This window comes from Melanerpes formicivorus, unplaced genomic scaffold (assembly GCF_026170545.1).
Source record: "Melanerpes formicivorus ecotype bairdi unplaced genomic scaffold, bMelFor1.0.p_v2 SCAF_234, whole genome shotgun sequence".
Classification (NCBI taxonomy): Eukaryota; Metazoa; Chordata; class Aves; order Piciformes; family Picidae; genus Melanerpes; species Melanerpes formicivorus.
This window is the reverse complement of record NW_027142586.1, coordinates 21635-162390: the sequence shown is the minus strand read 5'-3', so window position 1 is coordinate 162390 and position 140756 is coordinate 21635. Positions and strand designations below refer to the sequence as shown.

General features: G+C 54.4%; 1 protein-coding gene across 1 annotated transcript; it reads right to left on the bottom strand.

Moving 5' to 3' along the window:
- Positions 1-28990: 28990 nt before the first annotated feature.
- On the bottom strand, positions 28991-99630 carry LOC137458239 (E3 ubiquitin-protein ligase rnf213-alpha-like). The gene is made up of 66 exons (XM_068169876.1): positions 99544-99630; positions 96437-96579; positions 96164-96227; positions 95753-95789; positions 95427-95483; positions 95173-95349; positions 94612-94841; positions 93325-93587; positions 91141-91346; positions 89874-90050; positions 88980-89178; positions 88654-88718; positions 88214-88403; positions 86943-87065; positions 86757-86855; positions 86482-86610; positions 86121-86319; positions 85355-85534; positions 84619-84750; positions 83882-84456; positions 83160-83325; positions 82791-83008; positions 81025-81162; positions 80568-80747; positions 75402-76872; positions 74515-74708; positions 74188-74343; positions 69953-73525; positions 64119-64252; positions 63052-63147; positions 60803-60918; positions 60470-60595; positions 59854-59915; positions 59314-59458; positions 53619-53760; positions 51516-51689; positions 51028-51161; positions 50612-50769; positions 50173-50376; positions 48470-48663; positions 47801-47921; positions 47344-47444; positions 46756-46929; positions 45884-46056; positions 45704-45800; positions 45509-45620; positions 43134-43317; positions 41810-42012; positions 41581-41682; positions 41020-41235; positions 40190-40271; positions 39840-39874; positions 37879-37973; positions 37603-37753; positions 37343-37511; positions 36862-36953; positions 36240-36494; positions 35920-36055; positions 35580-35663; positions 33877-34048; positions 33463-33658; positions 32631-32708; positions 32188-32388; positions 30728-30817; positions 30268-30428; positions 28991-29603 (listed from the first exon to the last, which is right to left on the bottom strand). The coding sequence occupies exons 3-66, from the start codon at positions 96198-96200 to the stop codon at positions 29411-29413; spliced, it is 14529 nt and encodes a 4842-aa protein (XP_068025977.1). The 5' UTR covers positions 96201-96227; positions 96437-96579; positions 99544-99630; the 3' UTR covers positions 28991-29410.
- Between the last annotated feature and the right edge of the window lie 41126 nt (positions 99631-140756).

Here is a 140756-nt window from a genome sequence, read left to right as displayed (position 1 = left end):
AAGCACGGACTGCTGCTGTTTTTGACCTGAAGGACCCGCACAGCGTCTCTGCGCTCGGCAGGAATCGGTTTTCACCGATTCTCCACGTGTTCGGGATCGTTCGGGTCCCTGCGTGCCGCGGCAGTTTCAAAGCCCGCGGCAGCTCGCGGCAGCTCCCATTTCAGCCCGATTTCTCGCTCGGACGCGCGCGCCGCCACACTTTTTTTAAAAAAAACAACATTCTCCAGTCGGTCCGGTGGGCAGGGCTAGCCATGGTGGTAACTCGCCGCAATAACTCCTTTAAAAAGTCAGTCTCGACTCAGACTGAGGGGGAATATAAGCAGATAGGTAGGTGTCATAAGCAAGAGGTAGGTGTCCAGGCATCTAGCTGCAGACAGTGCTGGAACCTGGCACTTGAGATGCAGGGTAGAGGGGACGGCTCCTGCTTTAGGTGTGAGCAGATTGACTGTCTGCTTAGCGTGGTGGCTGGACTGAAGGATAAGGTTGCTAGACTTAGAGATGTATGCAATTGCAGAAGGGTAACAAACCTGAGTAACCAGGCTCTGCAGGCCCCCCCAGCAGAGGCCAGTTATCCAAAAAGAAGAGGGGAATGGATGCAGGTTCCTATCAAAAGATGCAAGGTTAAACCTCCTTGCCCCCCCTCACCCCCCCCACTGCCCTTGGAAAACAAGTACGGGGCATTGGAGGTTGAGGGTGAGGTGATTCTGATATCAGAGGGCAAGCCATCTGGGGTTTTCCCTGTGGCAAAACAGCCTAAGGTGAAACGACCTAAGGTGAAACAGACTAAGCTTAAACAGCCTTCCGCCGGCATCAGGACTTGCTCCCTTAAAAAAAAGAGGAGGGTAATTGTTATTGGCGATTCCCTCCTGCGGGGAACAGAGGGCCCCATATGTCGGCCAGACCCTACTCACAGGGAGGTTTGTTCCCTTCCAGGAGCCATGGTTGGAGATGTTACCAGAAGACTGCCTGGTATGGTGCAGCCCTCTGACTATTATCCCTTGATAATTATGCAGTTAGGGAATGATGATGTTGCAACCAGAACTCCCAGGGCTATCAAAGATGACTTCAGGGCCCTGGGAGACCTGGTTGAGGGATCAGGGGCACAAATAATTTTTTCGTCTATACCCTTAGTTGCAGGTGGGAATACCATAAGGAACAGGTCAGCAGCTGAAGTCAACAAGTGGCTTAGGGGCTGGTGCAGGCAAAAGAATTTTGGGTTTTTTGATCTTGAAAAACTTTCTGCTGCACCAGGCCAGCTGGCAACAGATGGAGCACATCTGTCCCAGAGGAGGGGTAAGATCAGAATGTACGAGAATGGCCTATCCCTCAAAGGGAAAAAGATTCTGGGGAGGGAATTGGCAGGTCTCATAGACAGGGCTTTAAACTAGTTTCGAAGGGGGAAGGGGTTGAAACCAGTCCCCCCAGGCTGGGGTCTGGGGGTGATAAGCCAGAGCCAGAGGTGAAACCAGCAGCCCGGCTAAAGTGCATGTACACTAATGCACGAAGCATGGGCAACAAACAAGAGGAGCTGGAAGCCTTGCTGCAGCAGGAAAGTTATGATGTAGTTGCCATCACAGAGACGTGGTGGGACGACTCACATGACTGGAGTGCTGCAATTGATGGCTACAGGCTCTTCAGGAGAGACAGGCAAGGAAGAAGGGGTGGAGGGGTGGCCCTGTATGTCAGGGAGGCACTAGATGCCATTGAGACGGAGATTAGGGATGATCGGGTTGAGTGCCTGTGGGTAAGAATTAGAGGGAAGGCCAACAGGGCTGACATCCTGGTTGGAGCCTGTTATAGACCACCCAACCAGGAGAAGGATGTTGATGAGTCATTCTATAGGCAGCTTAAGGCTGTCTCAAGATCGCCTGACCTTGTTCTCATGGGTGACTTCAACTTGCCTGATATCTGCTGGGATCTTAACATAGCAGAGAAGTGGCAATCTAGGAGGTTCTTAGAATGCATGGAGGACAGCTTCTTATCCCAGGTGCTGCGAGAGCCTACCAGGGGCAAGGCTATGCTTGACCTCCTCTTCACCAATAGGGAAGGGTTGGTGGGTGATGTGGTGGTCGGAGGGTGCTTAGGGGCCAGTGACCATGAGATAATTGAATTCTCATTATTTGGTCAAGCTAGGAAGGGTAGCAAGAAGACCTCCACTCTGGATTTCCGGAGGGCGGACATCAGGCTACTCAAGGAACTAATTCAGAGGGTTCCTTGGGATAAAGCCCTTAAAAACAAAGGGGTCCAGGAGAGCTGGTCCTACTTCAAGGAAGAACTGTTGAAGGCTCAGGGACAGGCTGTGCCAATGTGCCGGAAGATGAGCCACCGGGGCAGACGGCCAGCCTGGATGGTTAAAGAACTTTTAATGGAACTAAGGGAAAAAAAGAGGGTGTATCACCTTTGGAAGAAAGGTGAGGCAACCCGTGAAAAATTTAAGGATGTTGCTAGGTCTTGCAGGAAGAAAATTAGGGAGGCAAAAGCGCATTTGGAGCTTAGTCTGGCCTCTGCTGTGAAGGACAACAAAAAGTCCTTCTATAAATACATTAATAGTAAGAGGAAGGGCAGAGACAACCTCCACTCCTTGGTGGACACGGAGGGGAACGTTGTGATAAGGGATGAGGAAAAGGCAGAGATACTTAACACCTTCTTTGCCTCAATTTTTACCAGCAGGACAGAATGTCTTCCAGACAGCTGGCCTGCAGAGCTGGCAGAAGGAGCCAGGGAGCAGCATAGTTTTCCACTGTTCCAAAATGGGGTAGTTGGTGATCTGCTCAGCCGCCTGGATCCCCACAAGTCCATTGGACCAGATGGGATCCATCCTAGGGTGCTGAGGGAGCTGTCAGAGGAGCTGGCCAAGCCACTCTCCATCATTTTTCAGCAGTCCTGGCTCACTGGCGAGGTTCCAGAGGACTGGAAGCTGGCCAACGTGGTGCCCATCCATAAGAAGGGCCGGTTGGATGAGCCAGGGAATTACAGGCCTGTCAGCCTGACCTCAGTGCCAGGCAAGATCATGGAACAGGTCATCCTGAGTGCAATAACACAACACTTACAGGATGGCCAAGGGATCAGGCTCAGCCAACATGGATTTAGGAAGGGCAGGTCCTGCCTGACCAACCTGATCTCCTTCTATGATCAGGTGACCCGCCTGGTGGATGTGGGGAGGCCTGTGGATGTAGTTTACCTGGACCTCAGCAAGGCCTTTGACACCGTCCCCCATAGCAAACTCCTGGCCAAGCTGTCAGCCCATGGCTTGGATAGCAGCACTCTGAGCTGGGTTAGGAACTGGCTGGATGGCCGAACCCAGAGAGTGGTGGTGAATGGTGTCACATCCAGCTGGCAGCCAGTCAGTAGCGGAGTCCCCCAGGGATCAGTGCTGGGCCCCATCCTCTTTAACATCTTTATTGATGATCTGGATGAGGGCATTGAGTCTATCATCAGTAAATTTGCTGATGACACCAAGCTGGGGGCAGGAGTTGATCTGCTAGAGGGTAGAGAGGCTCTGCAGAGAGACCTCGACAGGCTGGACAGATGGGCAGAGTCCAACGGCATGAGATTTAACGCATCCAAGTGCCGGGTTCTGCACATTGGCCACAACAACCCCATGCAGTGCTACAGGCTGGGGTCAGAGTGGCTGGAGAGCAGCCAGGCAGAGAGGGACCTGGGGGTGCTGGTTGATGGTAGGATGAACATGAGCCTGCAGTGTGCCCAGGCAGCCAAGAGGGCCAATGGCATCCTGGCCTGCATTAAGAACAGTGTGGCCAGCAGGAGCAGGGAGGTCATTCTGCCCCTGTACACTGCACTGGTTAGGCCACACCTCGAGTACTGTGTCCAGTTCTGGGCCCCTCAGTTTAGGAAGGAGGTTGACTTGCTGGAGCGAGTCCAGAGAAGGGCAACGAAGTTAGTGAGCGGCTTGGAACACAAGCCCTATGAGGAGAGACTGAGGGAGCTGGGGCTGCTTAGCCTGGAGAGGAGGAGACTCAGGGATGACCTTATTGCTCTCTACAACTACCTGAAGGGAGGTTGTAAACAGGCAGAGGTTGGTCTCTTCTCCCAGGCAGCCAGCACCAGAACAAGAGTACACAGTCTCAGGCTGCGCCAGGGGAAGTTCAGGCTGGAGGTCAGGAGGAAGTTTTACACGGAGAGAGTGATTGCCCATTGGAATGGGCTGCCTGGGGAGGTGGTGGAGTCGCCGTCACTGGAGGTGTTCAGGAGGAGACTTGACAGGGTGCTTGGTTACATGGGTTAGTTGATTGGGTGGTGTTGGGTGATAGGTTGGACGCGATGATCTTGAAGGTCTCTTCCAACCTGGTTTATTCTATTCTATTCTATTCTATTCTAAATTACATCCTGTGCCTGGCACTACCAAAATATCTCCTGCCCCAATTCTAGCCTCAGTTTCTAATTTAACATCCTTAACTACAGGGACTTTAAACCCTTCCCCCTTTGCCCCTAAAACCTTTACAGTATTTTTGCTCTCCACACACCCTTCAGGAACCTTGGTAACACAAGTACGTTCAGCTCCTGTATCTACTAAAAATTCTAAAATTTCTTCCTGGGGTCCTACTTTTAATTTTATCAAGGGCTCCTGTTGGTATTTTTGCCCCAGGTAAAAGAGCCCCTGACACCCCTATTGCTGATCTTCCTCAAAAACTTTAAGATCTCTCTTCCTCATTTGACAATCTCGTTTAAAATGTCCAATTTTCCCACAATAATAACATTCAGTACCCTTACTTCCAGTTTGAGCATTCCCCAGGTCCCAGTGAGGCCTGGGGGTTTTATCCCTCTTAGGTCGAGGAGGTGGAGGGTGGGAGAATTGTGTTTTCTTCTCAGGTTTCCCCACCTGACCTGCTTCCCTCATGCTGGCTACCATAATTTTGGCCTCAGCTTTTGCTTTTTCCTCATCTCTACGCACATACACCTTCTGCGCTTCCCTCAAAAACTCTTGAAGTCCTCTGTCTTGCCAATCTTCTATTTTTTCCAATTTTTTCTAATATCTGGCCAGGAATGAATGACAAAATTTACCTTTAACAATATCTGGCCATCCGGACTGCTGGGATCTATTCTTGACTATTGCTGTCTATTTCTCCGTAACCTCTGGAGCCAATCAGTCGGGGTTTCCTCCCTTCCCTGTTGACTATCAAATGCTTTTTTTGGTATTTTGCCCCCTGGGTATTGCTTCCTTTATGCCTCTAATAACCAAGGTTCGATATTCATTCATGTTTTGTCTGCCCCTATCATCATTATGGTTCCAATTAGGAGAAGCTAGGGGCATCTTTTGATGCCCCCTGGAGGTCCCTGCTGATTTTCCCTTTCCCAGATTCTCATTCCAGCTGCTCTAATCATCTGTCTTTCCTCTGAAGTAAAAAGGATTCCCATGATTGATTGCATTTCTTCCCACGTGTAAATATTTGGCCCCAAAAATTGATCAAATTGTTCTGCTACTCCAATTGGGTCTTCCAGGAGACCTTTTAATTCCTTCTTAAAGTTTCTCACCTCAGTAGAAGTGAGAGGGGCATTTACATATCCAATTCCCCCATTCGCTCCCCCCAGGGGCACCTCTCTCAAAGGATATAATGGCACTCCTTCATGTGGATTGTCTGAGTCAGTAGACTCTTCCTCTAAAACCATGACATTTGCCTGTCTTCTAGTTTGCCTACCTCCTCTCCTTTGGTGGGTGGATTTGCTAGTGTGTCCCTCTGCAGGGGGGGTGGGGGCCGTTGCTGTCAAGGGGAGGGGGGCTGCCGAGGGGAGGGGGGCTGCCGAGGGAAGGGGGGCTGCAGGGAGCACGGGGGCTGCAGGGAGGACGGAGGCTGCAGGGACTGCAGGGTTATAAGGTGGGGGTAAGTGATTCAGTGGTTCCCACTTTTCAGGTTCTGGCTCTTCCTCTTCCTCCACCTTAAAAACCGTTACTGCTGCTGCTGACCAGACACTGCCTTTCCAGCAAGCAGCATATTCACTCTCTTCCTGATTAAAAGGCTCCTTACTGTTAACATAAAGGTTGAGAGCCTGACAGATCCATCCTTCCGAGGACCCATATTGGGGCCAAAATAAATTGTCTGATCTGATCTTCTCTCTAGCCCATTTCTCCATACAATAATATATCATTGTTCCCTGATCTCTATCCCACGTATTAGGGTTCTCTTGCCAATACGCTAATTGTAACCCCAGAGGGCTGTCTGGGGGTATATCCCTGGGTACCCTTTCGCTCCCATTTTTCCCGGGGCTGGTCTGTTTAGCCGACCCCTGACCCATTTCCTGAGGTCCACGCTCTCCATCCCCAACCACTTCATCCCTTCACTGGCCAAGTCCCTCGTGAGAGCTTGGAAACGCAGTTAGAAGGACTCCACAATCACTTCGTGAGACTGGACTGTCCAGCTCACGTCTCATGCACACACTCTCACTGACCTCAATACCCGCCCAACTGGACAATACTTACAGCCCTTTTCTTGCCCGGGTCTTTGTGCACTAGAATTACAGGCAGTCGCGACAGTTGGGAGCTCCTTCCCTTGCCTTTATCGTACAACTTTTGGCTGAATCTACCCGTGTTCTGAGAGGCTTCCAGGATCCTTCTTCCGGGCCGCCACAATCGGCGGGGGCGCCCCCCCTTCCGAAGGGTCCGTGAAGTCGTCGCAGGCAGGGTAATCACGTCGGGGTCACCAAATTGTGAGAAACGAACTCACTGCTGAAAATTTATAACCAGTTTATTATAAAATAAAGGCAACACAGCGCTGGGCGCAGAGCGAGCTTGCTAGAGGCGCACCCCAACAACACCAGGTTAACTTAAACAGACAGCAAACATACATATTAATATAGTAAAATATACATATTCATATATTCCCCAACACACTCCCACCCCTCTCCATCAAGACTGAGACAAAACCTGCACTTTTGACCTGGCCAGTCTTTAGACCTGTTGGCACCTCCCCTTTCTCTCCCAATACCCCACACAATACAGACCATCAGCCCAACGATCCAGCCCAACGATCCAGGCCCAAGGATTGAGCCCCATGGTCCCCAGTAATTCCCCTTGTGAAAGCCAAATATCATAACCAGTTTATCACAACACTGATTTCTGTTTCCCAGAGCCAGGTTCTGTCTCATCCTTGCCCTGGCTCTGGGCACAGGTGGAGTTTGCCCATGGTGGCTCCCCCTTGCTCTGGTTCCCTGGCTGGAGGCAGCCGGGGGTGCTGGCGCAGCCGCCCCAGGGGCAGGAGGAGCTGAGCAGAGCGGGAAGGGTCCCCCTGGGGGAGGTGTCCCCAGCCGGCAGCTTGGCAGCGCCGCAGCATTGCAGGGAGCCGGGAGCGAGGCCGGGCCTGGGCCAGAGCCCGAGAGCGAGCAGGGCAGAGCCTGGGTGCCCGGAGGGAGGCGCAGCCGAGCGAGGCCTGCCCTGGTTGCCGGCTGCTGGTGGCAGCGGCCCCGGGCCCTGCTGCCCCCCCGGGCCCTGCTGCCCCCCCGGGCCCTGCTGCCCCCCCGGGCCCTGCTGCCCCCCCCGGGCCCTGCTGCCCCCCCGGGCCCTGCTGCCCCCCCGGGCCCTGCTGCCCCCCCGGGCTGCCCCTTGGAGCGGGCAGCGCAGGCTGCGGGGGGCTGTGGGCTGAGGGGGCTGCTTCAGGGGGGCTGAGCTGGGGCCGGGGGTGTCCCCGGGCGCTCGTTAGCCGCGGCCCAGCCCCCTGCCGCCCCAGCCGCTGCCGGAGCCGCTCCGAGCCGGGCGGGAGCGCAGCGCAGCGCTGCCAGCCCCGCGGCAACGGGCAGCGGGACGGCGGCGGCGGCAGCGGCAGCGGAGCCCTCGCCGGCCTTGGGCAGCGGCGGGGCCCGGGCCGGCTGCTCCCCGCCCTGCAGGAGGCTGCCCGCAACGGGGGCGAGGAGGAGGTTCCGGGCTGGGCTTTGGGGTGCCCGGGCTGCCGGCTGTCCTGCCGGGGCCGGACCCTGCGTGTCTGCCGGGCGGCTGCTGCGGAGCGGGCCGTGCCCCCACGCCGCCCCCTGCCCCGGCACCGCGGCTCCCTCCGGCTCTCTTAAGCGCTGCTGCTGCAAGGCTAAGCCTGGCCAGAAGCTAAAGGCCAAGAGCTGCTTTCGTTGGCGGTAAGGCAAGAGAAGAGTCTCGATCTTGTGTTTGCCGAGCAGGCTTCATTCTAAAGCCTGAGCGAGGCCAAGCCCCGCGGCACGGAGCCCTTAGACAGGCAAGGCTGCAAGCAGCTGCAGTGCAGATTGGTGCTGAACCCGGCTGCTTTCATCCAGTGAAGTCTGGCAGCCAGGCAGCTCCAGGGTGCCAGGGAGCCTCAGAACTTCAGGTGTAGCACCTGCTGACAGCTGGTGGCAGGGCTGTGACTGCTGTGCTTTTCCACATCCTGCTTCACCTGCCCAGTTTCATCAGCAGAGCAGCCACCAGAAATAGTGATGATTGCACAAAGCCTTCCTGCTGAAGCTATCCCCAAGGGCAAGGGCAGGGGATGTTTGGTGGCGTTTGCTGGATGTGTTGTCTTGCTTTTTGTCATCAGATCCTGCTGTCTGCAGCTGCACTGGAGAGGATTCCCAGGGATGCAGAGCAGTTGATTCCTGCTGTTTCCCAGGGTGCAGGCTTCCAGCCAGGGGAGAGATCACCCAGCAGAGGCATGGGAAGGAGCTGGCCTCTTTACCGAGGGATTATTTAGCTGCTGGCAAGTCTCATCTCCAAAGAGCTGCATTGTTACTCTGAACATGCAGGGCCTGCTCTGCCCAGTGCACAAAATGTTTCACCCTGGGCAGGGGCAGGGGGGTGCTGTGCCAGGGGTTGGTGCTGGTGAATCTTGGGAGGTTGCCTGACACTCCTGTGAGTAAAACAGTGAGGAGTGGTAAGGTAAGAGTCCTGGGGTTTCTCTTTTGTTGCACCCTTGAGTTTGGTCACAGGAAAGTGGTGTTTCCCTCACCCAAGCTCACTTCTGCAGCTGGCCTCACATTTTTACCCATTTTGCATCCTTTGCCCCCTTGGTTTTTGCCTTGCCCCCAAAGGACAGAGACTAGCATCTGTGACACTCTGGCACTGTGACACTCTACATTGTGACATTCTGGCATTGTGACACACTGGCACTCTCACATTCTGCATTGTGAAACTCTGGCATTGTGACACTGTAGCATTGTCCCACTCTGCATTGTGACACTCTGGCATAGCACACTCTGGCACTTTACCACACTGGTATTGTGGCACTCTGCATTGTGACACTGTGGTATTGCGACACTGACACTGTGTCACTCTGCATTGTGGCACTCTGCATTGTGACACTCTGCATTGTCACACTGGCATTATGACACTTTGCATTGTGACACTGGCATTCTGACACTCTGGCACTGTGACACTCTGCATTGTGACACTCTGGCAGTGTGACACTGTGGCATTGTTTCATAGTTTCATAGTTTCATTCAGGGTTGGAAGGGACCACACGGATCATCTAGTTCCAACCCCCCTGCCATGGGCAGGGACACCCCACACTAGATCAGGCTGGACAGAGCCTCATCCAGCCTGGTCTTCTTAAACACCTCCAGGGACGGGGCCTCGACCACCTCCCTGGACAACCCATTCCAGGGTTTCACCACTCTCATGGGGAAGAACCTCCTCCTCACATCCAGCCTGAATCTCCCCACCTCCAGCTTCATTCCATTCCCCCTAGTCCTGTCACTATCTGAGATCCTGAGAAGTCCTTCCCCAGCCTTCCTGTAGGCCGCCTTCAGATCCTGGAAGGCCACAATGAGGTCACCTCGGAGCCTTCTCTTCTGCAGACTGAACAGCCCCAACTCCTTCAGTCTGTCCTCATAGGAGAGGTGCTCCAGCCCTCTGATCATCCTCCTGGCCCTGCTCTGGACACCTTCCAGCACCTCCACATCCCTCTTGTAATAGGGGCTCCAGAACTGGACACAGTACTCCAGGTGGGGTCTCACCAGGGCTCAGTAGAGGGGGAGGATCACCTCCCTCAACCTGCTAGCCACACTTCTCCTGATGCAGCCCAGGATCTGATTGGCTTTGCGGGCTGCAAGTGCACATTGAGAGCTCATGTTGAGCTTTTTGTCCACCAGCACCCCCAAGTCTAACTCCTCAGGGCTGCTTTCCAGCCAGTTACTGCCCAGCCTGTATTTGTGCCTGGGATTGCCTCGACCCAGATGCAGGACCCTGCACTTGCTCTTATTGAACTTCATGAGGTTGGCTTGTGCCCACCTCTCCAGCCTGTCAAGGTCCCTCTGGATGGCCTCCCTTCCCTCCAGCGTGTCTGCTGCACCACACAGCTTGGTGTCATCAGCAAACTTGCTGAGGGTGCACTCAATGCCACTGTCCCTGGCACCCACAAAGATGTTGAACAAGACAGGTCCCAGGACTGATCCCTGAGGGACTCCGCTTGTCCCTGGCCTCCACTGGGACATGGAGCCTTTGACAGCCACTCTTTGGGTGCGGCCATCAAGCCAGTTCCTTATCCATCTAGTGGTCCACCCATCAAACCCATGTGTCACATTGTGACACTCTGGCATTGTGACACTCTGGCACTGTGACACTCTGCATTGTGATACTCTGGCAATGTGACACTCTGGCAATGTGACACTGTGGCAATGTGACACTCTGGCAATGTGACACTCTGCCATTCTGACACTCTGGCATTGTGACACTCTGGCAATGTGACACTGGCATTGTGGCCCTCTGCATTTTGACACTCTGGCATTGTGACACTCTCCATTGTGACACACTGGCAGTGTGACACTCTGGCACTGTGACACTCCACATTGTGACACTCTGCATTGTGACACTCTGGCTCTGTGACACTCTGGCATTGTGGTACTCAGGCAATGTGACACTCTGCATTCCGGCATTCTTGCATTGTGACACTCTGGCATTGTGGCACTCTGCATTATGACACTCTTGCATTCTGGCACTCTGGCATTGTGACAATGCATTGTGAAACTATGGCACTGTGACATTCTGGCATTGTGACACTCTGCATTGTGACACTCTGCATTGTGACACTCTTGCATTGTGACACTCTGGCATTGTACCCTCTGCATTGTGACACTCTGGCATTTCACATTCAGGCACCTTGACACTCTGGTATTCTGTCACTCTGCATTGCGACACTGTGGAATGGTGACACTGTTGAATTGTGACACTCTGCATTGTGACACTGTGGCACTGTGGCACTCTGTATTGTGACACACTGGCAATGTGACACTGGCATTCTGATACTCTGGCACTGTGACACTCAGTATTGTGACACTCTTGCATTGTGACACTGTGGCACTGTGACACTCTGTCATTGTGACACTCTGCATTGTGACATTCTGTCATTCTGACGCTCTGGCACTGTGACACTCTGCATTGTGACACTCTGCATTGTGACACTCTGTCATTGTGACACTGGCACTGTGACAATCTGCATTGTGACACTCTGGCATTGCGGCACTCTGGCACTGTGAGACACTGGCATTGTGACACTGTGGCACTGTGGCACTCAGGCAATGTGACAATCTGGCACTGCGACACTGCATTGTGGCACTCTGCATTGTGACACTCTGTATTGTGGCACTGTGGCACTGCGACACTCTGGCATTGTGACACTCTGGCACTGTGACACTGGCATTGTGGCACTCTGGCACTGTGACACACTGGCACTGTTACACTCTGCATTGTGACACTCTGGCACTGTGACACACTGGCACTGTGACACTCTGGCATTCTGACATTCTGACAATGTGACACCCTGCATTGTGGCACTCTGCATTGTGACACTCTGGCATTGTGACACTCTGGCATTGTGGCACTCTGTATTGTCACACTGTGGAATGGTGACACTGTTGAATTGTGACACTGTTGAATTGTGACACTCTGCATTGTGACCCTCTGGCATTGTGACACACTGGCACTGTGACACTCTGGCATTGGACACATTGGCACTGTGACACTTTGCATTGCGTCACTCTGGCACTGTGACAGTCTGCATTGTGACATTCTGGCGCTGTGACACTCTGCATTGTGACACTGCATTGTTACTCTGGCACTGTGACACTGCATTGTGACACACTGGCACTGTGACACTCTGGCATTGGACACATTGGCACTGTGACACTTTGCATTGCGTCACTCTAGCATTGTGACACTCTGCATTGTGACACTGTGGCACTGTGGTACTCTGCATTGTGACATTCTGGCACTGTGACACTCTGCATTGTGACACTGCATTGTTACACTCTGGCACTGTGACACTCTGGCATTGGACACATTGGCACTGTGACACTTTGCACTGCGGCACTCTGGCAATGTGACACTCTGCATTGTGACATTCTGGCACTTTGACACTTTGCATTGTGGCACTCTGCATTGTGACACTCTGGCACTCTGGCACTGTGACACATTGGCCTTGTGACACTGTGGCACTGTAGCACTCTGTGTTGTGACACACTGGCAATGTGACACTGGCATTCTGACACTCTGGCACTGTGACACTCAGTATAGTGACACTCTTGCATTGTGACACTGTGGCACTGTGGTACTCTGTATTGTGGCACTCTGGCATTGTGGCACTCTGGCACTGCGACACACTGGCATTGTGACACTGTGGCACTGTGGCACTCTGAATTGTGACAGTCTGGTATTGCAAAGTCTGGCACTGGAACTCCCTGGAATTGTGACACTCTGGCATTTTGACACTATAATTGTGACACTCTGACAATGTGACACTCTGCATTGTGGCACTCTGCATTGTGACACTCTGGCACTGGCAGACAGGCATTGTCCCTCTCTGCATTGTGACGCTCTGGCATTTAACATTCAGGCACTTTGAGACTCAGGTATTCTGTCACTCTGCATTGCGACACTGTGGAATGGTGACACTGTTGAATTGTGACACTCTGGCATTGTCACACTCTGGCATTGTGACACTCTGGCACTGTGGCATGCTGGCATTGTGGCACTATGCATTGTGACACTCTGCATAGTGATACTCTGGCACTGTGACACTGCATTGTGACACTCTGGTTCTGTGACACTCTGGCATTGTGATACTCAGGCAATGTGACACTGCATTCTGGCACTCTGGCACTGTGACACTCGGGCACAGTGACACTCTGCATTGTGACACTCTGGCACTGTGACACTCGGGCACAGTGACACTCTGCATTGTGACACTGCATTGTGAGACTGGCATTGTGGCACTCTGCATTGTGACACTGTCATTGTGACACTCTGGCACTGTGACACTCTGGCATTGTGACACTCTGCATAGTGATACTCTGGCACTGTGACACTGCATTGTGACACTCTGGTTCTGTGACACTCTGGCATTGTGGTACTCAGGCAATGTGACACTCTGGCATTGTGACACTGTGGCATTGTGACACTCTGCATAGTGATACTCTGGCACTGTGACACTGCATTGTGACACTCTGGTTCTGTGACACTCTGGCATTGTGGTACTCAGGCAATGTGACACTCTGGCATTGTGACACTCTGGCACTGTGACAATCTGCATTGTGACACTCTGGAATTGTGGCACTCTGGCACTGTGAGACACTGGCATTGTGACTCTGTGGCACTGTGGCACTCTGTATTGTAACACACTGGCAATGTGACACTCTGGCATTGTGACACTCTGGCATTGTGACACTCTGGCATTGTCCCACTCTGCATTGTGACACTGGCATTGCACACTCAGGCACTTTGACACTCTGCATTGTGACACTCTCGCATTGTGATACTCTCGCACTGTGACACTCTAGAATTGTGACTCTACATTGAGACACTCTGGTACTGTGACACTGCATTGTGACACTCTGCATTGTGACACACTGGCACTCTCACATTCTGCATTATGAAACTCTGGCATTGTGCCATTGTGGCATTGTCCCACTATGCATTGTGACACTCTGGCATTGCACACTCACGCACTTTGACACTCTGGTATTGTGGCACTCTGCATTGTGACACTGAGTAATGGTGACACTGCTGAATTGTGACACTCTGCATTGTGACACTCTGGCATTGTGACACACTGGCAGTGTGACACTTTGGCATTGTACACATCGGCACTGTGACACTTTGCATTGCGTCACTCTAGTACTGTGACACTCTGCATTGTGACACTCTGGCAGTGTGACTCCCTGCAGTTGTGACACTCTGCATAATGATACTCAGCATTGTGACCCTCTGGCATTGTGACACACTGGCACTGTGACACTCTGGCACTGTGACACTCTGGCATTGTGACACTCTGCATTGAGAGACTCTGCATTGTGACACTCTGGCACTGTGACACTCTGCATTGAGAGACTCTGCACTGTGACACTCTAGCACTGTGACATCCTGGCATTGTGACACTCTGGCACTGTGACTCCCTGCAATTGTGACACTCTGCATTATGACACTTTGCATTGTGACCCTCTGGCATTGTGACACTCTGGCACTATGGAACTCTGCATTGTGACTCTACATTGTGACACACTGCATTCTGACACTCAGGCATTGTGACACTCTGCACTGTCACACTCTGGAAATGTGGCCCTCTGCATTGTGACACTCTGGCTCAGTGACATTCTGGCACTGTGACACTCTGCATTGTGACACTCTGGCACTCTCACATTCTGCATTGTGGCACTCTGGCACTGTGGCACTCTAGCACTGAGACACTCTACATTGAGACACTCTGGCATTGTTACACTCTGGCACTGTGACACTCTGCATTCTGACACTCTGGCATTGTGATACTCTGACATTGTGACACTGTGGCATTGTGACACTGTGGCACTCTGGCACTCTGGCACTATGACACTCAGTATTGTGACACTCTGGCATTGTGGCACTCTGGCAATGCAACATTCTGGTATTGTGACACTCTGGCACTGTGGTACTCTGTATTGTCACACTCTGGTATTGCACATTCTAGCACTGGAACTCTCTGGAATTGTGACACTGGCATTCTGACACTGAAATTATTACACTCTGGCATTGTGACACTCAGCATTGTGGCACTCTGCATTGTGACACTCTGCTTTGTGACACTCTGGCACTGTGACACTCTGCATTGTGACACTGCATTGTTACACTCTGCATTGTGACACTCTGGCGCTGTGACACTCTAGAATTGTGACTCTGCATTGAGACACTCTGGCAGTGTGACTCCCTGCAATTGTGACACTCTGCCTAGTGACACTCTGCATTGTGACACTCAGCATTGTGACCCTCTGGCATTGTGACACACTGGCACTGTGGCACTCTGCATTGTGACACTGGCATTGTGACACTCTGGCACTGTGACACTGCATTGTGACACTCTGCATAGTTATACTCTGGCACTGTGACACTCTAGAATTGTGGCTCTACATTGAGACACTGGCAGTGTGACTCCCTGCAATTATGACCCTCTGTATTGTGACACTCATCATTTTGATACTCAACATTCTGAGCCTCTGGAATTGTGACACTGGCACTGTGGCACTCTGCTTTGTGACTCTCTACATTATGACACACTGCATTCTGACACTCAGGCATTGTGACACTCTGGCACTGTCACGCTCTGGAAATGTGGCCCTCTGCATTGTGGCACTCTGGCACTGTGGCACTGTAGCACTGTGACACTCTACATTGAGACACTCTGGCTTTTTCTGTAAATAATTTCTTCTTGATATCTAGTCTAAATCTCCTCCCCCCAAGCTTAAAGCCATTCCCTCTTGTCCTATCTCTATAAGCCCTCGTAAAAGGTCTCTTCCCCTGTTTGTTTCAGGTACTGGAAGAATAAACCTTTATTAGAATAAACCAAACCAGGTTGGAAGAGACCTTCAAGATCATCGTGTCCAACCCATCAACCAATCCAACCCACCCAAACAGCTGACCCATGGCACCAAGTACCCCATCAAGTCTCCTCCTGAACACCTTCAATGACAGCGACTCCACCACCTCCCCGGGCAGCCCATTCCAAAGGGCAATCACTCTCTCGGTGTAGAACTTCTTCCAAACATCCAACCTGAACCTCCCCTGGTGCAGCCTGATACTGTGTCCTCTTGTTCTGGTACTGGCTGCCTGGGAGAAGAGACCATCATCCGCCTGTCTACAACCTCCCTTCAGGTAGTTGTAGAGAGTGATAAGGTCACCCCTGAGTCTCCTCTTCTCCAGGCTGAGCAACCCCAGCTCCCTCAGTCTTTCCTCATAGGGCTTGTGTTCCAAACCCCTCACCAACTTTGTTGCTCTTCTCTGGACTCGTTCCAGCAAGTCAACCTCCTTCCTAAACTGAGGGGCCCGGAACTGGACACAGTACTCGAGGTGTGGCCTAACCAGTGCAGTGTGCAGGGGCAGAATGACCTCCCTGCTCCTGCTGGCCACACTGTTCCTGATGCAGGCCAGGATGCCATTGGCCCTCTTGGCTGCCTGGGCACACTGCAGGCTCATGTTCAGCCTACCATCGACCAGTACCCCCAGGTCCCTCTCTGCCTGTCTGCTCTCCAGCCACTCTGACCCCAATCTGTAGCTCTGCATGGGGTTGTTGTGGCCAATGTGCAGAACCCGGCACTTGGATGTGTTAAATCTCATGCTGTTGGATTCTGCCCATCTGTCCAGCCTGTCCAGGTCCCTCTGCAGAGCCTCTCTACCCTCCAGCAGATCAACTCCTGCCCCCAGCTTGGTGTCGTCAGCAAATTTACTGCTGATGGACTCAATGCCCTCATCCAGATCATCAATAAAGATGTTAAAGAGCACAGGGCCCAGCACTGGTCCTTGAGGCACACCACTACTGACTGGCCGCCAGCTGGATGTGGCACCATTCACCACCACTCTCTGGGCTCGGCTATCCAGCCAGTTCCTAACCCAGCACAGAGTGCTGCTGTCCATGCCATGGGCTGACAGCTTGGCCAGGAGTTTGCTATGGGGGATGGTGTCAAAGGCCTTGCTGAGATCCAGGTAGACTACATCCACAGGCCTCCCCACATCCACCAGGCGGGTCACCTGATCGTAGAAGGAGATCAGGTTGGTCAGGCAGGACCTGCCCTTCCTAAATCCATGCTGGCTAGGCTTGATCCCTTGGCCATCCTGTAAGTGCTGTGTGATTGCACTCAGGATGACCTGTTCCATGATCTTGTCTGGCACTGAGGTCAGGCTGACAGGCCTATAGTTCCCTGGCTCATCCAACTGGCCCTTCTTGTGGATGGGCACAATGTTGGCCAGCTTCCAGTCCTCTGGGACCTCTCCAGTGAGCCAGGACAGCTGGAAAATGATGGATAGTGGCTTGGCCAGCTCATCTGCCAGCTCTCTCAGCACCCTAGGATGAATCCATCTGGTCCCATGGACTTGTGGGGATCCAAGCGGCTGAGGAGAGTTCCAACCACCTCCTCATGGAACATAGGGAAACTGTGCAGCTCCCTGGCTCCTTCTGCCAGCTCTGCAGGCCAGCTGTCAGGAAGACGTTCTGTCCTTCAGTAAAAATTGAGGCAAAGAAGGTGTTAAGTATCTCTGCCTTTTCCTCATCCCTTGATACAACATTTCCCTCCAAGTCAACCAAGGAGTGGAGGTTGTCCTTTCCCTTCCTCTTGCTATTAATATATTTATAGAAGGACTTTTTGTTGTCCTTCACAGTAGAGGCCAGTTTAAGCTCCAAGTGTGCTTTTGCCTCCCTAATTTTCTTCCTACATGATTTGGCAACATCCTTAAACGTTCCGTGGGTTGCTTCACCTTTCTTCCAAAGGTGATATACCCTCTTTTTTTCCCTTAGTTCTATTAAAAGTTCATTACTCATCAAGGCTGGCCGTCTGCCCCGGCAGCTCATCTTCCAGCACATTGGCACAGCCTGTCCCTGAGCCTTCAACAATTCTTCCTTGAAGTAGGTCCAGCTCTCCTGGACCCCTTTATTATTAAGGGCTTTATCCCAAGGAACCCTCTGAATTCGTTCCTTGAGTAACCTGAAGTCTGCCCTCCGGAAGTCCAGAGTGGAGGTCTTCTTGCTGCCCCTCTTAGCTTGACCAAAAACCGAGAATTCAATTATCTCCTGGTCACTGGCCCCCAAACACCCTCCGACCACCACAGCCCCACCAGCCCTTCCCTGTTGGTGAAGAGGAGGTCAAGCATAGCCTTGCCCCTGGTAGGCTCTCGCAGCACCTGGGATAAGAAGCTGCCCTCCATGCATTCCAAGAACCTCCTAGTCTGTCTCCTCCCTGCTGTGTTGAGATCCCAGCAGACGTCAGGCAGGTTGAAGTTGCCCATGACAACAGGGTCTGGAGATCTTGAGACAGCCTTAAGCTGCCTATAGAATGCTTCATCAACATCTTCCTCCTGGTTGGGTGGTCTATAAGAGACTCCAACCAGGGTGTCTGCCCTGCCAGTCTTCCTTCTAATTCTTACCCCCAAGCATTCAACCCGATTGTCCCTAATCTCCGTCTCAATGGCATCTAGTGCCTCCCTGATGTACAGGGCCACCCCTCCACCCCTTCTTCCTCACCTGTCTCTCCAGAAGAGCTTGTAGCCGTCAATTGCAGCACTTCAGTCATGCGAGTCGTCCCACCAGGTCTCTGTGATGGCAACTACATCATAACTTTCCTGCTGCAGCAAGGCTTCCAGCTCCTCCTGTTTGTTACCCATTCTTCGTGCATTAGTGTACATGCACTGCAGCTGGGCTGCTGGTTTCACCTCCGACTCTAGCTTGTTGCCCCCAGACTCTTGCCTGAGGGGACTAGTTTCAGCCCCTTCCCCCTTCAAAACTAGTTTAAAGCCCTGCCAATGAGAGCTGCCAATGCCCTTCCCAGGATCTTTTTCCCTTTGAGGGACAGGCCCTTCTCATGCACTGTGACCTTTCCCCTTCTCTGGGACAGATGTACACCATCTGTTGCCAGCTGGCCTGCTGCAGCAGAAAGTTTCCCAATATCAAAAAAACCAAAATTCTTCTGACTGCACCAGCCTCTAAGCCACTTGTTAACTATAGCTGCTGACCTGTTCCCTCTTGTATTCCCTCCTGCAACTAAGGGTATTGATGAAAAAATTATTTGTGCACCTGACCCCTCAACCAGGTCTCCCAGGGCCCTGAAGTCGTCTTTGATAGCCCTGGGAGTTCTGGTTGCAACATCATCATTCCCTAACTGCATAACTAGTAAAGGGTAGTAGTCAGAGGGCTGCACCAGTCTAGGCAGCCTACTGGTAACATCATTAACTTGGGCTCCTGGCAGACAACAGAGTTCCCTATGAGATGGGTCAGGCCGACATATGGGGCCCTCCATTCCCCTCAGAAGGGAATCACCAATAACAATTACCCTCTTTTTTTTGAGGGAACAGGTCCTGATGCCAGGGGAAGGCTGTTTAACCTTAGGCTGTTTAACCTTAGGCTCTTTAGCCTCAGGGAGAACCCCAGATGGTGCGTCCTCCGGCATCAGGACCACCTCACCCTCGATCTCCAGTGCTCCATACCTGTTTTCCAAGAGCATCAGGGAAGGTGAGGGGAGGCAAGGAGGTTTAACTTTGCGTCTTTTGAGAGGAACCTGCATCCATTCCCCTCTGCTTTTTGAATAACCAGCCTCTGCTGGGGGAGCCTGCAGAGCCTGCTTACTCTGATTCAACTCTTTCCTCCTCTGGTTCATCTCTTTCCTCCTTTGGTCCATCTCCTTCCCCCTCTGGTTCATCTCTTTCCTACATTCCCTTACATTTCTAAGGTTAGCAAACTTATCCTTCAGTCTGGCCACCATATTAACCAGATAGTCAACCTGCTCACACCTTATACAAGAGTTGCCCCCACAACCCTGCTTCTCAAGAGCCAGGCTCCAGCATTCTCTACAGCCAGATACCTGGAGAGCTACCTGCTTCTGTTCTATCTCAGTCTGGGTCGACACTGATTTTTTTAGGGAGATTTTGCTGCGAGTTACAACCATGCCTGTCCCTGGCCACAGCACCTACTGCACAACAACAACAACAAAATTAGAAAAAGTGGGGCAGCATGTGAGAGTACAAGAGAATACGGGAGAGCTGCTCGATGAAGAGAGCCCCCGTGAGCCGCAGCTGACCCTTTTAAATTCAGCCGCTCCCGCCGCTGGGATCACGCTGACCATGTGAAAGGACAGCTGCTCCTTCCTCGTGGCAAACCTCAGCAGTGATGGCGATTCCTGCAGCCCAAAAAGGAGAGCAGCGGCTGGTCCCCGGCAGTTGCTGGTCTTGGTGCTGTCCTGAGAGGGCTGCCCAACGAAGATCTTGCAGCAGAGTTTGTTTCTTCTCTTTGTCTGCTGGCTCTTTGCTGCTCCTCTTTGGCTTCAGGCTGTGCTATCCTCCCTCTGCCCTTGGGCTTCTCTCTTTGTGCTTCTCTAGAGCTACAGGGTGGGCTGAGAGAGTGCATGTGGTTGTGTAGCCCTCTGGGGCCCTTTGTCCCCAAGAGGGGGCAAAGAGCTGAATCAAAGGTGCAGGGGGCCCTGTGCTGTTGTTGTGCTGTAGCTATATATATGTAAATACACTCTCCACGTTTGTTGCTTTTTATACTGTTTTATTTAGTTTCTTTTATTTTGTTTCTTCTACAATTCCACTTTACTTCCAAGTTCTGAGTGTGCTCAGATTTTCTCTCTGGGGCAGATTACTGAAAAGTAAGTTATTGGAGGGGATCTAATTCAACCCATAACAAGTGGCTTCACTGACAATGTGTCTAGAACCAACTGTGGAGTTAGCACCTGGCCTCTTCTCACAGATCTGGCCCCTTTAGCCCTTCCTCTCCCCACACTCAATGAACAGGGTCATTCTTCCCCTGTGTAGACAGCACCCTCTTCACCTTCTTTACCTTCAGGAGCTTCCTGCTGGACAAGTTCTTAGGGTTTACAAGGTCCCTTAGAGTGCAGCTCCACTCTCCAGCTGTAAAAGCAAGAGTGAGATGGTTCACCCTCACTTGTGATGTCTCTATCAGAATAATAACTTCAGGAACTGCAGGGGACTGCAGACCAGGGAACGGGGTGCACAGTAAAAAGGATCCTGGTCCAAGGTGGAAGTCCCCCAGTGATCAGCTCAGAGACGTTGAAAGAAGATAGCAAAAATTAAGAGCACAGTGCATGGGGAAAGGGTTGGTGAGTAGGCTGATCTTCTTGGGCTGTGTAAGGGTGTTGAAAAAGAAGATGGTGAGAGGGGGAGCAGAGGATGAATGAGAGTGAGAGAAGACAGGGCAGTGATCAGGGTAGCTTGGGGTACCTGTGAAGCAGCCCTGCACTTGATGTGATTATGGAGAACCTGAGTGCTGTCTGTAGTGCTGACATGACAGTGAAGGGATGAGAGTGCCATAGGCTGGAAGGGACCTCAGGAAGTATGGAGCCCAACCTCCTGCCAAAAGCAGGCTCCTGACATGATTCAGTACTCTGTCCAGATGGGGTTTGGAAACATCCAGGGATGGAGCTGCTGCACACTGTCTGGGAAACACCTTCTAGTGCTTGAGTTTCCTCACATTGCAGAGTTTCTACCCACATCCAGGCTGATGCTCTCATCTCCCACTGCTGCTTGTCCATGTCTTTCGTGCCACCTGAAAATGTCTTCTTGGAAACCTTACTGTAGGCAGTTACACTGCTACAGGTTTCCCACAAGACCTTCTCCAGGCTGAATCAGAGCAGTTCCTTCAACCTGTCCTCACAGGACAAGCTCTCCAGCCCTGGCTGTCTTGGTGGCCTCCTCTGAACTGGCTCCAGCCTCTCTTGCATTGGAGGAAGTCAAAACCTGGGGAACACTCTTGATGTAGTCTAACAAATGCTGAGCAGAGGGGGATAATGCCCTCCACAGCTGTGCTCCTGGTCATACAGTCCAGCTGGCCTGCACTCCAGAGCCCTGACTGCAGAGCTGAAGCTGGCCAGGCAGTCCGTAGCCTCTGTCAATGCAATGAGCTGCCCAAGCCCAGAGACTGCACTTTGGCTTTGTCGTTGTTGGCTCTGAGAACGTTCCTGTCAGCCTACCCTTCCATCCTGGCCTTCTCTGTTCTCATTCAGCCCCTCCCATAAGTGGACAAAAGTGGGGGACATAAGTGGAACAGCTGACCCCAAGGGACCAAAGGGATGTTCCACAGCAACTGGCCTCATGCTCAGAAAAACACCTGTGTGGAGATGTCTTTGCAAGGGGAGTCCGGCTGGGAGTCAGTCTGTGGGAGGTAAGAGCTGGTCAGTGATTGCCTTTACCCCTGAGGTGTCTGATGTTGGAGACACCATTCTCCTCCCTTTTTCCACCTCAGATGCATACGCCCCAGAGGGAACAAAGACAGTGTGTGTGGATGATCTAGAGGCTCATTTGAGTAGACACTGGAACACAGATGCATGGAAGCGAGAGCAAACTTGGCCATCTAAGAAGAAGGCGTTTTCCTGAAGGTGGTCACCCTGATGCCCAGTGTCCAGGGAGAGATCCTGATGCCTTGGTCTGGACAGTTAGTGAGAGTAGTGCTAGTGAGAGTGAAGAAAGAAGGTGAAGGAAGATGTGGACCATGGTCAATGGAGCAGCATCCAAGCAGAGAGCACTGAAGCAAATGGAGCTCTCAAGTCTCCAGAGGAGCAGAAAAGGATTGCCCAAGGTTGCTGGAGGAGTTGGGTAATGTCAGTGCAGGATTGCTCTCCAGCAGCTGCCCACCACAGCTGTTCTTTCTTTCCCCCTTTTCAGCTGGACAGGTGGAGACAATAGAATGAAAGGCTCCTAGGTCAAGGTCAGGACTGGCAGATCCCTCAGCACTTACCCTCACAGGCAAAGCAGAGTGGACTTGAGGAAACCAGTTTAATTTATTGCCAGTGAAATCAGAGAAGGGCAGTGAGAAACAAAACATCTTAAAGCACCTTGCTCCTGATCCTTCCCTTCTTCCCAGGCTTGACATTAGCCCCAAATCCTCTACCTCCTCTCCCTGAGTGGCACAGGCACCCATGCAATGGGGGTTGCAGTCTGGCACACATAGAATCATAGAATTGTCAGGGTAGGAAGAGACCTCAAGGATAAGGATCATCCAGTTCCAAGCCCCCTGCCATGGGCAGGGGGATCTCACACCAGAGCAGGTTGTCCAGAGCCACATCCAGCCTGGCCTTAAAATGCTCCAGGAATGAAGCTTCCACCACCTCCCTGGGCAACCTGTGCCAGGCTCTCACCACCCTCATGGGGAACAACGTCTTCCTAATATCCAATCTGAATTTCCCCACTTCTAGTTTTGCTCCATCTCCCCCTGGTCCTATCACTCCCTGACACCCTCAAAAGTCCCTCCCCAGCTTTCTTGTAGCCCCCTTCAGATCCTGGAAGGCCACAAGAAGGTCTCCTTGGAGCCTTCTCCAGACTGCACAACCCCAACCCTCTCAGTCTGTCTCCAGAGCAGAGCAGCTCCAGCCCTCTGCTCACCCTCATGGCCTTTCTCTGGACACCTTCCAGAACATCCAGCACATTGTCCCTGTCACTGCTTCCCCCTCAGTGGGAGGACTTCTCACACTTCCCCGGTGTTACAGGGTGCTACAAACCCACTTCCTCCACCTCCATCAGTGGAGGTTTGATGGGGGAAGACAAAGGCACAAAATTGCCTTCCCCTCCCCCTGGGGGACAGGTCAAAAGGCTCCGTCCCTCCTGTTGGGAGCTGAAGTCCCTCACTTGTATTCACCCACGCTGGGATTTGGAGCTGTAGTGGGCTGGGTTCTTCATGCCCAGGATATATTGGCACTGGACACATTGTCTAGGAAAGGCTTAAACAGAGTGACCAGAATGTGGCCTGGGCTCTCTCATTTGGAGCTCTCATTTTGGCTCTCATGTTTGGTGCTCATTTTGGACTGGCTCTGCTCTCGCTCTGGATTCGTGGCAGAATTGGAGAGAGCAGCACTGGGATCCGGCTTCTCCCCAGACCTGCCTGCCCTGGGGTCCTGCTCCCTGCCTGCTGCTGGAGCAACCCTGCCTGCTGTAGAGCTGCAGCTGTTGGCAGGCACAGGCTGGCAGTGCGGCTGCTCTTACACTGCTCTTGCACTTCTCAGGCACTGCTCTTGTACTGCTCTTGCACTGCTCAGGCAGTGCTGCTGCAGGAGTTTTGCCTCCTGGCAGCTGTGTCCAAGGACACTTTGATTCTGGCAGCTCCCTTTTCCTTTGGATTTGTGTCGCATTATCCACACATTGGATTATAAACCTGCAGTTCTGGAGCCTGCCACCCAAGAGAGACCTGGGGACCATCTCCAAGTTCCTGCCCTGTCCTGGTGAGTACAGCCTGCACTCTCAGCTTTCCCTAGGGTCCTGGCTTGCCTTTGTTTATCAGTGGGGTGAAGCTATTTTGTGGCTTAGCCTTTTCCCTTTTCTGAATTCTCTGAATTGTACTAAAGTTGCCAGAAGCATCCTGGTAGAATTCACAACCAAACAGAACCTGTAAAGAATTTAATCAGTTCTGTAGACCATTTTGGGACAGGGTTAATTTAATCCCAATCAAAACACCCTGCTCCAGTCCCTCCCATGGCAGATAGTCCTCCATGAACTTCTCCAGCCTGAGTCCTTTCCCACAGGCTACAAGCTCTCCACAAGTTGCTCCAGTGTGGGTCCCTTCCACAGGGTGTAGTCTTTCAGGTACGGACTGCGCTGGTGTGGGTTTCCTTCAAGATCGTAAGTCCTGCCGGCAAACCTGCTCCAGTGGAGGCTTCTCTCTCTACAGCTCCACAGGTCCTGACAAGAGCCTGCTCCAGTACAGGCTTCCCAAAGGGTCACAGCCTCCTTTGGGCACTTCCACCTGCTCTAGCACTGGGGTCTTCCGTGAGCAGCAGGTGGATATCTGCCCCACCATCGACATCAATAGGCTGCAGGGGGATAATCTGTGCCACAAGGTTTTCACCTTGGGCTGCAGGGCAACCTCTGCTCTGGTGCCAGGAGCATTTCCTCTCCCTCCTTCCTCACAGAGCTTGGTGCCTGCAGAGCTTTTTCTCTTAGACAGTCAAGGACTTTGTGGTGGGTTAACGCCCATCCTGAAAACAAAGGGGGGAGGGCTTGCGAGTGCTTTGCCCTCCCTGCAGGGCATTTTCCCCCTGGGAAACTGAGTCTGTTCCACTCCCCACTCCCTGCCCAGCTAGGGTATAAAAGGGAGGGCATTGCAGCCATTAGATCTCTTTTTGGTTCCTGCCTTCCTGGACAAGAGCTGCTGCAGCTGCTTTCCTGCTGCTCTGCCTGATCCTTCTCCCTGTTGCCTCTGTGCTTCTTCAAAGAGAGACTAGTTTTGTATTCTTTTTTTTCCTTCTTTTACCTCCCCTCCATCCTTGTCCTTGCCCTTGTGAACCTTACCTGGTTTTTTTATATATATATATATATGTATGTATAGTTTAAAGAAAACTCTTTACCTCTCTACTTCCAAGCAGACTCCAAATTATTGCTTGGTGGATTTGCTCCTTCCCTTTTTTTTTTCCTCTCTGTTGGGAGGGAGGAGGGGGGAGCAGGGGAGAGATTCTCAGCCTCGCTCCCATCTGAGCTTTTAACTCCAAGTTAAGGCTCAAACCGCTACAGACTTCTAGGTTCTCACTCCATCAGCAAGTGGACTGGGAGGCACAAGAAGTTGGGAGGAGGTGCAGGCAGGACAGCTGACTCCACCTGGCCAGAGGGATATTCCATCCCATAGGTGTCATGCTCAGGATATAACCTAGGGGACAGCTGGCTGGGGACTGCTGCTCAGGGACTGAGTGGGCACTGGCCAGCAGGTGGTGAGCAGTTGCCACGTGTGTCTTGGGCACGTTTGGCATGGGTTGAGGTGGTGCCTCTTTAAAAAAAAGCACCGAGTTGAGTCCCCCAGGAGGACCAGAAAGGTCCAGGGGATGGAGTGGAAATTGTGCCTTTGTTATTCAATGGCAGAGTTCTGCTCTCTCTTTACAGCTGGCAGCAAGGCCAACTGCTCTCCTTCTGCCTCCTGCCAGTGCTCCAGAGGGAGTCCTCCTCTCCTGCTGTCTGGGGGGGAGTCCTGCTATGGCCTGCAGAGACCAGGGAAACAATGAGTGGGGGAGGAAAGGAGCAGCTGGGGGCTGTGGCTCAGTTTGCTTGGGGGATGGTTTTGTGCATTTTCCTGTATTCTGTATCTTTCCTGTCTGTTTTTGGATACAATTTCTGTATAGCTCCAGTTCATGAGAGTGTCTTTATTTTGCTTCCTTTGGGAGTCAAATTATTTCTGTCCACTCTTTAAACTAAGACAACATTCTAATTAGATTTGCATCAGCAGCAGCATCATCATCACATTTCCCTTTCATTTTCTCTGCTATTAAATTGTCTTTCTTTCAACACACACATTTCACTTTTTCTCCCCTTCTGGGCTCTGGCACATGGAAGTCGATGGCGTCAGACCCCTGTGCACCCTACAAAGAGCTGGCTGCATCCAAAGGGATTGTCTGAGGCAAGCACTAACAGCAGGATCGAGACAGCTTCTCCTGCCTCCACCACTCCCAGCAGCCCCCGGAGGGGAAGCATCCATCAGAAGTGCTTCTGTATCAGCATCTCCTCAAACAGCTTCTCCATTGCAAGTCCTGCCAGGAAATGTGTTCTGGACATGGCTGCACCAAGCTCTGTTTACACTGAGGCAGAGGAAGGGGTACCTACTGCTGGTCCACGTTCATGGCCTGTGAAATCAGCCATGATTATTGTCATGGGGTTATGAGAGGGGGTCTGTGTGATTGTGAGGACCTCTCTGGAGTTGTGGGTAGGCTGTGAGTAATTGTGGGGGGTCTGTGGGGTCAGGGGGTGGTCTGGGGAATTATGGTGTGGCCCATATGGTTGTGGGAGGGGCTGTGGGGTTGTTTGTGGGTGTGTGGGGTGTGTGTAGGGCTGGAGGGTGCTGCCTGTGCTGCCATGGGAGAGCTCTGCGCAGCTATGGAGCAGGGCTGTGGGGTTGGGGATGGTCTGTTGGGCTGGGGAGGGTCCTTGGTTTCAGATGGGGGTGCCTGTGGGGCTATGGTAGGGTCTGTAGAGTTGTAGGGACCCGTCTGTGGGGTCGGGGGTGGTCCGTGGCGTTGGGGAGGGATCCGTGGGCTTGGGGGGTTCATTGTCCTGCTTTACTGCTAAATCCACCTGACAGGGGCAGTGCCAGGCCCCCTCTGGATGCTGCTCTGCTAGGTCATGGAGCCCCCCAAGCCCTCTGCCCTCATACGCTGCCCTGCAGGAGGCCCCTGCAGGGAATGCTGTGTGACGAGCGGCAGCGTAAGTCCCGCCCGTGACTGCGCAGCAATAACCAATCAGAGCCCTCTCGCCCTCCATCCCCGCCCCCCCGAGGCAAAACGAGGAACGGCCACATCCGGCCGCGGCTGGCAGCAGCGGCTGCGGAGCGCTGCGGGAGCTCCTGGGGTGCTGGAGTCAGTGCTGGACAAACAGACCTTTGCCACCCTCCTGCGTAAGATCCTCCTAGAGAAGCTGTTGGCTTTTGAGCGTGCAGACACGCTGGAGGGAAGGGAGGCCATCCAGAGGGACCTTGACAGGCTGGAGAGGTGGGCACAGGCCAACCTCATGAAGTTCAATAAGAGCAAGTGCAGGGTCCTGCATCTGGGTCGAGGCAATCCCAGGCACAAATACAGGCTAGGCAGTGACTGGCTGGAGGATAGCCCTGAGGAGAGAGACTTGGGGGTGCTGGTGGACAAAAAGCTCAACATGAGCTCTCAGTGTGCACTTGCAGCCCGCAAAGCCAATCAGATCCTGGGCTGCATCAGGAGAAGTGTGGCTAGCAGGTCGAGGGAGGTGATCCTCCCCCTCTACTCAGCCCTGGTGAGACCCCACCTGGAGTACTGTGTCCAGTTCTGGAGCCCCTATTACAAGAGGGATGTGGAGGTGCTGGAACGTGTCCAGAGAAGGGCCACGAGGATGATCAGAGGGCTGGAGCACCTCTCCTATGAGGACAGACTGAAGGAGTTGGGGCTGTACAGTCTGCAGAAGAGAAGGCTCCGAGGTGACCTAATTGTCGCCTTCCAGTATCTGAAGGGGGCCTACAGGAAGGCAGGGGAAGGACTTCTCAGTATCTCAGGTAGTGATAGGACTAGGGGGAATGGAATGAAGCTGGAGGTGGGGAGATTCAGGCTGGATGTGAGGAGGAGGTTCTTCCCCATGAGAGTGGTGAAACCCTGGAATGGGTTGTCCAGGGAGGTGGTCGAGGCCCCGTCCCTGGGGGTGTTTAAGAGCAGGCTGGATGAGGCTCTGTCCAGCCTGATCTAGTGTGGGGTGTCCCTGCCCATGGCAGGGGGGTTGGAACTAGATGATCCTTGTGGTCCCTTCCAACCCTGAATGAAACTATGAAACTATGAAACTATGGATGAAACATGAGGTGATCTTCAACCAACTGCAAGTTGTAGGTGACACCAAAGTGGAAGGAGCAGCTGTGGTACCACCCAGGGTCCTGCTGCCACCCAGAGAAATGTCAACAGGCTGGAGAAGTGCACTAAGAGGAACCTCATAGGGTTCTACCAGGGCAAGTGCAAAGTCTGCCCCTGGGGTGGGACAGCCCCCAGCAGCAGCACACAATGACTCTGTAGAAAAGGTCTTGCTGGACACCAAGTTGCCCATGAAGCTTGAACCCTTGTGGCAAAGGCCATCGTGGGGTTTGATGGTCCTTCACTTCTGTGATGGTGAGGTCACATCTGGGGGGCTGAGTCCATTCCTGGGCTTCAAGACCCATGATGCTTTGCTCCAGCCAACACTTTCCCTTGAAAGCTGGAAGGACATAAGGATGGCATGGAAGAGCAGCAGCAGATTCAACCCAACCCAGGACACTTGGGTTTTGGCTTCCACTGTCATGGACCTGTCCTTGATAAGCCAGATCCATTGGGATTTGGTGGGATTAACCTGACCAACTGGGAAAACTGGGTCTTCACCAACAAGCTGGTCAGACCTCTATGGAGAACTTGAAACTGGATTTAGGGAGGTGCCACCTTCTAGGAGATGCAGGTTGACCTTGGCCTTTCCTGTTCCTGACCACCCATGGAGGCCAATGTGGGAAGCTCAGGCCTTCCACTCCTCCACCACCATGTTTCTGAAGACCACATGAGCCCCATGGTAGGCCCTGGGAACCCATGACACCATCCAGGTCCCCTGCACCGAGATTTTGGGAACTACATGAAACCAAGATGGGACTAAATGATGTTTAATGGTGCAGCAAGGGTGAGGAGGGACAAGGTAGGACAGAAACCAGCAATGATGGGCAGAGGGACGCACAGAGGCACCTCTTGACCAACACTGGGGTGGTAGAGAAGCTCCAGCTCCAGTTGGTCAACTCAGGACAGGGGTAACAGTGCTGGGGACGTGGCCATGGGCTTGCTCTTCAGCTTCTTGCTGTGGCTTGGCAGGGTTAAAGGGATGAGGACACTTGAGGTCTCCCAATGGTCAGTGGTGGGTCCAGGTGAGAGTTTCTCACCCAAGTTCAGGAAGAAGAGGAGAAGGATTTGGGAGGTTTGGAGGCTCAAGCTGCAGGAGCAGCTCGTGTGTGGATGGTGGGATGTGGGGTAGATGGTTCCTCTGTCCACCAGTGAGGACAGTGTGAGAAGGAGACTAATGGCTGCCTTGGGCTGGTCTCTCCTGGCCATATGCAGGGACATGGATCTGGCTGGTCCTGGCAGCTGTCCTCCAGACAGAGAGGATGTTCTTGACACAAATGTCTTGGCCCAGGGCATCTGTGAGGCTGTCCACAAAGTCATCAGAGACCTGATTGTTCTCCAGGAACCACCTGAAGGCATACTTCAACCTGGGGGTGAGAAAGAGCAGGGGTGAGTCAAGATGGGATGGATGTTGTATCATGCCCAGGCATCAGCCGTGGCCAGTGTCAGCTCTCAGCTCTCTTGGTCAAGGCTGCTAGTCAATGGTTGCCAATATTGCTGGTCAGTGGTGGCCAAGGTTGCTGATAAATGTTGGCCAAGATTTCTAGCCAGTGGTGGTTCTCAGTGCTGGCCAATGTTGCTGGTCAATGGTGGTTCTCAGTAGTGGTTCTCAATAGTGGCCAGCACTACTGGCCAGTGATAGCTCTCAGTGCTGGCCATGGCTGCTAGTCAGTAGTAGCCAACATTGCTAATCAGTGGTGGCTCTCCCAGGTGGCCAAGGCTGCTGGTCAAGAATGGCCAACATCTTGTGCTAGAGGCCACCCTGAGGTACCTCCAGTGGCATCAGAAGTCAACAAGGCAACTGATGGTTGGAGAAAGGAAAAACCTCTTCCCATCAGGGGTGATGCTACCATGGGACAGGCCCCTCCAAAATGAGCATCTCCAAAGATGTAGATCCACTAACAATGTACCAGATGAGGCCTTGAAGCCTTCTGCCTGGAGCAGAAGCCTGAGCAGAGAACTCCAGAGGTCTCTCTCTAACCAAACCATCCTGAGATGCTCTGACAGTCCCAGGACATGACCTGGACTTACTCATGTTCAGGCTGCAGGTCGGACAGTGCCACCATGATCATCTCATGCAGCTCAATGAGGAAGAGGTCAAGATTGGTGTTGGACAAAGCCAAGGCCAAGTCCTTCACTTCTTCCACATCCAGCTGACCTTGGAACTCCTCAGGGACCAGGTAGAAGGGATCCTGCAAAGACCAAGCAACTTCACCATCAAGGACACCCCAGCACACCCCACCCAGATGGCTCCAGAGGTCACATCTGGTGGAGGGAGAACCACAGCCCCTCTTGGGTCCTTGAGCCTCTTATCTGGGCCACCACAGAGCTTCAAAGGCAGAAGCCAGGCTTGAAAGTACCCAGAGAAGTGAATTCTCATTTGACCCAGGGAAGGGATGAGAGGAGGATGTCGCAATGCCACCTGGTTGTGATGTCCTATTTCCTTTCTCCTCTGGGGTGGCAAATCTCCTGTCTCCTTCATCTGCCTCACCTGGTTCATCTGCACCAACAGCATGGACCTGCGAGCTGCCAGGACCTTCCACAGAGACAAGATGTGCTTCAGCTGGGTGTTGGGCACCACCTGAGGAAGAGGGGCAGAGAAGGACCTTAACTCCTGGAGGAGGACATGTTGGGCCACCAGCATTTCCTGATGGCTGCACCTTGACTGTTCAGTTCAAACATCCAGGTTAGCACATCTACAAACCATCACCAATGTCCCCCATGGAGGTGTCCCAGGCCATCTTCAGTGCCCAAGGTGTCCCCAGAGGTGGATATGGCACGAAGACCTGCCAACATCTAGCCAAGCTTTTAAACCCTCTCAGGTGTCCAGGATCTTTTTGCTCTGAGCAGGAGACCCCCAACCTCTTTATTGATGATCTGGATGAGGGCATTGAGTCCATCAGCAGTAAATTTGCTGACGATACCAAGCTGGGGGCAAGAGTTGATCTGCTGGAGGGTAGAGAGGCTCTGCAGAGGGACCTCGACAGGCTGGACAGATGGGCAGAGTCCAACAGCATGAGATTTAACACATCCAAGTGCCAGGTTCTGCACAGTGGCCACAACAACCCCATGCAGTGCTACAGCCTGGGGTCAGAGTGGCTGGAGAGCAGCCAGGCAGAGAGGGACCTGGGGGTGCTGGTTGATGGTAGGCTGAACATGAGCCTGCAGTGTGCCCAGGCAGCCAAGAGGGCCAATGGCATCCTGGCCTGCATCAAGAACAGTGTGGCCAGCAGGAGCAGGGAGGTCATTCTGCCCCTGCACACTGCACTGGTTAGGCCACACCTCGAGTACTGTGTCCAGTTCTGGGCCCCTCAGTTTAGGAAGGAGGTTGACTTGCTGGAACGAGTCCAGAGAAGAGCAACAAAGTTGGTGAGGGGTTTGGAACACAAGCCCTGTGAGGAGAGGCTGAGGGAGCTGGGGTTGCTCAGCCTGGAAAAGAGGAGACTCAGGGGTGACCTTATTGCTCTCTACAACTACCTGAAGGGAGGTTGTAGACAGGGTGATGTTGGTCTCTTCTCCCAGGCAGCCAGTACCAGAACAAGAGGACACAGTATCAGGCTGTGCCAGGGGAGGTTCAGGTTGGATGTTAGGAGGAAGTTCTATACAGAAAGAGTGATTGCGCTATGGAATGGGCTGCCCGGGGAGGTGGTGGAGTCGCCGTCATTGAAGGTGTTCAGAAGGAGACTTGATGGGGTGCTTGGTGCTATGGGTTAGCTGTTTGGGTGGGTTGGATTGGTTGATGGGTTGGACACGATGATCTTGAAAGTCTCTTCCAACCTGGTTTGGTTTATTCTAATAAAGTTTATTCTAACCCTCCATGGACTTGGGGACCTTGGAGCATGAGAAGGTGGTGGAAGCCATGGGAGGTGAAAAGCTTTGCCCAGAGAGGCAATAGGGTGATGAAGGCATGAACATCCTGCTTCCCACCCCAACCCCTTGCCCCTTGCCCACCGGCAGGTCCTGGAACTGCTTGGCATCGGTGTCCATCCTCAGCTCCCGACGGACGTAGTGGGGCAGTGGCTGCTCTGGGTCACCACCTGTCACAGCCAGGAACTCAGCAGCCATCTTCAAGGTGGCCAAGGCCTTGGAGAGGGCATTGACCGAACGAGCTTCTTCCATGATGCGCTTCTGCTGGTTGATGCTGAGCGGCTCCTGCATGAGAACATCAACGCTGGGACCCAACGAGGGCTGGGAGCACCACAACATGATGTCCTGCCAGAGTCCTTATCCCCCTGGAGCAGGAGAACTGGGTCCTACCAGGTCTCCAACCCTCTACTTGAGTTGGGCTTTGGGTCTTCCTGCATGGCAGCCTGGTCTCCAAGGCCCCATTGTGTCATGGGATGTGAGGGGAGACCTCAGGGTCGGATGGAGAAGACCAGTGGCTTGCTTCTTACCTGGGGCAGCTGGTCCTTGACTTTCATCTTGGTGTCCTGGAGGGTCCTCACATTGTTGAGGGCAATGGATGGAGCTGTCTGGAAAGGGTTTGAGACAGGTGGTCATGAACCTGCCTCGGGTCACTTAACTGGGGCCAGCAGAGAAGCTCAGCTGGGCAGGTGTGGGTCCATGGAATGGCCCCAAAGGTTCTGCAGGAAGTGGCTGATGGCATCCTGAGTCTCCTGTGGAGCTGTGGAGGTCAGGGGAGGACTCTGATGGATGGGGTAGGGATCTCCATGGAGGAGATGCATCCTCACCTCCCCCTCCAGCAAGGGGATGGAGAAAGTCCTTTTAGAAACCATTTTGAATGACCAAAAGGGTCCAGCATGGGCTGATCTCCACATTTAGGAGAACATGGACACCTGCTGGTGCAGAACAGCCTGGTTCTGGTGTCCTCAGGTCCCCCTTTCCCATCATGTCCAGGCTTAAGTTTCAAAGAATGGAGACCAACAGCCCAGCCAGAGATGTGCTCCACTAAGGCGGTTCAGAGTCGCACTTTGGACCCTCTTGAAGTTCTTGGAATAACTGCCAGCTCCTCAAACCAGGCAGACAGCTCCTTTCCAGAAGACAGGGACGGAGGTCCTCACCTCCCCTCTCTGGTCACCATTTCATGACCAGAGAAGTGGTTTTCTGACTATGGGAGTCCTTCAAAACCCAAGGAGCAGAGACAGATACAGAGCAGGCTTCTGCCAATGATTTTGGTTGAGTCTGGTGGCTCTAGAGGAAGCTGGAAATAGACCCCAAGGCCACTTCTGGCCTGGGACAACCCAACTTGGCCACTGCTGAGCTCACCTGGCTCTTGATGATGGGCTTCCCACTGATGAAGCGTTGAACCACTTGGCGCTGCAGCAGCTGGAAGTCAAAGTAGGTCGTCTTGGTGCCATCCTCTTCTATCTCATACTGCAGGTTGGCCAGGGCCATGGTCAGCAGGTCACTTTTGGTGATGGCCAACACAGAGGAGGGCTTCACTTCTTCTGCTGAGATGGACCTGGGAGGGAGAAGGTTGCTCTGTGTGGTTGCAGCGCCTCTCACCTGATCCTTCTCTGCCATCAAGGACCTGCTCTACTGAACACCAAGCCACCAAGACCTTCCAACGTCACCATCTGGCCACCACAAGTCCCCTGCAGGTTGAACACCAGCCCTGGAAACCTCTCATGGTGAGTGGAAGAGGTGGACAAGACACCAGCTGAGCAGATGAGGACCTACCGTTGCCTCTCCCTGGTGACCCGCGCGGCCGTGTCCACACAGCTGTTCTGCAGCTGAATGAGCAATGTGGTCACCAAGTGGCTGATGGAGAATTGGGTGGGGAGGAGGTTCAGGATGGTGGTGGTGCTGGTGTTGATCTCATTTGGTGAGAGGTCTGGCTTGACAGTGATGCCTGAAAGAGGGTGGGAAAGACCTGCTCACTATGGATCCATGAGGAAGTTCTCCCTATGTGGTGGTTGATAGCCTAAAACTACCACACCCTATCACTGAGGTCTTGGCCTTTCCAGGAGGCTTTTGTCCCCTGGGAGGGTTTTTAGAAGGTAGAACAAGCAAGGTCAGCAGCTTTGCTTGGAAGGGTGGTAGCAGAAAGAGGCTCAGCTTCAGAACATGGGAGCAGATGTTGGTCAGTTAGAGGGCAGAAGGACTCTGCAGAGGGACCTCGACCGACTGGACAGATGGGCAGAGTCCAGTGGGATGGCATTCAACCAATCCAAGTGCTGGGTGCTGCACTTTGGCCACAGCAACCCCATGCAGAGCTACAGGCTGGGGTCAGAGTGGCTGGAGAGCTCCCAAACAGAGAGGGACCTGGGGGTGCTGATTGACAGCTGCCTAAACATGAGCCAGCAGTGTGCCCAGGTGGCCAAGAGGGCCAATGGCATCCTGGCCTGCATTAGGAATAGTGTGGCCAGCAGGAGCAGGGAAGTCATTGTGCCCCTGGACTCTGCATTGGTTAGGCCACACCTTGAGTCCTGTGCCCAGTTCTGGGCCCCTCAGTTTAGGAAGGACATCGAGACACTTGAATGTGTCCAGAGAAGGGCAACAAGGCTGGGGAGAGGCCTTGAGCACAGCCCTGTGAGGAGAGGCTGAGGGAGCTGGGGTTTATTAGCCTGGAGAAGAGGAAGCTCAGGGGTGACCTCATTGTTCTCTACAACTCCCTGAAAGGTGGTTGTGGCCAGGAAGGGGTTGGTCTCTTCTCCCAGGCACCCAGCACCAGAACAAGAGGACACAGTCTCAAGCTGCACCGGGGAAGTTTACGCTGGAGGTGAGGAGAAAGTTCTTCATGGAGAGAGTCATTGACCATTGGAATGTGCTGCCCAGGGAGGTGGTGGAGTCCCCATCCCTGGAGGTGTTCCAGAGGAGATTGGATGTGGCACTTGGTGCCATGGTCTAGTCATGAGGTCTGTGGAGACAGGTTGGATTCAATGATCTTTGAGGTCTCTTCCAACCTTAGTGATACTGTCATACTGTGATACTGTAACATCTCCAGAAGAATCATGGAATCATGGAATGGTTCAGGTTGGAAAAGACCTTGGAGATCATGGAGCCCAGCCACTGCCAGGCCACCACAAAACCATGTTCCTCAGCACCACATCTCCATGGCTGTGAAACCCTTCCTGGGATGGGAACTCCACCACTGCCCTAGGAATTGTGGGCCAAGCCTTGACAACCCTTTGGTTGAGGACATTTCTCCTCATGTCCAACCTAAACCTCCCCTGGTGGAACTTGAGGCCATCTCCTCTTGTTCCATCACTTGGGAGAAGACTTCGACCCCACCTGTCTCCAGCCTCCTTTCAGGGAGTTGTAGAGAGCCAGAAGGTCTCCCTTCAGCCTCTTTTTCTCCAGGCTGAACATGGCCTGGTCCTTCATCTGCAGAAGAAAGGGCCAACAAAGAGGGCCATGATACCCTGAGGGTGACCACATACCTGAGCTGGGTGGGTTCATCTTGATGTTGCTCCAGACTTTCCGGATGGTCTCTATGGCTCTGCTGAATGCCCAGCGTTGGTCCTCTGTGGACACAGAAAGAGGAGAAAGGAGCCCCACCAAGGAGCCATCTCAGGTCTAAGGATGACTTCTGACAGACACAGCACTGCAGGTATCACATTGGGCTTCAGGACCATGTGTGACATCAGCAGACACCATGAGTCTCAATGGGCTGCTCCTGGGCTGGCTCCACCACACAAACTACTGCAGCAGCTTCTCAGTGGAGCACCTGGGTGCTGTCCAACACCCACATCCCAGCCATGGTGGCATCCCATAACGCACCTGAAAGTTCAGGCTGCTGCAGAAACTGCTGGACTGTGTAGTCTTCTCCTATGTGGCTGTTCTGGAAGAAGTGGATCAGGGCATTCTGCAGGTGCAAGATGTCAGGCAGATGTTGGACATGTTGGATGTTCTCAAGCTGGAAGACAATATCCAGAGTGATTCAACAGACAAGGATCCTATCTGGAGGAGGACCTCATCTTGCTTGGATGCTCCAAAGAAACATGGAGTGGGCTGGATAATAGTTGTCCCAGTGCCACATGGGCACCGCCCAGACTGACTCTACCATGTTTTGGAGGGGAGGAGATGTTCCCACAGCCAACCTCAGAGAGGAGCTCCAGCAGGATGGGGTAAGGATTTCCAGTGCCTCCATCTTCCTGCAGCAGGAAATGCATCAGGGTCTGGATGGTCATCTTCTGTTCAAACCTCCACATGCAGGCCTGGTTGATCAACCCCTCAGTTGGGAGGTCTTGGAAAGGTGGTGTCTGGCCATAAGCTATTTTCAGGAGAAGGCTGGAGCCATGGGAACCTTCACTCATCCTCTGCTCCTTGACAGAATTCAGGAGCTGCTCCAGTTCCTGCAAGAACCCAGTGGTCATTAGAGGCCACCCCATGTCACCCAAGCAGCCTAAGGGCCATTCACGAGGTCTTAGGGTAAAGAAAAGCAACCAAGGCTCTGGAGAAGTTGGGGGCATGAGGAGAACTTGCCAATAAAGAGACAAGGACAGAACCACCCAAGGAGAAACCCACAGGCGGTGTTCTCCGAGGGGGATCTGAATTGGCTTCTAAAGCCTCCAAGAAGCCAATTCTCTGCAGGAGACCACACCAGGATGAAGTCCCAGCTCAAAACTGAGGGCACAAATCTCTTCTCTTCCAGGTGGGAACACCCAGAGCTCAGCAGATGTGTCTGGACGTGGACATAACCACCAGCAAAGGTTGGTGTACCTGGAAGAAGGGCTGAGCCAGGGCTTTGAAGGACATCTCCCATTCTTCTCGGTCCCTTTTTTCAGGCAGGATGTTCAGGGCTACACTGCTCTCTGCAGAAGACACAAAGGAGGACTCTGTAGAGCTCATGTTCTGACCAGAGCTTCCTTTGACTTCTTGACAGGGAGGAGTAAGAGGATGTAGAAAGAGGACCCAAGAGCAGAAGGGATGCCACAGATTGAGCCAACTGTCTCCCAAATTGCTTGTGCCCTCAAGCTGGTCTGGCCTTAAGTGCTCAGGGTCCTCATGGTCCTGCTGGTGACCTCCTAGAACTTCCCAGCATCTCCCTACCTGTTGGGTCATTATTCTCTACCTGCTGGGTTGTCTTCTCACCAGTTTCCCAGGATGGAGACTGTCCGAGGAATGAGGAAGCCATGACACTGGTCTTGGTTAAAAGCCAACCACCATGAACCTGCTGGTTACTCCCAGAACATCTCCCTACCTGCTGGCTTGTGCTTGCTGAGCTGCTGCAGAAAGAGGTGGACAATCAACACAGCATCCTCTGTGTTCCTGCTGAGAGCTTCTGCCAGGCACTCCATGTCCTTCTGAAGGTGGCCCCAGAAGAAGGCTTCCACATTCTCTGGTTTCTCCTTCATCAGGTCTAGAACTGCCTGGAAGATGTGACAGGCTCCACCATGAAGCTCTCCAGAATGCCTCCCTCCAAGGCTGAAGTCTCCTCATGGCCTGGTGTTAGTTGCTCACCTGTCTGTCAGTGGAGGTTCCCAGCAGAAGGGTGGAGTGGAGCAGAGCTCGTGTGAGACTGACACAGGCAGGTGACAGGGACCTCTCCAGCTCACTTCTCCTCATGGTGGGGCTTGCCAGGATGTAGCCCTTCTCTGTTTGATCTCCAGTGCTGCAGACAGAAGGATCCATCACCTACTGCCTCTTTGGCTAGGCCCCACGGGATGTAGAGACTTTTGCTTGGGCCAGCCTCAGGTCCTCCACTGGAGGGTTGGAATTCTGGGACAGTTGACTTACATCTTCTTCTCCTCAAAGCCATCTACAGGATTGTGATTGAGTCCCCCAACAGTAGTTCCACACTTGCATTGCGCCTCTTGGTCGGGACGCCCACACTGCAGGTGAACACAAGAAGGTGAAGTGAGAGAGGGGCTTGGGTGCCAAGCCAGGTGCTGGAGGCACCCAGCAAAAGCTGAAGGCACCTAAGGAGTTTCCACATCCTCCACTTAGCTTTCTGTCCTAGAAGAGGCATTAACAAACCAGCTAAACCTCTTTGGCCACTGTCCTCTCTCCTCCCTCCCCCAGGCAGGGTCCTGGCTGCCCTGGAGGAGCCAACAGGCAGGGGCTGCTCAGGCTGCCTGGGGGAGCACAAGCTGATCCCTGTGCTTCACGTTTCACATCGCCTCTAACGCGTGCAGTTCCTGTTTGTGAAGCGGTGTGCACTGTGCCTGCCGCAGAGCATTCTGAGCTGCTTGGCTGGATGTGCAGAGGGGATCTGCCCTTGGGCTGTACCCTTTCCCAAAAGGCATTTTATGGAGGATGATTTGAAAGCTCACAGCCTGCTCCTTAATGGCATGGGGACTGCAACAAGCACCTGCACTGTGCTCCTGTCCTCACACTGCAAAAAGCACCTGCACTGTGCTCATGTCTTCAGCCTGTGACAAGCACCTGTACTGTGCTCCTGTCCTCACACTGCAACAAGGACCCACACAGTGCTCCTCTCTTCAGACTGTGACAGGCACCTGCACTGTGCTCCTCTCTTCAGACTGTGACAGGCACCTGCACTGTGCTCCTGTCTTCAGACTGTGTCAAGCACCTGCACTGTGATCCTGTCCTGAGACTGTGACTAGCACCTACACTGTGCTCTTTCTTCAGACTCTCCCAAGCACCTGTATTCTGCTCCTGACTTCAGGGTGATTCTCTCTTTTGTTCTAGTGGCAGTGTGCTGCCTTCTGCCAAGCTCCACTGCAGCAGCTCCTCTCTGTTACTCTTCTTGAGTTTAGGAATTTACACTCTTGAGCTATGCCTGCCTCTTGGATTACAAATCACAAGTCCTGGTTAGCGTTTCATCCAGCAAAAGTCCTGTTGCTGAGCAGCTCAATGGTTCATGAGGAAGTGAAGCTAATTTACCTAACGTTTGTGAGGCTCACCTCTTTCCCTGTTGCTTAGCTCCACTCGATGCCCTGGGCTCCATCCTGCGACCCAAGGTGGCACTGCTTTTGTTTTCACGCTTGTAAGAGTTTCCAGTTTGTTCCTCTGTATTCCAAGTGTTTGATTTTCCTAGGCTGTTATTCTACTGTTTATTAGCTTCCTGTTGTGTGTGCTCAGCCTGCCATGCGCCAGGCAAATGAACCTCATCAAACTAACTTGGGAAAATCATTTGTGACATCTATTAAATCATGCTCAGATTGTATCATATTTCTGGCTTATCATTTTGATCATACACTACAACACTTCCTACATGGGGTCTCTGTAGTGGCTAACGAGAAGTCAGGAGGAGATGGAAACATCTCCAGACCAACTAGGTCCTTCCTACAGCCAGCAGCATGAGTGTAGGCATCAGCTTGGGGTTGAGACTAACCAAGACCTAGAATCACCTGCTTGGCTCTACTGCTCCCATGAAGGGACACGAATCCCAGCTGCATTTAGGTCAGTGCATCACTGGGAGAAGAACCCAAATGGCATGGAGAAGAGCCCACCTGGCTTGGAGAAGAACCTACCTAGCTTGGAGGATGACCCAGCTGGCTTAGGGGAGAACCTAGCTGGTTTGCCAAAAAACTCAGCTGGCTTGAAGAGGAGCACAGCTGGTTTGGAGGAGAACCCAAGTGGCTTTGAAGCCTTGCAGCTGCTCTTGCACCCAAAGAACCCTCTGGGAGTCAGAAGAAGACCTGAGCAGCTCATCCCAAGATTGATGGAGGTTGCAGAGATGCAATAAGAAGCAAGAGACAGAGCTACAAAGCTCCCCCACCAGAGATACTTACCTTGGTGACAACCCAGAAGGTGCCGCACTTGCAAGCTAGGTGTGCAAGAGGACATGGTTAGTCAGTCATCTCCCACCACTGCCTCCAGGATGGGAACGTGGCCAGAAGCTCACCAAGAAGGTGCCAGGCCTGACTCCCACCTCCTGTATTACAGCCCCACCATGTGCCTCCCACAGACCAAAGGGACCCAAAGTTGCTCCAGCAAGGTGGAGATCATGAAGGACTCAAGTGAAGGGGAGAGACGGCCCTCAGAAGTCTTTCATCCCTTCCCTCCATCCCCTGTTCCATCTCAGGTAGCTTCTGGTGGATCCTCAGCGTTCACCAAAGCAAGGAGGTCTCCCAGTACTTACTCCAGATCTTGTCTGTAGCACCAATTTTCCAGTTCTTCTCATCAAAGAGAAGGTCTCCAGGCATGGTGGGGAGGTAGGACCCCTTGGAAAGGAAAGTGAGAGGTGGAGTAACCATCTGCCAAGCTCCTTCCCACCTAGCTGAGGAACAATTCTGCTTCTCAAGCCATCAGAAGGAAGAAGAGTTCTCCTTGATGGCCACTGTCATCAGGGGGAAACTTCTGGTTTCTGAGGACCAAGTGAGGTCCATCAGACTGGGAGATGTGAGGCTGGAGTGACCAGGCATGAGCAAACTCTCCAAGAGAACCAATTATTCATGAGTTTTGACTGTGGGCCTCAACTTGCCGTGGGCCAGAAGTTGCCTTAATGGGAAGGGAGAAGACCTAGAGGTGGCTGATGTCTCCATTCCAAGGGAAGCAGCAGGAACTCCTGGTTGGCTCCTCAAATAACAAGAACAGGTCCTGCATGGGCAGGCCCCAGGGGAAGCCCAGCTCATGAATGAGAATCTCCACCACCATCTGAGTGGTGAAAGACCTTTGGTAGAAGAAGGCTGCTCAAACTGGGCTTGAAACAACCTAATCTCTACCAACTAAGCTCTACTAGGCCCCCATCTCCCCTTGAGCAGAGAGATGGACATCTCCCACAGACCACTCAGATCATTCCCATTTGAAGCAGAACAGGATGGATGGTCACAGTTGCTTCCCAGCTCAAGGAAGGAGAGGAACAACAACCCACAAAGCAACGAGCTGACCAGCACACAGCCTGTCTGCTGGGACACGTTGGGCCAGGACAGTGGCCTGGGGAGATCTGTGTCCCTCAACCTCATAACTCACCTTCACCACGTCAGGTTTGAAGCAGATATTCTTCAGGAGGTGAGTGATGGGGCTGGAGGACAAGGCCAGGGTGAGTGCGGTGTGGAAGACCACCTCCAGCAGGCCTGGGTCTTCTTTGTCACCCAGAGCATCCATGATCTTCTTCAGTTTGTCTTCCAGCAGCTCCTCTGGGACTGGTGGCAGCTGGAGGATGTTCTCCATTTGTCTCATGACAGCCTAGAGAGGTTGAACCAGACACAAGGGAAGACAACCAACAAGTGAAGTCCCCAGGAAGGGTCTTCTGACTTCACCACTGAGGTTCAGGGTCCATGAGACTCCTCATTTGTGTCTCCTGGCAGCAGGGAGCCCCCACAGCTTTTCATCAACACCGATGGAGACCTCCTGCTTCCAGGAAGGTGCAGACCAACAAATGGTTCCAGAGCAACCAACAGTCCCAGACCAACCAACTGTTCCAGACCAAGCAGTGGTTCCAAACCAAGCAATGCTCCCAAATCCCCCAATGCTCTCAGATCAATGAATGGTTCCAGGCCAACCCCCAAGGAATCCTCCACAGATACTCACTGCCAAGCTCTGGTTTTCTGGGGACTCTTTGTCCTTCAGCAGGTTTTGCACTCTGTCCAGCACCGAGAACATCAGCATGGTGTTTGACCAGGCACTTCTGTCCTGAAAGCCACAGAGGGACATTGTCTCCCTCATGCACAAGTGAAAGGGCTCAAAGGGGAGGCTGGCATCACCCTTTGAGGACCCACCTCAGCTCTTCTTTAGCTCAACCCACCTCACAACAACTCACCTGGGAAATGTCCACCCCTTGGGGTAAAATCCACTTCTCCACCTGAAGGATCTTCCACATGGAGGTGAGTCCATAGATGTCACAGAGGTTTCTGATGAGGAACACCTGTGGCCATGGAGTTGGAGCCTTAGCAACCAGCTTCTTCATAGCATCCACCAGGTCTTGGTCCTTCTGCTTCTCCTGGGCAGAGGGTGAGCTGGGATCTGCAGTGGGGTAGGAGGTTTCTCAGGCCCCACAGGTGGCACCTCACCAACAGCTCTTAAGGCTGCAGGAGGACCATATTGGGTTTGTCTGAGCTGGAGTTAATCCTCCTCACAGCAGCTTCTAGTGCTGTGTTTTGCAGCAGCAGTTGATAACACAGCAGTGCTTTGGCTGTGTTCCAGGCTGTGCCCTTTCAACATTTCCCTGCCCCAAGAGTACACTGAGGGGCGGGCAAGATCTTGACATGGCTGAGCCAGCTGACCCAGACTGGCCAAAGGGGTGTTCCATGCCATGTGAGGTCAGCTCAGATATGAGAATGAAGTGAAAGGAGGAAGGGGGAGATTGATCCCTGGCATCTATCCTCCTAAGGAACCACCAAGCTTGGAGAGCCCTGCTGCCCAAGACTGACCATGGTCCTGCTGATGGGCAGCGGAGACCAACATCTCTCTCTCTGCTTTCACTTCCACACAGTCTGTTGCCTTTGCTTATTGTTGTTATTAAATTGCTTCTATCTTATTCCTGGCTTTTGTTATATTTTTCCCCTCTCCCCTGTCCATTTAAGAGGGGGAGTGATAGAGCAGCTTTGATGGGAATCTGGCCCCTAGGCCAGGGCCAAACCACCACAAGAACCTAGGTTGTAGTAGGACCTAAGCTACAGTAAGAGCAGAGCTGTAGTAGGACTTTGGTTGTATTAAGATCTAGGTTGCAGTAGGATCTAGGACTGTAGTAGGACCTAGGTGGTAGTAGTGCCTAGGTTGCAGCAGGACCTAGGCTGTAGTGCAACATAGGCTGTAGTAGGACCTAGGCTGTAATAGGACCTAGGTTGTAGTAGGATCTAGCCTGCAGTAGGATCTAGGCTGTAGAAGGGCCTAGGCTGAAGCAGAACTTAGGTTGTAGTAGTACCTAGGTTGTAGCAGGACTTTAAAGGCCCTCCAGTTCTCCACAGCTTGGAGACCTTCAATCTGGAGACCAAAGAGCTGGGAAGTTTCTCCAACCCAAATTCCATTGTCATGGAAATTCCTTTTTTCTTTTGTTCCAGCAGAACCCCACCAGGTTGAACCTTTTTTTTTTTGGTGGGATTTGTCCAAGACCTTCTGGTGTGAGCCTAGGCTGAAGGACTCACCGGAGAGCAGCTGCCTGCCCAGTGTGGTGGCCACATGGCTGATGGAGAGGCGCAGTTGGGCGATGGACTGGAGGGTGTTAATCCTGGAGACCTCGGCTTGGCAGAAGGTGGAGAGGTCCATGGTGGAGAGGCAGCTCTGGGCAAGCTCTCTGAGACCTTCTTCATCAGAAGGATGCATAAAATCCTGTTCAAAGAGGCAGCTTTAAGAGCCTGAAGGTGGGTTCTGACCTTGGATCACAGGATCACAGTGTATCAGAGGCTGGAAGGGACCTCCAGAGATCATCCAGTCCAACCCCCCTGCCAAAGCAGGATCACTTAGGGTAGTCTGCACAGGAATGCATCCAGGTGGGTCTTGGAAGTCTCCAGAGAAGGAGACTCCACAACCTCTCTGGGCAGCCTGCTCCAGGGCTCTGTCACCCTCACTGTAAAGAAGGTTCTCCTCATCTTGAGCTGAAATCTTCTCTGTTCAAGTTTGAGCCTGTTGTTCCTTGGCTTCTTGCTGTGCACCACCCAAAAGAGCTTGGCCCCCTCCACTTGACCCCCACCCCTCAGCTACTGATAGACATTGATCAGATCCCTCTCAGCCTTCTCTCCATACTAAACAGCCCCAGGGGAGATGCTCAAGTCTCCAAATCCTCCTCGTGGCTCTCCCTTGGACTCTCTCCAGCAGATCTCTCTTTCTTGAACTGGGGAGACCAGGACTGGACATAGGATTCCAGGTATGGTCTCAGCAGGGCAGAGTAGAGAGGTAGAGGGATCTCCCTAGCCCTGCTGGACACCTTTCTTCATGCACCCCAGGATCCCATTGGCTCTCTTGGCCACCAGGGCACATTGCTGTCCCATGCAGAACTTGGTGTCCACCAGTACTCCAGAGTCTTTCTCCATGGAGCTGCTCTCCAGCAGGGCAGCCTCTGACCTGTCCTGGTGCCTGTTGTTATTCCTCCCCAGGTGCAGGATCCTGCCCAGGTCCTTACTGAACTTCATGAGGTTTGCCTACAGCTAGCTCTCAGCCTGTCCAGGTCACACTGGATGGCTGCACAGCCTGAGGGGTGTCAGCCAACCCCCCCAGTTTTGTATTATCAGGAACTTGCTGAGGGGACTCTCAGTCTCCTCATCCAGGTCATTGATAAAGGTATTGAACACAACTGGGCCCAGTACTGATCCCTGGGGAACACCACTGGCCACAGGCTTCCAAGTTGACTCTGTGCCACTGATGACAACCCTCTGACCTCTGCTGTCAGCCAGTTTTCAATCCATCTCCCAGGCCAGCTGTCTGTGCCACATCTCCAGAGCTTTTCTACGAGGATGTTATGGGAGACAGTAACAAAAGCTTTGCTGAAGTCAAGATCTGTGACATCCTCTGCTCTTCCCTCATCCAGCCAGCTGGGCATCATTTCACAGAAGGCTATCAGATTGGTCAGACAGGATCTCCCCTTGGTGCATCCATGTTGGCTACTCCTGATAACCTTCTTGTCTTTCATGTGGTTAGAGATGACCTTGTTGCTCCTTCTTCCTTGTGTCTTCTCCTCATCTTCAAGGTGAGGCCTTCCTTGGGATTAAGAGGTTTTAGTTGGGGTGGGGGCTCCAAGTGATGATGTCTGTTGGGATTCCCATGAAGTTCAGTAGGAACCTAATGAAAGTTCATTCAGAAGCCCATGAAGCTCAGCCAGGGAAAGTGGAGAGTCCTTCATCTGGGGAGGAACAACCCCATGGACCAGTACAAGTGAGAGGTTGACCTGCTGGGAAGTAGATCCATGGAGAAAGACCTGGGAGTGCTGCCAGTTCACCATGAACTGAAAACATGGCCAAGAAGGCAAATGGTCTCCTGAAGGGCATGAATAAGTGGACAGAACATGAGTGAAGCTCTCCTGCCCTTCTGACCTGCCCTGGTGAGGACACAACTGGAGTGAAGGGACCAGTTCAGGGCTCCCCAGTTCAAGAGGGACAAGGAGCTACTGGGGAGGGTCTCTACTGGGGAGGGTCTCGGAAGGTGATGAGGGGACTGGAGCATCTCTGGGAGTGCTGGTGGGGATGAGGCTGGAAAAGAGCAGCCTGAGAGGGACCTTCTCAATGCTCAGCAACATCTAAAGGTCCATGAATGGGGCCAGACTCTTCTCAGTGGTGGCCAGGGACAGGACAAAGGGCAACTGGCACAAGCTGGAATTCAGGAGGTTCTATCAGGAGAAACTTCTGGGCTTTGAGGAGATCAGAGCCTTGGAGCAGGCTGCCCAGAAGGGTTGTGAAGTCTCCTTCTCCAGTGAGATTCCAAACCCACCTGCTCTAGATGGCCCTGCTTCGGCAAGGAGGTTGGACTGGAGGTCTCCAGAGGTCTCTGCCAACCCAACCATGCTGGGATTTGGTGACTGGGCACTCACCTCCAGACAGTGGATCACCATGAAGTAGAAATGGTCTCTGCTACTTTGGTTGGACATCTTCTCCTCCATCTGGGACAGGTACTCTTCCAAGTGAACCTTGACGCTGTTGAACCTAGGGCAGAAGAAGAGAAGCATCAGCACCCAGGTCACCAAGGGGGCTCAGCAGCAGGGTTTGAGGGCAAGCTGGAGGCTGACCTGCATCTCAGCAGCAGCTTCAGGAGGGAGGACTGGATGGTGGGACTGGTGTCCATGCACTCCTCGAAGGGTGACAGCTCGCTCTTGGGCTTGTAGACTGGGAAGGAAGGATGAGCTGGGTCAGCTGATCTCCAAGGGCATGAGGTCAGAGCTGGGTGGGGTAGGACTAAGCTCTCCTACCTCTTTTCCCTGCTTGCTGCTCAGGGTTGGGTTTGCAAGCCACAAACTGGATCAACCGTTGGATGATCTGGGCTGATGGAGCTGCTTGGTCTCCCAAGAAGTAGACAGTGAGGAACTCCAGGAAGAAGGAATTGCACTTCCTCCGGAACTTGTTGTGACAGGCAACAGCTTCCCTGGCAGCCAGAAGGAAACCAAGACCTATGGTCAATGTCCAACTAAGAAAAGGTCATCACTGCCACTCTCTGTCTCTGCAGGACCCAATCAAGGAGATGAGATGGTTGCTGGTTGAGGCAACTTCATCTTCTGTGAGACTCCCACCTGGAGAACTATGTCCAGCTGTGGGGTTTGCAACATAAGGACATGGACTTGTTGGAGTAGGTCCAAAGGAGGCCATGAAGATGATCAAGGGGCTGAAACACCTCCCCTGTGTGGACAGGCTAGGAGAGCTGGGGTTGTTCAGCCTGCAGAAGGCTCTGAGGGGACCTTCAATGGTCTACCAGTACTTAAAGGGACCTTCAGGAAAATGAGGACCCTTCAGGAAGGATGAGGAGGGACCTTCATCAGGAAGTGTAGTGATAGGACAAGGGCTAACAGTGTTAGGTTGAAAGAGGAGAGCTTTAGGTTAGATAAGAAGTTCTTCACCATAGTGGTGGTGAGACACCGGCCCAGCTTGCCCAGAAAGGTGGTGGAAGCCTCCTCCCTGGAACCATTCAAGGTCAGGCTGGATGTAGCTTTGAGCAACATTCTCTAGCTGAAGGTTGGCTGAGCCCATGGCTGGCAGCCAACTCTTGATATTCTCCCTTCCAACCCAGACCCAATGCTCAATATGAAGACACTGGAGACAGGCCAGATGTTGGCCTACACCGAGGCACCTTGTGGCCTCGGAAGCCGTGGGTGTGTAGTCCTCTGGGAAGTGCTCCTTGCAGATCTTGCACTGCTGGTTGGGCCACTCCAGGATGCAGGGGGTGCAGAAGATGTGGCCACAGGGCAGCTCTGCCGGCTCCGTGATCTCCCGCAGGCAGCTCTTGCAGTCCTTCACCCCCTTCCTGAGGGACACCACCAAGAGAAGAAGTTGATTTGAGGAGGAGCACGAGGTTGGTTCCTGCCTGATGCACACCCTGGGGTGGGGGGTGGAGCTGGCTGGACATTTTTGCTCAGCCTGCTGAGCAGAGAACCACAGTAACCACTTCAAGAACCAGCAGCTTCTAAGCTGCCTGAGGACCATCCCACCCTGGTTGTGTGGTGAGGATGGCTGGGTGAAGGGGGTGGAGAACCTGAGTGCTCAGAGGAGTTGGTTTCTTGGGCACCACACCTAAGAGAAGTTACTCCAGAGATGAGCCAGCCATCACCTCCAAGACAGGTTCTCACCCCTCGACTCAATGAGGTTCACCCCCACCCTTAACAAATGTCACATGGATAGAGGAAGACCTCAAAGTCAACTCTTTGCAGGTTGGACTTACACCAGGTAGACAACATCAGCGTTCTTGTTGCATTGCTTCAGCACTTTGGTCACCAAATCAAAAGTCTTCTCCGGCTCAAATCTTGGCATTTTGTGGAGCAGCTGGGAAAGCCAAACACATGGGGCAAGCTCAGCAGAAACATCTCTACACTCTGTGGAGGACATCCCTTAGGGGATGTCAGTGCTTCAGGGACATGGGGTGAGAACAGAACTCAGCAGATCCATGCTGGGATGTCTCTGTGTGGACCTCTGAGGGTAAGAGACCTGGGTCAAGCCTCTAAGCCCTCAAAGAAGCCTCTCTTGATTCCAAATCCTCCCTTTGGGTCCTGAACCCAAAGTGTTTCTTTCTTGGATGGTGTGTCCAACCCTTTCCCACCTCTCTATAGCTGGGACCAGAGGTCTCCTGGATGAGAAGAGCCCTCCCAAGCTTCACAGCCAGCAGCTGCCCCAGGACCTACATTCCAGAGGAAAATGAACTGCTTCACCACGAGCTTCAGGAGCTTCTCCTCTATCTGCGTCTCGTTGTGCAGCAGATGGTCAATCAACATGTAGACAATGTTGGTGCAGGTCCAATCATGTCTATAAAACACCCCCCAGAGGGTCCCGCTTAGGCTGGACTTCCAAGATCTCCTGAGGTTCCTTTCCCACTGGTACATCTGTGACCATGCCAGGTAGCCTGTGGCCACTTGAGGACTTGATGACCTTTAAAGGTCCCTTCCAACCCAAACCACTCTGAGTTTATGACCCACGACCTTCTGAGATGGCATTGGAGGGAAGGAGACATGGCATAGTCTTCTCTAGGCAACTTGTTTCACCAACTCTTGGGTCAAACTGAAACCACCAGCCCATTTCTGGTGGAGAGTGTCTATGGAGAGACCTCCTTGACCCACCCCAGAAAACATTTTGGCACCATCAAGCATGAAATGAAGTTGCACCAGAACTAAGCAACTGGATCATGAAGAAACACCCACCACATTTTGGGGGGGGGTTGTGGAGCCACTTTGCCACCACCTTGTGCTACTGAGTGGACAATTGGAGGAGTTATGAATCCAGAAGAAGGAGGCATCCCCTTAAGCCCTCAAGAAGCTTCCTCACACAACTGTCAACAGAGGAGTGACTCAACTTACAACACAGACTCCAGGACCTGCTGCTGCTTCTGGTGCAAGTGAAGCTGATGGTTGTCCAGACTGACCCATTCCACCCAGGGCTTGATGGACTTGACACTTTCGAGCCAGGCTACACAAGCATCAAAGGGCAAAAGTCCATCTTCAGTGGGCTGCAGCTTCCTCAGGAGAATGTTCAAGGCATCAAGAGTCACAAACTGGAACGAGATTGGCAAAGAGCCCAGGTCAAGGTCTGCCCACACTGCTGGGTGGCACAGAGTGAGGAGAAACCACAAGGCCTGCTGGGACAGAACAAGAGGTGATGGTTTGGAACTAAAAGATGGAGATTCAGATCTATGGAAGATGTTCCTCACCATGAGGGGTTTCAAAGCCACGGAGATGTGGTGCTGAGGGCCATGTTTTGGTGGTGACCTGGCAGTGGGGGTCAACAGTTGGACTTGATGACCTGAAAGGCCTCTTCCAACCAAAACCATTCCATGATTCTTAGACAGACATGGACCTGTTGGAGCATGTCCAGAGGAGAGGCACAAAAATGATCAGAGATTGAACCCCCTCTGCTCTGAGGCCAGGCTGAGGCAGTTGGGGTTGTCCAGCCTGGAGAAGAGAAGGATTCTGGTGACCTTTCAGTGCTTAAAGAGGCCAAGCAGAAGACTGAGAGAAACCTTCAACCAAGCTGTGTAGGGACAGGACAAGGGACAATGGGAAGAGGGGACATTGAGATCAGATACAAGGAGGAAACAGTTCATAGGGAGGTGGTGAGACCCTGGCCCAGGCTGGCCAGAGAGGTGGGAGATGCCCCATCCTGGGACTACTGCAGGTCAGGTTGGTTTGGGCTCTGAGCAACCTGCTCTGGTCCCTGCTGACTGCAAGGAGGTTGGAGTAGATGGAAGGTCCCTCCCCACCCAAACCATTCCATGACTGTAGGTAGATGAGTATAGGCAAGGCCAAGATGGAAATAAATGGACTCTGAAAACCAGGAAGGGCTTGGATGAGTCTAAGCATGCCTTGGAGAAAGAATCATGGAATTGGTTTGGTTGAAAGTGACCTCCGAGATGATCAAGTCCAATCGCTGACCAACCACTGCCAGGTCACCATCAAACCATGTTCCTCAGCACAACATCTCCATGGCTTTGAAACCCTGCCAGGGATGGGGACTCCACCACTGCCCTGGGAATCCTGGGCCAAGCCTTGACAACCCTTTGGGTGAGGACATTTATCCTCATGTCCAACCTAAACCTCCACTGGAGCAACTTGAGACTGTTTCATCTTGTCCTATCTCTTGTTCCTTTGGAAAAGACATCATCTCCCACCTGGCTCCAACCTCCTTTCAGGGAGCTGTAGAGAGCCAGAAGGTCTCCCTTCAGCCTGCTTTTCTCCAGGCTGAACATCCCCAGGTGCTTCCACCACTCAAGAAGAAGGAGTCAGTGTGTGGGGTTCTCTTCAAGCTTTGACTTGCTGCTCTAAGCAAAAAAGCATCACAGGAGGGGTGTGGACATCTCCATGTGGATGTGACAAGATGAGGAGCTGGAGCACAAGCCACCCACCTCTAGGGTCAAAATGTCAGCATGACCCCCCCCAGAGTGACATCATCACAAGGATGTCACACTAATGCCACAGTCTGTCATGAAACCATTGAGAGTGTGAAGACCATCAAGATCCAAAGCCCTAGGAGAAGGGTTAGGAGACAAACCCAACCCTCTGCTCACCATTTCTGGTGGGTCCTTCTCATACATGGCCTGCAGCTCACTCACAACAGTGTCATTGCTCTTGGCTATGTCAATGAAGAGCTGGTAGTCATCTTGGAGGTAGAAGTGCTCCATGTGAAGCCAGATTGGAGAGAAGTCCATCTCTCTCTTGCCCAGGGAGGAGCAGAGTTGGCCAGCATTGGCCAAGAAGACTTTGGAGAGGATCTGAAACAAAGTATCATTCCTGCTCACAGCAAAGCCAAGAGGACTCAGCCCTGCTGTGGTGTCCACCACATGATTCTTCCTCACCAAGAAATGGTAAATCAAGACTGAATGTTCATAGCTGTTGAGGTGTAGCCCCAGAAGGTTGATCAAAACATCAGATCTGGACAGGAAGGGTAGGACTAGGGTCAACTGTCCAGGGTCTGTTGAAGATGATGCTCTAGCCAAGCCTACTCACCTCGTAGACAGCCAGGTCCTGCCCAGGAAAAGCCATCCTGAGGAAGTCGTTGGTGTAGCAGCGCAGGACCTCTGGGTTGCTGCCACCTGGCATCAAGTTGCTCTTGATGAAGCTGTGGTAGAACCTGGCCACATCCTCTGTTGGCTTCTGGGGTTGACCTAGAAAGGACAAGGACGAGAGTTATGGCCACTTAGGAGCAAATGGTCCTCCTTAAGATTGAGTTGGACATGTGGCCAAGTGCAAGCCATGGGTGAAGGGGATTGATGCCTCTACTGGAAGAGGAAGAAGAGGCAGAAGAGATGAACAAGGACGTCCTGGGTCAGTTAAGTGAACGCCATGGTTCCTCTTCCTAACTGGACATGGATTTGGGGCAGCTCTGCTGGGACAAAGCTCCCTCTGGAAAGTCTTCATGTTACCTTTCATGTGATAGACCTTCTCCCACACATCGTCCAGGTAGGCCTTCACAACCCAGCTGAATGGGAACTGGCAGGTGATAGTGACGTTGGGGTCTTTAGTCATTGACAGCACAGAGATCTTTGCATCTAATCTCCTGGAAGTCAACCAAAAGAAGCATTAAATTGTGCAGCAGACAACAGGTGTCCAGAGATGGACCACCTCTAAGAAGCTCCCAGGTCCCACTGATGTCTTTAAAGGAGGTCAGAAGCCTGGGGAAAAAAATTTAGTTGGGAAGTGAGGGAAAACTTGGGAAGAGAAGGGAAGGATCTAATTTGGCCAAACATCTTAAAGCAACAGAGAAGTTCTGGTGCCAGCAGGTTGACACCCAAGACCTTCCACGGCTAAAAACATCTGCACCTCCAGCAGGAGCTTCTGGTTGACTGTGGACACCAGCTTCTACTGTCCTAAGGGAAACCACCACACTGACCATTCACAGCTCAACTCTTACTTCCAGGAGTATTTAATTGTGAGGAAGGTTTCCTCTTGGAACATCTGGAGCCAGAGGTCTGCGAGGGGAGAACCTTGACAGATGTGATTCAGGTTGTTGTTGGCGTCCACCACAGCGAGAATTTGGGCGAAGATGTTGGCCACGATGTCTTCCAGGTGCATCCAGAGGGCTTGTCTGCAAGAGGAGATGATGTGGTTTATCTCATGGCTTCTCTGTCTCCCACCAAGAAACCCATGTCTGACCAGGAGACACCATGGGTCTGCAAGACCCAGAAGACAACCCAAACAACCCAAACACTTCTGAAGGCTCCCAGTGTTGGACATCCAGACTTGACAGGGTGAGAAGCTGCAAGGGGTTGTCCAGAGAGGTTTGGATGTCACATCCCTGGGAGTGTTCAAGGCCAGGTTGGATGGAGCTTTGAGCAACCTGGGCTAGTGGAAGGTTGCTCAAACTCATGGCAGGAGGGTTGGAACTGGATGACTGTGATACTGTGACCTTTGAGGTCCCTGCCAACCCAAAACATTCTGTGATCAGTGTGACCGGTTGACGCTGTCCCCTTAAGAAAGGGAACATGGTGGACGGAAGTTGGTAAACGAAAAGAAGGATCTAAACTAATTTCATTGGTAGAGTGGGAGGAAGCACCGTCTGAACTGGGAGTGCAGGAGGGTATCCTGGGCATTCCGGCACTCTTCTATCAGTCTTGCTTCCGCTCCTCCTCTGGGCAGCAGCTGTCTCTGGGCTTTCGGCCAAGGCTCGGCCTTGAAAATTGATAAAAACTGCAAGGCCAGTATTAGCTGCTTTCCAATTAACACATAACTGCTTCTAACTTTTTTCCTCTTTTCTCTCTCTTTCTAACCCGCTCTGGGGAAAGGGAGAGGGGGAGGGGAAGCGGAGGTGGGGAACCCCCTCAGCAGAGGGGGGAGCTCTCATTTCTGTGCTACTCTGTTGTATATCTTTGTATATATTGTAAATATTGTAAATTTGTATATATCCCCCTGCATATCCTACATTGCTTTGTAAATATACAGCACCTATTGCTTTGCTAATTCAGCTGTGAGGTTTTTTCCCTTTCCCTTCAATTTTCTTTCCCTTTACTTTACAGGGGGGAGGGAGGAGGCTTCTTGGCCTTACCCTTCCAACCCTACGACAGATCAGGTTGCTCAGAGCCCCAGACAACCTGACCTGGAATGGCTCCAGGCATGGGACATCTCCCACCTCTCTGGGCAACTTGGGCCAGTGTCTCATCACCCTCACAGTGATCTTCCTTAGACCTGCTCTAAATCTTAATCTTTTAGTTTCAAACCATCACCCCTTGTCCTGTCCCAACAAGCCCGGCTGAAGGTCCCACCCCACCTTTTCTGTAGTCACCTTGAAGTACTGAAAGACCTCAAGAAGGTCTCCCTGGAGTCTTCTCTTCAGGCAGAACAACCCCAACTCTCTCATCCCGGCCTCACAGCAGAGGGCTTCCACCCTCTGGCCATCTCCGAACCTTCTCTAACAACTCCCTGAGTCTCCTGTGATGAAGACTCCAGAGCTGGACCCAGCAGTGTGGGAAGGGTCCCAGCAAGAGCAGAGCAGAGGGGCAGAATCCACTCCCTCCACCTGCTGCCCATGCTGCTGGGGATCAGCCCAGGAGCTGCTTGGCTTTCTGAGTCACCTCATGTCCACTTTTTCACCTACCAGCACCCCCAAGTCTTCTCCACAGGTCTGCTCTCCAGCCTGATTGGCACTCATGGTTGCCCCAGCCCACCTTCCAAACCGTGTAGAACCTCACGAGGTTCCCATGGTCCCACTTCTTCAGCCTGTCCAGGGCCCTCTGGAGGAATCACGTCCCTCAAACATGTCAACTGCACCAGTTAGCTTGGTGTCACCTACAAACCCCCTGAGGTCACTTGGTCTCACTGTGTCCTTAATGAAGATGTGGAAGAGAATGGAGTATATGGTCCCAGCCTGGACACATATGGAAGAGTATGGAAGATATGGTGCCAGAATGGACCTCTGAGTGACATCACTTGGTCTGGTCTTGGTCTTCAAGCAAGGTGCCTCACTCTTCACACAGCAAAACAAGGTGAGATGAGGAAGGTGGCCTACGGCCAACCCTACCTGAAGGAGGTGTCCTCCAGGATGAACTTCATGGAGAGCGCCTCACGGAAAATCCACCTCTGAGGCTCCTGGGTTCTTTTCTCTCGCTCATGGAGTAGGACACAAATCCTCTTCTTCAGGATGGTCAGAAAGAGGCTGGAAGCTAAGCAGGGGACAGTGCTGGTTAAACCTCTCCTGGTCTTCATTTCCAAGTAGGAGATGGGTTTGAAGGAACCTTCAAAGGTCATCCAGTCCAACCCCACTGCAGTCAGCAGGGACATCCACAACTAGAGCAGGCTGCTCAGAGCACCAAACAACCTGACCTGGAATGTTTCCAGGGATGGGGCATCTCTCTGGGCAACCTGGACCAAGGTCTCACCACCCTAATGTCAAAGACCATCTTCCTTAGATCTGGTCTAAATCTTCATCTTTTAGTTTCAAACCATCACCCCTTCTCCTATCACCACACTTTCCTGATGAAGGTCACCCCATCTTCCCTGTAGCCACCTTGAAGTACTGAAAGACCTCAAGAAGGTCTCCCTAGAGCCTTCTCTACTCCAGGCTGAACAACCGCAACTCACTCAGCCTGGCCTCACAGTAGAAGGTTTCCACCCTTTGATCATCCCCATGGCCTCCTCTGACCCTGTTCCAACAGGTCCATGTCTCTCCTGTGCTGAGGAACCTTCAAGGCATTTTGGTTGCCACAACCTTCCACCCAACCACCACCCACCCAGGATCTTTTTGTCAGTCCTATGTGGAATTCAGCTTCAGTTGGGAAAGGACATCCAGCTGGGATCATCCACCAAGGTCTGCAGCAGAGCTTTGTGGCTTAGCACAGATTCCCACCACATCTCAGGAACTGTGCTGGGAGGTGAAGGAGACCCCATCCAACCTCATCCTCTGGCTCTTGAACCACTTCTCCACTTCTCCACCCACCACAGCTTTGATGCACACCAGAGCCAGCTCTTAATCTCTTGTTGGTCTTCCTCCAACCATACAATGAGCAAGAAGGAGTCACTTTCCCCTCACACCTGTGTCACAGCAGGGTCACACAGGTCCAGCACAAATCCAGACAGACTTTGATGTGTCTAGACATGGTCCCCCTCTCCCCCCTCCCTCCTGCAGAAGTCAGGGTAGCATGGGGAAAGGGACAAAAGAAAGGCCCCAACATGTCTGGGTAAACAAGTTTCCTTCCGGGGTAAGGGCAGTGTGCTGGCCACTGCCTCTCCAGGACCAGGCCTATGGTTCTGCCTTTTGAGGCCACAGCCTGGAACAGTCATTAGATGACTGACTCATTAGGTAATTGTGTGCTGGTTTCAGTTGCCCTGTTGGCTCAATCGAATCTCAGGCAAGATTTACATACAGGCTGATTTTTAGTCCCCTTGCCTTTGCCTTGCCTTTGCCTTGCCCTTGCCTTGCCATTGCCTTGCCATTGCCTTGCCCTTGCGTTGCCTTTGCCTTGCCCTTGCCTTGCCATTGCCTTGCCATTGCCTTGCCATTGCCTTGCCTTTGCCTTGCCTTGCCCTTGCCTTGCCTTTGCCTAGTCTTTGCCTTGCCCTTGCCTTGCTCTGCCTTGCCCTTGCCTTGCCGTTGCCTTGCCCTTGCCCTTGCCCTGCCTTTGCCTTGCTTTGCCTTGCCCTTGCCTTGCCTTGCCTTTGCCTTGCCTTTGCTTTGCCCTTGCCTTGCCTTTGCTTTGCCCTTGCCTTGCCTTTGCCTTGCCCTTGCCTTGCCATTGCCTTGCCATTGCCTTGCCCTTGCGTTGCCTTTGCCTTGCCATTGCCTTGCCATTGCCTTGCCATTGCCTTGCCTTTGCCTTGCCTTTGCCTTGCCTTGCCCTTGCCTTGCCCTTGCCTTGCTCTGCCTTGTCCTTGCCTTGCTCTTCCTTGCCCTTGCCTTGCTGTTGCCTTGCCTTTGCCTTGCCCTTGCCTTGCCCTTGCCTTGCCTTTGCCTTGCCCTTGCCCTTGAATTGCCTTTGCCTTGCCCTTGCCTTGCCTTTGCCTTGACGTTGCCTTGCCCTTGCCTTACCTTTGCCTTGCCCTTGCCTTGCCCTTGCCTTGCCTTTGCCTTGCCTTGCCCTTGCCTTTGCTTTGCCCTTGCCTTGTCTTTGCCTTGCCCTTGCCTTGCCCTTGCCTTGTCTTTGCCTTGCCCTTGCCTTGCCCTTGCCTTGCCTTTGCCTAGTCTTTGCCTTGCCCTTGCCTTGCTCTGCCTTGCCCTTGCCTTGCCGTTGCCTTGCCCTTGCCCTTGCCCTGCCTTTGCCTTGCTTTGCCTTGCCCTTGCCTTGCCTTGCCTTTGCCTTGCCCTTGCCTTGCCCTTGCCTTGCCTTTGCCTTGCCCTTGCCCTTGAATTGCCTTTGCCTTGCCCTTGCCTTGCCTTTGCCTTGCCTTGCCCTTGCCTTTGCTTTGCCCTTGCCTTGCTTTGCCTTGCCCTTGCCTTGCCCTTGCCTTGCCTTTGCCTAGTCTTTGCCTTGCCCTTGCCTTGCTCTGCCTTGCCCTTGCCTTGCCGGTGCCTTGCCCTTGCCCTTGCCCTGCCTTTGCCTTGCTTTGCCTTGCCCTTGCCTTGCCTTGCCTTTGCCTTGCCATTGCCTTGCCCTTGCCTTGCCCTTGCCTTGCCTTTGCCTTGCTTTGCCTTTGCCATTGCCTTGCCATTGCCTTGCCTTTGCCTTGCCCTTGCCTTGCCTTTGCCTTGCCCTTGCCTTGCCTTTGCCTTGCCCTTGCCTTGCCCTTCCCTTGCCCTTGCCTTTGCTTTGCCCTTGCCTTGTCTTTGCCTTGCCCTTGCTTCGCCCTTGCCTTGCCTTTGCCTTGCCCTTGCCTTGCCTTTGCCTTGCCCTTGCCTTGCCTTTGCCTTGCCCTTGCCTTGCCCTTGCCTTGCCCTTGCCTTGTCTTTGCCTTGCCCTTGCCTTGCCCTTGCCTTGCCCTTGCCTTTGCTTTGCCCTTGCCTTGTCTTTGCCTTGCCCTTGCTTCGCCCTTGCCTTGCCTTTGCCTTGCCCTTGCCTTGCCTTTGCCTTGCCCTTGCCTTGCCTTTGCCTTGCCCTTGCCTTGCCTTGCCCTTGCCCTTGCCTTGCCCTTGCCTTTGCTGTGCCCTTGCCTTGCCTTTGCCTTGCCCTTCCCTTGCCCTTGCCTTTGCTTTGCCCTTGCCTTCCCTTTGCCTTGCCCTTGCCTTGCCCTTGCCCTTTGCCTTGCCCTTGCCTTGCCTTTGCCTTGCCCTTCCCTTGCCCTTGCCTTTGCTTTGCCCTTGCCTTCCCTTTGCCTTGCCCTTGCCTTGCCCTTGCCCTTTGCCTTGCCCTTGCCCTTTGCCTTGCCCTTGCCTTGCTGTTGCCTTGCCGTTGCCTTGCTCTGCCTTGCCCTTGCCTTGCCTTTGCCTCGCCTTTGCCTTGCCCTTGCCTTGCCCTAGCCTTGCTTTGCCTTGCCCTTGCCTTGCCTTTGCCTTGCCCTTGCCCTTGAATTGCCTTTGCCTTGTCCTTGCCTTGCCCTTGCCTTGCCCTTGCCTTTGCTTTGCCCTTGCCTTGTCTTTGCCTTGCCTTTGCCTTGCCTTTGCCTTGCCCTTGCCTTGCCTTTGCCTTGCCCTTGCCCTTGAATTGCCTTTGCCTTGTCCTTGCCTTGCCCTTGCCTTGCCCTTGCCTTTGCTTTGCCCTTGCCTTGTCTTTGCCTTGCTTTGCCTTGCCCTTGCTTTGCCCTTGCCTTGCCTTTTCCATGCCTTTCCCTTGCCCTTGCCTTGCCTTTGCCTTGCCCTTGCCTTTGCCTTGTCGTTGCCTTGCCCTTGCCTTGCCTCTTCCTTGCCCTTGCCTTGCCTTTGCCATGCCTTTCCCTTGCCCTTGCCTTGCCTTTGCCTTGCCCTTGCCTTTGCCTTGTCGTTGCCTTGCCCTTGCCTTGCCTCTTCCTTGCCCTTGCCTTGCCTTTGCCTTGCCTTTGCCTTGCCCTTGCCTTGCCCTTGCCTTTGCTTTACCCTTGCCTTGTCTTTGCTTTACCCTTGCCTTGCCTTTGCCTTGCCCTTGCCTTGCCCTTGCCTTTGCTTTGCCCTTGCCTTGCCTTTGCCTTGCCCTTGGCTTGCCTTTGCCTTGCTCTGCCTTGCCCTTGGCTTGCCTTTGCCTTGCTCTGCCTTGCCCTTGCCTTGCTTTGCCTTGCCCTTGCCCTGCCTTTGCCTTGCCTTTGCCTTGCCCTTGCCTTGCCTTTGCCTTGTGTGGTGGTTCAGGCTGGGTGCTGGCCCAGATGCCACTGCATAGACCACACCTGGGAGGTCCCAAGGGGTGGGCCCAGGCCAGGGGGGTGGTCACAGGCACATATTGCAATCCCATAATGCCCTGCTCCCCTCTAAAATGTCCATGCGGGGTCTTCATTTCCTCTTTCGTCCCCAGCTGCAGCCTAGGTAAAATGGCATGAGCCGCCTCTCTTGGGCCTGCCCAGGCCCAAAGCTGGGTTGGGGGGGGGAGGAAAGAGCCCTGGGGGGGTTTGGGTGTACCCCTAGGTGAGGATGGGATGTTCTTGGGCATGTTCTGGGATCTCTCTCTTTGTCACGGTGCTTGTGGTTCTCTGTAAAGCTTACATTGGTGTTTGTTTTTAAATTGGTTTTCTATTTAAACTTTCCATCACTTTTGCAAACCATTTGTCTGAGTCACTGTTTCTGCCCTGTGGTGGCGAGGGGGTTTGCCCCAACCCATTACACCTTGCCCTTGCCTTGCCCTTGGCTTGCCTTTGACTTGCTTTGCCTTGCCGCTGCCTTGCCCTTGCCCTTGCCTTGCTTTGCCTTGCCCTTGCCCTTGCCTTGCTATGCCCTTGCCTTGCCCTTCCTTTGCCTTGCCCTTGCCTTGCCTTTGCCTTGCTCTGCCTTGCCGTTGCCTTGTCTTTGCCTTGCCTTTGCCTTGCCGTTGCCTTGTCTTTGCCTTGCCTTTGCCTTGCCGTTGCCTTGTCTTTGCCTTGCCTTTGCCTTGTCCTTGCCTTGCCTTTGCCTTGCCTTTGCCTTGCCTTTGCCTTCCTTTGCCATGTCCTTGCCTTTTCTTTGCCTTGTCCTTGCCTTGCTTTTGCCTTGCCTTTGCCTTGCCTTTGCCTTGCCCTTGCCGTTGCCTTGCCGTTGCCTTGCTTGCTTGGACCTGCCTTGCCTGAAACTGCCTTGCCTCGAGCTGTCTGGTCCAGAGTCTGGGATGGGAGCCAGGAACCTACTCACTGCATCTAGAGAAGCCTCAAGCATTAGGAGCTGGAGCCAAGCCTCTCTTCCCCTTGTGACTGAGCCAGTTTCCCCAGGCAGATGCAGGAGCCTGTGGCAGTAACAGCCGTGTGGCACCACCGTCCTGCTGAAGCCAGAGCAGCCTCGAGGCCGCGTGGCAGTCCTGCCGGCACCCAGCCATGCTTGGAGCACGAGAGCACCCCCAAAACCCTGGATGGCCAATACCCAGCAGCAGCACTGCCTGCCTGTGTGGAATCAACTCTGAGTAATTAATTGCCTCTTTGGCTTAATGGCTCTGACTGAGTCTCCTGCCCTGTGGTCGAGAGCCATATTGCTCCTTGGGCATTCTCTCTTTCCTTGTTACTCCTTCTGGTTTGCTTAACATTGCTAAAATTGCTGTATTTGCCTAAATTTTGTACATTCCCACTGTCAATGTCCCAGCCCTGCAGGGAGCCTGCTGAATACATCCTGGGCAATTTTTCATAGGAATGAAAGGTTATTAATATTTTTATTAACAGTCATATTGTCATATTCATTTCATAAATCCATAACAACCTACCAGCGTTCCCTGGGCAGCAGAGCAAGTTGTGAAGGATCTGGATCCTCTCTGTTGGGCGCTGGCTGTTGTCCTTCTTGTCCTCCAGCTGGATCACAGCCTTCTGGATGCTCCCTTTGATCACTGCATCCATGTTGAGGAAGTGTGGCTGGAAAGCACCTGGAGGTCACTTGGTTGCTCCATGCTACTTTGCTCTCATTTGCCTGGGGATGCTTGTCCAGGGACATCATCTCCTCCAGAGCTTAGCATGGTGGTCACCAAGGTCTGTACCATCTCACCATCCCTTGGCCTTACTTAAGTCAGACCCTGGAGCAAGGACAGGGTCTGGGAATTGTCTTGGTGCAAACTGCTCACATTTGGGTTAAAAAATCACCACCCTACTTCAATCTCTCAATGTGACCCAGGAAGACCTGGGACAAGGTACCAACCCCAGCAAGGACCTCCAAAAGTTGGTCCCAAAAGTCCTCTTGACGCCCAAGATCCTCCTCTTGATGAGGAGCAACCCCACTAAAATGAGGAGAAAACAAGAATAAAAAGTCCTACATTTTCCTGGGGGTGAAGTCCTGACTCGGTGAGACTCCCCATGGAGGCATCATCTGGAGAACCTGAAACCACAACCAACCACACAGTTCAGCCTCCAAAACCCTAGCAAGAGACACATCCACCCACAGGAGATGTTTGGAGCACCTTGCCCATCAACAAGGGAGAAGTCAAATAGGGCTGTAGTGGAAACCAACCCAACAGCTTCTTGATGACATGAGAGCCTCAGGAGCAGCTGGTTGGAGAACTCTAAGGGACAAGATGGAGGCAAGGAGACACCCAGGGCTGGCCTGCAGTGATGGATCACAGTACATTAGAGGTTGGAAGGGATCTTGAGATATCATCAGGTCCAACCCCCTGCCAAAGCAGGATCACTTAGGGGATCAAACCATTTCTGGTTCAACTTTATCATCTAGTTGAAGAATGGGGGGCTTGGTGTGGAGGTCTTCAGCTATGAAGACCTCAGAAGCAACAAGTGTTCCTGGGACCTACAGCTTGGGACCTGCTGTATCCAGGAGCATAATTCTCAATGGGTGGGAGGTTAGGGGGTGGGACAGTGACTTTCTGGAAGGGACAGTGGGGGTGGTGGGGTGTGGCTTTGTGGTGGGAAGCTTCTTACCTGTTGGGAGCTGCTGAGAGCTGCTGGCAAAGATTTCAGCAATGGTCATTTTGGAGAGCTGGCCAAGGTTGGCCTTAAAGTTCTCTGGAGGCATGAGGACATCCAAGTGGATGGACTTCCACTCACCTGGAGAGGCAAGAGGATGGATCAGAACATCTGTTGTCTTTTGGGACATCAGCCACTGAGCTTGGCCACTCAGATTGACGATGGAAGAGATCCACCAGCACGAGATGGAAGATCTACCACTTCACGTGCCTTCCCTGTAGGCGATTGTAGGTGTTTGTCTTCTCCTCCCACCCTTTTCCTGACCCAAAGGATCAAGAGTGATCTTACCACTGTCAAAAGCCAGGTAGCTGCAGCCACCCAGGACTCGTGGGACTTTGGTGATCAGCACCACGTGCAGGAGATGGGCATTGGTTGACCTCCTTCGCTCATCTGTGATGCAGTACCTGAAGGCACCACAGAAGATCAAAGTTAGTTCCTCCCAGATTCAGTCATAGAATTATGGATTAGTTTAGGTTGGAGAAGACCTTTGAGGTCATTGAGGCAAATGGCTAACCCAGTACTGCCAGGTGATGTAATGGGTTGGGGCAAACCCCCTCCCCACCACAGGGCAGAAACAGTGACTCAGACAAAGGGATTGCAAAAGTGATGGAAAGTTTAAATAGAAAAACAATTTTAAAACAAACACCAATGAAAGCTTTCCAGAGAGCCACAAGCACCGTGACAAAGACAGAGATCCCAGAACATGCCCAAGAACATCCCATCCCCACCTGGGGGTACACCCAAACCCCGCCAGGGCTCTTTCCTCCCCCCCCCAACCCAGCCTTGGGCCTGGGCAGGCCCAAGAGAGGCGGCTCAGGCCATTTTACCTAGGCTGCAGATGGGGACGAAAGAGGAAATGAAGACCCCGCATGGACATTTTATAGGGGAGCAGGGCATTATGGGAAATGGAATACCTGGTCTCCTGTGACCACCCCCTGGCCTGGGCCCACCCCTTGGGACCTCCCAGGTGTGGTCTATGCAGTGGCATCCGGGCCAGCACCCAGCCTAAACCACCACAGGTGACTACTAACTATGGCCCTCAGCACCACATTTCTGTGGCTTAGAAACTACTCCAGGGAGTCCACCACTGACCTGGGCAGCTTGGGCCAGGCCTGGACAACTCTTTGGGTGAGGACATTTCTCTTCATGTCCAACCTAAACCTCCCCTCAACCAACTTGAGGTCATTTCCTCTTGTCCCATCACTTGGTCTATGACCCCCACCTGGCTCCAGACTCCTTTCAGGGAATTGTAGAGGGTAAAAAATGTCTTCCCTCATCCTCCTTTTCTCCAAGACTGAACAACCCCAGGGCCCTCAGCCACTCCTCAGAACTTCTCTAGCTGTTTTTCCTTATTCTACAGAACCTTCACCAGCTTTGTTGGCCTTCTCTGGACCTGCTCCTGTCCCTAAACGTCCTTCTTGCAGTGAGGAACCCAAAACAGACCCCAGGACTCAAGGTGTGGCCTCACCAGTGCCCACTACAGGGAGGCAATCTCTGCCCTTGTCCTGCTGGCCACACCATTGCTGATATGAGCCAGGGTGCAGGTGGCCTTCTTGGCCACATGGTCACACACTGGTTCATTTCTCGCTACTGTTGACCAACAACTTCAAGGTGGACACCATCAGGGTCCATGTTCCAAGGGTTCCTCTCCCTCCCTACCCATGGCTGCAGTCATCTCAGCCTGCTTTCCTGGTGGTTCCCAAGTCTTCATCCCAAGAAGACTTTCCTCTGGTCACTGTTGTTACCACCTGCTGCAGCCACAGAGGCAAAGGAGGCAATGGAATCCAGATTGAGTCTCATGGGGAAAAGAAAGACTGAAGGGCAGCAGAAGTCTCTGATAAGAACCTGAAAGGAGGAAGAGGGCAAGAGGAAAAAGGAAAGGAGGAGGATGGAGAAGAGGGAGGAGGAAGACAAAGAAGGAAAAAGGAGGATGAAGGAGAAGGGGAAGGAAGAGGAAGGAGGATGGAGGAAGAAGGATGAAGAAGAAGGAGAAGGAAGATGGAGGAGTGGGGAGGATGGAGGAGGAAAGAACAATAAAGAGAAGGATGAAGGAGGAGCAAGGAGGGAAGAAGGAGGAGGATGGTGGTGGAAGAACAGAAGAGGTGGGAGAAAGAAGGAGGAGACAAGAGGCAAAAAGGATAAAGGAGGAGTAGAAGAGAAGGAGGAAGAACAAGAAAGAAGGATGAGGAAAAAGAAGGAAGAAGAAGGAGGAAGAAGAAGGAATAGAAAGGAGCAGGAAATAGCAGGAGATAAGGGTGAGGGAGGAGAAAGGATGAGGAGGCAGGAGGATGAAGAAGAAGGAAGAATGATGAAGGAGGAGGAAAGAGGAGAGAAAAGGAAGGAGGAAACAGGAGAGGAAGGAGGAGGAGAAGGAAGGAAGGGGATGTGGAGGAAGAAGGAGGATGGAGGAGGAGGAAGCAGGACAAAGAATAGAGGACAACAATGGATGAAGGATGACAAAGGATGAAGGACAAGGAAGGACAAGGAAGGAGGAAGAAAAGATGAGGAAGAGGAGGGGATGAAGGCCACCTGCTTACTTAGCACAGGCCAGGAGCCGTTTGCTGCTCTGTGGCTCATCAAAGTGAAACTGCACAAGGAGCAGCCTCTGGTCCTGGGGCTCTCTGAAGATATCTCTGCAATAGAATAGAACAGAATAGAATAAACCAGGTTGGAAGAGACCTTCAAGATCATCGCACCCAACCTATCATCCAACACCACCTAATCAACTAACCCATGGCACCAAGCACCCTGTCAAGTCTCCTCCTGAACACCTCCAGTGACGGCGACTCCACCACCTCCCCGGGCAGCCCATTCCAATGGGCAATCATCCTCTCTGTGTAAAACTTCCTCCTGACCTCCAGCCTGAACTTCTCCTGGTGCAGCCTGAGACTGTGTCCTCTTGTTCTGGTGCTGGCTGCCTGGGAGAAGAGACCAACCTCTGCCTGTCTACAACCTCCCTTCAGGTAGTTGTTGACAGCAATAAGGTCACCCCTGAGTCTCCTCTTCTCCAGGCTAAGCAGCCCCAGCTCCCCCAGCCTCTCCTCACAGGGCTGTGTTCCAAGCCCCTCACCAACTTTGTTGCCCTTCTCTGGACACGCTCCAGCAAGTCAACCTCCTTCCTAAACTGAGGGGCCCAGAACTGGACACAGTACTCGAGGTGTGGCCTAACCAGTGCAGTGTACAGGGGCAGAATGACCTCCCTGCTCCTGCTGGCCACACTGTTCTTGATGCAGGCCAGGATGCCATTGGCCCTCCTGGCTGCCTGGGCACACTGCAGGCTCATGTTCAGCCTACCATCAACCAGCACCCCCAGGTCCCTCTCTGCCTGGCTGCTCTCCAGCCACTCTGACCCTAGCCTGTAGCACTGCATGGGGTTGTTGTGGCCAATGTGCAGAACCTGGCACTTGGATGTGTTCAACCTCCTGCCCTTGGACTCTGCCCATCTGTCCAGCCTGTTGAGGTCTCTCTGCAAGCTGGACAGATGGGCAGAGTCCAACGGCAACGGCATGAGATTTGAATGAAACAGCCTCTTCAAAATCTTCTCCTGGGAAGCTCTTACCCCACCCAAAGCCCTCAGAGAAGTGGAAACCACCCAGGAGCCCACCTGAGATCCTGGCGGAAAGCGTGCTCGGTGTCAAACTGGCTGAGGAAGAGGCAGTGGATGGTGTCTGGGAGGTTGAGGGTCTTCTTCAGAACTTCTAGGTCCTTTTGGTTGAGCAGCCTGGCATGGGTGGAGACCTGCAGTAGAAAGGAGACCTCAAAACTGGTTGTCCTGGTGCCTCAAATGGGTGAGATTTTGCAGGGCATCTCCACTGAAGCTTGGGGCTCATCTCCAGGCAGCCAGAAAGTGACTTGAGGAGCTCAGTTTGAGCCAGAGCTGAGCAGACCTCTGGAGGAAGGTCAGAGTCTACCCCAGCTGCAGATGACCACAAAGGAAAAGGTGGTGGACATGAGCCCATCATTAATTGTTGGTTGCTTATCTGGCCAGGTTGGATTGATGGGTGAGGTCAATGGGATGAGTCACCAAGGCCAAGCGCTGGTCCTGCAAGCCCATGAGGGCTCCAGGTTTTGGGCAGAGTGCCTGGAAACTGCCTGCTGGAAAAGGACCTTGGGGCAATTTTAGGCTGTGCCTAGGAAATTTTCTACAAATCTTGAACAGAAAGTAGTAGAATGTAAATAAATTCCCATTGGCTGTGAAGGGAAAACAATGATGAGGTCCAAACAGTCTCTGGCTTGGAGCTGAGCATAAAGTGAGTTGCATGCACCGAGCTCTGTGCTTTGTTTCCTTCGCTCAGGCAGGGACTGCCTGCTGCTTCTGCTGCCCTGCAGGCCTTGGAGGCGTTCCTGTCTTGTGGCTAAGTACTAACCAGCAACTCTCTGCTTCTCTCCTTTCTTCTCTTATCCCATGTACAGGGGTGTAGTGGTTTGAGCCTTAACTGGGAATTAAGAGCTCAGATGGGGGCGAAGCTGAGAATCTCTCCCCTGCTCCCCCCTCCTCCCTCCCAACAGAGAAGAAAAAGAAAAGAAAGGGAAGGAGCAAATCCACCAAGCAATAATTTGGAGTCAGCTTGGAAGTAGAGAGGTAAAGAGTTTTCTTTAAACAATATATACATATATATAACAGGTAAGGTTCACAAGGGCAAGGAACAAGGATGGATGGGAGGTGCGAGAGACCAAAAGTTTGTCTCTCTTGGTGTGAGTCAACAAAGATAAACTGATAGCAGAGCCACTGGAAAGAAGGTGGAAAGAATCCTGTCTACGAATCCTGGATGCAAATCAGCTTGTGATTGCATCGTGATAACACAGGACTACAACAATGGACCCAAGGACCCAGCCATAACACCTTTAGGGCGAGAAAATCTCCATCCATCAAGTACCCTGGGCAGGGTGACACAATGGTTTTTACCACCTGTTTCCTGATGTGTAAGGAATGTGGGGGGGCTTGTCTGGATGGAGACAGGGAGATGGAGATCTTCCCCCCCCCCCCCCCCCATCCAAAATCTTGCCCAAACTCACAGCAATACACAGAAAGATTTCCGGGGAAACGATACCTGGATTTTTACCTAAGGATTATTTCCTGCCCCTGGAATTCCTGAGGGACAATATTTGAATACATACCTAAGGACTAAAAACTGTATAAAAGACTGGAGCAACTACCGGTTTGGAAAGAGAAACAGAGGAGAAAAACGGGGAGAAAAACGGAGATGAAGGAAATCACAGGAGACGGAGCATGCTGCTGAGAAGGGAACGTCGGGATAATGCTGCTCCGGAGAAAATAGGCTGCCCAGAGGACCACAGCTCTTCTCCAGCCAAAGCCTCAGCACCCTTTCTCTACAGACCCAGGCTGCCCAGAGGAGCCTCAGCACCGTTCCTGTTCCAACCCAACATCTCCCCAGAGGACCACAGCTCTTCTCCAGCAAAAGCCTCAGCACCGTTTCTCTACAGACCCAAAATCTCCTGCAGCACCTTTCCTCCACAGACTCAAACTGTCTTGGGGGGGATGAGGGGTGTGGTAATATAATTCCTTTCCTCTTCTCTCTCTCTTCTCTCTCTCCCTCTCTATTTTCTCCCTCTCTCCTTCTTATGTCCACTTTATTTATGTAATAAATAGTCTAGCTGTTGATACTTTGGCATCATTTGTGCCTCTAATTTCACAACACAGGAATGTTCTAAAAGAACTTGAGTCTCTTTCCCTCTCCAGACCGAGACAGGAGGGGAAAAAAATGAACAAGAATACAAAACCAGTCTCTCTCTCTGAAGAGGCACAGTGGCAGGATGGAGAAGGATCAGGCCCGACCACGTGGCAGAGGAGCAGGAAGGCAGCTGCAGTAGCTCTCACCCAGGAAAGGCAGGAGTCAAAAAGGAGAGCTAATGGCTGCAATGTCCTCCCTTTTATACCCTAGCTGGGCAGGGAGGGGGAAGTGGAACAGACTCAGTTTCCCAGGGGTAAAACGCCCTGCAGGGAGGGAAAAGCGCTCGCAAGCCCTCCACCCTGTTTACAGGATGGGCGTTAACCCACCATAAGAGGGAGGTGGGGGGGAGGCAGAAGCTATTGGTAACCCCCTGGTTTTGTCCAGGGGGGTTCTTGTGTTGCTTATAAATTGTAAATATATCTCAATATTGTATATTTTGTACATATTCTTTGCATTCCATATTTTAGATTGTAGTTTTGCTTGTAACTACAGCTTCATTTGCTTTCCAACTGAGCTGGTCTGGCAATTTTACGTTGGGGGGAAAATTCAACCCATCACAGACCTGGAGATGGTGGTCAATAGTAGCTGGAGATGAGCCAGCATGTAACCATACAATCATAGAACTAGTAAGATTGGAAAACACTCATGACTAACTAAACCATGGCTTCAAATGCCACATCAAATCCCCTCTTGAACACCTCCAGGGACAGTGACTCCACCACCTCCCTGGGCAGCACATTCCAATGGCAAATGACTGTGAAGAACTTTCTCCTCACCTCCAGCCTAAACTTCCCCTGGCACAGCTGGAGACTGTGTCCTCTTGTTCTGGTGCTGGGTGCCTGGGAGAAGAGACCAACCCCCACCTGGCTACAACCTCCCTTCAGGTAGCTGTGGACAGCAAGAAGGTCTGCCCCGAGCCTCCTCTTCTGCAGGCTAAGCAACCCCAGCTCCCTCAGCCTCTCCTCACAGGGCTGTGCTCCAGACCCCTCTCCAGCCTTGTTGCCCTACTCTGGACACACTCAAGAGTCTCAATGTCCTTCTCAATGTGAGGAGCCCAGAACTTGACACAGGACTCAAGGTGCAGCCCAACCAGGGCTGAGCACAGGGCAGAATGACTTCCTTGCTCCTGCTGGCCACACTGTTCCTGATCCAAGCCAAAATGCCCTTGGCCTTCTTGGCCACGTGGGCACACTGCTGGCTCATGTTCGGCCTACTATCAACCAGTATCCCCAGGTCCCTTTCTGCCTGGCTGCTCTCAGCCACTCTGACCCTAGCCTGTAGCACTGCATGGGGTTGTTGTGGCCAATGTGCAGAACCTGGCACTTGGATGTGTTCAATCTCCTGCCCTTGGCCTCTGCCCGTCTGTCTAGCCTGGCAAGGTCTCTCTGCAGAGCTCTCCTACCCTCTAACAGCTCAACTCCTGCCCCCAGCTTGGTGCCATCTGCAAACTTACTGATGATGGACTCAATGCCCTCATCCAGATCATCAATAAAGATATTGATCAGACTGGGGCCCAGCACTGATCCCTGGGGGACACCACTAGTGCCTGGCTGCCAGCTGGCTGTGGCACCATTCATCACAACCCTCTGGGCTCAGCCTCCAGCCAGTTCCTAACCCAGCTCAGAGTGCTGCTGCCCAAGCTGGAGCTGACAGCTTGGCCAGGAGTTTGCTGTGGGGGATGGTGTCAAAGGCCTTGCTGGAGTCCAGGCAGACTACATCCATAGCCTGCCCCACATCCACCAAGCAGTCACCTGATCATAGAAGGAGATCAGGTTGGTCAGGCAGGACCTGCCCTTCCTGAATCCATGCTGGCTGGGCCCAATCCCTTGGCCATCCTGCAGGTGTGCAGATGCCTGCCTGGCACTGAGGTCAGGCTGACAGGCCTGGAGTTTGCAGGCTCCTCCATCCAGCCCTTCTTGTGCATGGGCACCACGTTGGCAGCTTCCAGTCATCTGGGACCTCTCCAGTGAGCCAAGACTGGTGGTAAATGATGGAGAGTGGCTTGGCAACTCATCTGCCAGCTCTCTCAGCACCCTAGGATGGATCCCATCTGGTCCCATGGACTTGTAAGGATCCAAGTGGCTCAGCAAGTCCCTAACTACTTCCTCATGGATTGCAGGGGCACTGTACTGCTCCCTGACCCCATCTACCAGTTCAGGAGGCCAGTCATCCTGGAGTCCTCCTGCCTTGCTGTTGAAAATGGAGGCAAAGAAGGTATTTAGTACCTCAGCCTTTTCCTCATCTTCAGTTACAACATTCCCCTCCATGTCTAATAGAGTGGAGGTTCTTCTTGCCCTCTTTTTACCATTAATATAGTTATAAAAATTCTTTTCATTGTCCTCAACAGCATTGTTCAGCTTCAGTTCTAACTGGGCTTTTGCCTCTCTAATTTTTCTCCTACATGATCTAACAACATCCTTAAGCATAAGAGTTGCCTCCCCCCTTTCCAAAGGTGATTCAGCCTCTTTTTTTCCCTAATTCCTTCAAGAGCTGCTTGCTCATCCAGGCCCAGAGCCTCCCCTCGGCTCATCTCGTGGCACATTGGGACAGCTGTTCCTGTGTCTTCAGGAGTTCCTGCTTGAAGTAGGTCCACCTGTCCTGGACCCCTTTGTTCTCGAGGGCTGCCACCCAGGGGACTCTCTGGATTAGCTGCTTAAATAAGCTGAAGTCTGCCCTCTGGAAGTCCAAGGTCAGGGTTCTGCTATTGCTCCTCCTTATTTCCCTGCATAGTGAAAACTCCACTGTCTCATGGGCGCTGCACCCTAGACAGCCTCCTACCATCACATCTCCCACCAGCCCTTCTCTACTTGAGAGCAGCAGGTCAAGCAGGGCTTGACCCCTGGTAGGCTCACTTAACAGCTGCATCAAGAAGCTGTTCTCCCTATGCTCTAAGAACCTTCTGGACTGCCTCCTCTCTGCTGAGTTAAGTTACCAGTGGATGTCTGGCAGGTTAAAGTTGCCCACAAGGACAAGGTGGCCACCAGCACTGTGACTTGTATCAGCAATGGCGTGGCCAGCAGAACCAGGGCAGCAATTACCCCCCTATAGTGGGCACTGGTGAGGACCTTGAGTCCTGGGTTCAGTTTTGGGTTACTCACTCCAAGAAGAACATTGAGGAACAGCAGGAGAAGGAGAAGAAGGAGAAGGAGAAGGAGGAGAAGGAGAAGGAGAAGGAGAAGGAGAAGGAGGAGAAGAAGAAGGAGAAGGACAAGATTAAGAACATGAAAAACAAGAACAAAGAGAAGGTTCTAGAGAGCTTGTGAGAAGTAGGTGAGGGACCTGGGGTTGTTCAGCCTGGAGAAAAGGAGGCTGAGGGAAGACCTCATTGCTTTAGACAACTCCCTGAAAGGAGGCTGGACCAAGGTGGGGGGGTCAAAGTCTTCTCCCAAAGAATAATGACAGGGCAAGAGGCAATGATCTCAAGTTACACCAGGAGAGGTTTGGTTTGGATATGACACCCAGAGGGTTGTCAAGCCCAGGCTGCCCAGGGCAAAGGCGGAGTCCCTCTCCCTGGGGGGGTTTCAAAGCAGTGTAGATGTGGTGCTGAGGGACATGGTCTGGTGGTGAGCTGGCAGTGCTGGGTCAATGGTTGGACTTGATGACCTTGAAGGTCTCTTCCAACCAAACTGATTCTGTGAGGTAGAGGGAGGACATTAACCCATCATTGTCCTGCCTTAACCAAGACCATGGGGCCACCACGCTTGCAAACAGCACCCCTGGGTGCTCCACAGCCAAGCACCAGTACCTGCAGGCACGTCCCGGTGGTAGTGTTCTCCTTGTTGTGTTGCTGGTTCATTGCCTCCCATAGGAGGCTGGCCAGGCTGTTGTGCTTCTGCTTGAAGAAGTAGAGGTCCTGGATCTCCTCAGTGTTCTCCAGAGCAGAGTACCTCAGGCGCAGGATGGAGTCAGGAGTGGCACAGGCCACCAGTTTGCTGGTGGCAGTGGACAGGACCATGTCTCCACCGCACTCATAGACCACAGAGCAGATGTTCTGGGAGCACTCCAGCACGATGGCAGCCGAGGTGTCATCACTGAAGCCAATGAAGACGTCGTGTTCCTTGGGGACCGGAGCGCAGGACTGAGTCACCAACACATCAGGCTTCTCCATATGGACAAACGACCCAGCCCATCTCTCCAGGTCCCTCTTCAGGTCTTGCTGCTGCCAGCTGAGGATGGTGTTCATGTCCAAGCAATGCTTCTCCAGCCTGCTCAGCAGTGGGGTAGGGAACTGGCTGTAGACCACCTTCTTCTCCTCGATGACGATCAACCGGAACTCCTCCTTCACGCGACTCTTGACCCGATGGGTCCCAAGGCCAAGGTCAACATAGTAATTGTCCCCCAGGCTGACAAAGCATTGGTTGAGGGCATCGTAGAGGCTCTCATACAGGTTCTGGATGTTGAGGAGGACAACAGGTCGGCCGATTTCCATGCAGATCTTCACCCGGTTGACAGAGCGGCACACCTGGGAATAATCCTGATCCCGTGGGAAGCCAGAACCAAAGATGATGTCACAGTTGCCGAGATCGATGAGCCTCATCATCTGGATGATCTGGAAGGCAGCGTTGTTGGTGGTCAGCAGCAGCAGGTACCTGGACATGAAGCCTGGCTGCTGTGTCCCCAGGTTCTCCTGCAGCAGACGGATGCAGCTGGTTCTCGCCACGTTGGTGAGACGAATGTCACTGATGCAGCCCTGGAAGATCTCCAGAGGGTCGATGTCTCCTGAACCTCCAAAGTTTCTCTGGATGGCCTTGACCAGAAGCTCCTCTTGGGTGCTGCGTTTCATGTCCCGCATGTAGGACACAACCATTTTGATCAAGCTGTAGAAGTCCCGAAGCCCAAAGAACTCCGTCTTCTGCCTGTCCAGGACGTTGCAGTAGAAGGTGGCCAGGATGGGGAACAAATACTCGATTCTGTGCAGGTGAGGTTGGTCAGTACAGATGCCCTTGGCTGTCTTCACCAGCTCTTCTCTGCTGGGTTCATTCCTGAAGACCAGGAGACCCCGGTTCATTTTGGCAGGGTCCAAGGCCCAGTTGGAGATGCCCACAAAGCCAACTTTCTTGTAAGCCTCTGGCTTCTCATCATCAACACATCCGTCCTCCAGAAGAGGGTGGAGAGTCTTCAAGGGCATGTCAGGCGAGTCTTCAGCCAGACCAATCTCATCCAGAAGGACCACAGACACAAACTCATCCAGGTTCCTGCCCTTCTGGAACTGAGCGCATTGCCGGAAGGTGGAGATGATGCCTTCAGGTTTGGAATAGGGGCTGCACTGGAAGGAGACCAGCTGGACCACTTTGCATCTTTTAAACAAGGGGCTTCTAGCTGATGACATCCCCCCCATGGCATCGACGGCAATGGTTTTGGAGAGAGACTTGGAGCTGCCTGGCTTCCCAACCAGGAAGAGTGGAACCCGGAGGTCCATGCAGACAACCATCATGAAGACGTTCTCCCGCAGAGCGCTGTTGCAGGCAGTGGCCTTCGGGACAGACAAGTTATCAAGGAAGACCTCTTGGCACAACTCAATCTCTTGCTGTAGCCAAGCCGCAGGGACCGGGAAGCATTTGGCCACCTCCTCCAGGTACTGCTGCCGGCTCTCCAGAGACACGTAATAGCAGGTCCCCACGGAGAGGACCAAAGCCCTTTGTGCAGGGTCTAAGGTTGGTTGATTTTCCCCCTCGCTGTGCCTCTTCCGATCCATCTGCTGGAAGAGCAGGTCCCGCAAGCCATAGAACCAGAGCATGATCTTCATGCAGCGGTCGATGTCTCGAAGGCTGGCAACCCTGCACTCGTCCTTCCTCTCTCTCAGGAACTTCTGGGAGGTTGAAATGACACTGGTGAAGACCTCCAAATTTCCAGCCAGGATCTCCTTCCCCACGGCGGACCTCACGATCTCCCTGATGTACAGGTTTTGAGTCTTCTCGTTCAGTTCCCCAAAGTCCCAGACCAGGGGGACCAAGCTGGGGGGGAGGGGTTGCACCCGATAGACCAACTGCCTCAGAGGGATGTACCCCAGCTTCTCTGGGGTGTCTTCACTCCGGACTCTGTAGCCCAAACCAGCTTTCTCCAGTTTCTCAATGGTCTCCTGGCTGTGTCTTTTGTAGGGGTTGCAAGCGGCCACCACTTTCAAGCAGCTGGTGGTGATCTGCTCTCCATTGACGCTGCGGTCACACAGGACTTCCTTGATGGCAAAGATGGCTTCCGAGGTGTTGGCTTCATCAAAGAAGAGCACAGTGTCCACATTGTGCTTTGTCCTGTTGTCATGTGCCAGCTTCATGGCCTGCCTGACCTTCTCCTGGACGGTCTTGGAGGTGGTGCCACCGTGAACACGCACCACTAGCATGTTCTGAACCTCCTTGCCTGCCTTTTGCAGGTTGCACAGGAACTCCACCAGCTTTGTCTTGCCGCAGCCTGTTTCACCCATGATGATGACAGGGATGCCACACTGGAACCGGAGGTAGATGGCCAACATCTTCATGGTGTTGTCCAAAGTCAGCTGGTAGGAAGGATCTGGATCATTCTGGCATTCCACGCCAAAGACCCTGCAGAGGGTCTCCAGCTGCTCCTTTCGAGATAAAGTCTCAAATTTCCTATTGAAAGGAACCTTCTGGAGGACCAAGTTCCTGTACAAACTTGGGCTCACCACATTGGTCTCCAGAACAGCCTGGGAGTAAGCATCAATGGCATCAAAGTTCTGGTTGATGTGGAACCCTAAGAACTCCATGGAATGACCTCCAGCATGGAAGACGATGTAAGGATGAGAATCCTGCTCCCACTTGCGTCTCAGCTGGTACCCGCTCAGGACATTGTCTACCACCCTGCTCTGCTGCCTCGGCACACTCTCGTCAGACATGTTGAGGGAAGGCATGGCAAAGTCCTTGGACATGGCAACCATGAACTTGACGACGAAGGATTTGAAGCCACACAGCTCTTGTAGGACCAGCTCGCTGCAGAAGACTGATTCCTCACACTTCATTAGCTGGAAGTTCAAGAAGTGGCTGAAGTTGCTGAGCTCGGTCCAGGAGGGGTCACTTCTCCCACAGAATTCCATCAAGCACCCCAAGCATTCCTTGTCTGTCCCTTGGACACTTCCAGAGACAAATGTGAAGTGGTCAAGGTCTCCCTTCTCTTTGTATCTTCTCAGGTATTGATAGGACCTTTGGAAGGCTTCACTCTTGAGCTTATTGCAGTCAAAATATTCCTCCCTCAGTTCCTCAGAAGGGACAGAGCTGGGACGTCCCAGCGTGGTGAGAACCCGCAGTGGTGATACACATTCCACAGTGGGAAAAAGATCTAGGAATTTCTCTTCCATTTCAATGGACATCTACAAGCAAGAGGACACAAGTCACCACCAGGACCCCCAGGACCATTCCCCAACCTCCCACATTCACCCACATCTCCAAACTCCCTTCTTTGCCTCTCCTCCTGGTCACAAATGTTTGGTCAGTCTGGGGAGAAAAAAAACGGTGGAAACATCATAATTTCTCCAAGAATATTCTTGAAAGAAGGAATCTCTGTCTTGGCCAACATCCTGTCTTGACTTGGGTGATCTTATTGTCTCAAACACCTTCTCCTGCTCCACTAAATAATTTTGGAGATGGAAGGACCTAATCCAAGTCAATACTCAAGGTATGGTGAGGAACTACAGATGGATGATCAACCACTAATGAATCTGGGGGTTCATTTCCCACCTTGAGTGACCCCAAAGCATGGCTTAGGTGCAAATTTGCCTTCAAGATGTATGTCAGGTGGAAGCTACAGCAAAACTGGGATGACAAAGTTTCCTTTTCCCACCAAAACTCTTGAGTAGAGGCCCCTGAGCTCTTGACAGAGGCATGCTTGACCACCTTGCTTCTACCTAGGTAAGACATTGTCCCACTAGAGAGAGAAGACTCTAAACCCTCCAGTGCTATGGTGGAGACCTCAGAGTGTAGCTGCTTGATTCATGCTCAACCTTGAGGGTTCCTGCAGACCCCATCAAAGTACCTCCTGCTTCTTTGTGCTGCTGACACCACTCCCTCTTGCCAGGTACTCAATCAAGTAGAGGTGAGAAGGTTGACACTTCCAGACGATGCCATCAGGCCTCTGGATGTGCCGCAGGATGCAGAGGTCAACCAGAAGCCGGTAGAGACCCTTTGATACCTGCCAGAGTGGAAGAAAGCAACCCAAAGCCACCCACATGAAAATGGATTCAAGGTCCACCAAACCACACTCATTGCTCTGGTTGGGTTGGACTCGAGGTTCCACCTCCTTCTTGCCCCTACTCTGTGGTCACCTCTGTTCCAGCACCGCTAGTCCACTTGAAGCACTCACCACTGGAGACACGTCAATATGGAAGATGCTGGGCTGAGATTCAGTGGTGGATTCCCTGATGGAGAAGAGCTCCTCCACCAGGAACTGGTAATCGATGTCTGACTCCATCAGCCTAATGGTCTTGTGAAGCGGTAGTGTGCCACCCAACTTGGCATGGACCTTCTTGATGGTGGACTCCACAAAGAGAGACTTCCCTGAGGGAGGGAAAACATGATCATGAGTCTACCCTGAAGCATGAGCCAGCAAGGTGTCCTCATGGCCAAGAAGGCAAATGGTCTCCTGGAGGGCATAAAGAAGAGTGTGGGCAGCAGGTCAGGCCCAGGGAGGTTCTTCTGCCCCTCTGCCCTGCCCTGGTGAGGACACAGCTGGAGGCCTGGGACCAGTTCTGGGCTTCTCAGTTCAAGAGGGACAAGGAGCTGCTGGGGAAGGTCTCTGAAGGTGATGAGGGGACTAGAGCATCTCTCGGGATGCTGGTAGGGATGAGGCTGGAGAGGAGCAGCCTGAGAGGGACCTTCTCAATGCCCAGCAACATCTAAACATTCATGAATGGGGACAGACTCTTCTCAGTGGTGGCCAGGGACAGGACAAAGGGCAACTGGCACAAACTGGAACCCAAGAGGTTCTGTAAGGAGAAACTTCTGGGCTTTGATGAACCCAGAGGTCTCCTTCTCTGGAGAGATTCTAAAACCACCTGGATGTGATCCTGGACCCTGCTGGAGCTGGGTTAGACTGGATGATCTCCAGAGGTCCCTTCCAACCCACCAGGTTGGGATTTAGTAATTCTACACTTGGATGCAACCCAAACCACGGACATCTCTCTCCAAGGTGTCCTACCTTGCCTTCTTGCTCTGAGGTCCTACTCAGAACACTCCTCTCCAAACACTCACCCATCCCTGCTCGCTCTGAGAAGACAAACTTGATGTTCTGCTGATGAGGTTCCTCAAAGGCTTGGGCAACAGGGGCTGTCCCACTTGGCACTTTGAGATGCATCTTCAGGTAGCTTTGGATTTCCAGCTTGTTGTAGCATGGGAAGTTCACCTTGTAGGCATCAAAGGCCGTGTTGACATAGGAGCTGTGGGCTTTGGCATTGCAGAAGATGAGGAACCTGTAGCTGGGGATGCTGGAGGATTGCACCAGGCGGAAGAAGTGGAACTCGAGTCGTTCAGAGACTTTGTAGACCAACTTGTCAGCTCCCAGCAAGCAGAAGATCTTCTGGTCTTGAGAACCTGGGGAAAGAGCTCTCCTGAGGAGCAGCTCCACCTCCTCCTCCTCCGTGTCAGGAGTGCACACCAGGACCTCATCGTAGGATGGGAGAGGAGCCGCCTCTGTGTGCCTGTAGACCGACAACATGCTGGGTAACATCTCCTCCTCCTTACACATGATGAGAAGAGGCTTCCCCTCTTCCAAGCCAACAGGCAAGCTCCTCTCCACATGGGTGCTCTCCAGAGCCACCAGCCGCTTCAAGGTCTCCCCCAAAACATCCACCCCAATGTATTTGTCAGACACCAGGCCAGAGAACTTTTTGCAGTAGGCATCCCAGAGCAGGGTGACCTTATCAGAGATGGATGGCAGGCTCTCAAAGGAGGCAGCCACCTCGTCCTGGGCCAAGGTGCTGAAGAACACCTGGCCAGCACCACTGTGCTCTGTCTTGAACTTCCGCTTCTTCTGCAGGAAGTCTTCTCTGGCCTCCTCGTACAAGGTGCTGAGCTTTTCCACCAGCTCCTGGTTGTCTCCTTGCTCGAAGGCAAACTCCATCAGCATCTGCTGTGTGATGGGTGAGTTGCCCAAGCAGCTCTGCAAGGCTGCCTTGGCCACCACCTCATCGTAGCCTGACTCAGCCAAGCCCTTGATCAGCTGGGGAAAGCGGATGATGTAATCATGCCAGGTGACCAACTCCTCCTCTCCTGCCAACGTCTCCACAGACTCCAGAGGGGTCATCAAGGCATCCTCCAGGGCTTGTCTGACATCTTCTGCTTTGATGTCGTGCTTGATGGAGGAGAGCATGATGAGGACCTGAGGCTCCACGATGCCTTTCTGGACCCTGGCCAGTTGGCTGCATAAATAGAAGAGCTGTTGAGCAGTGAAGAGATTGAGATGATAGTAGTTGTCCCTCTGAGTCTCCAGGTACTTCTTCCACTCTCTCAAGCAGTGCTCCATTGCTTTAGAGAGGCTGCCCAGCTCCTCCAGGAGGGGTTTGGTGCTCTGCACAAGGATTTCAGCAATGCCAAACTCAGTGTAGACCTTCACAGGCTGCTCAGGGTTGCAGTAGATCTCAGCCTTCCAGCCACAGAAGAGGACATTGCCAACACTGAGAAGCTCCAGGTACAACTTCCCAATCGTTTTGACTTTTTCCAGTATCTGTCACAAGCCAAAGACACAAGAGGGAGATGGATCATGTCCTGCAGCATCTTCTCAAGGTCAAACTGTCTCCAGAAAGCTCTGCAGGTGCAGGCTCCTCAGTACAAGAGACATGGACAGGCTGGGGAGGGATGATGGCAAAGCAAATGGAGCTTTATCCAGCTGTGTGGTTGGTGACAGACTCAGGGTCTAGGCTTCTGAAATCATGGACCTGCCTTAGAGAAGAAATTTGATCTACCTTTGAGAAGTTGACAAGAAGCTGGATCTAACCTTGGGAAGTTGTTTGCTGTATAGCAAGATGGATCTGCCTTTAAGAGGGCAAGAAGGTCTTTGCCAAGAAGCTGCCCAGACCTAAAGAGAGGTTTAACCTCACCTGAGGAGGGCAAGGGGCTGGAGTTTTGACCCATGGAGAAGAACCAGGAGCTGCTGGTGGTAGGTTGGGAAACATCCATGAAGTGCCCCAAGGACTTGGGACACAGCGCTCTAAAAGGGTTTGGATTGGAAGGCCACCAGTCCTCAGCAGCCAGGTCAAGAGAGGAAACATTGTGGTTAATGCTTTCTGGAGGATGCCTGATCAAGAGGAACCTCTGGATGAAGCCTCCTGTCTTGGTGTTGAGGCTCACAGGCTCTGAACCTGCCAGAGGACTTCAATGCCACCAATGTCTACTGGAAAAGCAGCACAGCAAGATGGAAGAAGTGCAGAAGACTCCTTGAGAGAGTCCAGGATCCTTTCTTCACCCAGGTGAAGGTCTGGAGGAGAAGCATTTCTGGACCTGTTGCTCACCAACATGGATGGACTAATGAAGGAGGTCAAGATTGGTGCACCCCAGGCTGCAGAGCTCACGGCATGGTGGAACTCACCATCTTGAGGGTCACTGGCCAAGAGAAGAGGAGAGTCAGGAGCTCAGATTTTAGGAGATGGATGGAACCTCCTGGGACACTGCCCTGAGAGGTAAAGGAGCTGGATGGAGCTGGCAGATCTTTGAGGGTAGGGATAAGGTTGAGAAGGCCAAGGCGTGGCTGGGACTGGAGGAATGAAGTCCCTCTGAGTGTAGAAGACCAGGCACAAGATCCCCAGAAGAACCTGAATGGACTGAAGTTGCTGTCTACAACTACCTGAAGGGAGGTTGTAGACAGGTGGGGGTTGGTCTCTTCTCCCAGGCAACCAGCACCAGAACAAAAGGACACAGCCTCAAGCTGTGTAGAGGGAAATTTAGGCTTGGAATTAGAAAGAAGCTCTTCACAGAATGTGGGATGGGCTGCCCAGGGAGGGGATGGGGTCAGCATCCCTGGAGGTGTTTAGGAAAAGCCTGGATGAGGCACTTGGTGCCATGGTCTTGTTGATTAGTTAGGGTTGGGTGATTGGTTGGACTTGATGACCTTGGAGGTCTCTTCCAACCTGGTTGATTCTGTGATTCTTTAAGCCCATGAGACTTGACTCTGCTCAAATGAGGCCCCAGCTGGAGCAATGTGTCCAGTTCTGGGGTCCTCAGAACAAGAACATGAACCATGGTGGCCTCCAGCATCCTGGCTTGGATCAGCAATAGTGTGGCCAGCAGGACTAGGGCAGGAACTGTCCCCCTGTAGTGGGCACTGGTGAGGCCACACCTTGAGTCTTGGGTTCAGTTTTGGACTCCTCACTCCAAGAAGGATATTGAGAGGCTGGAGCAGGTCCAGAGATGGAAAACGAAGCTGGGGAAGGGTCTGGAGAACTTCTGAGGAGCATCTGAAGGACCTGGGGTTGTTCAGCCTGGAAGAAAGGAGGCTGAGAGGAGACCTTCTAGTGTTTTACAACACTCTGAAAGGAGGGTGGGCAGAGGTGGGGATCAAAGTCTTCTCCAAAACAATGGGAAAAGAGGAAACAACCTCAAGATGCTCCAGAGGAGGTTTAGGATGGACATGAGGAGAATGTCCTCACCTAAAGTATGTCCACGCATGGCCTGGGCTGCCCAGGGCAGTGGTGGAATCCCATCCTTTTGGTGCTGAGGGACATGTTTTGGTGGTGACCTGGCAGTGGGGGCCAACAGTTGGTCTTGATGGTGAGTGCACCCTCAGCAAGTTTGCTGATGACACCAAGCTGTGTGGTGCAGCAGACATGCTGGAGGGAAGATAAGCCATCCAGAGGGACCTGGACAGGCTGGAGAGGTGGGCACAAGCCAGCCTCATGGGGTTCAACAAGACCAAGGGCAGGGTCCTGCAGCTGGGTCGAGGCAATCCCAGGCACAAATCCAGGCTGGGCAGGGACTGGCTGGAAAGCAGCCCTGAGGAGAGAGCCTTGGGGGTGCTGGGGGAGAAGCAGCTCACCAGGAGCTCTCAGTCTGCACTTGCAGCCCAGAAAGCAAATTAGATCCTGGGCTGCATCAAGACAAGTGTGGCCAGCAGGGCAAGGGAGGTGATTCTCCCCCTCTGCTCAGCTCTGGGGAGACCCCACCTGGAGTACTGACTCCAGTTCTGGAGCCCCTATTACAAGAGGGATCTGGAGGTGCTGCAAGGTGTCCAGAGAAGGGCCAGGAGGATGAGCAGAGGGCTGGAGCACCTCTCCTATGAGGACAGACTGAAGGAGTTGGGGCTGTTCAGTCTGGAGAAGAGAAGGCTCCCAGGTGACCTCATTGTGGCCTTCCAGGATCTGAAGGGGGTTGCAGGAAGGCTGGGGAGGGACTGCTCAGGATCTCAGGCAGTGATAGGACTGGGGGGAATGGAATGAAGCTGGAGGTGGGGAGATTGAGGCTGGCGGTGATGAGGAAGTTCTTCCCCATGAGAGTGGTGAAGCCCTGGAATGGGTTGTCCAGGGAGGTGGTTGGGGCCCTGTCCCTGGAGGTGTTTAAGCCCAGGCTGGACGAGGCTCTGGCCAGCCTGATCTAGTGTGGGGTGTCCCTGCCCATGGCAGGGGGGGTTGGCACTAGATGATCCTTGTGGTCCCTTCCAACCCTGACTGATACTATGATACTATGATAATATGAGCTGAAAGGTCTCTTCCAACCAAAACCATTCCATGATTCTAAGACAGACATGGACCTGTTTGAGCACGTCCAGAGGAGAGACACAAAAATGATCAGAGATTGAACCCCCTTTGCTCTGAGGCCAGGATGAGGCAGTTGGAGAAGAGAAGGCTCCAGGGAGACCTTCTGGTGACCTCTCAGTGCTTGAAGTGGCCAAGCAGAGGACTGAGAATGACCTTCAACCAAGTTGTGTAGGGACAGGACAAGGGACAATGGGAAGAGGGGGCACTGAGATCAGACACAAGGAGGAAACAGTTCATGGGGAGGTGGTGAGACCCTGGTCCAGGTTGTCCTGGATGCTGGGAGATGCCCCATCCTGGGACCATGGCAGGTCAGGTTGATTGGGGATGCTCTGGTTGTAGATGTCCCTGCTCACTGCAGGGGGGTTGGACTGGATGAGCTTTAAGATTGTCTCCAACCCAAACCATTCTATGATTCCTCATAGAGGTCAAAGGTCTTGGATGGGCCACTGGGCACCACAGCTGAGGAATAATATCCAAGGAAGCAAATCCCACTCCTTGGGAAGTGGACATAATCCAGGAGCAACACTACTGCTCATGGAAGATCAAAGCTGCAGGTCATGGATGAGCCTTCTGGAAATCATCCCATCCCATCCCATCCCATCCCATCCCATCCCATCCCAAGCCCAACAGCCGCCGTTCTCCCAGGGGATGTTGGTGCTGCACCATGCTCTACCTCCAGGAACCGGTTGGCCTCTGCTCTGCCCTCCTCGACCTTGGTAGCAATCAACATGAGCTTGTTCTGCAGCTCTGTGAGCTGAGACAATTTGTACATCCTCAGCCTGTGCTCAGCTGGAGACATGCAGTCCTCACTGCCACCCCGCAGCTGCAAGGAGACACAGTCCTCAAGCGCAGCCTGGAAAGGAGAGCAGACAACCACCATCAGCACATGGACCCTCTGGGTTGATTAGAGCTGGACACCTCTGTGGCTTCCTTTGGGGGAAGGAGAAGCCCATTTGCAGCTGAAGATGGCCCAAGTACAACGGGAAGTTGGTGGCACCAGCTGCAAAGTCAACTGGAGATCTTCTGGCCACCTGCCAAGCTCATCAGGAGCTGATGTCAAGACAGATCTCTTCTCCTAGTAGCATTGAAACCCCAAGTGGACAAGAAACAAGGTCTTGGAGAACATCTACCTTGAACTTTGGAGGTGCTGAGATGGTGAACACTCCCTTTCCATTGATGCTTCTGGCTTGAGAGATGGAGGAATGTTCCACAGAGCCATGGACTTCATGGACTGCCTGGATCCACTCCCGGTTGTCACAGGAGTCTTTCTGCAGAAGGAGGACCCAAGAGAAACCCAGTGACCAGCTGGAAGGATGCTGAGCACATTCACCCACCCCAAATCTGATTTGTCACCAAAGATCTCCATAAAGTTCATTCTTGGAGCAGGGCTTGGAGGATTTGACCCCAAAACCGCTCACGGTTGTCACAAGAACCTTCTGCAGAAGGATCTGAAGGAAACCCAGTGACCAGCTGGGAAGACACTGAGCACCACTCCCTCAACCAAGGGTGCTGCAGGTGGGGTTGCTATGGTCCTGAGGAGACCCAGCCCCACAGCTGGACCTAGCTAACACCCCAGAGCATTGTCTCCTGGTGAACCTCTTCACCTATGCTCTGGTTTTGCTGGACATAAGGTCTCCAGTGACCTCCTGGAGCACAACCACAAGAGAGTCTGTTCTGTCCAGTTCTGAACCAGGTTCTGGAGTCTTCCATCCTTGGAGGTGCTCAAAACCCAGGTGGACCATGAGCTTCCTGCCCCACTTGAACTCATTTTAAGCAGGAGAGGACCTCCAGATGTCCCTTCCAACCTTAACTGATCTGTAGATTCTAGAAGCCATTTCCTCCTATCCTGGACACCCCCTGCATCTCATCCAGTTGCCACAAAGTTGTGTAAGATCATTTGAGATGTTCTACCAAGCTTCCACTTCAAAGAGAACCTTTGCCCAAGTCCTGTGTCACATCTGCCATGACCACCTGGATGTCCTGAGGACACCTTCCTCAGTGGTGTCAGGCACCTGGACCTGAGCAGCTCCACCTCACAGCAGACGCTGTTGCTGTGTGCAGTGGAGGACATCTTTGGCAATGACAGGAAGGACCCTTGGCCAGTTTGCTGAGGAAGAACAGCTGGAGGGGGGAGTGGGTGATGCACCACAAGGTTGTGCTGCCCTTCAGCAAGATCTGGCCATAGGCTGGAGGAATCTCATGAAGTTCCCCTGGGCCAAGTGGAGGGTCCTGCACCTACTCCTGCACCTGGGGAGGAACAAACTCATGGACCAGTAGAGGTGACTTGCTAGAAAGCAGCTCCATGGAGAGGGACCTGGGAGTGCTGGTGCATAGCAAAGTGGCTGTGAAGACCAATCATATCCTGAGGGGCATTAAGAAGAGTGTGGGCAAGTCCAAGGAGGTTCCCCTGCCCCTGTGCCCTGCCCTGGTGAGGACACAGCTGGAGAACGGGGACCAGCTCTGGGATCCTCAGTTTGAGAGGGACAAGGATCTACTGGGGAGGGTCTCTGAAGGTGATGAGGGGGACTTGAGCATCTCTGGGGTGATGGTGGAGCTGAGGCTGGAGAATAGCAGCCTGAGAGGGACCTCAATGCTCAGCAGCTTCTGAAGATTCATGAATGGGGCCAGACTCTTCCCAGGTCAAAGGGCAACTGGCACCCAGGAGGTTCCATCTGGAGAAACTTCTGGACTTTGAGGAGTCCAGAGCCCAGAGAGGTTGTGGGGGGTCTCCTTCCCTGGAGAGCTTCCAAACCCACCTGGATGTCATCCTGAGGTCTGGGTCACCCTGCTGGAGCAGGTGGGTTGGGCTGGATGATGCCCAGAGGTTTCTTTCCACCTCCACCATGCCAGGAGTTCAGGTTTGTGTGACTTTTGGAAATGGGAGATGGAGACTCACCAGTTTCTTGGGAAGCTTGGGGTCTTTGGTGACAGCTTCTGTGACAAAGGCCACAGCTGCAATGAACTGCTGGAAGCCAGCGGTGGGACTCAGGTCGTAGACAATGGGGGCGGCAGCAGCCATGGCCTCACGGAAGATCTTCACGCGGTCAATGTCCAGGTCGCTCTCCCCAGCTGAGATGGAGGCCAGCTCCACAAAGGCTGGGATCTCCGACTTGTCTGGGGCAGAAACCGAGGAAAAAAGGACAAAGATAAGACAAAAGTAGAGGAATTTCTCTGCTTGATGGGACCTTGGGTTGAGTGTGGGGATGGAGAAGGATGAAGTGGTCATCCTTCTCTCTGATGGCTTCCTCCCATCCTTCCAGCCCACCTTTTATGATGGTTTTAATCCAGGAGATAAACTCTTTCCTCATGCATTCCAGAAGTTCCTCCAAGAAGTCCAGGACTCGCTGGGGGATGCCACTCAAGCTTTGTTGAACGCTCATGAGGTCTTCGGTCATGTAGTCGAGTTGCTTCCTCTGGAATTCCTGCTCCTCCTGGACAACCAAACAGACAAAAGTCAATCTTGGGTCTGTTGGGAAGAAAACCATGGAACCATGGGATCATGGGGTGGATTGGAAGGGACCTTCAAAGGTCATCTAGTCCAACCCTCTGCAGTCAGAAGGAACATCTCCTAGTAGAGCAGGTTGCTCAGAGCTTCATCCAATGTGACCTGGATTGGTTCCAAGCTGGCCTTGAATGTGTCCAACCTGACCTGGAGGTTGGCGCCAGGTGAGGATTGATCTCTTCAAGGAACCAAGTGACTGGACAAGAGGAAATGGCCTACAGTTGCTCCAGGGGAGGTTTAGGTTGGACATGAGGAGAAATATCCTCACCCAAAGGGTTGTCAAGGCCTGGCCCAGGCTGACCAGGGAGATGGTGGAGTCTCCATCCCTGGTGACATCTAAAAGCCATGGAGATGTGGTGCTGAGGTGGTGACCTAGCAGTGGTGGGTCAATGGTTGGACTGGATGACCTTGTAGGTCTTCTCCAACCTTAGTGATTCCATGATTCCAAGAGGGCCACTCCAGAGCCCAAGATGTCTCCTACGTACATATCTCGTCAGGTCACTGAGAACCTGGAAGTCTCCCTCCAGCTGAAGCTTCTGCCGCAGAGCATCGATCACCTTGGCTGTGGTCACCACCTTGGAGAGGGTCAAGTAGTTCTCAATCCTCTCCACTGCCTCTGTGACCCAAGCAGCTTCTACACCCTTCTGCCCTTCACTCTCCTCCATGACCATAAACTCCTCCAGGAGCTGATCCTTCATGCCCAGCAGCTTCTCGAACTGGCTCTGCACCTCCCCAAGGGTGATGGAGAAGTCTCTGAGGGCCATGTAGGTCCTCTGGAAGTCGGTGATGGCTGGTTTATAGATCTTCTCCTGGACATCTTCTACAGAGAAGACTTGGTCTTCAGGGCTCGTGGCTTTGCCTTGCTCTGCTCTCATCTTCCACAGCCTGAGGAAGCATTGGCTCCTCTCCACCATGGGAAGCTTTTGCATCATCTGGCTGAACTTGGAGAGGACATGGGAGCCCATCTCGCTCCTACCATCGATGGAGAACCTCTGCACCGCCATCTGCTCCCCGAAACTTTCGCTGTCCCTGATGCTTTTCTCCACAGCACTTCTGTCCACTAAACAAAGTGGGAACAAGAAGGAGGAACCCATGGCATGAAGCCATCAGCAAAGACAAACCTTGAAGTCAAGAGGGTCCCACCCATGCTGAAAGCCTTTGCTTCAGGAGACATCTCCCCACTCCAGAAGCACAGAAGAAGCTCCATTAGCCCAACTGCTACCTTTGATGATGTCTTCAATGCCACGGCACAGGCGGAGGAATGAACATCTCTGCTGCTTCTGCTCCTCCAGCTGCTCAAACTCTCGTTGCCTGACCTCCAGCACTGTGGTCATTGATTTGTAGAAAGAGGAATCTGGAGAAAGAGAAAGACCAAGGAATGAAGAAGAAACCAAGAAAAAAATGAAGAAAGTTGATTCTTGGAGCAGACTTTAGAGGACCTGTCCCCAAAAAGCCACCCAAAAGATCCATAAAGGTCATTCTTGGAGGACTTGTCCTAAACCCACCAAAAAGATCCATAAAGTTCATTTCTGGAGCAGGGTTTGGAGGAGCAACCTGATCTAGTGGAGGATATCCCTGCTTACTGCAGTGGCTTGGACTAGATGCCCTCTGGAGGTCCCTTCCAACCCAAACCATTCCAGGATTGTATGAGTTGCCCTAAAAACCACTAAAAAGATCCATGAGGTTTCTTCTTGGAGCAGAGTTTGAAGGACTTGCCCTCACACCCACCCAAAAATATCCATAAAGTTCATGCTTGGAGGAGAATTTGGAGAAGATCCACCCAAACCCACTAAAAATATTGTTGAAGTTGCTTCTTGGAGGAGAAATTGGAGAACCTACCATCAAAACCACCCACTATGTCCTTCAAGTTCATCCTCACAGCAGAATTTGGAGCCCCTCCTGCCCTACAAAGCCACCCAGCTCTGAAAACCCACCAGAGATGGAAGGTCTGTCCTTACCACAGGTGCACACCAGGTCCCTAAAGGACTCCTTCTGCTTTAAGATCTCTCTGAGGATGCTGCAGGGAAGTTCCCCCAGGAGAAAAGAGTGTCCCACGAAGCTGGAGAGTGTGAACACCTGCGACAGGAGGAGCTTGGCGGCGTCACCGATCTGAACTCTGCACATCACTTCCCACTCGTCTGGAAAACAGACCAAGGTTGGGGAAGAAGAGCCAGGAGTGTCAGATGAGTGGTGGCTTTCTAGCTCAACCATCCCAAGTAGCATCTTGGAGAGCATCCAAATTTCCTTTGGGAAACTCAGGTATCTCCTCCTGCCTGAAACAAACCATGGAGACCACCTGGGAAAGCAGGGAAATGACCTAGGACCAAGGAGACCACGTAAGAAACCATGGGGACCATCTAGGAAAGCACAGGGACCAGCCAGGAGATTTTGGAGACCACCTAGGAAAATATGGAGACCAACTAGGAAGCCATGAAGAGCAGCTGGAACATCATGGGCACCACCAAAGAAGGCATCGAGACCACCAAAGAAAGCATGGAGACCATGAGGTGAAACCAAGATGTTCGCCACCCTTGCAATGAAACCAAGATGTTCTCCATCCAAACCAAGATGTTCTCCATCCCTGCAATGAAACTTCCTTTTCCTACCATTTTGGACCAAGAAGAGAATTGTTTTCCCCCTCTCAACTCATGTGCCCAAAAAAACAGAAGGTCCCTGTGCCCAGACCAAGAGCTTCTCCAAGAAGAGCACCCAGAGGACACTCACGGACAGCAGAGATGAGGTCACAGACCCTGATGCTGAGCAGATTTGCAAGGACAGGGCCGGTGGTGTCATCAAAGCTGTCCACACTCCTCAGCTTCTTCACCTCCCAACACATCTTCTCCACCAGGACAGAGAGTACTGAGACTGCCTTTGGTTTCTGGGTCTTGAAGAAGGTGGAGATGAAGGTTTTGAGCAGGGCTTCCTGGAAAGAGGAGAAGTGAGGCCCCTCTGGGGGCTTTGTTGGCTCCTGGCTCCTACAAGAAGACCTTTCCCACTTCTCCTAACTCATCCCCTATTGGGACAGGTTGGTTAAGTGAGATCTCGAAGCCTCCAGCAGCCCAAGGGTTGGTGGTGGGTTTCCTACCTCAGATTTGTCAAGGTCTCTGATCCACTGGATGATGTGGCTGGTGAAGCACTGCTCCAGCTCTGTGTCATGATGGTCCTCCTCCTTCAGGAAAGCTTGGTAGAACTCTACCAGGTGCCTCTCAGGGACCTACAGCAAATGGCAGCTGCTTTCTGGGTCCTCACCAACTTCCTTGAGTTCCACCACCACTACCAAAATGGTGACTGGGGCAAAAGCCAGCACGGCAAAGACCAGGAGCATCATCTCCCACCACCTGCAGGGTCTCCAGGACTCACCTTCTGCAGCCAGCTCTCAAACATCTTCAGGATAAAGACCTTCCAATCCCTGGTCCACTCCGTGGAGAGAATCTTCAGCGCAAGCAGCTGCTGCCATTGCTGTGGAGGAATAGTCCAACCCTGAGCTGACCTTAAGGCACACCAAGGGTTGGTGGCTAGAGTTGGACTCTGGGTCTCCTCACTCACATCAATGTTGTTCAGGAAGGCTTTCTTCTCCGTGGGCATCTTCTGGAAGGACTTCTCAAGCCATGGCTTGGTGACGCAGGACAGCTGGGAGAAGCTTTCTCCTCTGTTCTGCTCCTGGAACTTCTGGAGAAACACCAGAAACACCCAGTCCCCAAATGGTGGGGTTGGAAGGGACCTCTGGAGACCATCTGCTCCAGCTCTACCTGCTCCAGCAGGGTCACCCAGACCTCAGGGTCTCAGGTGGGTTTGGAAGCTGTCCACAGAAGGAGACCCCAGAACCTCTCTGGGCTCCTCAAACTCTAGAAGTGGAACCTCCTGGGTTCCATTTTCTGCCCATTGCTCCTTCTCCTGGCCCTGGCCATCACTGGCTACATCCTCTTGGACCTTCAGATGTTGCTGAGCATTAAGAAGGTCCTTCTCAGGCTGCTCTTCTCTAGCCTCAGCCCCACCAGGGATGCTCCAATCCCCTCATCACCTTCAGGGACCCTCCCCAGCAGCTCCTTGTCCCTCTTGAACTGAGGAGCCCAGAACTGGTCCCACGTCTCCAGCTGTGTTCTCACCAGGGCAGAGCAGAGGGGCAGGAGAACCTCCTTGGCCCTGACCTGTTGGCCACACTCTTCTTCATGCCCCCCAGCAGACCATTGGCCTTCTTGGCCATGAGGACACCTTGCTGGCTCATGGTCAGCTTGGTGTCCACCAGCTGCTTCACCATGGTGCTGCTTCCCTGCAGGTCAACTCCAAACCTCTAGCAGTCCATGGGGTGGTTCCTCTCCATGTGCAGGACCCTCCACTTATCCTGCTTGAACCTCTTGAGGTTCCTCTCCACCCAACCCTCCAGCCTGCCCAAGGTCTCTGAGATGAGGTCATAGAGGAGGAAAGTCTCCAGGTCTTGCTGAAGAGCAGTAGGACCTTCTGGTGGACCAACCACTCCTCCCAGTTGTGGATCAGCAGCAAACTGGCCAAGGCTCCACCCTGTCCCTTCCTCAGGGTTGTTGCTGAAGATGTCGACCAGGTCTGGCCCCAGTCCTGACCCCTAAAGATTATCACAAGCTCCAGGCCTCCAGCTAGATCCTGTCCCACTGGTCACAACCCTCTCAGCTCTGTCCTTCAGCCACTTCTCTCGCCACCTCATGTCCACTCCTCTGACCACCATTCCTAAAGCTTTCCCAGCAGGACCTTATGGGACCAAGGCAGACAAGAGTGACCCAGAAGCTCTTGGCTCTCCTCAGCTACAAGCAGGAGATGACAGAAGCCACCAAGCTCATTCTCACCTTACTGGCTGGCAGGATGTCCTCTTGGCCATTAAATAGCTCAAGCATCTTCAGCATGGTCTTGATGGTGTTGAAGGGCCTCTGGTCCTTCAAGAATCGTATCAGCAAGACATGGATCAAGTTCAGACAGTGCAAGATCTCATCCTCCATCGTGGGACTCAGTGGTGGCTTTGGAGACCTTGATGGGCACCTGTGGACACAAAGAAGGATTCGTCAACTTCTTGTGGTTCCTTTTACAGTTGCCACCTGACCACAGCTGCTGTCTGCAGCTGGGAGATGTGGGCAAGTCTGCAGGACCTTGTGGCTCTCCATGCTCTCCAGCCATGGTGGGGTTAAAGACATCCCAAGAGGCAAACCAGGGCAGCCACCTTTTTCCTGCTCCACCCACCCCTTCCCAGACCCTTCATGGAGCTGTCTCCTCTCAAGAAGCTCCAACTCACAAGCTCTTCAGCCAGGTGTCCATCCTGGAGACAATGTTCTCCAAAGCCAGGTTCAAATGCTCCTCCTGCAAAAGAGGAGAGAAAGATGGTGAGAGCCTTCTGCTCCTACAGCAGAGGAGCTTCCATGCTTGTAATCTTCTGGCACATTCAAGAGATGTCCACTTGTTTGGTCCCAGCATTCAGCTCTGACCCCAGGTTTCTACCATGACATCCTTCAGCCCTGCTGAACATCTCTGAAGGAACCAAATCCTTGTCTTGATGCATGGTTAAATAGCCCCACCACACCCCGCAGAGCAGAAGACCTTCCACCAACCAGCTGTTCTTACAGGCACTTGCAAGGAGTTTGCTTTGCTGTCTATGATGTGTGTGTGCAAGGTCTCCAGGAGGAGTTTGAGTGGAAGGAGAGTGCCAGGCAAAGCACCCTTGGAAAGATTCTTCATCTTGACCATCAGCAGCACCTTCTCAGCCAGTGGAGGGCATCTTTCAATCAAGGTCTTGTGAGCAACTATCATCTTCTGGATTTTTCTAGGAGAACAGGTCAAGAACACCAGGTAGACTTTGGAGGACAAAGAGGGATATGTTGGTGGTGTTTGAGATAGCAGCACAAGTGACAGACACAGTGGTGACCTACAGACAGGGTGGCTGAGGGCTGGAAGGAGGAGGTCAGGTTGGACAAGGCTTTGAGGAATATGATGTAGCAGAAGATCACAGAATGGGTTGGGTTGAGGAGAATTAGGTTGGGATAGGTTGAGTTAGGTTGAGTTTACTTGGGAGAAACCTTCAAAGATCATCTCGTCCAGACCCCTGCCATGGACAGGGACACCTTCCCCATTGTTTGTGGTGGGCAGGCTGGACAGGGCTTTGATATGACCTAGTGGAAGATCACAGAATGGATTGGATTGGGTTGGGCTGAGTTGGGTTGAGTTGGGTTGGGTTTGGGTTGAGTTGGCTTCAGTTGAGTTGAGTTGGGGTTGTGGTTGGGTTGTGCTGGGTTTGGCTTGGCTGGAGTTGAGTTGGGTTGAATTGAGTTGAGTTGGGTTGGGGTTGGCTGCATTGGATTGGGCTGGGTTGAGTTAGATTGGTTTGAAAGTGGCCTTCAAAGACCATCTTGTCCAACCCCTAGGGCAGGGGACATGCCAAGGAGAAGGGGCTTGGGAAGCCACCAAGAAGAAGAATGAAGAGTTGATGACCCTGATCCTACTCCAGGCTTTCAGACCCACCTTTGCTTCTCTTTGTCTTGCCTGAGGTAGATGAAGACTTGTTGTGGAAGGTCTCTTAGGGGAAGGGGGTCCTCTCTTGTCTCCTCCTTCATGGCATAGAGCAGTGGGACCAACCAGATCCACAAGGTGCCCTGAGTGGTGCTGTGACACATCTTCCTCAGAGCTGGAAAGTACTTGCTGAAAAAAGAAAGGTGCAGAGAAGTCCAACCAACCTCTGGGATGCTGGTGGGACACATGTCCCAAGATGGGATGGAGTCTTCTCCAAGAGTTCACAGCAGGGTTCATCCTGCCTGGAAAGAGCTTGGATAGACTCCTCCATGGGCCAGCCAGTATCAGAGGTGTTGGATGTTCTTGGAGGTGCCCAGAAAACTCAAGATGGAGTCACCAGGTTGGAAACCACCACCTTGGAGTTAGGAAGCTTGGAGGACCCTTGGGACAGCACATAGCACCCAAAGTGCTGTGTGGGGACAACCAAGCTGAGGCCTGGACCTCTAATGGTGGTGTTGCTCCAGGAGAGAAGGTGGAGGCCAGCGGGATGAGGGTCACCAAGATCAAGTGCTGGGTCTTGCACTTGGGTCACACCAGCTCCCCATGCATGGGGCAGACTGGCTGGAAAGTATCTGGCATGAAGGACCTTGGCTTGCACCAGCCACAGTGTGGTCAGAGGGCCAGAACTGTCCACCTGCACTGGGCATTGGTGAGGCCACACCTTGAGTACTGGGTTCAGTTTTGGGCCTGGTTGGATGAGGCCTTCAGCAACCTGATCTGGTGGGAGGTGGCCATGGCCATGGCAGAGGCTTGGCACTGGATGGTCTTTAAGGTCCTTTCTAACCCAAACCATTCTGTGAATCTATGAAAGTTCTAGAGAACTTCTGAGGAGAAGCTGAGAGACCTGGGGTTGTTTGGGCTGGAGAAAAGGTGGCTGGGGGGAGACCTTCTGGCTTTCTACCTCTCCTAGAAAGGAGGCTGGAGCTGGGGAGTCAAAGTCTTCTCCCATATGATGGGACAACAGGAAATGGCCTCAAGTAGCCTCAGCAGAGGTTTAGGTTGGACATCAGGAGAAACGTCCTCACCCAAAGGGTTGGCAAGGCCAGGCCCAGGCTCCCCAGGGCAGTGGTGGAGTCCCCATCCCCAGAGAGCTTTCAAACCCATGGTGATATGGTGCTGAGGGCCATAGTTTGACCAGGGAGCACTGGGTCAGTGGTTGGACTGGATGGCTTTGGAGGACTTCTCCAGCACAATCCATTCCACACCAGCTCTAAGTTACCTTTTTTCTCTCAGTTCCTTATATTTGTCCTCAGTAAAGCTGAGGGCCTGGAGGTCATCTTCAGCCTCAGTGATGGAGGCTGGTGAGAGGCTAATCTCAAAGCCAATGGAGATGTGGAAGGCAAACAGGATCTTGAGAAGTTCTTGCTCCTTCCACCTGGGACACCTGATGAACCCTTGTAGGAAGTTCCTGATACTGTTCTTCACCTAGAGGAGAAGGAGGAGGAGGAGAGGACATTTCACCAGGTTGGCCAAGAAGGAGCTTGTTGGCTTGAGCTTGACCATCAAGATCAACCTCCAGACCAACAGCTGAGTTTGGACTCATCCAGCCAGCCTGGTGGGAGAAGCTGTTGAGTCCTGGCGCCTTGCGGCCATCCAGCAAGGTCCTACATGGCTTCATCTCTTCAATGTCCAAGTCATCCCCAAAACCATGGAATGCTTTTGATGGGAGAAGGTCTTTGAGGTCATTGAGGCCAAGAGTTGACCCAGCACTGCCAGGTGACCACCAAGACCCCAGCAACTCTAGGCCAGTGTGACCGTTTGAGGCTCTCCCCTTAAGAAAGGGAATATGGTGGTCAGATGTTTGTAAACGAAAAGAAGGATCTAAACTAATTTCATCGGTAGATTGGGAGGAAGCACCTTCTGAACTGGGAGTGCAGCAGAGTTTCCTGGGAATTCCTGCACTTTTGCAGTCAGTCTTTCTTCCGCTCCTTCGGCAGCAGCAGCTGTTTCTGGGCTTTCGGCCAAGGCTTGACCTTGAAACTCATAAGCTGCAAGGCCTGTATTAACTGCTTTCCAATTAACACATAACTGCTTCTAACTTTTTTTTCTCTTCTTTCTCTTTCTAACCCCTCTCTGGGGAAAGGGGGAGAGAAGGGGGAGCAGAGGTGGGGAACCCCCTCAGCAGAGGGGGGAACTCTCATTTCTGTGCTACTTTATTGTATATTTTTGTATATATTGTAAATATTGTAAATTCTGTAAATTCCCCTGCATATCCTGTATTGCTTTTGTAAATATACAGCACCCATTGCTTTGCTAATTCAGCTGTGAGTTTCTTTTCCTTTCCCTTCAATTTTCTTTCCCCTTACTTTACAGGGGGGAGGGAGGAGGCTTTTTGGCCTTACCCTTCCAACCCTACGACAGCCAGTCACTTGAGAGCAGTCTGGAGGAGAACTTGGAGGGGTCAGCTGATAACAACCTGGTCCTGCAGGTGGTGTCCCTGAGAGTTGGAACTGGATGATCTTCAAGGTCCCTTCCAACCCAGCCCATTCTGTGAATCTATGAAACCAGGTCCCTCAGCACCACATCTCCACAGCTTTGAAAACCCTCCAGGAGAGGTTTCCACCGCTGCCTTGGGCAGCCTGCACAGCCTTTTGGGTAAGAACATTTCTTCTCATGTGTAACCTAAACCTCTCCTTGATGCACTGAATTTAGGGAGCAATGCTTAGCTGATAGAAGGAAATGTTTTAGCCGTTGTAGGCCACAGACCTTGGGAAAAACTGCAACTATGTAGAGAGAAAAAAGCCTTTAGCTAATTACTGACGGCCATTGTGACTCAGGAAGCCCCACAACTACCTGAGAATTAGAGCTGGTAAACATTGCAAGAGAGTCTTTTGTTTTCTCTCTGAACTTAGATAAGAGATGCTTTATCATTTGCCTTTTGTCTAACACCTGCCTGGGCCTTGCCCGGCGATGTGTGTGCCCTGGTCTTTTCTCAGCAGCCAATCACAAATCTGTAACTGTCGGATGGACATATTTGATTGCCAATCACGAGTTACTTTTGATTATGTTAGCCTATATAAAGAACAGACTTTGTACAATAAAGTAGACACTTTGCTTGCATCAAGCTTTGTCTCCATCTCTCAATCGCGGTATCTCCTGAGGCAACCTGAGGACATTTCCTCTTGTCCCATCACTTGGGAGAAGGCTTTGACCCCCACCTAGCTCCAGCCTCCTTTCTAGGAGAGGTGGAAAGCCAGAAGGTCTCCCCTCAGCCACCTTTTCTCCAGCCCAGACAAGCCCAGGTCCCTGAGCTGCTCCTCAGAAGTTCTCTAGAATCACCATTTCCTCCTCTGCCTCCTCCTCCTCCTCACCCTTCTTTGGACACCCTCCACCATCTCAATGTCCTTCCTGGAGTGCAGGACCTCCCCTAGGCACCTCTCCAAGGGTTTTGGTGGCATCTCACCTCCTCCATGCTGTGGTTGAACTCAGTTTTTTCTCCTCTGTCCATGTCCCAGAGACAGATCCTGGTGCTGGCCCTGAAGCCCTCAAGTCTCCTCTCCATCTCTTCAAGGGAGCTCCAGGAGATGGGGCGAGCCAAGAACTCACGCTCCAGATGCTCCATCTGGGCCTTGTAACTTGAGACCTTAGAAGGCAACAAGGTCTCAAGGAAGGTGAAGCTGCTGCTGGCGAAGCTGCACTCAATGTGCTCAAAGAAGGTCCAGGTTCCTGGGGCCAAAAAAGGGAATTTAGGGACAAAGTGGAGACACCACCACTGGAGAACCTCAGAATAAACCAGGGTTGAACATGGATCAGCCTCCCACTAGCAGTGATGGTCCACTCTGGTCCAACATCTTCATCAGTGACCTGGAAGATGGGCTGAGTGGACTCTGGGCCAGTTTGTTGATGACATCAAACTGGGAGGAGTGGTTGGTCCACCAGAAGGTCCTACTGCTCTTCAACAAGACCTGGAGACTTTCCTCCTCTATGACCTCATCTCAGAGACCTTGGGCAGGCTGGAGGGTTGGGTGGAGAGGAACCTCAAGAGGTTCAAGCAGGATAAGTGGAGGGTCCTGCACATGGAGAGGAACCACCCCATGGACTGGTAGAGGTTTAGAGTTGACCTGCAGGGAAGCAGCTCCATGGAGAAGCAGCTGGTGGACACCAAGCTGACCATGAGCCAGCAAGGTGTCCTCATGGCCAAGAAGGCCAATGGTCTGCTGGGGGGCATGAAGAAGAGTGTGGCCAACAGGTCAGGGCCAAGGAGGTTCTCCTGCCCCTCTGCTCTGCCCTGGTGAGAACACAGCTGGAGACGTGGGACCAGTTCTGGGCTCCTCAGTTCAAGAGGGACAAGGAGCTGCTGGGGAGGGTCCCTGAAGGTGATGAGGGGATTGGAGCATCCCTGGTGGGGCTGAGGCTAGAGAAGAGCAGCCTGAGAAGGACCTTCTCAATGCTCAGCAACATCTGAAGGTCCAAGAGGATGTAGCCAGTGATGGCCAGGGCCAGGAGAAGGAGCAATGGGCAGAAAATGGAACCCAGGAGGTTCCACTTCTAGAGTTTGAGGAGCCCAGAGAGGTTCTGGGGTCTCCTTCTGTGGACAGCTTCCAAACCCACCTGAGACCCTGAGGTCTGGGTGACCCTGCTGGAGCAGGTAGAGCTGGAGCAGATGGTCTCCAGAGGTCCCTTCCAACCCTACCAGTGGGTGATCACCACCAGCCCTGGTCACAGTGTTGAGGTCACCACCAGGCCTTACCATCTGCTTTGATCTCCTCTGGGGGTACTGCCATGACACGATAGAAAGGACCTCTCCTGCCTTTGAGGCTCTCCTGAGGGTTCAGGTTGTCTCCAGAAAGTTCCTCCAGTTGGCAGCTTCTCTCCTGGCCGTGGAGGTCCCTGAGGTTGACGATGGCATATCTGTAGAGGATGGGAGGTCCTTGCAGCTCGGCCAAGGGGATCGTGGTGCTGCCCAGCATCACTTTGTCACTGGAAGGAAAGAAGAAGCTTTGTGGAGGCTGACCCCCAAAGTCAACCTTCAGTCCAAGTCTCAAGGTGTGCTTCATCCAACAAGACATTGCTGGCCCTCAAAACCTCATGGAGATGATCTCCAGCTATGCCAAACAACCAGAGGGACTAACAAAACCACCACCCTTGGCTCATCACTTGGAAGAGCCACCACCATGCTCTCCAACTCCTCCAGGACATCTCCCTTTGGAGGTTCACCTCTAGGAGGACCTCCAATAGAGGTTCCTCAGCCCAAAGCTGAAGATCCCCAAGGAGAGCCCCAACAGCAACATCCCACCAGGGTTGGGGTTACCTTTTCTCCTTCATCTTGGCAATCTCCTGGCAGGACCCAGGTCCCTTGTAGATGACAACACAGATCTCACAGCCAGCCTCCAGGCTGGGAGCTTTTGAGAGGACAGCCACAAACTCCAGGGTCATGGTGGCTTGGGCTGGGTGACGTCCACCAAAGACGTAGGGGTTGGACTGGCAGCTGTTGGAAGAAGAGGTGGTGAGTCCCCATTGTGTCCTTCTGCCACCAACCCCACCAGCAGCTGCCCCCCCACTCACAGCCATTCCAGGGGAGTCCTGGCCGCGGTTGCCACCAGCTGTGTGTCACTTGGCACCCTGTGGAAGACCTCTTGGTTGCTCTGAGGTGTTTGGAGAAGACCTCAGAGCCAGCAGCCACCAATCAGCGGTGGAGAGAAGATGGGGAAGGACCTCCTGGAGGTCTCAGCACCAGCCAAGGGTGGGAGGTGGGGGAAGAAGAGACCTAATGACGTCCAAGGTGATTCTCCTCCCACCACAGCCACTTCCCCCAGGGAGCTGCTGGAGCTCCAGCCCTCCAGGTCCAGCCCCAAAAGCCTCCAGAGATGACCTCCCACCATGCAACCAACCTGGTGGAAGGTCCTGGGCCTCCTCTGCCATGGTCATCTGCAAGCAAGGAGAAAGTTTGGGTCAGTGCTCCAGAGAAGGTGGCAAACCAAGGTAGAAATGGAGGCCACCATGAGGAGGGAGGTTCCTCGCAGCTTGGCCATGGTCTTCTTGGGAGAAGAACCTCAACCCCCACCAAGACTGAGGCCTACAGTGTCCTCCCAGGCTCCAGCAGTGCTCTGGGGACAGGGATGGGGAGGCCAGGCCAGCTGGTGGCAGGGTCTGTTGTGTCTTCTTCTCCCTGGGCAGGTCCCAGGGGAAGCGCAGGAGGCTTCTGAGTATGGTCTCACCAAGAGCTTCCACCACCCAACCAGCTCCGGTCACTCAACAGGACTCATGGGCAGAGGAGACCAAGGAAAAGCCCTCACAGGTACCTGCATGGGTGAGGTTCTCCTGGCTGGTCATCTCCATCCTCCAGAAGTGACCTTGGGCCTTCTCCTGGAGAAAGGGAAGGTGGCAAGAGATGAAGGTCAGAAGGTGAGAGGACCAGGGAGACAAAGGGGTGGGCAAAGTTCTTCTTCTGCCCCTTACCACCCATAGAACAGAGAGCTTCAGACTCCAGCCCAACAACATTCACCTGCCATGGAAACCTCAACCCTTGGCCTCCAAGAGCTTGGGCCATGAACCTCAAGCAGTGGTGTACTCACCAAAGTCCTCTGAGGCTTCTGCTCCCAGGTGGCCAAAGGTCCTGCTGGGTGGACACCAGTGTCCAGCTCACTGTCAGTCACCGGGGTGCAGCCCAGGGGCTCTCATGGAGCTGGACCTGAGCTTGTGGGGGAACAGCAGGAGGCTGAGAAGGAGAACAGAAGGACCAGGAATCACCAGATCCTCTGGAGAACCTTTGGAGCCACCCCAGAGCTTCTAGAGAACATCTGGAGCCACCTCAGAGCTTCTGGAGACCCTTTGGAGCCACCTCCAAAGGGCTTTGATGTGGCCAGGGGGAGGAGGAGGAGCTCCCAGTACAGCCCCAGTGCTCCCAGTTCTACTCTCTGGGTCCTCCCAGTGCCAGTCCACTGCTGTTCCACTCCCTGGTTACTCCAGTATTCCCAGTATGGCCCCAGTGCTCCCAGTATGACTCTCATGGTCCTCCCAGTGCTCCCACTACTGCCCAGTGTTCCAAATGCCACTCTCTTTGTCTGTCCAGTGCTCCCAGTGCCACTCCAGTGCCCCCAGTATCATCCTCAGTCTCCACCTCTTGCTCCCAGCATGGCCTCAGTGATTCCAGTATGACTGTCTAGGTCCTCCCAATACTCCTAGTGCCACCCCAGTGCTCCCAGTATGACTCTCTGGGTATTCCCAGTGCCACTCCAGTACTTCCAGTGCCACTCTTCGGCTCCTCCCAGTAATACTCCAGTGCTCCCAGTAGCTATTCTTCCACCCAGTACCACCAGTGCCATCCCAGTGCTCTCAGTAGCACTACAAGGACCTACCCAGTGCTCCCAGTATGACTCTGGGTTCTCCCAGTATGACTCTGGGTTGTCCCAGTCCTCCCAGTATTGCCCCAGTGCTCCCAGTGCTGCTTTCTGCATCTTCCCAGTGCTCCCAGTCTAATGCTCCCAGTTCCACTCTCTTGCCACTCCCAGTACCCCCAGCATTGCTCCCACGAGGACTCTCTAGGTCCACCCAGTGCTCCCAGTGCCAGCCCAGTGCTGCCCCAGTGGTTGCACTGGGGGAGGCTCCCTGGCTCCCCCAGGAGCATTTTGGGGCTCAAAGCACCAATCTGGGGACATCCTGGGCTCAAACCATCCTGCTGGCCAAGTTGCAGAGCTGTGGATTTGCTGGGTGGATGTTCAGTGGATAAGGGATGGGCTGGGTGGTTGCATCCAGAGGGTGCTGCTCAAGGGCTTGAAGTGCAGCTGGAGAGCAGTGCCAAGGCTGCCCCTCAGGGGTCCATGCTGGGACCTGTGCTGCTTGATAGCTTCATCAGTGCTATAGGCAGTGGGATCGAGGCACCAGCAGCAGTGTGCAGGTGGCACCAAGCTCAGTGGTGCTGTCCATGTGCCAGAGGGACAGGAGGGCATCCAGAGGGACCTGGGCAAGCTGGAGAGGTGGTGCCCAGGTGAACCTCCTGAGGTTCAACAAGAACAAGTGCAGGTCCTGCACCGGGGCTGGAACAATCCTCACTGTCAGTACAGGCTGGGGGAGGAGGTGATGGAAAGCAGCCCTGAGGAGAAGGACTTGGGGGTGCTGGTGAGGGAGAAACTGGACAGGAGCAGGCAGTGTGAGACTGCAGCGCAGAAGGCAAAGGGCAGCCTGGGCTGCATCCAAAGCAGCATTGCCAGAGAGCCAGAGAGGTGATTCTGACACTTGGTGTCTCTGAGGTCTCTGGTGAGACCTCACCTGGAGCACTGTGTCCAGCTCTGGAGACCTCAACACAGGAGGGACATGGACCTGGTGGAGAGGGTCCAGAGGAGGCCACAAAAATGCTCAGGGGGTTGGAGCAGCTCTGCTATGAGGACAGGCTGGGGGAGCTGGGGGTGTTCATCCTGGAGAGGAGAAGCCTCCAGGGACACCTGGCAGTGACCTTCCAGCACCTGAAGCAGCTACAGGGAGGCTGCAGAGGGACTGCTCCCAAAGGCCTGCAGGGACAGGACCTGGGGCAATGGCTTCAAACCAGAGCAGATTGAGACTGGATGTGAGGAACAAGTTCTGCAGCAGGAGGCTGCTGGAACACTGCAACAGGCTGCCCAGGGAGGGGCTTGGGGCCACCCCTGGGGATATCCAAGGGGAGGCTGCACAGGGCCCTGGGCAGCCTGCTCCAGCTGAGGATGTCCCTGCTGCCTGCAGGGCTTGGACTGGGTGACCTTTGGAGCTCCCTCCTGGCACACAGCATTCTATGATTCTGTGATTCAGGAACATTTTGGGGCTCAAAAATACAAATTAAGGAGACTTTGGGATATTTTTGGCTAAAAAAACCCTTCTTGAGGTACAGTTGGGGCTCAAAATAACAAAGTCAGAGACATTTGGGGCTTAAAAAAAAAAGGATTAGGAAAATCTTGGGCTCATACCCAGCAATCTGGGGACATTTTCTGCTCCATTTTGTGGGACCAGTTCAGCTGCACTCAGGGACCAGTTTGTCCCCTCCCCCCCACCCCCCCCCACCCCCCCCACCCCACCCTGTTGAGCACTTCTGGGAAAAGTGATTGGAAAGTGAAAGTCAAAGGGATGGGGGGAGGGGGAGGGGACAATGTCCAGGCATGGCCCAGATAACAGCCTGGGAGCACTGGGGGGGCACTGGGGTTAATGGGGAGGCTGGGGCTTAAAACCACCAATTTAGGAACATTTTTGGGCTGAATACCAGCAGTTTAGGGACATTTTAGGCTCAAAACCACCAATTAAGGGAACTTCATGGCAACCTCTCCCCCCCCCCCCCTACATTCAGAAACCTTTGGGACTCTGAAATTCCTCTTTAGGGACTTTTGGGGACAGAAACCTCAGTTTAGGGACATTTTGTACACAAAACCCACAATGTGTGGATGATTTGTGCTTAGAGATCCCAAGCAGAGACTCAAAGCCAGTTCAGTCCTGTTTGGACTGGTTAAGGCACCCTCATACCCAGTACAACCTCCTTTAGCCCAGCTCAATCCCCCTCCACCCCAGTTCAGTCCCAGTTAGCCCAGCTCAATCCCCCTCCATCCCAGTTCAGTCCCAGTTAGCCCAGCTCAATCTCCTCATCCCAGTTCAGTCCCAGTTAGCCCAGCTCAATCCCCCTCCACCCCACTTCAGTCTCACTTTGTCCCCTGGTGCCACTCACCTCAGGGCCTCCAGCTGGGGATGGACCTCGGGCTGTCCCCACTGCCTCTTCCCAGTCCAGCTCCAGTTCAGCTCAGCCAGGGACCAGTTCAGCTGCACTCAAGGACCAGTTTGCTCAGTCCCCTCCCTTCCCCCCGCCCCCCGCCACTTCCTTCCCCTTTTTCGAGCATTTCTCAGAAGAACGATTGGAAAAGGAAAGTGAAAGTGATGGGGGAGGGGGGGGCAAAGTCTGGGCATCACCCAAGAAAGGGACTGGGAGCACTGGGGTGGCACTGGGAGTGCTGAAGGGAGCCAAGAAGAGGTCTGGCAGCTCGGGGTGGGGGGGGTGGGGGTGTAGGGGGGAGGGGGTAGTGGGGGCAGGGAGCTGGGAGTGCTGGAAAGAGCAGTGAGTCTTAATGGGAGCACTGGGATGGCACTGGGAGTAGTGGGGACATTTGGGCTCAAAAGCAGCAACTCAGGAACACTTTGGGCTCAAAACTGCCAATTTGGGGGCATTTTGGACTCAAAGACCAGTTCAGGGAACTTTGGGGCTCTGAAATTCCCCTGAGGGAGTTTTCAGGACAGAAAGCTCAGCTTAGGGAAGTTGTGTGCAAAAAGTAAAAAACATCAAACCACCAATTTGGGGAACCCTTGGGCTCAGAAATCCCAAGCAGAGACTCAAAGCCAGTTCAGTCCTATTTGAACTGCTAAGGCACCCTCACACCCAGCACAACCTCCTTTAGCCCAGTTCAAGCCCCCTCTATGCCAGCTCAGTCCCAGTTAGCCCAGTTCAGTCTCCCTCCATCCCAGCTCATCTCCTGGCCTGAAGGAACAGATTTCCTGCAAGTGCAGCTGTGCTGCTGAGGCAGCCTGGGGCAGTGGCACCTGGGGAACCATCACCTCTTAGCTCAACTGAAAAGCAGTAAGGTATTTGACCTTTGGCATAGCAAAATCAACTTTATTAGGTGCACTTTGGAATCTTGAAGAGAATTACAGAGACACAAATAGCTCCTTAGGGCTCATGACAGGAACCTCAGGCACTCAGAGGAGACTGAAGAAACTGCTCAAGAAGTTAAAGGAGAAGCAAACCCCAAAGTACCTTGAAGCATTGATGGGCCTCACTGAGGGCTGTTACTGCCAAAGCCTCCTTAGAGCAGCTCATTGGAGGCCATGACTGCAGTGAGACAAAGGCAATGTGCAGGGCAGCAAAACCTGGGTTTGGTTTATGGAGCACAAATGCCAAGCGCTGAGCAGAGGCCCTGGACAGGCAGATCCTGTTCCTCATGTGTGAGTCAAGGTTCTTCAGGTGCAGTGGGGTATGGGGTTTGTGATGCTGAGTGAAGGACAAGGGGATGACAGCCCCCAGCCTTCCTGGGGAAGTGCAAGGAGGCACTGAGGCCCTGCCAGTGCCTTAGGACAATGTCTCCTCACAGGCCTGGGTGGCAGATGGTTGTCATAGCCAAGGGGCACAGCCTTGGGTTCTCTTGATCACTCCTAGCATTGTCAGTGCCCTTTGCCATCTCCACCACAAGACCGCCCTACACTGTCCCACAGCTGCTTCTGCTTCCCTGCAGGCTGGAGACTCTCATCTCACTTCCCCACCTTGGCATTTCCAGACTTTCCCTGACACCTGTTCACACTCACACTCTGCTCCTTGGAACACAAAGAGATGAGCTGAGCTCAGACTCCTTCTGGAGAACTTCTCCTACCACAGCACTCCCTTTTGAGAGAGGTTTCTTGCTCCTCATGTCCAGTCCCCACCTGCCAAGCTGCACCATGTGGCAGTGGTCCTCTCTCCTGCTGCTTCCTATCTCCCCAGAAAGCTCCATCTGAGAAACACCCTTCAAGGAGGCACCCACCCCATCAGCCTTCCTGTGGCCTTTCAGCTGAGCAGGCAGAAGTGGCCTCACCAGGAGCTCCCAAGGCTGCTGGCCTTGCAGCTTCTCAGACAGACACCACCGAGCCCTGTGCCTGCTGCTGTCCCACCAGGTACTCAGGCAGCAGAGACCTGGCAACCAATACCTGAGCCTCTTCCTGCAGTGAGCCCCGGCCCCTCGGCAGAGGGCATCTCACAGTCACCATGCCAGCCAGCTGCCTTCTGCTGGCCTGGCAGGGATGCTGTCAGATGGCAGCTTAAAAGCTCATCTGCTAGCCATGAGCTGCCCTATCAGCTCCTGCAGGCAGAACTGACCTCACAGTCTCTTTCCCAGCCCTGCTCCTGCTCCTGAGGCAGAAGTCACCTCACTGACCCTTCACAGTCATTGGCTTCTGAGGGAATTGTGAGTTCCTGAGACACAACTGACCACATGATCCCACACCCAGCCTTCACCCTCAAAGGCTCACAGGATGTTAGGGCTTGGAAGGGACCTCCGAAGATCATCGAGACCAACCCCCCTGCCACAGCAGGACCATAGAATCCAGCACAGGAACACATCCAGATGGGTCTTGAAAGCCTCCAGAGAAGAAGACCCCACAACCTCTCTGGGCAGCCTGTTCCAGTGCTCTGGGACCCTCACAGTGAAGTTCCTCCTCATGTTGAGGTGGAACCTCCTGTGCTGTAGTTGCTAGCCATTGCCCCTTCTCCTATCCCAGGGTGCAGCTGAGCAGAGCCTGTCCCCTCCCTCCTGACCCCCAGCCCTCAGATACTTACAAACATTTATTAAATCCCCTCTCAGTCTTCTCCAGACTAAACAGCCCCAGGGCTCTCAGCCTCTCCTCATGGGGCACATGCTCCAGTCCTTTAATCATCCTTGTAGCTCTCCCTTGGACTCTCTCCAGCAGATCTCTGTCCCTCTGAAACTGGGGAGCCCAGATCTGGATGCAATATTCCAGCTGAGATCTCAACAGGGCAGAACAGAGAGGGAGAAGAACCTCCCTGGCTCTGCTGGACACACTCCTAATGCACCCCAGGATCCCCTTGGCCTTCTTGGCCACCAGTGCACATTACTGTCCCATGCAGAACCTGCTGCCCACCAGCACTCCCAGGTCCTTCTCCACAGGGCTGCTCTCCAGCAGATCACCTCCCAGCTTGTATTACTGCAGTTTATTCTCCCTTCCCAGGTGCAGGACTCTGCACTTGTCCTTGTTGAGCCTCATCAGGTCCCTCTCTGCCCAGCTCTCAGTCTGTCCAGGTCTCTGAATGGCCTCACAGCCTTCAGATGTCTCAGCCAAGCCTCCCAGTTTGGTATCCTCAGCAACCTTGCTGAGCAGACTCTGTCTGTCTGTCTGTCTGCCCCCTCATCAGTGTCATTGGTGAAGATGCTGAACAGCACCAGACCTAGCACTGATCCCTGGGGCACTCCACTGGTCACAGCTCTCCAGCTGGGCTTGGCACCATTGACCAACACCCTTTGGCCTCTATTTTGTAACCAGTTCCTGATCCACCTCACTGCCTGCTCTTCTGTTGCACACCTCCTGAGCTTACTCACAAGGATGGTATGGGAGACAGTGTCAAAAGCCTTACTAAGATCAAGGTAGACTACCCTCCTTGTGGCCAGAGCCTGAGCAGATCAATGGGTTTCATCAAACCCATCTGGTAGATTTCCTGCCAAGGATTTGAGTGGAGAAACCTTCCTCAGAGGAGCTGCTGGATCTGTCCTGGTGATTTGTGGAAGGGGTCCCTGCACATCATCCTGTCCAATGACCCTGCTCAAGGCAGGCTGAAGCAGATGGAGTCCCTCAAAGGCTCTGCCCAGTTTGGCCTCATCCCCAAAGGAGCTGCACAGACCCTGGGTCAGATGGTGCAGGGAGCTGATGAAGACATTGCACAGTACTGGCCCAAGGGCTTGCCCTGAGGGGGATGTCACCAGAAAGCATCTGCCAGGAGGACTCTAAGCTGGTGACATTTGAGCTTGATCTAACAGCTGGCTTCCCATCCACCACCTCATCCATTTCTTCAGTATGGCTCTAAAGATACAATGGGAGACCATATCAAAGCCCTGGCTAAGGAGCAGGGACAAAACTTCCCCTTCTTTCCCCTAACCATATGGGTTCAGCAATCCCTCTCTTGAGCTGCAAGAGCCTGCAAATGGCTGCAGGGACTGGTGAGAGTGACCAGACTGGAACTTGCCTCATCCTCCTTCTTGGCCTTCCTGAGGATGCCTTTTCCAAGGACCCAGAACCTCTCTGATGGCTCTGTGCACATATCAGGGCACAGTCCAGGAAGGATGATGTGAGCAGACAGCAACTGTTGCAAGGAGCTTGACAAAGACACTTGAGATCAGTCTGGCTGGGGCAGAGTTTGGTCTGCACTCATACACAGAAAGGTCAGGGCTCTGTCAGGTGTCCTCATCTGAACTGGCCTCATGGACTCCTGATTCACCTTGAGATGTTGTCTCAGTCCGGAGAGGGAAAGAGACTCAAGTTCTTTTAGAACATTCCTGTGATGTGAAATTAGAGGCACAAATGAGGCCAAAGTATCAACAGCTACACTATTTATTACATAAATAAAGTAGACATAAGGAGAGAGGGAGAAAATAGAGAGGGAGAGAGAGAAGAGAGAGAGAAGAGGAAAGGAATTATATTACCACACCCCTCACCCCCCCAAGACAGTTTGAGTCTGTGGAGGAAAGGTGCTGCAGGAGATGTTGGGTCTGTAGAGAAACGGTGCTGAGGCTTTTGCTGGAGAAGAGCTGTGGTCCTCTGGGGAGATGTTGGGTTGGAACAGGAACGGGGCTGAGGCTCTGGCTGGAGAAGAGCTGTGGTCCTCTGGGCAGCCTGGGTCTGTAGAGAAAGGGTGCTGAGGCTTTGGCTGGAGAAGAGCTGTGATCCTCTGGGCAGCCTGGGTCTGTAGAGAAAGGGTGCTGAGGCTTTGGCTGGAGAAGAGCTGCGGTCCCCTGGGCAGCCTCTTTTCTCCGGAGCAGCATTGTCCCGGGCTTTCCCTTCTCAGCAGCATGGTCCGTCTCCTGTGTTTCCGTTTTTCTCCCTCTAAGCCAGTCCAGGGGATACAGTCCCCCACATTTTCCTTCCGCGTATTTCTCCTCCTTCCACTAGCCAGTAGTGGCTCCAGTCTTTTTATACAGTTATAGTATGTGTCCAAGTACTGTCCCTCAGGAATTCCAGGGCAGGAAATAATCCTTAGGTAAATATCCAGGTATTGTTTCCCCAGAAATCTTTCTGTGCATTTCTGTGTGTTTGGGCAAGAGATCTGGATGGGGGGTGGAGGGGGGCCCTCCATCCAGACAACCCCCCCACATTCATTACACATCATTGTCTACCCTTTCCAGGGTACTTGATGGGTGGAGATTATCTTGTCCTGAAGGCGTGAATGGCTGGGTCGTTGTTGTAGGCCAGTTGTGGCCCGGTGAGCAATGTTATCTTTGCACCTTCCAAGAGTCATTCCAGTGGCTCTGTCAGCTATTGTCTGCGCAAGCAGCAAGTGATTTTATCTTTGTTGACTCACACCAAGAGAGACAAACTTTTAGTCTGTCACAGATGTTTAGAGAATCTTTCCCCATCACTCACACAGTCCCTGCACTGCAGCAATCACAGGGTCTCCCTGGCCTCCTGCTGCCCCTGCCAGAGGCTGGGAGGCTCCTCCAACCTCCGGTGCCTTGGCTGTTGGTGTTTGTGCTCACTCAGGTTCCACTCACCCCACACACGATGCCCCTGCTGACCTCTCACCTGCACAATGCACTGCTGGCCTCCCATGGAGGCACAAAGAACCTATCCAAGCTGGGGCGAGAGGCCAGTGCTGGTTGTGAGAGACTAGTCCAGGATGACTGCCCTGGGACAGCTTCCCCAGGGTGTGCAGTGAGCACAGGCAGAGGTCAGACCCTGCTCTGAGGCTCTTCAGGTCTCTTGCAGGAGACACACTGCTGTGTGCCCCATCCCTGCACACTCCACACTTCAACCCTTCCCTGGTGTTTGCTTCTGTGGGACAATTTCTTGGCCATGCTCTTGAGAGAAACTTTAGATGAAGACCTAAGCCTCCAGACACTGCCCTGAGCAGATCACCTCTCTCTGTGGAACTGTTCTTGGGGGCCAGCTCAGTCACAGAAGTGCTCATGGCCTGTCCCTGCCTGCGGTCACAGGGCTGCATACAGCAGAGCCATGACCAGGCTGCCACAGCACTCAGGCCTTAGACCAACACAAGGGATCTGAAGAAGAGTGTAGAAGTGGGAAGAGAGCAGCCCTGGAAGAACAAGTGCTAGTGCTCTCTGGCAGAGCTATTGTGCTGGGACTCTTTTCACCTCTACCTCTGAAGAGATGAACTGTCCCTGGAACTGCAGAGAAGGCTTGGAGGAAGGATCTCAGGAAAAGACAAATGGTTACAGAAAAGCCTTTCTGTTGTTTAACCAAAGAAGGAGCAAAGTTCCTGGGACTCAAAGAAAGCAGGGCAGGGATTAGAAAGGGGATAACAACATTATAAATAGTAAAAATCCCCCTCCCCAGGTCCACCACCACCACCAAAGTACAGAAGCCAGGCACTGCACAGCCTGCACTGAGTGGCATCAGAACTGCTCTGCAGAAGACAAAGAGATTATTGCTTCTGAAGGCATCCAGTTTGCTCAGGGCAGCCTTCAGCTCCTGGTTCTTCAGGCTGTAGATGAGAGGGTTCACTGCTGGAGGCACCGCTGAGGACAGAACTGCCACTGCCAGCTCCAGGGATAGGGAGGAGATGGAGAGGGGCTTCAGCTAGACAAAGATGCCAGTGCTGAGAAACAGGGAGACCACAGCCATGTGAGGCAGGCAGGTGGCAAAGGCTTTGTGGCATCCCTGCTCAGAGGGGATCCTCAGCGCTGCCCTCAGATCTGCACATAGGACACCACCATGAACACAAAACATCCCACAAATGGAAAAGCACTGAAAGCAAGAAGCCAAACCTCCCTCAAGTAGGATGTGGAGCAGCAGAGCTTGAGGACTGGGGGAATTACACAGAAGAACTGCTCCACAGCATTGCCCTGCCAGAGGGGCAGGGAAAATCTATTGGGTGTGTGCAGCAGAGCAGGGAGAAAGCCACAGGCCCAGGCAGCTGCTGGCAGGAGGACACAGACTCTGCTGCCCAGGAGGGTCTCCCAGTGCAGGGGGGGTCTGCAGATGGCAGCATAGCGATCGTAGGCTCTTAACTATACACAGAGAGATTGCAGTGTGTCAGAGGCATTTGAACAGAGGCCTAAGCTAAACATGTTGCGCTTTAAACTGAATGTTAGTGAGTGCAAAGCATGTGAAGGACACGCCGTGTCTTTCTTTGGAGTGGGGTTAGTAGCCAGGCTGCGGCAGGCTGCTGTCACACGGGGCTGGCGCCCCACGGCTGGCTCCTGCGACGAGTCCGTTCCGGGGGAGGGGGCTTCCTCTGGACGGTGGCTGCGGGGGCAGCTTCTTCTGCCACAGGGGGCGGGGAGGGGATGAACGTAGATCTTTGCCAGTCAGCAGGCTCTCTTAGCAGGTCTCGGGTGGCTCCCTTGGAGCGGCAGGGAGCGGTCCTGCAGGGCTGGTCTCTGGACTGGCTACGGGCAACGCCGTACTGGGCTCAGGCTCCGCGGACCATATCGAACATCCTGCGAACAGAGCCAGCCTCTGCCTGAGGCACCGCCGAGCAAGGGAACCGCGGCAGCCCCGTGTGCACAGCTCATCCAGCGCAGCTCCAGCCCCGTGTGCACCGCTCATCCAGCGCAGCTCCAGCCCCGTGTGCACCGCTCATCCAGCACAGCTCCAGCCCCGTGTGCACCGCTCATCCAGCGCAGCTCCAGCCTCGTGTGCACAGCTCATCCAGCACAGCTCCAGCCTCGTGTGCACAGCTCATCCAGCACAGCTCCAGCCCCGTGTGCACCGCTCATCCAGCACAGCTCCAGCCCCGTGTGCACCGCTCATCCAGCACAGCTCCAGCCCCGCAGTGAGGACATCGCCCTGTCCAGCCGGCAGCTGTCCTGGCCGAACCCCACAAGCTGCTGAGGCAGTTGCCCCTCCCCCTCACTGCGGAGCCATTTTGCCATGCCCTGCAAACCCCTGGCAGCAAGGCTTTGCCCCGAGCAGGAAGATCTTTCTTAGGCAACACGCTCCACGGACTAATACAAATGCCTCCAAACGTTTCCTCTGGAAGGCACCAGGGACTTTCACTCTGGCAAAAGCAGCAGCCAGGCGGCTCGGCACTCCACACGGTTGGTTGTGTTTTGGTTTCCTTATTCCGGCACATCCGTGGCATAATTTCTGGATTACAAAGACCAAAACTCTTAGTTTGTCAGTAAGCCAAATGTTTTCTCATGAAGTTTCCGTTAAGGTTTGTGCCAAGCTGCTCAGGAGCTCACTGCTGAATTTTAAATACAAACAGCTAATTATAAAACAAAGGCAAACAGCGCTGGCACAGAGCAGATTCACCAAGAGCCTCCTAACGACCTGAGTTCAGCTTATGGAGACGTCAGACTTACACATATTCATAGATCTCCACGGGTCTTTTTACATTTCCCAAGCACTCTCCCACCCTCCCAGCCCCAGTCCCGCCTGTTCCTGGCTGCAGTCGTTAGGGCTGGGATCCAGCCAGGCTCTCACGCCTCACGCCTCACTCCCCCCCCCCCTCCATTTCTCTCCTAATATACATCTTATACATATACATTATGTATATACATTTGGGTTAGGAACTGGCTGGAGGGCCGGGCCCAGAGAGTGGTAGTGAACGGTGCCACATCCAGCTGGAGGCCAGTCACCAGTGGTGTCCCCCAGGGATCAGTGCTGGGCCCTGTCCTCTTCAACATATTCATCGATGATCTGGATGAAGGGGTAGAGTCAGTCATCAGCAAGTTTGCAGATGACACAAAGTTAGGGGCAGATGTTAGTCAGCTAGAGGGTAGAAAGGCTCTGCAGAGGGACCTCGACCGACTGGACAGATGGGCAGAGGCCAACAGGATGGCATTCAACAAGTCCAAGTGCCGAGTGCTGCACTTTGGCTACGGCAATCCCATGCAGAGCTATAGGCTGGGGTCGGAGTGGCTGAGAGCTGCCAAACAGAGAGGGACCTGGGGGTGCTGATCAACAGCCACCTGAATATGAGCCAGCAGTGTGCCCAGGTGGCCAGGAGGGCCAATAGCATCCTGGCCTGCATTAGGAATAGTGTGGCCAGCAGGAGCAGGGAGGTCATAGTGCCCCTGTACTCTGCTCTGGTTAGGCCGCACCTTGAGTCCTGTGTCCAGTTCTGGGCCCCTCAGTTTAGGAAGGACATCGAAACACTTGAGTGTGTCCAGAGAAGGGCAACAAGGCTGGTGAGAGGCCTTGAACACAAGCCCTATGAGGAAAGGCTGAGGGAGCTGAGATTGTTTAGCCTGGAGAAGAGGAGGCTCAGGGGTGACCTCATTGCCCTCTACAACTACCTGAAGGGTGGTTGTAGCCAGGAAGGGGTTGGCCTCTTCTCCCAGGCAACCATGACCAGAACAAGGGGACACAGTCTCAAGCTGCACCAGGGGAGGTTTAGACTCGAGGAGAGGAGGAAGTTCTTCACCGAGCGAGTCATTTGGCATTGGAACGGGTTGCCCAGGGAGGTGGTTGAGTCATCGACCCTGGAGGCGTTCAAGGGGAGATTGGACGTGGCACTTGGTGCCATGGTCTAGTCATGGGGTCTGTGTTGACAGGTTGGACTCGATGATCCTCGAGGTCCTTTCCAACCTAAGTGATACTGTGATACTGTGATCTTACACAACACAGCCTACAATCAGCTTAAGGATCAAACCCCAGCACCGACCGGCACCCACCGGCACCCACCTTCCCCTTGCAAAAGCCAAATGCAACGATTTCTCATAGCCCCTCCCCTTCTTTCTACTGCTTTTGACTTGAGCCATAATAACCTCAGAAATCTTCCCAAGGGGATCCCTTTTAGTCGCCTCCCCCCCCCCCCCGCCAAATTCCACCATTTCACCTGTTTCAAAGGTGGATGGGAAACAGTTCCATAGCCTGGCTAACAATTCTATCACGAGCAAAATTGTTGGACCACCTTTGATGTGGAATGAGTGCCTCGATCAGACTCTATCCAGGTCACCAACCCATATCTGGGAATTATATCTTCCAATAGCATTTTAGTTACTGCATTGGAGGTTGCTCTGGAGACCAGCACAGCTTCCACCCAATGTGTCAAATGATCCACCAGGACTAGGAGATATTTCCATCTGTCCATTTGAGGTAATTGGCTAAAATCTGCTTGAATGGCTTAGAATGGGCTTGAATGGCTTGAATGGCTTGAATGGTTTGAATGGTTTGAATGGCTTTGAATGGCTTTGAATGGCTTAGAATGGCTTAGATGTGGTACATCCCCCAGGGACAGGGCAAGGGGCACAAACTGGTTCCATCTGACCAGGAGAAACTTCTTTGCTGTGAGGCTGCTTGAGGCCTGGAGCAAGCTGCCCAGGGAGGCTGTGGGGTCTCCTTCTCTGCAGAGATTCCACCCCCCCACTGGCCTTTGTGACCCTGGGCAAGCTGCTGTGGGTGCCCTGCTTTGGCAGGGGGGTTGCACTAGATGATCCCCAGAGATCCCTTCCAACTCCAGCATGCTGGGATTGTGTCAATCTGCATCTTACTGCAGATTCATCTGGGCTTTGATAGAGGGGAACAGAGCTCTCACTGCTCCCTGGTGGCTCCCAGGCAGGGTGTGAGCAGCAGGGAAGGCAGAGACAGCCAAGCTCACCTGGGGGCAGAAGTGGAAGGGAGGCTCAGGCAGCCGCTGGAAGCGCAGGGCCTGCCCCCTGCTGCGGTTGGCGATGGTGAAGGTCACGGCGCAGAGGGTGTCCACGGCACAGAACCCAACCTGGATGTGGTGCCCTGGGGCAGCTGTTGGCAATGAGAGAGAGAGGTCTCAGCAAGCAGGGAGATCCCTCTGCCCCCCACAGACACACAGGGCTCCAGCTCTGCCTTCTCCAAGCCTTCCTTCCCTTGGCACCACCAGGACATGTCTGGGCCTGGGCTGAGATCACAGCGCCAGCTCACCTCCAGCTCTGCACCTCCCAGCACCCCCAAGTCCTTTTCTGCAGGGCTGCTCTGGTCCCAGCATGGACCCTTGAGGGACACCACTTGTCACCAGTCTCCATCTGGACATTGAGCTGTTGATCACTACCCTCTGGCTGCCACCATCCAACCAATATCTTATCCACCAAGCAGTCCACCCACAGAGGACACAGAGGATCAGATGTGCTCTCCACAGCACACCATGGGCTGGCAGACCTCCTTTCAGAGGTCCTCAGTCCAAAGCTGCTGGCCTGCAATCATACTATCATAGTATCAGTCAGGGTTGGAAGGGACCACAAGGATCATCTAGCTCCAACCCCCCTGCCATGGGCAGGGACACCCTACACTAGATCAGCCTGGCCACAGCCTCATCCAGCCTGGGCTTAAACACCTCCAGGGACAGGGCCCCAACCACCTCCCTGGACAACCCATTCCAGGGCTTCACCACTCTCATGGGGAAGAACCTCCTCCTCACCTCCAGCCTGAATCTCCCCACCTCCGGCTTCATTCCATTCCCCCCAGTCCTATCACTGCCTGAGATCCTGAGCAGTCCCTCTCCAGCCTTCCTGGAGCCCCCTTCAGATCCTGGAAGGCCACAATGAGGTCACCTGGGAGCCTTCTCTTCTCCAGACTGAACAGCCCCAACTCCTTCAGGCTGTCCTTGTAGGAGAGGTGCTCCAGCCCTCCTCCAGCCCTGCAAGCTCCTCCCTTGGCAGGATTCCTTCCCTGGTGCTCCCAAGCAAGGCTGCTCTGCAGGCTACAACAGGGGACAGCAGCTGGCTGCTAAATCTGGGCCAGCCCTGTGCTGGCACAACCTGAGCCCAGCCATGAAGATTCCTGTTCCCTGCTCCACCCTGGCAGCCTCTCCTCCTACCCTCAATGCTGTCCTCCTCCAGGCTGCTCTCGGGGAGGTTCTGCTCCTCCCTGTCTGCCACCAGTCTCTGGATGTTGTCCAGGGTGAAGTCATCCTCAGAGCCTTCCCCCAGCAGCCTGATGGTGGTCTCAGAGGGGTTGTCCAGCACTGCCAGGTGGAGCTTCCCTTCCAGGCCTTGGGCCAGGGTGTGTCTGAAAACCACCTCCAACTCTGCTGTCTCCCCACGCTGCAGGAGCAGGGAAGCAGTGTGGGGCTTCCTCTCTGCACAGAGAAGGACACCAGGGACAGGTGAGGCACAGGAAACATTTCCATGCTCCACAAAAGGAACAGGCACTTGAAATCCAGCTGCCTCTAAGCACAGCTTGGCTCAGCAGTACTTCCAGACCCTCCTCCATGTTCACAAGGCTGTGACACCACTAGGACCATCCCTTAAGCTCAGCTCAGTGCTCAGCTCTAGCTCAAGCTTGAGCCAGCCAGCTCCTGCCTTAAGCAGAGCTGAATCAGAGTGCTTTGGGCTTTTCCTGGCTGGCTGTGGGCTCAGGGGCAGCTTTCCTTCAGGCTGGGGACTCCCCACATGCAGCAAAGACCTCAGATGCTCCACTGAAGTGGTGATAAGCCCCCCAGGACTCAGCCCACCACGTCCATAAGAATGGGAAAGCTTCCTAGAGCTTGCTAGGAGGAAGCAAACCCTACAAAGAGTCCCTGTGCACGGGTACAGAGAGCCCCAGGACACAAAGTAGGGCCAACAGCTGGTTGCTACTTGGCCAAGCCAGCAGCAGGACAGGAATTCTCGCTGGGGGGGTGAGCACATCTCATGGGTGATGAATTCACCTTCTCCAGCAGAGTCCTTCATGCCCACAGCTTGGTAGAGGCATTTGGTGCTGGGCCTGGCTTTCAAGAAGAAAACTCCCTCTTCATCCAGCAGATCCAGCAGCACCTGGGAAAAGAGCAGGAGCACACTGGGGTGGGCACAGCATGGGCCAGGCCTGAGACCACACTGCTGCTGTTCCACCACGGGGAGCCCAGTGTGCTGTCCCACTTCCATTACAGCTCTGAGCACAAGGCTGGAGCGAAACCAGACCAAACCCAGGGGTCCAGAGACACTGGGAGGTGATGGAAACAGAACCAGGCAGGACAGGAGGGCCCAAAGTGATGAGCAAAAGGGTACTAAGCTACAGCTGAGGCTCATTAGAGCCTGGTAAAACAGGAGCAGACACAAGCCAGTGCCACCAGGACACCACGATGACATCCAGCCCAGCCAAAAGCTGAGAAGAGAGACTGGGGAAGGCTCCACGCTGACTCTCTGAGTTGTGTTTCCCTGAGAAGGTCCCAAAATCCCCTTTCCCAGAGGAACTCCCTTCCTGGAAAGCAGAAGTCAGCCAGGGGCTTCCAACAGACTTTCTGAGGCCCCTTCCCAGGGTGTTCCCTGAGGCAGGGAAAACACAAACCCCAGGGGTGGGTCAAGGCTGGCAAGGACAGCAGCAGAGGTTGCAAAGGAAGTGGAGGCAAAAGTGAAGGGCTGTTGAGAAAGGAGCCTCTGCCCACTGCTTTGCCACAGCAGCAGGTCAGGAGGTTGTCCTCCTACCACAGAGGGGCTCTGAGCACAAGCAAAGGTTTTCCTTTGGGCTCCAAGGGCACCTGCAGAGCAGTGGGGCACCTGCCCACCCTTACCGGCTGCGCTGGGCCCTCTCCTGCCCAGCAGCAGCCTTGTTCCCAGAGCAGAGCTCCCTCAGCAGCTCCTCACCTTTGCAGGGACAGCACCAGAGTTCTGCAACACCAGGGGCAGCTTCTTCCAGGCCCCCAGGGGCAGCTTCTCCCAGGCCCCCAGGGGCAGCCTCCTAAGGAGCAGCAGGGGCTTCCCTCTCCTGCCCTGCAGTGCCGGGTGCAGGACGCTCACCTCCGGCACCTTCCCCTCGCCGCTGATCTCGGAGCTCAGGCTCTGTGCTCTCACTGCTGCAGGGCTGCAGGAGAGGGGCAGCAGAGCCACTGCTCACTTGGCGAGCAGTGAAGCCAGGGCCACCTGCTGCACTTGCCCTGCCTGGGGCTCCTGGCCCCCAGGACACAGCTCCCCCTTGCCCCTCTCCTCCCAGTCCCATCAGGCACATTCCCAAGAGGAATCTGCTCTGCAGAGCCAGAGCCTCCAAGAGCACCAGCTCAAACCACTGCACTCATGGAGCCCTGCAGGGCAGCAGAGACAGGAGGAGGGGACAGATGGCACGGGGCAGGCTCCCTGGCTGTGCAGAGCTGAGCCAGAAGCAAGGAGCATGAGCAGAGCAGGAAGAAGTGTCCAAGCCAGAAGGACAAATCAGTGACCCCAGCAGGGAAGGTGATCTCCAAGGAATTGCTCCTTGGGGCAGCAAGCTGCTGGATCTGGCCCCAGCTCAGCCACTAAAGGGCTGGGCAAGGGCAGGGCAGGCCCAGGACAACCACAGGACCCAGGGCAGAGGAGCTGGGGTCTTTTAGAGGGAATCCAATGGCTCCTTTAGCATCAAAGATCTCCATGCACCCCAGGAGATCCACCAGATCACCTCCTGAGCAGAGAAATAAGGAGGCAAGAAGAGCAGCTGGCTCAGGGCATGGAACCAATCCTTTGTCCCAGGCATTCTCCAGCTCAGCTGAAGCTGCACAGCTCCATTGCTTCCTGATTCATCCACTCCCTGTTGGCTCCTTGGGATCAGAGAATCCTGGAATGCTTTCGCTTGGAAGGGACCTTGAAAGCTCATCCAGTCCAAGCCCCCTGCAGTCAGCAGGGCCCTTGGCAATTCCAGCAGTTTGCTCAGAGCCCCAGCCAACCTGACCTGGCATGGTTCCAAGCATGGGGCATTCCCCACCTCTCTGGGCAACCTGGGCCAGTGGCAATGTCCCCCTGCCCTCAAAGCCACTGCTGCAGGCTACAGCAGGACACTGACTTCCCTGCTTTGCTGGATCTCAGAGCCACAGCTTCTGATTTCCCTGTGAGCAGGAGAGGCTGAGAGCCCTGGGGCTGCTGAGCCTGCAGAAGAGCAGCCCCAGAGGGGATCTTGGAGGTGAGGGTGCTGGAGGCTTAGAGCAGGCTGCCCAGAGAGCTTGTGGGGTCTTCTCTGCAGAGATTCCAACCCCCCCTGCACTCTGGGATCCTGGGCAAGCTGCTGTGGGTGCCCTGCTCAGGCAGGGCTGGGGCTGGGTGATCCCCAGAGGTCCCTTCCAAACCCCTCCATGCTGGGATGCTAAGCACTCTACCCAAGGCTACTCAAAGAGCTAGAAGCCATCAGGAAGGTTCCCTCCCAAGCTCTCCTGAGGCAAGTTACCTTCTCTGGACATCAGGGGAGGCCTCAGAAGTGCAGTGGTAGCTCTTCACCTTCTGTGGAATGAAGGTGTGTCGTGGCTTGAGGGGAAGGCCTCAGCCTTCTCCCCCCCCAAAAAGTGAGGGAAAAAAAACCCACAGCTAACCACAGCCAGATGAGCAAAGGAATGTGCTGTATCCACAAGCAGTTTAGGAAATGCAGGGTATATATACACAATTTACAGTATTTACAATATATACACAGAAATATACAGCAAAGTAACACAGGAATTAAATTCCCCTCCCCCTATTGGAGGAGGGTTCCCCCCCTGTACCCCTTTCTCTCCCCTTTTTCCCCAGAGAGGGTTAGAAAGAGAGAAAAGGAGCAGTTGTTAATTGAAGACAGTTATAAGTTAGAGCAAAATGTTAGTAGGTTTTGCAGGCCTCATGCTTATCAGTCCAAGATCAGTCTGGCAGAGAGCCTAGAAGCCACAAGCGGTGAAAAGGAGGAGGGAAAAGTGCAAACAGAGAAAAGTCTCAGTCGCATTCAAAACTTAAACTTGCACTCTACCAATCCACCAATGAAATTAGTTTAGACCTGTCTTTTGTTTATACAACACTCAGCCACAGTGTCCCTTTCTTAAAGGCACCGCCTCAAACGGTCACAAGGTGCCAGTGGCAAAGGCCTGGGAGCAGCTGGGCACACACTGGATCCACCTCAAACTGTAGGTAGGGTCCAGCGGCCGGAAGATCTCGTGCTGTACGGGAAGATAGGGCCCCTCTCCTGATAGCCAATAGCGTTCAGTTTACAGTGCAAGCAGACGGAAGTGACGTAAACCTCAGTCACATAGTGCTGCATCTCTCACTAGTAAACACCATTTGCCGTCCACAACATTGGTGTCTGCGAGCTGATGGACCGAGCGGCCTGGGGTTGGCTGCCGTGCCGTTCCTAAACCAGGTCGCTGCGCCTACGACAGGCAACAAGTGGTGCCAAAACCCGGGAATTCGCCTGGAATCGGGTGAACGGCGGCCAGAGCGGCTGGACCAGCCCGGCAGGGAGGATGCTCTCGGACCAACAAGGAGGATGGAAGCCCTTGTGAAGGTCGTGTTGCAGTTACATAAGCAGTGGGGTATTGATTGAAACCCAAAGATTTTACTCTCGCAGTTGTGAGACTGTTACAGATGGGGGTCATAAACCAGCCGGTGGACATTCTCCACCCAGAAATGTGGGACAAATGCACTGAAGCGCTGGCTGTGGAGACAATGTCCTCAGGCTGTGGGAAAAATCTTAAGTCGTGGGGGAGAGTTGTACAGGCTCTGCAGAAGGCCATACAAGAGCAGGAGACCTGGAGGGCGGCAAGGGACTGTTTGTTGGTCACCCCGAGGTGGGGAGTCGGGGCAGCCACACAGACTTCGCGCACCACAGACTATGGCAATTCTGCCAAGCCTAAGGAATTGAGGGAGGGAGATACGCCCCCTGAATCCCCGAACCGCGACCCACTCACGGAGGGACAGAATCAAGCCAAATCCTTCTGGGGTGGGTTAGCCGAGGAGGCCAGGGGTGCCACGGGGAAATCAGAGTCTGAGGGCGTCTGGGCTAGATCACCGCCATATGCACCCCAAGCTGGCGCCAAACGAAAAGGGGAAGGGCGGGGCGAGGATGCCCCCGGCGGGAACAGGGAGGAGGCGCTACAACCAATAAGAGCACACAAACGGGAAGGGGAGGAGAACGAGAAGGAGAAAGGTGGTGGGGGCGAGCCAAGAAGGGAGGAGCGGCCCGCCCTCGAGGGAAGTGGGTGGGACCAGAGTGTGAGCGAGGGGTGGAAAGCCAATCAGAGCAACCATCTGGAAAATCACCCTCACAGGGCAAACCCCCCGGCCGAGCAGAAGGCGGAGCAAGCCAAGAGGGAGGGAACAGCCCGCCCGCAAGGGAAACGGGTGGGGCCAGGGCCCAACAAAAACATACTGGAATACAAAAGTAGCCACTCAGTCTGAGTCAGACACTAGCCAGGCCAAGTGGCTCGCAACTGATTGAAACTCAGAGGAGGAGGAGGTGGGGGTAGACAGAGTCAAAAGCCAAAGTATCCCCATCCACTATAAAGAGGGACCACAAGGGGGAAAAATTCCTCTCACGGATTGGAGGAAAATAAAGATTGCATGTGCTGATTGGGCGAAGTGCTCCCAACTCACTGCCCCCTCGAGAAGCGACCAACTTTATGGCCCAACTGACAGTCCGGCCGAATCTGCCTCTATCTCAGGGACAGCAAGGACCGCCCCTTGGGGGCGAGACCTCAGGGTGGCCCTGGCAGTAAAGTGTGACAACCCGCCAGTGGTGTGGGGGATCTGTTCTCTCTATAATGCCCCCAATGGCACCACCATTAATGTCCCCTTCTTGATTGACACTGCAGCAGATGTTACAGTTATTCCTGAGACAAATTGGCCTCCACGCTGGAAATTGGAAGACGCCCCCATGGTGGGTGGAGTTGGGGGATTGACCCAAGCTCGGAAGAGCGCTCAATTGGTAGCAATTACAATTCACACTGAAACGGGACCAGAGAAAACCATCACCCTTTTTCCATATGTCATGTCAGGAGTCCCACCCCTGTTGGGAAGGGACTCTCTAGCCCCTTTAAAAGCCAGGGTGACAAATTTATTCTAAGGGCCACTGCCACACACCCACATCCACCAATTAAACTGATGTGGAAATTGTCCGACCACCCTCAGAATAAAACTAATGAAAGCTGTGAGTTTCTGTTCACAGGACCGGATCATCAGACACCCCCGTGACCTGTATTCCCCAGTGGCAAGAGAAGATGACGAGCTAGCAAGTGTCCTGTCCAAGCCTGGGAGTTCTGCACTGGCAGAATCCAGACAATGACAAAATAGCCTCTGCAGTGGGGGGCTGCGATGCCTTTGTGTGGTATCCTTGATAGGGCCAATCGCAATGATCATGATGGCACTGGTTTTACAATAAAAACCTTTATTAGAATAAACCAAACCAGGTTGGAAGAGACCTTCAAGATCATCGTGTCCAACCCATCAACCAATCCAACCCACCCAAACAGCTAACCCATGGCACCAAGCACCCCATCAAGTCTCCTCCTGGACACCTCCAGTGATGGTGACTCCACCACCTCCCCGGGCAGCCCATTCCAAAGGGCAATCACTCTCTCTGTGTAAAACTTCCTCCTGACCTCCAGCCTGAACCTCCCCTGGCGCAGCCTGAGACTGTGTCCTCTTGTTCTGGTGCTGGCTGCCTGGGAGAAGAGACCAACCTCTGCCTGTTTACAACCCCCCTTCAGGTAGCTGTAGACAGCAAGAAGGTCACCTCTGAGTCTCCTCTTCTCCAGGCTAAGCAACCCCAGCTCCCTCAGCCTCTCCTCACAGGGCTGTGCTCCAAGCCCCTCCCCAGCTTTGTTGCCCTTCTCTGGACACCTTCCAGCAGCTCAACCTCCTTCCTAAACTGAGGGGCCCAGAACTGGACACAGTACTCGAGGTGCAGCCTAACCAGTGCAGTGTCCAGGGGCAGAATGACCTCCCTGCTCCTGCTGGCCACACTCTTCCTGATGCAGGCCAGGATGCCATTGGCCCTCTTGGATGCCTGGGCACACTGCAGGCTCATGTTCAGCCTACCATCGACCAGTACCCCCAGGTCCCTCTCTGCCTGGCTGCTCTCAGCCACTCTGACCCCAGCCTGTAGCACTGCATGGGGTTGCTGTGGCCAATGTGCAGAACCCGGCACTTGGATGTGTTCAATCTCCTGCCCTTGGATTCTGCCCATCTGTCCAGCCTGTCGAGGTCTCTCTGCAGAGCCTCTCTACCCTCCAGCAGATCAACTCTTGCCCCCAGCTTGGTGTCATCAGCAAATTTACTGATCTTTGGACCTTATATACTAAATAGGCTCGTGTCGCTTGTCAAGAGCCAGCTAGAGGTTTACATTATGTTGGTAGAACACCAGCAACTGCTTTAAGAATGTATTTACCCAGTGTTATCCCTAGTTACCTCAAGTTACACCCCATTGTTACCAGTTATCCCCCTAATTTCCACCTGTTAGCTGTGCCTTACGTTTTTTATTCAAGTTTACGATGTATACTTTTAAGATTGTTATAAAGAATAGAATTTTGCAGGATTGTTATATTTTAGCTAATTTGGTTATGCACAGGGAGGGGGGAATTGTAGGTAGTGCATGGATCATGAGGAACAGCCCCAGACAGCCAGGCCCCCTGCCTGCTTCCCCTTGCCCTGTTCACCCTGTGGGTGAACCCGAAGCAGTGCTGCCCCAGGGCACTGCTGTCAAGCCCAGGAATCCAACCTAACCCTCCCCTGGCACAACCTGAGGCTGTGTCCTCTTGTCCCAGCACTTATCCCTTGGGAGAGGAGACCAACCCTACCCCAAAAGGGTCTGCTTGGAGCCCTGGCTCAAAGTTGAGTAAAAGCTCCTCCTCTGCCTGTGCTTCCAAGAGATGTTCAGTAGGGCTCCGGTCTCCCTCCAAAGCCCCGGGGGCCTGGAGCTAAACCCTTGCCTGGGACACACTGAATGCAGCCCAGCTGTCACCTGCCCTGAGCTGCACTAGGCTGGGCAAAAGGAAGCAACAAAGCTGGAGAGCAAGGCAGATTTCACACAGCCTTCAGAGACTCACCAAGGCCTCCTGTTCTTACCTTACTGGGGCTGGGTTTGATGAGAGGAGCACACCCCAGGGGACTCTGCTCACGTTGCAGCTCCTGAAGCGTGCTGTGGCCTGGTGCCCAACTAGGATGCTGGGGAAGAGGAACTTGTCCTCATCTGTGAGGAACACTCCGGGCTCCTCCTGCACTGTCTGGAGGAGCTGGCAGAGGTTGCTGCTGCTGCAGATCTGATGCCCCTCAAAGATGGCCTCAAGGTCATCAGCCAGGAATGCTGTGAGCAAAGCAGAGGGAGGGCTGAGGATGGAGAAGCCTCCCTGCTGGCCTCTGAGAAGCCCTTTCTGCCCAGGGAGCTGCAAAGCCCAGCCTTGGCTGGGGGAGCTGCCTGTGAGGATGGAGCTCAGGCACCCTCAGGCTAAAAGGCTTTCTTCTGATCTTTCCATGCATCCCTCCCAGCCTCTCCCACTGGTGGGCCTGACAAGAACCTCTGAAGATGCTGAGATGTGAGCTCAGGCTCAGGCTGTCTGCTCTCTCCCAGGACTGAGTTTGGGTGCTGAGCAGCAGCAGTCTGGCAACAGGAATCAGTGGGCAGCACGTACCTGGAAGGCAGGACTCTGCCAGCAGGGTGCAGGGGATGCCAAGAAGGTTGTCCCTGGGGTCTCTGTGGCTGATATTGATGACCAGGTGCTCCTGGCATGGCCCTGGCAGCATCGCAGTGCAATCCACTGTCACCAGCTGCTGCTCCCCAGCAAAGATGGAGCCAAAGGCAGGGGACACTGTGAACATGCCCAGGGTGAGGCAAGACTGCAGAAAGAGTCCCAGCAGAGTCTGATGGCCAACAGCCTCACCCTGAGCACCCCAGCAAGGAGGACCTTGGCCTCCAGCTGATCAAGCCTGAAGCAGAGCCAAGGCTTTGGATGTGCAGAAGCAGCCTGGCCTCACAGCCTGGGGAGAGAGCTCCATTGGACTGAGTCCTTGAGGGCTTGAGGTGGGAAGGGACCTTCCAAGGTCAGCCAGCCCAAGCATCTGCACTCAGCAGAACAGCTGCAGGCACAGCAGGTGGCTCTGAGCCCCAAACACCCTGACCTGAAGTGGTTCCAGCAGTGGGGCACCTACCCTCCCTGAGCAATTGGGGCCAGGGTCTCACCACCCTCAGTGTCAAACATTCTGGAGGTGTGAGGAGGTCAGCCAAGGGGCTTGGAGGAATCAAGGAGCAACATGAAGTGACTGTCCAGTTAAACATCCTGGGGTTCCTCGTTCAGCTCACAGGGACCTGGACTCTGGGACAGTTTCTGCCCCAGGGGCACAGGGGGTCCCCGCTGGGGGCACAGGGGGTCCCACCCCAGCAGAATAGCCAAGTGGAGCCTCTGCTCATCTCACTTGTCAGCTGGAGCAGCACTTGGATCCTTTCTACAAGCTCCAGACAGCTCCAGTGCTCACTGCAGGGCTGCAGCACCACAGCAGCACCCAGAGAGCACATCAGGCTGCCCAGGAGCCAAGGGCAGCCACAGGCACAAAGCAAAGGTCTGCTGCAGGCAGAGACAACACAGCCCCAGGGCACCTGTGAGCAAGGCTCTGCCTCAGCATCAGCTCTACTGAGCCAAGGCTGTGGGCAACATTTGGAGGTCACAGCTCCGCTCCCCACTTCCTCCTCAAGGGCCTGCTGAGACTGATACTTCTCCTGGGGCCTGCTCTTGGCTCCTCCTGCTCCAGGAGGAGTTTGACAACTATCCAAGGAGGCAGTGAGCACTTCCTGCCCAAGCCCAAGAGCCTGAAGAGTCCTGGACCTGTGAGGTGTGGGATGGAGATGGGCAGAGGAGAGTGCAGCAAAAGGGTCTGAGGCAAGGCAAGGGAGAAGTGGAGCACAGGACAGAGGAGTGCCAGAGGCCCTGGGCACCACAGCGTCTGACAGAGCCCTGCCCTCCTCCTGTCACCCCTCAGGCCCAGCACTGGCTGAGAACCAAAGCTCAGGCTCTGCAGTGGGCAGCCAGGGACACAGAGTGCAGGCAGGCAGTGCCCAGCACTGAGCTGGGAGGCAGTGCAGGCTCAGGGAGCCGCAGTGGTCCCCGCAACGCAGCGGCAGCAGCTCCCCAGCTGCCTGCACGGCGTCCCCGGCCCCCACAGCTCCCAGCCAGGGCTCAGCAGAGAATGGGCTGCAAGAGAGAGACACAGCAGGGCTGCTGCAGAGACCTGGGCACCACAGCCCTGCTGCAGGCCACTGCTCTGCAAGCAAGGAGCAAAGCAGCCACAGGCAGCAGAAGCAGAGAACCTTTCTGGCTGGAAGAGATCTTTCAGCTCCAGTCCAACCATGCTTCCGTTGCTAGGGCACCCCCAAACCATGGCCCTCAGCACCACACCAACCCCCCAGAGATGGGGACTCCCCCACTGCCCTGGGCAGCCTGGACCAGGCCTTGACAACCCTCAAGGGCAAGAAATTGTTCCTCATGTCCCAGGCCAAACCTTCCCTGACACAGCTGAGGTAATTTCCTCCTGGCCTATCACTTGTTCCTTGGGAGCAGAGACCAAGCCCTGCCTGGCTCCAGCCTCCTCTCAGGGAGCTGAAGAGAGACAGAAGATCTCCCCTCAGCCTCCTCCAGGCTAAACACCCCCAGGTTCCTCAGCCTCTCCTCACAAGACTTTTGCTCTAGACCCTTCACCAGCTTTGTAGTCCCTCCTGGACCCACCCCAGCACCTCAATGTCCTCCCTGCAGTGCGGGGGGGCAAAAGTCCTTGCAGTACTGTGCTGGGTTGAGGCAGCCCCCTTCCCCACCCCTGGCAAACAATAAACACTCAGACAAACGGATTGCAAAAGTGATGGAAAGTTTAAATAGAAAGCAGTGAACTTTTACAGAAAAGCAAAAGCAGAGTGACAAAGAAAAATCCCAAAGCAGACCCAGAGAGACCCCATCCCCACCTGAGGGTACACACGAGACCCCCAGGGCTCCTTCTTCCCCCTCCCACTGCTAGGCTAGTCTCAGCTGGCCAGATCTGAGACTGCCCATCCCCCTGTGGCCTTGGGCCTACCCAGGCCCAAAGCCAGGAGACATCTCCCCAGTTACCGGCTGACGGAGGAGGAAGAAAAGAGATAGTGCTAGACTCTGCACTGCATCTTATAGTGGTGCAAAGGATTGTAGTATGAAATACTACATAATTTCCTGTGTCCACCCCTCTGGGCTGGACTTCTGGACACAGGAAGTAAACATTGCAGGGGGGCACTCAGCTCAAACTGTAACAAGTACCCAGGCTGTGAATCCAGTACCCAGTGCAGGGTACACTGCCCTGCTCCTGTTGGCCACACCATGGCTGACCCAGGCCAGGATGCTGTTGGCCTGCTCAGCCACCTGGCCACAGGCTGGCTCATCTTCAGCCTCTGTTGAGCAGCACCCCAGGTCTTTGCTGGGCATCTTTCCAGCCACTCTTCCCCCAGCCTGCAGTGTTGCAGGGGGTTGCTGTGACCCAGGTACTGGACCTGCCACTTGGCCTTGATCAACCTCATGCCATTGGCTGGGCCTTTGATCCAGCCTGGCCAGGTGCCTCTGTACATTAACAAGCAGCTCAACACTCCTGCCCAGCTTGGGCCTGTCTGCAAACTGACTGAGGGAGCCTCAATGCCCTCACCCAGGGCATTGACAGAATGTTCAGGAGAACTGGCCCCAGCACTGAGCCTTGGGGAACACCACTGGGGACCAGACACCAAGTGGAGTTAGCTCCCTTCACTGCAGAAAGCAGAAGGAAAACCAACCCCAGGGGATCAGAAAGAGAGCTCCTGGCTCAGTGCTGAGGAGATTCAGCCCTCAGAAGGTCCCAGAGTAGAGGACAGCAGGTGCCCCATACACTGCAGCCAGCTCCCTGCAGTGAGGCTGCAGAGCCCAGCTGCTGGCAATGCCACCAGAGCAGGGCTGCTGGAGGGCACAGGGGTGGAAGAGCTGCTGGCACTCAGAGCCTCGTCCTGGCTTGCTGCCACCCAGAAACCTCACCTCGAGAGCTGCAAATGGCAAGGCAGCTCCTGGCCCAGGAGATCCCAGCTTAGAAAGCAGCCAGGGACAAGCAAAGCCTGGCCTGAAAAGCAGAGCAGGATGCTGAGCTCCTCACCTCTGAGTGCTGAGGCTGTAGGGAGCCTCCTTGGGCTCTGTTCCTGCCCTTGGCTCCTGCAGCTCCTCCCAGACTCTGCTCTCTGGGGAATCTCTGCCGGCTCTGGCCACTGGCCTGCCCCCTCAGCCTGCTCAGGGCTATCTGAGGCAGCTCTCTAATTTTAGGAGTTGCTGAAGGAGACAACTAACTTCTAAGCCTTCTTCTGAGCCTTTGTGACCAGCACCACTCACCCCTTTCCCTCTGCTGCCTGCTGCTCTGCCTCTGCATGTCTCGGCTTCTGCTTTGGCTTCTTTCTCCCTGCAGCTCCTCTTCTCCTTCCCCTCCTTCTCTTCGCCCTCTGACTTATCCTCAAGATATCTTTTCAGCCTTGATTGCTGCTTGCTGACTTCAGACACCTTTGTGCTTTCCCTTTCCTGGGGGGCAGCATCTTTCCCCCTGGCTGGCTTCTCTCTCTCAGGTTTAGGTTTCCCTGGGGCCCGGCCGAGCGCTCCCGGCTGTGTTTTCGGCCTCACCTGCAGTCTCTCTTGCTTGGCTGACTCTGCTTTGCCAGCCTGTGCTGCTTGCTGTGCCTCAGCACCCGACTGACCCTTCCTGTGTGCTGCCAATTCTGTCCTCTGAGCTTGCTCTGGAGCACAAGAAGGATGTTGTAGCCTCCTATGAAGTGTGGGATCCCTGAGGACTATTTTGATACCATGGTGTGGAGGACTTGGGCAGGGTTTGTTCTCCTCAGGTTGCACAGCAGGCTGAGCAGGGGCTTTAGCTGCCAGATGAGCTGTGGCAGCCCTGTGCTGCTCAGCAGGGGCTGGAGCTGGAGCTGCAGGAGATGATCCTTGCTGAACACCAAGAGAGGCAGCCTGCAAGACAGACGAATCCACCACTGGGCTGCCTGGCACAGCTCTGACTCTGAGCTGCTCAGATCCTCTCTGGAAACCAAAGCCACCACCAGAAGTGTCTTGAAAGCTGTGAGGCTCAGCCCCTGCACTGCTAAGGAGCCCTGCACTGCTCATCACCAGCACTGCAGCCATGGAGCCCCCTTACAAAAGATCCAATTCAAGCCCAGTGCAGAATCAGGGCTACAGAGCAGCACTGCAAGCTGTGGCCCTTCACACAGGGCCTCACTGCAGCCTCCTGCTTCTCCCCAGCCCTCCTCCTCAAGGCCACTCAGCTGCCCAGCCCCTGAGACACTTTCCCTCTTTTTGCCCTTCTAAGGTGCTTGGCTTTGCCTCCAGCTGCCAGCACAGCAAACTTCCAATGGCAAAGGCAAAGCCCTGCAGCTTAGCTGCCATCTTCAGAGGCTGGCATCCAACCAGCCTGGCCTGAGGAGGCAATGGACTTGATTGCCAGCAGCCAGGCCTCCTTGTCCTTCCACAGAGCAGAGCTTTGAGGAAGCCTGGCTTGCTGTGAGCCACAAGAAGGGGTGGAAGAACAGGATCACAGGCAGGGATCATTGGGGAGGGAAACTCAGGACCCCTTTTTGCCTAGATTTTGAGTGCAATTCTTAGTTTTTAGGTCACCAAATCCTGCCCAAGCCCCCCAGATGAACTGGCACCGCTCCACTCCTCAGAGAGCTCTGCTTCCCAGGCAGCAGCACAAGCTGATGGCTGGCAGCTCCCAGCACAGCCAAGAACTGCCTGTGGTGGGGAGGGGGTCTGCCCCAACCCATTGCATTTTGGCGTAGCCAGGCAGGAGTTAGTTGCTGTGCCCACTCTGCAGATCGGATTGCAAAAGATGGAGAGTCGGTTGGGGTTTGGGGCTCAAGTTTTGTTGCCGGGGCGATCGTGTGAGCTCTTGTGGATTGCGGGGGGGACGCCTGGTGCGCGGCCGGTGGCGCGGAGCCCCTCAGCACCGGGGTACAGCTTGAGAACGCGGAACCTGCCCTTCCTCCACGGCGGGGAGCGAAGTGGTGGAGGGGCAGCGGCGAGCAGATCAGAGCCAGGTCCGTTCTCGCTGCGGGGTAGGGCCAGCCGCGGCGAGCGGGCGAGCCAGCTCCCGAAACCCAAGAGGGCGAACGGGGACTCCAGCGGGGAAGCCGTTCGCAAGGGCTCTGAGAACTCGTGTATGGCTTTCGCTGGAGGAGCCGTTTGAGTGTCCGAGGGGTGGAGGTGATTTTGATTCTGTGCCGCGGCGGTAGAGGTGGCCGGAGCCCTGCTGTGTGCCGAGCGGCGGCGGCGGGCCCGACCGTGTGCTAATGCTGCGGGGGGGGGCGGGTCTGGCCGTGCGCAAATGCTGCGGGGGGGGGCGGGTCTGGCCGTGCGCTAATGCTGCGGGGGGGGCGGGTCTGGCCGTACGCTCGGGCTGCGGGGGGGGCGGGTCTGGCCGTGCGGTAATGCTGCGGGGGGGGCGGGTCTGGCCGGGTGCTCGGGCTGCGGGGGGGTCGGGTCTGGCCGTGCGCTCGGGCTGCGGGGGGGGGCGGGTCCGGCCGTGCGGTAATGCTGCGGGGGGGGCAGATCTGGCCGTGCGGTAATGCTGCGGGGGGGGGCGGGTCTGGCCGTGCGGTAATGCTGCGGGGGGGGCGGGTCTGGCCGTGCGGTAATGCTGCGGGGGGGGCAGATCTGGCCGTGCGGTAATGCTGCGGGGGGGGCGGGTCTGGCCGTGCGGTAATGCTGCGGGGGGGGCGGGTCTGGCCGTGCGGTAATGCTGCGGGAGGGGCGGGTCCGGCCGTGTGCTCGGGCTGCGGGGGGGGCGGGTCTGGCCGGGTGCTAATGCTGCGGGGGGGGGGCGGGTCCGGCCGTGTGCTCGGGCTGCGGGGGGGGGCGGGTCCGGCCGTGCGCTAATGCTGCGGGGGGGGGGCGGGTCTGGCCGTGCGCTAATGCTGCGGTGGGGGGGCGGGTCCGGCCGTGCGCTAATGCTGCGGGGGGGGGCGGGTCTGGCCGGGTGCTCGGGCTGGGGGGGGGGGAGGGGCGGCGCAGCTTTAATCTCTTCCCCGACTTTTTTAGGACGAGTTCCGAATATGGCGCCGGGCACCTGGCTCCACCTCCCTCCTTCTCAGTGGGCTGTGGTGCAGCCCCTCCCTCTTCCGGGGGGGTGTGTAGTCGGATGCTGTCATGCCGCGGTTCCCTGACGCCCAGTGGAGGGGCGGAGTCGTTCTTCCTGCCCGTGGTGGGGAGGGGGTCTGCCCCAACCCCTTGCAAGAGCACAGGTTTGACACAGGCAAACCAACCCCGCCCCAGTGCTCTGCATTCAGGAGTGCCTCTGCCCTGCCTCCACAGCCCAGGCCCTGCACGCCTGAGGCACTGCACTGTCATCCAGCAGCCTACAGACAAGGATGGCTGCTCTGGGACCCTCTGTCCGTACAGCAGGCACACACACTGACCGAGGGAGCTGCAGGCTGAGGGCTCACAGGGCTGCCAGCAGCACTCCCAGCTGCAGGCAGAGGTTTCACTGGCCAGGCAGGATCTAAGGACTTGACTCTGACATCCAGGGCATGCAGCTTCTCCAGGGGGAAAACCCTGTCCCACGTTGAGTGCAAGAGGAATAAACTCTTGCGAGTCTCTGTGTCCCCCTGCAGCAACAAAACCACCCCAGGGCTCCCTCAGCTCCTGCCACACACAGCCTGCAGCTTTGCTGCCAGAAGGAAGGCTGCATGGATGTCCTGTTGCTCTCAGCACTTGGCATCTCAACACACTGGCCTGGCTGTGCAGCAGCTCTCAGCAGTGCAGCTCACACTCCCATGCCAAGGGAATCAGGCAACAGCCTTTGAGGCAAGCAATGAGCCCTGGGGCTTGTGCTCAGCTCTCCAGCCCCTGCAGGACTTTGCCCCACCAGATGCCAGAGCAGGGCTAGCACTTCCAATTCAGCCAGGTTCTGCTTCAGCTCAGCTGCACCCTCAGACCCATCTGGGAGACACAAATCCAACCTCCTCGGAGGCTCAGTGCCCACTTGATTGCTTCAAACCACCAGCAGGGACCATGGCCCTCAGTGCAGAGCCAGGACAGAGATGCAGAAAAGCCAAGCACTTGGTGTGCTTCACCACCCAAGCAAAGCCACCCCTGGGCACAGGGCTCACTGCCCAGCCACAGCTTTGGCCTACAGAACTCTTCTGGAGTACAGAGACCTTCTCAAAGACAGAGAGAAAGGTTTCCACCAGGTTTGGGGCAAAAGCCTGCAGGTATGCTCCTCCCACATTCTTGATGATGGAGTCCAGCAGGTAGAGAGCAGGGAGCTTCTGTGCTGGAGGAGCCTGGAATCATGAGAAGAGAGGGAGAAGTTGAGACAACCAAAGCACCTCTGAAGCATTGCAAACCCAGGGATTGTCAGGCTCAGACACCTCAGAGCCAGCACTTCAGCAGGGTTGGAACACTGAGGTTTGCTCTTGCAGGCCAAACCAGCCCCTGGGACAGGCTTGCAGACAGCTTTTAACCCCCAGGCTTCTGGGCAGGCTGGAAAGCAGCCCTCGGCCCCCTGCTGCCCTGCTCTGCCCCTCTCCTGCCTCACAGCAGGACATCTCCCCAGGCCCTCCTCGCCCTTCAGGCCCCCCCAGCCCGCTGGCTCCAGCTGCTCCCCCCAGCAGCACAGCTAGGAGCAGCAGGCAGTGGAACTTCCAAACCTTGGCCGCTTGTGCCTCCACCAGGGCGGCAATGCTGCTGGCAAAGGCCACCTTCTGCTGGGCCAGGACAGTCAGCTTGCTGATGCAGGACTTGCTGCTGCGTGTCAGGCCCTGCAGCTGTGCCCAATAATCCTGGCACACATCTGACACCTCTCTCCTGGCTGCTGGGCACTCAGCAGGCAGCTCTGGCAGGCTGGTTCCACTCAGCAGCTCCGACCCCATCCCAAAGGCGCTGTGGGCCACAGGGCCTCCCACCTCCCCCAGCCCAGGCAGCTGCTTCCCTGGCAGCAGCTCTGCTCTCTAGACAGGGAGAGCAGTTCAGTGACAAGTCCAGGAGCCAAGGACATGGAGACCCTGCCCTCCCCAGCCCTCCCCAGCTCTCCCCAGCCCCACACAGGCCTTGGCTCTGCAGGATGCCTCCTGCAAACCCTCCTCCCCTGCACCTGCCAGGCTGCAGCCCCCCTGCCCTAGCAGAGCAGACAGAGGGGCAGCAGCTCCCAGCACCCAGGAGCACTGCCCAAGAGCAGCCTCCAGGGCTCCCCTGGCCCACCCCTGCAGAAGACAGGAGCCCCCTGCTCACAGCTTTCCTGACCTCCTTTGGGACGCTGCCAGTGCGGCCGGGCAGGCTGGAGGCAGCCTTGGCAATGGGCCCCTGCCAGCTCTTCCTGAGGCTGGGGATCCTGGGGAAGGCAGAGAAGGGCTGGCATGAACTGCCAGGGGCTGAGCCTCTCTCAGAGATGCACAGAAGAAAGAGGAGCCAAAGCTCTGAGGGCATGAGGTGGTCTTGAGTGAGAGTGAAACCGTGACAAGGGGCTGGGCCCCTCCCTGCCACCCTCCTCCCAGCCAGGGCATGCACAGGGCATTGGGGTACCCAGGCCAAGCTCCTGCCCACAGCCAGCCCTGTGCTAGCCCTATCCCAAATGCTGGGAGCAGGGGGCAGAGGGGCCAGGAAGGGGCAGAGGGGCCAGCAGGAGGCAGAGGGGCCAGGAGGAGGCAGAGGGGCCAGCAGGGGGCAGAGGGGCCAGCAGGGGGTAGGGGGGCCAGCAGGGGGTAGGGGGGCCAGCAGGAGGCAGAGGGGCCAGGAGGAGGCAGAGGGGCCAGCAGGAGGCAGAGGGGCCAGCAGGGGGTAGGGGGGCCAGCAGGAGGCAGAGGGGCCAGGAGGAGGCAGAGGGGCCAGCAGGGGGCAGAGGGGCCAGCAGGGGGTAGGGGGGCCAGAAAGGAGCAGAGGGGCCAAGAGGAGTCAGAGGGGCCAGCAGGAGGCAGAGGGGCCAGCAGGAGGCAGAGGGGCCAGGAAGGGGCAGAGGGGCCAGGAGGAGGCAGAGGGGCCAGCAGGGGGCAGAGGGGCCAGCAGGGGGCAGACGGGCCAGAAAGGAGCAGAGGGGCCAAGAGGAGGCAGAGGGGCCAGGAGGGGGCAGTGGCGCCAGCAGGAGGCAGAGGGGCCAGCAGGGGGTAGGGGGGCCAGCAGGAGGCAGAGGGGGCAGCAGGTGACACAGGGGCCAGCAGGCAGCAGACACTCACCTTTGGTAGAACAGCAGGTAGGCCTGCTGCTGCTGCAGGACCTCTTGGGGGGGCTGCGGTGCCGACCCGCTCATCGTCCGCTCAATACCACTGCCCATCGCTGGCCTGCAGCAGCAGAAGAGAGAGCAGGGCTGGGCTGTGCCCAGGGACCTTCCTGGCAGCAGGAGCAGCAGGAGCAGCGCCCATGGGCACAGCTCCTCTCCCCACAAGGCAGAGGAGGCCCAGGGCAGGCCAGGGGGCTCTGCCAGAGCTGAACCTTCCCCCCTCCTGCAGCACAGCACAGCCTGTACCCCGCAGCCAGTGCTCCCCACCATGCACATCTACTGAGCACCCTCCTTGCTGGGCCTACAGGGACGCCCCAGCACCCCCCAGCCCTGAGGGGGAGGCACCACAGCTCCTGGGCTCACCTTCACGTAGCAGTAGTAGTGCCCTGCGTGGCAGCTGTGCCCAGAGTGCAGCAGCACCGCATAGAGGCTGTACAGGACGGGGTCCCTGCACCGCACAGACACGTAGGGGTGGAGGTTCAGCAGCATGGGGTACCGCACCTCCTGCAGAGACAGGAGGGCTCAGCAGCCGGCACAGGGCTTGGCTTTTGTGCTGGGGCAAGAGCAGCACAGCTCTCCCAGCAGGGCCACCTCTCCAGAGAAGGGCACTCAGCCTCCTGGTGCAGAGGGGGGTGCTGAGGAAGGCGGCAGGAGGAGCCAAACTCCGCCTGCACCGCACAGCGGGGGAAGGGCTGCAGGAGCGCGGCACAGCTCCCGCTGGCCACAGCAGCACCTCCCGGCCTGCTCTGGGCAGCAGCACCTGGGGCCAGGAGAGAGCCTCAGCCCTGGGCTGCCAAGCACTCACCTTGGTGATCTTCCCTGCGGCGTAGGGGGCAAAGCGCTTCAGTGCCACCGTGAGGACGTTGGGGGCTCGGTGGATGCTGAAGCGTTTGCTGGCCGACACCTCCTGCTGGCACCTGCACAGGCAGAGCTCCAGCTCTTCAAGCTGCTGCGCCAGCCAGCTGCCTGCCAGCCCTGGCCGGGCAGCAAACCCCTTGGCACTGACCCTGCTGACAGCAGCCACTGGTCCAGGGCCCCTGCTCACGGCCACGGCTGCCGGCCCAGCTCCTCCTCACCACAGGAGGCAGCCTTCGTGGCAGGCTTCCACGGCCACGGCCCTCAGGGCTGAGTCGTGGAGCAGGCAGTCAAGCCATCCCGCAGCCAGCAGGGGGCACACCTGCTTGCCCCCAGCACAGCGCCCCCCGGCCGCCCGCAGCCCCCAGCCTCACCTGGCACACTGCTAGGCGTTCTCCCCACACAGCAGCTCTGCCTGCACAAACTGCCCCAGTGCCTGCACCACGCTCCTGGCCTCCTGCAAGGACAGAGCAGAGCTCAGGCCACCAGTGGCCTGTCCATGCCACAGCCCCAAGAGAGCACACCCAGCGTGGGCACAGGGCCACAGGCTGCAGCAAACCCCTCAGCCCCACCGGCTGGCAGTGGCCAGCACCACGAGGGGCAGCTGCAGGGGCCCCAGCACCACGCAGCTTCACGCCCAGGCACCGGGCACTGCCCTGCCAGACACAGAAGGCAGCTCAACAAGGCAGCGGCTTCCCTCCTGCCTGGGCTGTGCCTTGGCACCGGCAGGCTCAGGACCCCTGAGGGCAGCAATGCTGCAGCTGCAGGAGCAGCCCCAGGAGAGCAGAGCTCCTCCCCAGCCCCCACCCTGCCGCCCTACCCCGATCTCCAGCGCCAGGTCCAGGCAAGGCTCGTAGCTGTCCGAGGTGCTCTTGCACTCCAAGCACATCACTGCCAGAGAAAGAGCACTGAGTGCAGCCTGCCATGGCCCTGCACCTACCCCAGCACAGCACAGCCGGCACCAGGCTTCCCCTCTCTGCCTCTGGGCTCCGGGCTCCGGGAGGCCAGCACCAGGGGGCACAGCCTGCCCGGGAGGAAGGCTGCCAATTCCACCCTGCCCTGGCATAGCCAAGGTGGCAGCAGGGGCTCCTTGGCTGGGGGCAAGGAGCTGGGCACCCACAGCCGACAGAGTCTCCTGTCACCACAGCAGGGACCACAAACCCCAGCAGCTGCAGCTGGGCATCTTCTGCACACACTCAGCAGTGCTCCCAAATGATTCCTCCTGCCAGGCAGCCCTGAGAGGCCCAGGCCCAGGAGCTGGCAGCCAACACTCAACACGGGACCGCAGGGAGCCGCCAAAGATCTGCTGAACCAGTGTCGGGGCCTGGCTCTGGCCATCCAACCTAGGCACAGGAGCAGCAGGGCTCACACCGCCCCTCCCCCACAGCCACCCCCGAGGGCCCCCTCCCCGTGTCCTCAGCACAGCTCCCCCCACTGCGCTCTGCCCAGCACACAGGCTGCAGAGCTCCAGAGGCAGAGGGAAGTCTCAGAGAGAAGCCTCTCCCAGTGCCACAGCTCCAGGGCTGGCACCAGGCTCCCAGGGGCACCTTCCTCCAGAAAGAGCAGAAGCTGCTGGCTGCAGCTCAGAGCTGTGCGCTGCAGACTGAGGCAGCGCAGGGCCCAGAGGAAAGCTGCTCACCCACAGCCACAGAGCTGCACCTGAGCCAGCTGCACCCCGGGTTCCTGGGCATCTGGCACAGGATCCAGACCCACAGCAGCCTCTGGAGCGGGGGAGAGGGCCACAGCTATGCTGAGGCAGAGGAGCCAGGAGAAGGGGGACTGTGGCACAGAGGGGCAGAGAGCTGGGCCATCCAGTGCGGCCCCTGCACTCAGTGCCTCCCTCTGGGAGTTCAGCCTGGGGCACAGGGTCAGCCCTCCCACGGGCACGGGGCACTGGTGAGGGCACAGGGCAGGAGGGCCACACATACTGGGCACAGCCGTTCCTGCAGGCCTGCTGCATGGCGTCGATGCTGTAGCGCAGGAACTCGTGGGCATCCTGCTGCTGCCGCAAGCAGAGGTGCTGGGCAATGTCTGCAGGAGGGGCAGCAACCAGCCTCAGCATCTGCTGCAACAGATGCAGCTCCCCCCTCCCTCCCTGCTCCCCTGCAGCCCAAACCTGCTGTCAGACTCACGGCCACGGGAGGAGCCCCCCGCAGCCCACGGAGCCCCCAGCCCCCGGCAGGCTCCCTGAGTCACCTCAGGAGAGCTGTCTGCCAAGAGCTGCTCCCAGCCCACAGGTTCTGCTCCAGCATCAGTCCCTGCTCCCCTGCAGGGCAGGGCAGGGCAGGGCAGGGCAGGGCAGGGCAGGGCAGGGCAAGGCAGGGCAAGGCAGGGCAGGGCAGGGCAGGGCAAGGCATGGCAAGGCAGGGCAGGGCAGGGCAGGGCAGTGCAGCCTCCCTTACTCTTGCGGTTCTGATGAAGGACACTGGCTTTATGGCCTGCCTACTGCTGGCAAACACCTGCCCCACGTGGTTCTGCATCAGGCACAGCATGCAGAAGCCTTCTTGGCAACCTGGAGCAGCAGAGCAGAGGACAGGATGTCAAGGACAAAGCCAGGAGAGATGGAGGCAGGACAGAGGCTGCAGGGATCTCTGTTCCAACAGAGCACAGCCACGCTCAGTGGTCCCTATGAGCTCTGTGCTGCAGCACAGCTCTGGGGCATCCTGGGTACACAGGGGCCAGCAGGGGCAGTGGGACCAGGAGGGATCTGAACGTGGCCTTGCAGCAGCTCCTCTCCTCCCCTCCTCCTCTGTTCCCCTCCATTCTCGGGGGCCCACAGGATCCCTCCCTGGCTGAGGAGGGCTGCTGCAGACACCAGCTGAGACACCCAGCTGGAGGAGTAGCCCCTGCCATCGCTCCCCCCATGCCTGGGGAGCTTCCCCTGCAGGCACTCCCCATGGAGCCAGCAGCACTCCAGCACCTGGCAGGGAGAGACAGAAATGATAGGAGAGTGGAATGCACCAGGTTGGAAGGGACCCTCGGAGGTCACCTTGTCCAACCCCCCTGCAGCCAGCAGGGACATCTCCACCTACATCAGGCTGCCCAGGGCCCCAGCAAGTTTGACCTTGAATGTCTCCAGGAGGGATGGGGCCTCAACCACCTCCCTGGGCAGCCTGTCCCACTATTTCACCACAGTATCACAGTATCACCAAGGCTGGAAGAGACCTCAAAAATCACCAAGTCCAACCTATCAACAAAGACCTCCTGACTAGACCATGGCACCGAGTGCCACATCCAGTCCCTTCTTGAACACGTCCAGGGATGGTGACTCCACCACCTCCCTGGGCAACACATCCCAATGGCAAATGACTCTCCAGCCTAAACTTCCCCTGGCGCAGCTTGAGACTGTGTCCTCTTGTTCTGGCGCTGGGTGCCTGGGAGAAGAGACCAACCCCCTCCTGGCTACAACCTCCCTTCAGGGAGTTGGAGAGAGCAAGAAGGTCTCCCCTGAGCCTCCGCTTCTCCAGGCTGAACAACCCCAGCTCCCTCAGCCTCTCCTCACAGGGCTGTGCTCAAGGCCTCTCCCCAGCCTTGTTGCCCTTCTCTGGACACCTTCAAGTGTCTCAATGCCCTTCCTAAACTGAGGGGCCCAGAACTGGACACAGGACTCAAGGTGTGCCCTAACCACTGCAGAGTACAGGGGCACAATGACTTCCCTACTCCTGCTGGCCACACTGTTTCTAATGCAGCATCACTGTAGAATAGAATAGAATAGAATAGAATAGAATAGAATAGAATAGAATAGAATAGAATAGAGTAGAGTAGAGTAGAATAGAGTAGAATAGAATAGACCAGGTTGGAAGAGGGCTGTGCTCCAAGCCCCTCACCAACTTCGTTGCCCTTCTCTGGACACCTTCCAGCAGCTCAACCTCCTTCCTAAACTGAGGGGCCCAGAACTGGACACAGGACTCAAGGTGTGGCCTAGGCAGTGCTGAGCACAGGGCAGGATGAGCTCCCAGCTCCTGCTGGCCACACTGTTCTTGATGCAGGCCAGAATGCCATTGGCCCTCTTGGATGCCTGGGCACACTGCAGGCTCATGTTCAGCCTACCATCAACCAGCACCCCCAGGTCCCTCTCTGCCTGCCTGCTCTCAGCTACTCTGACCCCAGCCTGTAGCACTGCATGGGGTTGCTGTGGCCAATGTGCAGAACCTGGCACTTGGATGTGTTCAATCTCATGCTGTTGGCCTCTGCCCATCTGTCCAGCCTGTCGAGGTCCCTCTGCAGAGCCTCTCTACCCTCTAGCAGATCAACTCCTGCCCCCAGCTTGGTGCCATCTGCAAACTCACTGCTGATGGACTCCATCCCCTCCTCCAGATCATCAGTAAAGATATTGATCAGGCTGATCCTTGGGGGACACCACTGGTGCCTGGCTGCCAGCTGGCTGTGGCACCATTCACCACCACCCCCTGGGCTCAGCCTCCAGCCAGTTCCTAACCCAGTTCAGAGTGCTCCCATCCAAGCCATGGGCTGACAGCTTGGCCAGGAAAGTGAGGGAGGGAAGGATGGATGGATGGATGGATGGATGGATGGATGGACAGACAGAGGGATACAGGGATCGATGGAACAAAGGATAGATGAAGGAAGGAAGGAAGGAAGGAAGGAAGGAAGGAAGGAAGGAAGGAAGGAAGGAAGGAAGGAAGGAAGGAAGGAAGGAAGGAAGGAAGGAAGGAAGGAAGGAAGGAAGGAAGGAAGGAAGGAAGGAAGGAAGGAAGGAAGGGAAGGGGAAGGGGAAGGGAAGGGAAGGGAAGGGAAGGGAAGGGAAGGGAAGGGAAGGGAAGGGAAGGGAAGGGAAGGGAAGGGAAGGGAAGGGAAGGGAAGGGAAGGGAAGGGAAGGGAAGGGAAGGGAAGGGAAGGGAAGGGAAGGGAAGGGAAGGGAAGGGAAGGGAAGGGAAGGGAAGGGAAGGGAAGGGAAGGGAAGGGAAGGGAAGGGAAGGGAAGGGAAGGGAAGGGAAGGGAAGGGAAGGGAAGGGAAGGGAAGGGAAGGGAAGGGTGGATAGATAGATGGAAGGATGCATGGAGGGATGGATGGGTGGAAGGAAGGAAGGAAGGAAGGAAGGAAGGAAGGAAGGAAGGAAGGAAGGAAGGAAGGAAGGAAGGAAGGAAGGAAGGAAGGAAGGAAGGAAGGAAGGAAGGAAGGAAGGAAGGAAGGAAGGAAGGAAGGAAGGAAAGAAGCAAGCAAGCAAGCATGTGCCTCTATGGATTGGCACATGCAGGATATCCCAGCATGGTGCCAGACTCCTTGCAGCCCCTGCAGCTCAATGCCATCCTCCTCCTCACAGGTGGCCATGTCTGCCCCCATCTTGAGGATGCAGTCTGACAAGCCTTGGTAAATGTTTGCACTGGCAGTACCTGGTACCAGCAGCTCTGCCATGTGCCCTGCCAGCTGCCCAGGGGGTCCCCAGACCTTTGGGGACCAAGCCCACCTCCCTCCCTGCTGGGATGACACAGGCACACCTGAGCCCCATGCTGCTGCTACCACCAGGACCACAAAGCTGCCCCTGGCAGGCAGGACAGGCCTGTGATGGGTGGGCACTGGGAGGCAACCAAAGCCATTTCTGGAGTCCTTGTGGGCAGCTGCTTGCAGGCCAAGGGGCTGCTCCTGCCTGCCTAGACACAGCAGCTGGTCACAACCTCCGTGTCAGGGCAGGCAGTTTCAGCATCCCAAGTGCCTGCATTAGCAGAAGGGACACCAAAGGTGACTCTGCTCTACTTCCTTGGGCTATGTTACTTTGAAATGTGCTGCAGAAACAGCCAAACCTGTAACTGCCCATCCCAAGGCTTGACAGCTGCTGACAGGCCTTGGGCACTGCAGGCACCAAAGCCTGTGCCTGGAAGAGGGCAAACAGACTTGGCTGTGCTGGGACCTGTTTCCCTTGGCTGCCTCAGTACTTTCCTTAACTTGGCTCAAGCACAGGGGTGCTGCATGAAGCCCACTCTGAACTGGCCCACTCAAGGATTTCCCAGCCTTCCCATGCAAATCCTCACTATGGATGTGTGCACCTCCAAGAGCAGCTTGAAAAGGGCTCCTGAGTGGCTGAAGGTTCTGTCACTATCAATGTCTGCATTGCACTTGGCTGCTCCTCCCCTCCATTGACCACTCTGAAAGAGGGAAACATCAAACAGGTTGGTATTTATCAGGAAGCTGTTGAATCTTGGAGCTGTGTGATTCCAAAGGGAGAGAACTGAACTGTGCAAGGCTCAGCCTCTGCAGACTGGGGGACCTTGTGGAGCTGGTCACCAGCTGAGAGCTTTGCTTGACAGAAGAACTGAAGGAGTGGGAGCTGAGAGACAAAGCCTTGATAAGGCAAGCAGCTGACTGACAGCCCAAGGACAGGGGTGGGAGAAGATGCAGGCCCTGCCCATTTGGAGGTGAAACGGACCATGGACAACAGATAACCTCAAGTGACCACGAGGTTCCAATAGCTCTGAATAAGGTATGAGCACCAGGTGTGGTGAAGGCACATTATGCCCAAATACTGAATCTTGTCCCAGCATGTGGACAAGTTCCCCCTCCTTCAGGAGGAAGACAAAAGCCAAGGCATTAGCCAGGCCAGCAGGCACCCAGCGCATGCAGTGCTGGTGCAAATACCAAGTGTGGGCATAATCCTAGCTCCAGGCTTTCTATAGGCTGAAGCCAGTTGTTTATGAGAGTGCCCATTGGTCAAACCCAGACTTGAGGAATCTATAAGTATCACCCCAGTTGGTAAACAAGTTGCCCCCTCTTTCATTTTGTCTCTGTGCTTGCTTGAGAGAGCAACTCTCGAGCCACAGCCTCTGCCATTGAGCTCATTGTTGTTAGCTTCTGTCATACCTGCACCATACTGAAAGCCTCTGCATGGTGAGAAGCAATCGTGAGGATCATCTCCAGAGGGAGGACCTTTGCTGCGCCCGAGGAGCCCAGCATCACCACAGCCAGTCGTAGCGACCGGGAGAGCCCACCATGCCACCGGAGGACTGGACCAACCCCCGAGGGTAAGATCTGCCCAGTTGCTGGGGAGAAAGGCCTTGATCGAGACCGCGTCCACGTATGCCTAGCCCCGCCACAGCAGGAGAGGAGCCTCCGGGTGCCTCTCTGAGCCCTGTGAACCCCAGGGAAGACTAAAGCACTCTTTGTGCCTATACTGCACCGAACCCGGGACTACTCCGAGAGTCCCGCTGTTCCTTTAAGCTCAGCAAACGAGAATCTGCCGCCTAACGCAGCCGCATTCTCCCTCTGAGGCTGTTTGCATCAGCCCTGAGAATCGCCATAGCTGGCCGACCCCGTAGCCTTTGCCTGCTGCCATCTCCTCCGAGCTGCCTACCAGCAACCGTCACCCCACTCTGTTATGCGAGCCAACTCCCGAGGGCCGACCCCACGGACTGACCCTGACCAGGACCGATCCCTGTTGTCTGGAGGGAATCGACCGAGTCCTGAAGGGAGCCTGCTTCCGCGCTGAGCCCAGGTTCCATTATTCCCTCTCCACTGCTGCAGAGAGAGGAGACAGTAACCCAACACTGCCGTCCCAACTCGACTAGGAACCAGTCCAGCAATAGCAGCCTGCCGGACCTCCACCTTGCTACAAACAACAGCTACAGAGCATCTCCCACCTGCTTTCCATCCGCTAGTACTCAGTTCAAAGTCTCCACGTCTAGCAGAGTCAGCGCTGACGCATAGAGAGATTATAATACTGCTGTATATAGCCAGGAGCCGCCCGCGTCCCGCCGAGTCGCCATCTAGTGGCCAAGCGGCGGAACTGTACCCTTTGTTATATACATATAGAAATAGTCTGTAACTAGTTCATTTAAGTTCTAATCATAACACTGAGCCACTTATGGAATGTATTTTACAAACGTGCGCTAGAACATGTGTAAGTTAGTGATTCATCGGTTATTAATCATTTTATAATAAAAATAATATTTTCATAATTCATCTTTCACATTCATAAATTTAATAACCTCTTCACCACACCAGGGATAGGTGGGGACAGGGTAATGATTTCTGGGGAAACTGGAGCCTGTGTCTGTTCATATGCTGTAAGAACCTCTGTGCCCACAGATCCATGGGGGTATCCATGGGGGTGCACACTTTGGGAGAGATTCCTGTGTACCCCAGGGCTGCAATAAAAGCCTGGATAAACTCATTTGCTATCAAGGGTAGCTTCTTGGTTCCAACAGCAACGTTTGGTGAATCCAGGTTAATGACAGGTAGGAAATGTTAGTCTCCAGTTCAGCACTGCAAGCAGTATCCATCGTAAGGACATCTCCCTCAGGGTCTGCTGAGAGTCACTGACCCTTGCTGTCACACCTTGTCCAGAGCAGCAGCCGGTGTGGGGCCTGCCACCCTGTGGCAGATATTCACTGTGAAGCTCCACAGGCAGAGCTGTCTGGAGCTGTGGCTCCGTCTCTGTGTCTCGCCAGCTGCAGGTGCTCAGCTGTGCTGTACTTTCCTTGCACTGCTGCCTCCAGCTGTGAGCGTGATGGACTGAGGGTGTGATTCATTGTGACTGTGATGGACTGTGTGCATGATTCATTGTGATTGTGATGGACTGTGAGTGTGATGGACTGTGACTGTGATGGACTGCGACTGTGATGGACTGTGAGTGTGCTGGACTCTGAGTGTGATGTACTACGAGCATGATGGACTGTGAGTGTGATGGTCTGTGAGCATGATGGACTGTGATGGACTGTGACTATAATGGCCTGTGAGTGTGATAGGCTGTGACTTTGATGGACTGTGACTATGATGGACTGTAACTGTAATGGACTGTAACTGTGATGGACTGTGAGTGTGATGGACTGTGAACGACATGGACTGTGAGTGTGATGAACTGTGAGCGAGATGGACTGTGACTGTGATGGACTGTGACTTTGATGGACTGTGACTGTGATGCACTGTGTGTGTCATGTACGGTGAGTGTGATTCGTTTTGACTGTGATGGACTGTGAGTGTGATGGACTGTAAGTGTGATGGGCTGTGACTGTGATGGACTGTGAGCATCATGGACTGTGAGGGTGATGGACTGTGAGTGTGATGGATTTAGAATGTTATGGACTGTGACTGTGATGGACTGTAATCAAGGTGGACTGTGAGTGTGATGGACTGTGAGTGTGATGGACTGTGAGCATGATGGACTGTGAGTGTGATAGACTGTGAGTGTGATGGACTGTGAGTATGATGGGCAGTTACTTTCATGGACTGTGACTGTGGTAGACTGTGAGTGTGATGGGCAGTTACTTTCATGGACTGTGACTGATGGACTGTGAGTGTGATGGACTGTGACTGTAATGGATTGTGAGAGTGATGGACTGTGACTCTGATGGACTGTGAGAGTGATGGACTGTGAGTGTGATGGACCATGAGTGTGATGTGCAGAGCACTTACAGGGTGGCCAAGGGCTCAGGCCCAGTCAGCATGGATTTAGGAAGGGCAGGTCCTGCCTGACCAACCTGATCTCCTTCTATGATCAGGTACCCCCCTGGTGGATGTGGGGCAGGCTGTGGATGTAGTCTACCTGGGCCTCGGCCAGGCCTTTGACACCGTTCCCCATAGCAAACTCCTGGCCAAGCTGTCAACCCATGGCTTGGATGGGAGCACACTGCATGGGGTTAGGAACTGGCTGGAGGCTGAGCCCAGAGAGTGGTGGTGAATGGTGCCACAGCCAGCTGGCAGCCAGGCACCAGGGGTGTGCCCCAGGGATCAGAGCTGGGCCCTGTGCTCTTTAACATCTTCATTGATGATCTGGATGAGGGCATTGAGTCCATCAGCAGTAAATTTGCTGACGACACCAAGCTGGGGGCAGGAGTTGATCTGCTGGAGGGTAGAGAGGCTCTGCAGAGGGACCTGGACAGGCTGGGCAGATGGGCAGAGGCCAAGGGCATGAGACTGAACACATCCAAGTGCCAGGTTCTGCACATTGGCCACAACAACCCCATGCAGTGCTACAGACTGGGGGCAGAGTGGCTGAGAGCAGCCAGGTAGAGAGGGACCTGGGGGTACTGGTCGATGGAAGGCTGAACATGAGCCTGCAGTGTGCCCAGGCAGCCAAGAGGGCCAATGGCATCCTGGCCTGCATCAGGAACAGTGTGGCCAGCAGGAGCAGGGAGGTCATTCTGCCCCTGTACACTGCACTGGTTAGGCTGCACCTCGAGTCCTGTGTCCAGTCCTGGGCCCCTCAGTTTAGGAAGGAGGTTGAGCTGCAGGAAGGTGTCCAGAGAAGGGCAACGAAGTTGTTGAGGGGTTTGGAACACAGCCCTGTGAGGAGAGGCTGAGGGAGCTGGGGCTGCTTAGCCTGGAGAAGAGGAGACTCAGGGGTGACCTTATCACTCTCTACAGCTACCTGAAGGGAGGTTGTAGCCAGGCAGAGGTTGGTCTCTTCTCCCAGGCAGCCAGTACCAGAACAAGAGGACACAGTCTCAGGCTGCGCCAGGGGAGGTTTAGGCTGGAGGTTAGGAAGAAGTTCTACACAGAGAGAGTGATTGCCCATTGGAATGGGCTGCCTGGGGAGGTGGTGGAGTC

What these genes read in the sequence shown, in the direction of transcription:
- LOC137458239 (XM_068169876.1), bottom strand. Translation starts at nt 96,200, where the DNA reads ATGGAGATGACCAGCCAGGAGAACCTCACCCATGCAG. An exon ending in GCTGATGTTGTCTACCTGGT is followed by an intron (nt 46,930 to 47,343) that starts GTAAGTCCAACC and finishes GGTGTCCCTCAG; the next exon opens with GAAGGGGGTGAAGGACTGCA. An exon ending in ACGGCTTCCGAGGCCACAAG is followed by an intron (nt 46,057 to 46,755) that starts GTGCCTCGGTGT and finishes TCTGGCTGCCAG; the next exon opens with GGAAGCTGTTGCCTGTCACA.